Source organism: Mixophyes fleayi, chromosome 3 (genome assembly GCF_038048845.1).
Source record: "Mixophyes fleayi isolate aMixFle1 chromosome 3, aMixFle1.hap1, whole genome shotgun sequence".
Classification (NCBI taxonomy): Eukaryota; Metazoa; Chordata; class Amphibia; order Anura; family Limnodynastidae; genus Mixophyes; species Mixophyes fleayi.
In genome coordinates, this window is record NC_134404.1 from 136,955,050 (window position 1) to 137,099,228 (window position 144,179).

The window sequence follows — 144,179 nt, forward strand, 5'->3', positions numbered from 1 at the left end:
GTACTTACACTCTGGGCATTGCTCATTTTAAAACAACCTATAAAACGTATTCTATTTTTTCTGCTCCTCACTTGATTCGTGAAAAGGTGTTCACATGTCTTTATTTATTCCTCTATGACCAAGGATCCACCGTAATCTGTCAGGAGCTTGCTATGTGGCTACCTGTGCCAGTGCCCACCCTTACCAGACTGACAATGTGCGTGTTTTGAGTGCAAATATTTATTTCAGGGAATAAATAAAGACTTTATGGATTTTATCTGCCTTTGGAGTTATTAAGGGGATGCTTTTCTTTTATATTACTCTTATTTTATTACTCTTTATTTGCATATTTTTAATAATAAAATAAAAAGATCACTTACCATGGGACTAAGCAAACACAGTTAGAGAATAGGGGATACATGCATATTCAATTTCCAAGCCCATTTATTTGTGTTCTCTGATGGGCTCATTGAGTAAGGCAGACCAAGAAACCAAGGTCACAGTTCAGCAAGTATAAGAAGAGACTAAATTATATTCCAAAATTCCTTTTAATGTTGATCTTTACTGTTAATGAATTTAGAATTCTGCTATCGGTTGTGACGTAAAAAGGGGGATTGAGTTCATTTTCAACTGTACTCTGGTTAGTGATACCAGGTTTGACATTCCATGCAGCTAGGTGAGATGGCAGAAAATGTAACCAGAGGTTGGATATTGTTCAGTGTCAAGTTAAAATATATTGCTTTCTTTTTTTCTGTTTTCTCTTTCCATACTCTCAAAATAATATCCAATGTCTGTTCTTGCATATATGGAAAAAATAGAGGGAAGCTTTAAAGTAATGAGAGTGTTTGGAGGTTTATACTGCTAATAGCTGTCTGAGGGAGATGTACAGTGACTAACTTGGGTTAAATAAAAATACTCTTAAGAAATATTAACTCCAAAGTAATGCAAGTGGCCAAGTAAAATCTTTGACATTGATTTGAAAATGTTATTCTGAAAATCTGATGATCATGCTTGTCTAGTGAAATGAAAATGTGAGCAATAACATCCACATACAAACAGTGTTGATTCCTTAGTGTCAGAGGGTATTCTGAGATTAGGGTCTATCCTAATTTCCTTGGCTAAAGGTTATGCCATCAAGTGTAGACTGACTGTGAGCAGAGGATTTTCCAGCACTCTCTTCATTAATCATCTCCCCAGGTTATCACAGTGTAGCGCAAATTAAACCGTTACCTGCTGGATTCTTGGAGTGAATTATTCATAGCACAAAATTGACATTTCCGCTCACATGTGCTTCCACATACACACAAAAGGTTAAAAAAAATCTATAAGAGAGGTTTGCAGAATTAAGTGAATCGACAGATGCAGAGTAATTGAGCTACCTAGGAAAAAATAAAATATAATTAAGTACACAAAGTGGCTTTCCTAATGATCTGTAAATGTAACAAATCTTAATGATGGACAGGAGTAAGCTGTAATTATGACAAAAAGTGATGTAGTAATGACCTTATCATTAAAATACAAGTCAAAAGGTTAATGTAATAGTATAATTACCACCTGAAGCTCTTTATATTACTAATCCCTTATCTGCCTAACTCCTCCCTTTAGACTTTTGCACATTCACTGCTATTCTGGCACCCAAATCCATCTATTTTTTCAGATTAACATTATGGACTGAAAGTGATCTAAAATGTTTACGATGTATAATGTTTCAAGCTGACTTAGGAATGCTAGAGCTATTAGATTCCAGCATTTCAGGAGTAATTGAATATTTTATTAAGAAGATCTATTCAAGGCATAAAGAGGCTAGAAAATGTTTTACTTTATTAGTGAACTTAGAAACTTTTCAGTCTTGAGTTTTAGGTGGATTAACCAACTTAATGTCCAAATCCTCCTTTATTATATGGTTAATTAATGCTGCTTTTGTGTCTAAACATAGGAGTGGATGCAAAAGGGAAGCTACTGTAACCAAGCCAGCACTGCTAAAGAAACTAAAATATCCCTGCAAATTATGTTAAATTTCACGCTAGCAAGAGACGAGAGTAAACAGCCATTCAGCATCCTTGTGTGAACTTTATGGGTTCTACTTGGGATGGAGATGTTTTATTTAAGGAAGTTATGCTCAGGGTGGTCTTAGGCTGGGTACACACTACAGAAAATGATTGATATTGTTAATGATTTTACCAATGACTGAAAGTCCAGATCAGCATGCCAATTCATTTGTACACACTATACACGTTTTACACGATTTACCTTCAGATCTGTGCTCTTCATCTGTCATAACCATCGGCTGAAAAGATTGTGACTCTGTAAACTCTATGGACGTCTGCTTATACTGCTGGTTCTGAGTGCATACACACTGCAGAATTGGAATGACATTGTAAAATTGTTTACAGAGATTTTTAGTTTGTTTATAAAATCAAATAAGACAATACAATGTGCTTTGGAGTGTACACACGGATGCAATATCGGGCTGAATGGTTGTTTATTGTGTGATTGGCTCGATGATCAGGTGAAAAACCTGTAGTGTGTTCCCAGCCTTATATGAGAACTAGAACGAAAATAGTAGTAATAAATTATAAGGGGCATAGTAAACTAGGAAAGTGATAGCTTAGTGTCTGTTTCCTTGGCTGAGAATGCTATCTCATGTGCCAGTCTAAAATTTCCTTTGCTTTTAAAATGGAAAAATGGATTGGAACTTCCTTAGTTTTGTTATCTAGAAATTCAGTGGATGTCTGCAAGACTGTTTGTTTTAGACTATAGATTGGCTTGCTTAAATGGGCCTCTTGAGTCATCATTCATTATGGGGTTTTCTATAGTGTTAGAAAAGGGTAATCTTCTTGTTATGGGTTACTGAATACCTTAATGTGATATTGTAAGTAATTATGCGTTAAGACCTTTTCTTTACTAGACTATTATGTAAAAGCCGAAAATAAGAAAACAATTAGAAGGGTTGTACTTTGACTCCATACACAGTGACCATGGTCCGACTGAATATATTGTCTGTAACAAACAGACATCTGATGGCTCCCGACCAGATGTTAATAGGCACCTGGAAGTGTTTTGGGCCCATACATGGTGTAATATATACAAAAGACTCTGCCCTGCATACAGGATGAAAGTACTGGTGCTGTATAGTTACCCATATACAGTGGTGCTAGCACATTTGTGAATCTTTTTTAGAATTTTCAGAATTACTGCATAAATGTTACTTTAAATTTGTTCAGATCCAAGTCATAAAAATAGATAAAGAGAACTCAGATTAAATAACACACAACATGATATCATTTTTCATTCATTTTTTGGTAAAAATGATAAAACATTACATTTCTTTGTCAGAAAAAGTATGTGAACCTGTGCTTTCAGTAACTGGTATCACCCCCTTGAGCATTAATTACTTCAATCAAACATAATAGTAATTGTAGATTAGTCGCACATCTATTTTGAGGAATTTTGTCCCATTCCTCCATATAGATTGTTGGTGGATGTTCTTGCATGAACACCAAAGTTCAGAACATGCCACAACATTTTGATTGGTTTAAGGCAGTGTTTGCTAACCTGTGACACTCCGTTTGTGAAACTACAAGTCCCAGCATACCCTTCCAGCAACAAGCTGCTATATAGTGGCAAAGCATGCTGGGACTTGTAGTTTCACAACACATGGAGTGTCACAGGTTAGCCAACACTGGTTTAAGGTCTGGGCTTTCACCCGGCCATTCCCAAAAAATCATTTGTAAACTGTGTTTAGGGTTGTGTCTTTATGCAAGATCCACATTCTGTTGCTCTTCAGTTCATGGACAGATTCCTTGACATTCTCCTATAGAATTTACTGGTACAATAGAAAAAAATCATGGTTCCATCAATGATGGCAATCCATCCTGGTTTTGTGGTAGCTAAACAGCCCCGAACCATGATGTTGTCCCCATCATGTGTCATGCTAGGGAAGAGGTTCTTATATTGCAGTGTTTGGCTTTCTCAAAACATAATATTTCTCATTTAATCCTAAAATTTTATTTTAGGCTTATCCATCCGTAAAGCATTCTTCCAGTAGTCTTCTGACTTATCCAGGTGGTATTTACCAGCAATTAAACAGGCATGCATGTTTTTCTAGGAGATTAGTGGCTTCTTCCTTGCTATCCTCCTATGCACACTATTTTTGTTCAGTGTTTGCCTGATGATGGACTTATGAACACTCATGTTAGCCAGTGCAAAAGAGGCCTGCAGATTACCGTGGGGTTCTTTGTGATCTCCTGGAATATTATATGCCTTGCTCTTGGAGTGATTTAACATGGTTTTGAATTTTCTTCATTTGTACACTATCTGCCTGACAGTGGATTTTTGAAACCCAAGGTCTTTAGAAATCAATGTGTAACATTTTCCAGCCTGATGAGCATTGACAATTCTATTTCTGAGGTCCTCCAAAATCTCCTTTGATCGAAGCATTGCATGCGTTCACAAACCAGTATGATGAATACTGGTCTTTGGTACTGAAGACTCAGATTTATTTATTTATTTTTTAAATAGGGCATGGCCAATAAAACACCTAATTGTCATGCAATTGATTGACACTCCTGACTCTAATTATCCACTTAATGAAAGTAATAATTCTAGAGGTTCCCATACATTTTCCAAATAAGAAATGTAATGTTGGATCATTTTGATCAATGAATGAGAAAGTATATCCTTTTTTGTGTTTATTTGGATTATTGGGCTTTCGTAATCTTAAAACATTTAAGGTCACGTTTATGCAGATATTCAGAAACTTCTAAAGGGTCCACAAAATTTCTATCACCATTGTACATGGTAAGATCAAATAAGGTGTATTACGTTTACCATTATGAACAAAAGAAAAGATACTGCCATATACTCAGGAATAGTCACGTAGAGAAAGAGAGACTTGGGAGCAAATGTATGAATGCGATTCTAACAAATCGCTGATATTCACTGACTTTGCTGAAACATTAATTTGTTTAAATGCAAATTTTGCCTTTAATACATTTACCCCTAGAACTGCCTTTAAAGAACATTAAATAATGAATACTAATGATACAAAAATAGTTTATCCTATTTGTACCATATTATGACCGTTTTATTGAATTAACGGTTTGTATTGCATTCATAATTAGTCAGTTTTCAGAATGACTTTTATGTTTCCTTGTATGCATTGTCCTTCATTGATTAACTCTTTCTTTCTGATACTGTGCAGCATCTTCCTCTTAAATGTCTCTCCCTCCTTTGTGCATCAGTTGAGCATTCTCCATTTAAATCTGCCCCCCTTTGTCTGCTAGTTATCAACATTTATTTATATCGCTCCAGCAAATTCTGTAGCGCGTTTTACAATTGAGAACAAACCGTAATAAAACAATAGTGGGTAATACATACAAACAATGTATCGGACAATGGGAGTTTGATATACAGGGGTAAGTGCTACATCATATTGCATATTGGTCCAGCTAGAATACAAAAGTAAAAAGTATTGAATGGGCTGTATGATCAGTCACACAGCAATGTTGGTCAGATGGTTATTGTCTTGTGTTAGCTATGCAGAGGGTGGTAATAGGGTAACCTAGGGAGATTAGGATGCTAGTTGAGAAAAATGATAAGCTTGTCTGAAGAGGTAGGTTTTCAGAGAATGCTTGAAGACTAAAGGAAAATCTTATTGTGCGAGGGAGACCATTCCACAAAGTGGGTGCAGTCTGAAAAAAGGAATAGGAGCATGTGATGAGAGTGGAAGAGAGACGCAGATCTTCTGCAGAACAGAGGTGTCGAGTTGGGAGATATTTTTTAACTTCAATAGTATTTTTATTATTAATTTTTCAAAAATTATGGGGAACAGAAAGTATAAAGGGATGGGGGGTAAGGAAAGGACACAAAATTAAAAGGGGGAAGGGTTGAGGGGGTACATAGTGGGGGGAACACATTAAACAATTCTGCTGTTAAACCATATTGAACACATGAGGGAGGAAACCTAATAGGTTCCCTTCCAATTCGTGAAAGTTACACTGGTCGAATGGTCACCAGGAAACTACTAATAGGAACATTGGGGAACTTCGCTAAGTGTAGGAGATGCAGGTAGTAAATCAGAGTCTATTCGATCTGGACGCGCTCCCTCTCCGTCCGTAACATACACATGCCAGCTGAACCACTTCATTATCGGGGACGAGGTGGCAGTGGAGTAGGGCATCCCCTCTGTCTCCATTTCAAAGCTGAATTGCACCTTGGCCACTACTTTCGATATCAAGGGTATCTGTGGTGACTTCCAACCGTGAGCTAAGGAGGCTCTTGCGGAAATCAGAATATGACTAAAGACATATTTAGCATGTGATGGAAACTGAGGGGGTTAATGCTGCAGTAACGCAACCTCTGGGGTAGGAGAGAGATTTTGTCTAGTAACCTTATTGGCTAACTCCTAGGTTCCCAAACTGTGCGCAGCGGCTCCCAGGGGTGCGGCGGCGCTGTCACGGGCGCCGTGGACAGGAAGAAGAGGAAGGAAAAAGAAAAAAAACTTACTAATCCGGCGGCGCCCGAGACCCAGCATCCTCCTCCTTCCTCGCTTCTCACTGAATGCCGGGCGTGACGTCACGCCCGGCATTCAGTGAAAAGCGAGGAAGGAGGAGGATGCTGGGTCCCGGGCGCTGCCGGATTGGTAAGTAGTTTTTTTCTTCTTCCTGTCCACGGCGGGGGCACAGTGAGGGGCAGAGGGGACAGAGCGGGCAGATGCTGAGGGGACAAAGCGGGCAGATGCTTAGGTGACAGCGGGCAGAGGCTGAGGGGGCAAAGCGGGCAGAGGCTGAGGGGGCAGAGCGGGCAGAAGCTAAGAGGGCAGAGCGGGTAGAGGCTGAGGGGACAGAGCGGGCAGAGGATGAGGGGGCAAAGCGGGCTTAGGCTGAGGGGATGGAGCGGGCAGAGGCTGAGGGAAAAGAGCGGGCAGAGGCTGAGGGGACAGAGCGGGCAGATGCTGAGGGGACAGAGCGTGGGGGCACTGTGTGTGTGGATGTAGGGGGCACTGAGTGTGTTAGCTGTAAATTATTCTTTGACAGAAATATCATTGAAAAAAATATACATAAATTATTTTCCCTTGGATTTATGTGTATTATTTTTGTATACAACTAAATAAGTATTTCTGTTCTGACCTAAATACTTATTATGTCTTTTTGACTACTTATAAAATGGGACTGCTCTGTAATTATTTTGAAGGGGTGCCTTGAAAAAATTTTGGAGACTCTAAGGGTGCCGCAAACTGCAAAAGTTTGGGAACCACTGGGCTAACTGGAAGATTTGTACCCAGAACGACTGTATATGGGGACAGTTCCAGAATATATGCATCAAATCCCCCGGTATATTACATTGCCGCCAGCAAAGTTTCGACTGGGAAGGCCACATTTTATGAAGTCTAGTTGGGGTAAGATACAATCTATTAATTAATTTTATCATCATTTCTGTGTGATTTATACATTTGGACATTCGGTACGAGTTTGTGAAAATGGCTTCCCATTCTTCACTTTCCAACTTTAGGTGAAGGTCAGATTCCCACTGCAATTGTATTTTAGTTTTATTTTCTGATGTAGAGGGGAGGGTATAGCGGTACCAGAAGGTAATGCTGGGTCTATTATCTCCTTTTGTTAATTTAGTGAACAGCAAGGGCGGTGGTGTTGTAATAGGTAGACCTAGTCTGGGAAGGGAATTAAACCAGTGTCTGAGCTGCAGGTATTCATAAAATTCCTGGGAAAGGAGGTGAAATCTTTCCTTTATTTGTGTAAAAGATAGTAAACTCTGATCATCTACTAATTCAGAGAATGAGGTTATTCCGTTTGATACTCATAGGCTGAGATTTAAATTAGGAATTAATTTAGCCACTGCAGCTAAGGAGATATTTTTGGTCGGCACCAGAGTCATAGAATTGGCCTTTAACACTTTGTCCCACACCAACAGGGAGTTGTTGGGAGATATTTTGAGACAATGGAGGAGATGTATGTAGGTACAGCTTTGTTTATGGCCTTGTATGTTAGTAGAAGAATTTTATATTGGATTTGTTGAAAAACAGGCAACCAATGTAGAGATTGACAGAGTGGCTTAGCAGAGGAAGAACAATTTGCTATTTGTTTTTCCCCTATGTGACTCTGTCTCTGTTTATACTTTGCGCCTTTCACTTTGAACATGTTTTCCCTCAATCTGAGACAATAGCTGACCTAAAACACCTTCTTAACCTTTTATCTGGATCTCATAGGTCTAGTGGTATTATATGCTCGCGCTGGAGAGTAGATACAATAGAAAGGCCCTACCATTTCAACCAATTAAATCATAATGATTTCAACTAATGAGACCACTGTTTTTCATGATTGCAAGCTGTATAGTTTCTCAATTAAATTGTTTGGTTTGTTGGTACATACAGCGATAGCACTTAAAATACTGAAACTGCGTGCATTGCTGTGTTTATTTAAAAATGTATTTGACAGCAGTAGCAGATTTATAGTGGTGCAAGAGCCCTCTTTCTATTGAATATGCATGCAGCCCATTTACTATATGATTTTGATGGAATAGAGAAATCAAAAGGAATTTCAGAATAAAATAAATGTATAAGGGGATAGTTAAGGGTATCTTACAGCTGGAGTTAGATTTATAAAATTCAATGTTCTCATAATGTTTTCCTCAAAATAACCAATTTGACAAACAAAATGCTGGATAATTATTAATTGATAATGAACCAAGTAAGCTTGGCTTTTACTAGATAGATATCTATCATGGATGGATGGATAACTCAATTTAGCTATTGCTAGCTTAGAGGCCAAGAAAATAAATTTGTTAGTGACATCAGTTTACCTAAAATCGCCTCCCACGGGAGAGGTGATTGACTGGGTAATAGTGTCTGTTATCAGCAAAATTTGCAGATCTTGGGATAAGTCAACCAGAAAGGGTACATGAATCCCTCCTTGCTGCAAACTTTAAAGCATAAAAAAGGGGTGAATGAAGAAGACAACGTATTTAGAGATCACGTTCCACCTCATAAGGACTCTATACTTAGCATTAAATAGTGATATGGTTACAACTACCCCCGGACCAACATTGTTGTGTGACAGGATCATTTAGCTTATGAGTCACCCTACCTTTGCAGTCTGGCTGGGCCAAGATGCAAAATGTATACTTAACCTCATGTGTCAATCTCCCATTGTCCCATAGATTGTAAGCTTGCGAGCAGGGCCTTCTCACCTCTTTGTCTGTTTTACCCAGTTTGTTTATTAGTTTATTACGTTTGTCCCCAATTGTAAAGCGCTACGGAATATGTTGGCGCTATATAAATAAATGATGATGATGATGATGATGGTTGTGTTGGACCAAGGTGGTGAGCAGGTCCAAGGGGCAACCGCGGCTTCTTCTGAGAGGACGATCCAGAAGCAAATAGAGGTGAGGCAATAATTGGGTTGAGACGCCGAGGAAGTGAGATCTGGAAAGGCTTTTATTGGGGAAGAAATTTGGAAGTAGGTTTTAACAGAACATGGAATACGTACGATAAATTTAGAATTAAAAATGTGACAATGAATTGTGATCTACTTAATCTACTAACTTTTCTTAAAGGAGCTACTGCCTGGTTCACCCTCCTTAGCTTAAAGCATTCACAATAAATTACAATTATCACAAGTTACAATCAACATTATGTACATTCACCTTATGTCTCCACACAAATTAACTTATGCAATTTCAAATTCTCAAACCTTTATAAATTAAGTGTTTTACTGCTATTCAGTTTAACAACTTTAGTTTTCAAATCATAAACTGGAGTTTGAAGATACAGAAAAATGGGGAAGAGGAGTTGGGTCAAGAAAAGGGGTACACAGTTCAAACAATACATTGAATGTATCACAGAATTTGTTAAACATTGATTTTGCATAAAAGGTAATAATTAAAACTTGTTAGATTGGAGTGAATTAGTGTGTTATTTCAGATTTGATAGCTGGGTCGCGTGTGGTGGAAAGAGAGGAGTGATACTATGGCGGGCTTGGGAGCAAGATGGGCATGAAGGTATAGTTAGTAAGACGGGGGGAGTTGGAGTCACTCTGTTGTTACCATTTTCCTATACAGTTAAGTTATTAGCTAAGATGGAGATGTAGGACCGTGTACAACCCAGTCCAGGTCACCCAACTGCTTAAGAATTTGCTAGGGAGTGTCTTGAATTATGCTTGTGATATGTTCCTTCCAGAGATTTGCCATATACCAATAATAATAGATGAGAGGGTGAATCTTTGTTTTTCTGAATGGTAGCAATTAGGCATTTGGTTGCTTTTAGGATGTGCCATTTGAGCTTTAAAGTGTGTTTAGGTGCACCCTGTATGGGACTTTGGTGTAGGAGGAGCTAGGAGCCCCCAACTCATCTCTCGGCGGTCAGCTATGTTCTGACTGCCGAATTGCGCTCTGCCCAATCAGGACTGACTTACCTGTATTTATAGTAGGGGTGAATACCAAGGGTGCATTAGACTCCACGCCTCCCTGTTCAGTTGTGGTAATACCAGCCAGTGGCCACTCCTATATCGCTAATCTTGATGGATATATGAGAGGACAGGACAAACCTTCTGTCCGAGATCTCCTGCTTCATCTGACTCAAAGAGTGGACCAGCAGGATTCCAATCAAGCCCAGTTTTTACAGTGCATCCAGAATGTAATCTGGTTAGATTCTCTTCAAGGCTCTCTTCCTACACGCCACGCCTTGCCAGCCATGACAGTGACCTCCTCTGTTGCCACCACTATCGCCAGTTCTGCTTGTTTCAGAGGACTTGGCATTCTGCCGCCAGAGAAGTATGAGGGTGATCCTAAGAAATGCTACAGATTCCTTAATCAATGAGCCATTCAGTTTGAACTTGGACCTAAGAACTTTGCGTCTGAAAAGACGAAGATGGCTTTTTATCATTTATCTCCACCGGTCAAGTTTGCGTCTGGGCCTCCCCCCTCTGGAAACGGGACAATATAATGCTCCAGAATTCCACTGTCTTCATTGAGAAATTTGCAGGCCAGTATGCTATACAGTTTGAACCCTAGCCTAGGAACTTAAGTCGAACAACGAGGCTCTAATAGCCACCTTCTGGCAAGGCTTGAACAACCATATCAAGGATGATCTGGCTTTGCATGATCTGCCCTCCAGTCTTGACAATCTGATTTCCCTCTGTATAAAGGTGGATATCTGCCATAGGGAGTATACCCAGGAACAGGACCGACCCCGTCATTCTTTTCCTCTCCTGGCGCCACACTTTCAGTCGCCTACTCCCAGTCCTGTGTAACTCATGCAGATAGGCTGTTTTTGCCTCATTCAAGAAGAACGGGATAGGCAGATAAAGAACCACCTATGCCTTTATTGTGGGGATTCTGGACACCTTCTTTCATCTTGTCCTAAGAGGATGGGAAATGCCTCATCATAGGTGATGACAGGGGGTCATCCTAGTATCCGTATCTCTCACCCTCTACTCCTTAATAGAATCAGATTTCCTTATGCCAGTAACTCTCATTTCTCTGGATGGCCCTCTGCAGTTGACTGCGTTTGTGGACTCTGGGTTCGCCGGGAACCTCATGTCCGCCAATCTGGCGTCCGAGATCCATCTCTCCACCCTTTCATCACTGCAGCCTCTGGCACTGATCGCGGTTGATGGCAATCGAATGTCCAGTGGTTCCATTAACTGTGTATCCAGTCCAGTTTGGTTGTTGGTAGGAGTTCTCCGCTCTGAGTGGATACGTTTTCTAATTCGTCCACAGTCAGTCAACTGAATTATTTTAGGCCTACCCTAACTAAGGGCACATTCACTGTTTTTCCTTATACTCTCAGTCTGCTCTTCCTGAAGTTTAATCCGACTTTCTTGATGTATTCAGCAAAATCGCTTCTGAATCCTTGCAACCACACTGACCATAGAATTTACCTATTGACCTCATGACGGGCAAAAACATTCCTAGGGGTAGGGTACATCCTCTCTCTCTAACTAAAACCAGATCTATGTCTGAATACATTTAATTACTTTGTTAAAAAAAAAAAAAAGGATGGCGCCCTCAGGCCCTGCATAGATTACCGCAAATTGAAAAGCTGTCATGGTCAAGAACCGCTATCTGCTTCCTCTCATATCGGAACTTTTTTACTGCATTCGTGGAGCACAGATCTTTACCAATTTGGATCTTAGAGGTGCTTATAATTTGATTTGAATCCGCCAAGATGATTAATGGAAAACCGCTTTTAGTACTAGAGATGGGCATTGATTACCTGTCACGCCTGAGGATCTGTCTGTACCCAGACTGGGCTGTGTCTCTGGAGCTGGACTGGTGACTACATAGACAAAGCTGGGTGGCCTGATAATGTCCCTTTGCATATAGTGAATGGACTGGTGCAGATTGTGATTACACTAGCAGGGGGGAGCAAACAGGAACTGAATTGTTGGACCGGACTGTAAACGGAATGCTGTAACCAGAATGCTGAAAGAGGATCGCTGTAACCGGAATGCTGGAAGAGGATTGTTGTAACAGGAATAGAACCGGAATGCTGGAATCGGACTGGAGCCAGAATGCTTACTGCACAGTCAGTGCAGGGTTAGTAGCAAGATTGTAGCAAGATAGTGAGACTGCAAACTGCTGGGAATCAGGTTGGCGTCTGGAATACAACATTGCACTGGCAACAGGTAGGGGCTACAGGAAGTCCTTTTATAGTTGTTGATTGCTGATTGGAGACTGCAATCAGCTGGGCAGAAGCAGCACTCTGAGTTACTGAGATGGATCAGGTGACTATATGCAAGATGGCAGCTCCCATGAACTGGTTTTGGAAGGAATCTGAAATGGAGGCTGTTATCACCTGATTGGCTGAGAGGAATCATGTGACCGAATCCGAGATGACCACGCCATACTCTGATTCTGGAGGGATCTCGGGAGTGGAGACAGACTGGACAGCATCCTAAAGAGAGGTCTGAAATCAGCAGAGCCTGAGGACCGCAGGGACCACTTGGAAAGGTAGCGAAGAGGTTAGTGACAGAACCTGAGAGCCTGGTGTGTGTAACCACCTAGTAATGCCCTTCGGTCTCTGTAATGCCTCAGCGGTTTTCCAAGAATTCATTACTGCAATATTTCGGGATCTCTTGTACCAGTCTGTACAGGCGCGGGCTGGGAGAGGGATGGCCGGGGGGCACACAGGCAGCTGCATCATATGACAGGGGATGCGGCCGCGTCTGACCCAGCCCCTGAGTCTGTAGTCGTCTAACTAGGTGACATCTTGATCTTCTCCCAGGACCTTTCCTCCCATCGGGAACATGTTAGAGAAGTCCTTTCCGGCTTATGCAAAAATCATCTGTACCGTAAGTTTAAGAAGTGTCTCTTCGAGCTCCCTCAAGTGCCCATCCTGGGTTATCTGGTCTTGGGTTCGGGTCTTCAAATGGACCCTAGGAAGATGGAGGCAATCCTCAACTGGCCCCAACCCATCGGGCCAAAAGCCAATCAGCACTTCATCGGTTTTACCAACTACTACTGACAATTTATCAAAGTATTCTTCACCTTGATTGTCTCTATTACTTCGCTTACTCACAAAGTAGGACGAGTCAAGACCTGGCCCCAGCAGGCAATACTTGCCATTAAGGCTATTAAGGAGGCCTTTTCGGTTGCGCTTATCTTCAAACAACCTGACCAACACAAGCTGTTCTTCCTGGAAGTCAGCGCCTCCACAGCTGATGTGGGGACTATTCTTTCTCAGAAGAATTCCTCTGGTGTCCTCACTCCTTGTGGTTTCCTTTCCAGCAAATTTTCTCTCAAAATAATTAACTATGGCATTGGGGATAAAAAAAAAACCCTGGCCATCAAGGTCGCCTTGGAGGAGTGGCGGTACCTCTTGAAGGGTGCTCTTTATCCCATCACTGTGTTTACTGATCATACAAATCTTATCTACCTGCCTAAGCCAGTTGGTTGCTATTTTTTTCAAGCTTTCAATTAATTCTGACCTTTCAACCTGGTACGAAAAATTCTAGGTCTGATACCCTTTCTAGAGCTTTCGACTTTTCGGATACTTGTCCTTCCTCTGAGTCTAAACCAATAATTCATCTTTTCAAAATTCTGGCCTTGACTAGACCTTCCATCAAGACGCCTCTAGCCAGTCAGTCATTTGTGGATCCTCACTTCTGCACTAAAGTGTTACGATGGGCCCATGACTCCAAATATGCCGGTCATGCTGGCATTTAAAAAACTATTGCTCTTCTGTCTCTCCATTATTGGTGACCATCCTGAATCTCTGACGTCCATAAATTCATTCAGGCTTGGGTCTTTGCCCAACACAAAATTCTGAGGCAATCCCCAGCTGGCCTTCTCCTTCCACTCCCTGTTCCTGACTGTTCATGGGCTAGCATCAGCATGAACTTCATCATGGATCTTCCTGACAGTCATGGCTATAATTCTGTTTAGGTAGTAGTCGATTAATTTTCCAAAGTGGGCTACTTTGTCCCTCTCCAGGGCTTACCCTCTGCTGCTAAGTTGGCTCTCCTATTTATCAAAAACATTTTTCACATCCACTTGTCCTTTTGAGATTATCTCTGATTGTGGAGTGCAATTCGTTTCCAGATTCTGGGGTCTTTTTGTAAACACCTTGGGATCAGCCTGAAGTTCTCCTCTGGGTACCACCCTCAGACCAATGGCCAAACTGAGCAGGTCAACTAGGATCTGGAGACCTTTCTTCGTTGTTACTGTTCTGAACATCAGTTCTCCCGGAGCGATCACCTTCCCTGGGCAGAATTCTCTCCCAATAACCACCAACATGAGTCTACTGGAGTTTCCCCTGTTTATTTGTGCTAATATCAGCCAGTGGTCACTCCTGTACTGTTAATTGTGACAATCATGTAACAAATCTAAACAAGTTTTCTTTTTTTAGGTAGGTTAACAGAGCCCTGTTTGGAGGGTTGGCCTATTAATATTGATTAAATAATTTGTTTTTTTGTACATAGTTTTCGTTGGTCCTCTAAGTCTGACAGCAACAAAATATGCTTAGTTTAATAAGCCAAAGAAATAAGTCACTATTGTATATAAAATTTAGAATTGTTTATTACCATGCGGTGGCACTCTGACAGATCATTCCTATCACTGAATAATCTCACTCAGGGATGAGCATTCTGGTGAATGTATCCAGGTGAAACAGTTCATCCCATATAGGGACTAATAAACTGACTTTCTAGTTTACTATGTTACTCGGACAGGTCTTTGTTAACAACAAAACCCCTATTTTATGGAGCATCATTTTGATCAATGGTCAGAACACTGAGATATATGTAAATACTTTTGTCAACATCTATCTCCATCTGACACTGCAAAGCAACAGTAGTGCAATAAGGATCTAAATTTATATATTAAATTGCAGTGTCTTGACTATCTGTTGGGAGGAGTAAGCAACTGAATACGTTAAGAGGATTCTCAGTGGATAGAAGTCTTAGTAGTATCTTATGATTAAAGTTGCGGATCTCTGAAGATATTTCTTAGTGCATGAGTCTATTCTGGAGATGGAGCTTTTTTCTCTTTTGGTGCGGAAGATGAGACAGATGATAAGATGCTCAATGATGCTTAGTTTTCTAAGTTGATCATATCCCTGTTCTGGATTAATGAGAGTGTAGGTTTTACTTTCAAACTTCACAGTTAGTTAGTTGAAATGGGAAACCCCATTTGCAGCTAATGTTATGATTTTTAAGTGCCTTAATGGTGTTTATTAGGTTGCTTTGCTTTTAGAGTGTGGTTTGTGCCAAGTCTTAATATGCATGTAGGTTGGCTCCATAAGATATGATAATAGGAATATTTCTTAAAGCTGCTGTTTTCTGCTTTGTCTTGAAATAACGAAAACACCACATCACATGGAGGTTGATCTGATAGTGATTTGGCCCATAAGGCACGATGGGCTTTGGTCCACTTTCAAATCATGTGTTGAAATATCTATTTCTAATTGTTGAAACAGGCCTTTTAAATATTTTCTAAATGCATCATTGGTCACTGGTACTGGAATGTTTTTAATGCTAACACTTTTTCTCTAGGAACTGTTCTCAAAGACGTCTACATGATTTTTGAGGGCATTCAGAATGTATGTCTGGAAATTGTTGCTCAGAGGCTTCTTGATAACCTCTGCAGATATCTATATTTTAAATTCGTGCATCGGGATCTGACTCTGAAATGGGGGATTCTCATGAGGGTTATGTTTCTGGTACAGATTTATCTTTATTTTTGTTGAAGATACTGGAGGTGTATTTTTATTTTTTTTTGTCAATGTGACATCTTATTGTTGGTATACAAAGTACTGTAGGAAAGCTTAAGAGACATAGAGATAGCAATTAAGAAAAAACAGTGAACCCTAACGCTATTAATTCGGTCTTGAGCCAGGGTGACACACATAACTAAAGTAAAATGGAATAGCAATGACGTTCTACTTCAGATAAGGGTTCCTTAAACAACCTTTCAGAAAAGGAAATCGTCATGTCTGGTTAAACAAGCCATAAAGCATTTCACAGGTTACTATCATTGTGGAGAAAATTGCAATGCATGTTTATTTACATTTAAATACTATGCAAGGACATCTACACATTTACCAACTTTTGTAGCAATTTACACAATGTAATATTGCTGTAAAACTAAATGGAACATGACATGTTTTATTGCTTATGTATATAAAAATGTATGACGTTCAAGTATTATATATAGTGTTAAACATACTTAAAAATATGCAGTCAACAAATTTACAAATCTTGACATTTCACAAAATCTTCTTCAAGTAAATACTATTGGATTATAGGAAAGACTGTAATAGAACTATACAGTATCAGACATAAGTGCAGGGTATTGGATTGGTGTAGTGTAATGGACTCCTAGAAGTGCAATTTGGGCTATCTTATGTGTCAGATTAAATGGGGGGGGTTTTCTTAAAAATTAATGCTCAACCCTGTAGGCAAGCACATCTTTCTATTTACCAAGTGTAATATCTCCGTGAGGTCCCCAAAGAGTCATAGTAAGCCAAAATGGTCAAGTTTTTATCTCTAAATGTAAGGGGATTGAACTCTCCTGCTAAAAGACGTTTAGCATTATCTTTTTTCTATAAGCAAAAAGCCGATATTGTAGCAATACAAGAAACCCATTTTTGGGCTAGAGCCCCCCCTGCCTTTAAAGACCACAGATTTCCAGTTTGCTATACCGCAAATGCTCCTTTTAAATGGAGCAGAGTAGCCCTCCTGTTCAGTTCCAAATCTAATTTTACTCTTAACTCTAAGTTCGAGGATAAAAATGGGAGATATCTTATTGTGGTGGGATTTCTAGATGGTAAATTGGTCACAATCGTCTCACTATATGCGCCCAATTCAAGACAAATTCCTTTCCTCAGAACCACATTACAAGAAATTGAGAAATATAAACAGGGCACTCTCATTCTTATGGGAGACTTTAACATTGTGTCTGACCCTAAATTAGACAGATCATCACAGCCATCTTCCCGCTCAGCGAATAATACAAAGGGTCCCTCAGCTGCCTTTGCTAGACTATTGGTGGAGTATGGACTCTACGATGTCTGGAGGACGCACGCCCCCTTAGAGTGAGATTACACATACTACTCTGCGGTACATAACTCCTATTCTAGAATAGACCTCATTCTGTCGGACAAATGGTCTTTGCAGAATACCAGGTCAATTAAGATCCTTCCAATATCGTGGTCTGACCATGCTCCGGTGGTTTGGACCTGGCGACACCCGCAAAAAGTAATTCCCCCTGGTTCTTGGCGAATGGCCCCATATCTTTTGACCTCTCTCGAGGCAAAGACTGCCCTTAAAAAACGCTTGATATATATATATATATATATATATTGAAACCAACTCTCCGGAGGATACCTCCGTCTTTAATTTCTGGTGCACGCTCAAAGCTGTAATGCGAGGCACAGCCATTCAGACTGGAGCCAGACTTAACTGCGCATACCTTGGCAACCAAAGGAGGCTGGAGGCGGAGTTGTCCTCCCTTGAGTCTTTGAATAAAGCCCATCCCTCAGAAGATCTTAAGGCCCGCCTATCTCTAGTAAAAGATCAATTACAAAAATTATTACTTTTTCGTACTCAACAAGCCTTGAGTAGACTGCGGCAGAAATACTACGTTTTAGGGAACAGAGCAGGGAGGTTGCTTGCTAGAAAGTTGAGAGGACAAAGGGCCCAAAATCGTATTAAATTTAGATGAATCCGATGTCAGAACGTCTAACCCACGAGATATAGCCAATAAATTTGCAGTTTACTACTCTAAACCATACAATCTTTCTGGATGTAATATCTCCCCCCAACGGACCCCAAATTTGATTGAGAATTTTTTGAGCCAACTAAAATTACCATCTTTGGACTCTGACTCTCTGATTTCCTTGAATGTCCCATGGTCACAGGCTGAGATTGCACGCGTTATTAAATCCCTACCTAAAGACAAAGCTCCAGGACCTGATGGATTTATTAACAATTTTTATGCTACATTCCAGACCGAACTTACTCCACTCCTAGAACAGTTATTTAATGCAGGCACTCACCAGGGGAATTTCCCTTCGGAGATGCTGGAGTCCCGTATTGTCACGATACCCAAGCCGGGCAAGGACCTAACTAAATGTCAGAACTATAGACCAATCTCCCTTCTTAATACGGATATTAAAATTTATGCCAAATTTATTGCCAATAGCCTTTATCCCGGCCTTGATACACCCAGATCAGGTTGGCTTTGCCCTCGGAAGACAAGCATCCGACAATACACGTAGAATGATTAATATACTTGAACCCTTGGCCTAGCAAATCAGGCAACATCCGCAACTCCCTGGCATCACTTTAGCTGCCACCACTCACAAACTATGTCTTTTTGCGGACGACATTTTGCTGTATGTGACTAGCCCGGAGACCTCACTTCCACTTTTACATGATTTGCTACAGGAATTTGGAAGGGCCTCCTATTACAAATTAAACACAACTAAAACGGACGTTCTCCCTATTAACTTGACAGAGCCCCTTCTGGGTCGCCTCAAGACGGCCTTCCCATATTCTTGGAGGTCCCTTTCCATGCCCTATCTGGGAATCATGATAACCCCATATTTAGATTCCCCTCTTGGAGGCCAACTATGGTCCACTATTGATTCAGTTAAACACTCTGGCAAAAGCGTGGCAACATTATGAGGTCTTCTGGTTAGGCAGGATAGCCGCGTTTAAAATGTCCCTTCTGCCCAAAATGATGTATTTATTTAGGACTTTGCCTTTTAAGTTGCCCAAATTCTATATGGACAAATTACGTAACTCACTTACCTCTTATGTATGGAAAGGGAAACCTCCTAAACTAGCTTATTCAATTATGGCACGCTCAAAAAAGACTGGGGGATTAGCCTTTCCGGACTTGGTCAAGAACCAGGACGCGGCCATCTTAGCTCAGCTCCGAGACTGGTCTCTCCCGGGCTCCCTTAAATCCTGGGTCGACTTGGAGAGAGGCCTCAATAGTACATCCCCACTGGCTGACCTTCTCTGGATTCCTAGGTCCTGGAGACCCCCCCAGACTACCCTCCCACGTCTCACGTGTGATGCACTGACAACCTGGGACAAATTCCTAAAAACCTCAAACCTTGTCACCCTCCCTACCTCTAATCTTTCCCTCCTTGAGGTATCGAAACTTATTCCCAACCTAAACCTCTCTCTGTGGTATTTAAGGGGCATCACTAATCTCAAACTGTTCTATTCTGACTCAGGGCTATTACCCTTCTCTGAATTGAGGGACAAATTCCACATTCCTAACCAATATTTTTATAAGTACCTCCAGGTTAGGCATTGGCTACATTCCGTGCACCCACGGGACTCCTCCCTTCAACACCCACCAGCTCTCTTTTTATCTAGACTTTCAACTGGCAGTACCAAAGCGGCTATCTTCTTCATGTACACCAACCTCAACACAAGTCGGCACCCGATAAAAGCCTCTTCCCAGCTAGCCTGGGAGAGGGATATTGGCCGGGAATTTGACTCGGATCAGTGGGACAAAATCTACCAAAATGCCCACAGGATGTCGAGGTGTTTGAATCACTCGGAGATGCTTTCAAGTTACTTTATAGACTCTACATGACCCCCGATAGGTTGCATAAGGATATGGCCACATCAGTCCAGAATCTGTTGGCGTGGATGTGGAGAAATAGGGGATATTTTTCATGTTTTTTGGAGTTGTCCAGTGGTCAGAGACCTTTGGTCAGAGGTGTACGCCTTAAATTCTAAAGTTATTTGAACTCCGATCCCTAGTACACCAGAAGTTGCTCTCTTACATTTCTTTCCCCCCCAAGTGCTATTGGGGGTTCGGTATGTCATAGGCCACATTTTTATAGCTACCCTGGCGGTGATTGCCTAAGCCTGGAAATCAGCTACGCTGCCCTCCATAGTCAAGATAATTTCTAAGGTTCAGTTAAGCTGTGACATGGAAACGCTGGGAGTCCCTTACTCTTCCTCTGCCTCCTGTCCCCACATCATATGGTTTGAATGGAATCGATATGCAGCCAAATCTTCAGCCCTGCCTGCCTCTGGGGGAACCCCGTGTAACTCTCCACAGTAAAATTAAAGTGCTACTATCTTTGTTGTTGCTCAAACGATTTGTAAAATCTGTAAAATGTTGAGAGTGGCACTGTTTCATGCTATTTATTCATACTGATGTGTATTGCCTCCCCCTCTACCCCTCCCCTTGACCCCCCCCCCCCTCTTCTCCCTTGTAATTTACAATGTATGTTTTTCTGTTTTTTCTTGTTCCATGTAACCAAAAGGAAAAACTTTAATAAAATCATTATTGCAAAAAAAAATTAATGCTCAACATTTTTGGTCTGATTTTTATTAGCCTTGATGTGTATCCTTTTTTTTTAATAAGATTTTTCATTCAAAGTAATTTCGTTTATGTTAGTCTGACTTGATTCACTGGTTATCTTTCTTGAAATATTTCAGGTAAGGCTGTCATTAAACTTTAAAAGGTGAGGCAGCATGGTGGCTAAGTGGTTAGCACTTCTGCCTCACAGCGCTGGGGTCATGAGTTCAATTCCCATCCATGGCCTTATCTGTGTGGAGTTTGTATATTCTCCCCATGTTTGCGTGGGTTACCTCCGGGTGCTCTGGTTTCCTCCCACACTCCAAAAACATACTAGCAGGTTAATTGGCTGCTATCAATATTGATCCTAGTGTGTGTGTGTGTGTGTGTGTGTGTGTGTGTTAGGGAATTTAGACTGCAAGCTCCAATGGGGCAGGGACTGATGTGAATGAGTTCTCTGTACAGCGCTGCGGAATCAGTGGCGCTATATAAATAAATGATGATGATGATGAAAAGGTGTACATACCTAGGGCACAATCCCACTCATCAACACTTTCCCACTTAAGACTCAGGCTCGCAAGACCATCTGACAGTACCAGCATATGTACAAGTTGCTGAAATCTGTCTGCGCAAAAACCTTGAGGAAGCTCTTGAGCGGAGCAGCCCCAATTATGGGTGGGCTATTACCAAAAAAGGGACCCCAGATGTGTATGAGTTCCAGGTATATGAAGAAGAAGATGTTTATCAAATGAACCATTTGCGTCAGCCAAGAACAAAAGCATAATTTGAGCATATTGGGCAATTTTATCTATAATGGCATTGCCTGCTTTTTAAATGACTGAAATTGGGATGTGCTCTGAAGAGACAAGCTTGTGGTTCAATGGTCAACGTCAGCAATGCAGGCGTAAGCGGGCAACCCTGACGCACCCCCCCTCCAAATAAAAAGGACCTGCACCATTAACAGAGGACCTAGCTGCTGGGGAAGAGTAAAGTAATTAGACCCAGCCAAAACAGCTTGGCCCAATGAAAAGGTGCTTCATAACCTCCCGCAAATACACCCACTTCACTGAGTCAAAGACACCACCACTGCCTCTTCATCTGCAGCATGCGACATCTGCAGGTGTGTAAATAGTTATCTGATCACTAACATTTTGGTTAGTATCTTAATGTCCGTGGCCAAAAGGGGTATAGGACATTATGCCTCTGAGAAAATTAGGTCATTGCCAGGCTTTATCATAATAATAATTGCATCCGATATTAATGGGGTGAGAGAGACATCCGACCTTAGGTTGCCAAAGTTGTCCATGAAGTTTTGAAATAAATATTAGTCTGAAATTTTTGTAAACATTTGTGCCATCCACTCCCAAGCCTTGTTATTGGAAAATCATGTGACTGCCAGGTCAATTTACTCCAGTGGTATGGGAACATCAAGAAATTCCACCAAAATAGGAAAATAGGAAGATATTTCAGGCTTAGGGCCTGTGTAGTCAGCCTACGGGCAAAGCATTATATATTATTTATAAGAATCTCAACCATTTGATCTAAATATTGAGCGATCATGTTAAGAACTCTAACAAGATAAAAATCAGTATCCATTTAACAAATGTATATAGATAGACATGTTAGGTTCCTTATACTGTTGTAAGATAACCTTGCATGTGAGACACAGGAAAAGAGACTGATGGAATCTATTTTTCAGGTTTAGACCTGTCCCTTCACATGGTGAGAATGGATTAATCATTGATGCCCACTGCCATGTTCCAGGACAGGAAAAAAAAATCTTAGGTAATAAATAAAGATAAACAACATATAAAAAAAAAATGAATGTTGCATTTCTCTAAATGAATTCTTTAGGTATAGCATGAGCCCGAGATGACAGGATCACAGCAATTTGCTGTAATGGGTAAGAGGAGAAATAAGGTGATATGACCCAAGAGTCAAAGTATGCTTGTCATTTTTGGTAAAATAAAATGTATTGCTGTGTGCAAATATAGTTGAACACTTTATTTTCTGTGCATGCTGAAAATCTCCTATATTCATTTAACTTAACTATGACTTTATTGAAAATTACATATTCTGTGTGTAATGTATTCATTGTTAATTCCTGTATTAGATTGATTTCATACCACATACTATTGCCATCAAATCGATGCAGCTGTTTCTAAATAAGTCTTTGTCTTACCTAGTGTCAATGCAGCGGGCATATTTCTTAAAATGAAAATTCATTATTTGTCTTTATTTCTTATCTTAAAAACAAAAATGTATGTTTCTTAACGGAGTTGTAATTTTTTATTATAGTGTATTAAGTTTCACATGGCAATATAGACCCTGCTTCTGGGGATGGAGCGGATATCCGGATCTGCACCAGGTCACGTGATAAGAATAGGTGTGACCAGCGATTACGGCTCGCCTCTGCTACGCATGCGCATAGAGCAGCTGGGAATCAGCTGCTATTACGCATGCGCAGCGCTGAAGAGACGGGCACCGAGTGACAGAAACAGACAGAGAAACCGGCTAGGAACACGCACGGAGCGGATAGATCAAGTCCTTTGTGTGGGCACCGGGAGCCGCAACGTCCCCGGGGAGTAAAGGGCACTTGTTAGTGTCGGGAGCGAGTACCAGGGGACCTCATGTGAAGCCAGGTCTGACAGGCCACACACACACTAAACTGTTTATTAGTGTCCCCTCATCCCTTCACCCAGCCAGCCTGCCTGGATACCTCCCCGCGAGCAGGCTGACCGCCCTCTTCCATCCCATAGCCTCTGTGTTGTCACCCGGCCAGTCTGCGTCTCCTCTTTATTCCTATGGCCTCCCGTGAATGACAGCTACTGGGGCTGGGCCCCTTCCTACACCTGGATAAAGTGCTGCCTGCCTCTGTGGTCCTCTCACCCCGGCTGGATTATAATGGGGGAGACCAAGGTTATCTACCACCTGGATGAGCAGGAGACGCCGTATTTGGTGAAGTTGCCGGTGCCCTCTGATCGAGTGACACTGGGAGATTTTAAGGGGGTGCTAAACAAACCCAACTACAAGTTCTTCTTCAAGTCTATGGACGATGACTTTGGGTGAGTAGCGTAGAATAACCAGGGCAAAATATCTTTGAGACAATAGGTTACTATAGTGTGCTAAGCATCATGTTTCTATGAATTACATAATGTAAGCATATTATTTCAGGTGCAACACAATTGCTTTTACAAAAAGTTACACAGATTTATGGTTACAGAGCAGTTTTTGGGTGGCACTGTAGGTTTAGTTTTGGTAATTTTGAGATACGTTATACAAGGGGATCAGCACCAGGCACCTTCTTTTGGGAATTAGGATTTCTTCTGCATAATGTTTGTGTGCGTGTGTTGTTGGTTTTTTTGTTTGTTTTTGTTTGTTTTTGTTTGTTTTTTTTCATAAATGTTTCTGATTTTTAGCATTTTAACCATGGATTTATCTTCATGAATATGAATGTATTTTGTAAGCAAGGTGACTTATTTTGCTTTAGGCATATTGTGTGCTTTGTTCTGTGAGGACCCTTTACAATTCAATAATCTGAACACCAGAAGGATAGGTTAATAGTCTGGATACATTACTTTTTGGAGATGAGCTTCTCTTGAATTTAGAATCTGGTTGAAATGCAGATTTTAAATTAATCTACAGCTAACATTTTACAGAACCGATTATTTTTACATGTATGTGGGAAATCATAGTTTTAGGAAACCTGATCATAAACTACAAAATTGTGAGGTAAATATGGTTGGTTTGTATGTTTCACGTTATTTTCAAGACTTCCCTTTTGGCAAACTAACACAGGTCAAAATACCCAAGAAAAATAAGTCCAGAAACCCTAATGTTGAGTGACATGGGTTCATTGTTCTGTAGGATTAGAGAATAATAACATTGCAGTGATTCTAAAACTGCACACATTTGTGTCATTAAGCTGAGAAGATTGTGATAGACAGTAAATAGCCTTAGTGATGTAACTAGTCATATATGGGCAATAATGGTATGAACACTGCATCGGTTTCAAGATGTAAATAAATACAATAGCACAGATCTAGGACTGTTCTCTTTGAGCGCTCCCTTAAGCTCTGCCCAGGCTCTTTGTCTGGGGAAGAGTGAGCACAGCTACGGGAGTTAACACTGGTGTGACAGGCACCCAGGAAGAGTTTGGAAAAAGTAACGAAGTCTTCCTGCTAAATGTAAACCACTGGCAAAGGTTAACAAACATTAACTGCTATTGTAGTCTATGCTATTTATATAAGCCTTCTGCTGCTTCATTAGTTACTTCTACTTCAACGCATTGATCTGACTTTTTTTTTATCTCCCTTTCATTGAGATGAAATGTGTAGATTCTAGCAGTCACAAAAATAATCAAATGGCAGATGAATGCTGTCCTCCAGTACAGTCAGGCCCAGAATGTCATGGGTTTTGAAAGTTTATTGCATTTCTTTTTACCAGCAAGTTAATGTAAATTAATTGGCTCAGGCTTGGAGTTTAGAAATTATTTTTAATAATGACTTTGAAACCTGGTGCTAGTATTATGTTACTTCGGTCTGGATTAAGTTTTCTCTGAGTTTATGATTTTCATGTGTTGCATTTTTTCTGCATAACTTTATTGGCAGGTAAAGGATTAAGTTCCCTTCCAATATGTCTTCACTGGTTTGGGTTTGCGGTTAAGTTCAAAAGCAGTAGTGCGTCCTTAGGTCTATAATTCTCAGGCAATATGAGAGCTTGGAGCATGTCCAGAGTTGCAGGTAGCTCTCAATACATGTTTGAGGATTACTACCAGATGATGCTGTCAGTTTACAAGTATACATTGCACAACGGTGATACTTTAGGTGTAGGAATATTAGTCACACAATAACAATGCTTTTATTTTATAACAAATGTTTTATATTTACAGGAAAACAATAGATACATAGTTAAATTGGAAGGACATGCATACAAATGCAGTTAGTCATAAACAAACTGACTGACCCCCCCCCCCCCCAATCTCTGAGTAAGTGATCAACATCAAGGGCTCAGTCAGACCTATCTGCTATTAATGCGCTCGTTATCCGCGATCCCCTACAAATGCATGAACAGCTTCTAATGGGATGTTTCCACTATTGTGTAAAATTTTAGAATGTGGCACATCTTATTTTTTTCCACGCGTTTAAGCTGGGTACACACTATAGAAAATGACTTCAGATGCGATGTCTGTAACGATTTTACCAATAACTGAAAGTTCTGAGAAGCATGCAGATTTATGTGTACACACCTACACAAATTACCTACAGATCTGAGCTCTTCATCTCTCATAACCACCTGCTGAAAAGGTTGCGACTTGGTGCACTCTATAGATAACTTCCTATACTGGCTGTCATGTGTACATACACACTTTTATATTTGCCCAACATCATTGGACGTTTGGAAAACCAAATCAACAGATGCAATGTGCTTTGGTGCCCTAAAACATGATCATGGGAGTGTACACACTAATGCAGTATCTGACCAAGTGGACGTTTATACTGTGATCTACACGATACTTGCATCAGTGTGTAACCAGCATAACTTGTGCTGCCAGTCCAGTGGACTGTATTATGAGAGCTTGAATCGTCTGGAGAACATGGAAACACGTTAAAACATGTCTAAAGTGCATGTTGGTTTTCATAAGTTTTTACCCATTTTCTCAGCACATGTGTGATTGAGTCCTAAAGCCTTCAGTTATCTGCTACAATACATTTTATACTGTTATCTAATTAAGGGCAACTATGTGTGTACATGGAAAAATGATAACATTACAGGGAACCTGGATGGGTTACTCTGAGTTCAAAATTAGAGGTGCTTACATTTTCCTGTCTTTCACAAAAATAGTTTGAGGCCTTGTTTTCCCACCATTATCATAATCCTCTTATATTTATAAGGAGCTAAAAAACCACACAAACAAATCGTACATAGAAACAGAACAAGGACATATAGGGTTGACACAGAATGTGCAGTCATGAGACAAATGGTAGATTATTATGTAGGGCAGTGGTTCCCAAACTTTTGCAGTTCTGGGCACCCTTAGTCTCCATAATTTTTTCAAGGTACCCCTCCAAAATAATTACCGAGCAGTCCCGTTTTATAAGCAGTTGGGTCAAAAACACGTAATAAGTATTTAGGTCAGGACAAGATACTTATTTAGTTGTATGCAAAAATAATACTAATGCCCCCTCTGCATCTCCACACTCTATGTGCCCCCTCTGCAGTTTGTATGTTCTCCCCGTGTTTGCGTGGGTTTCCTCTGGGTGCTCCAGTTTCCTCCCACACTCCAAAAACATACTGGTAGGTTAATTGGCTGCTAACAAATTGACCCTAGTCTGTGTGTGTGTGTGTGTGTTAGGGAATTTAGACTGTAAGCCCCAATGGGGCAGGGACTGATGTGAGTGAGTTCTCTGTACAGCGCTGCGGAATTAGTGGCGCTATATAAATAAATGATGATGATGATCTCCACGCTCTCTGTGCCCCCTCTGCATCTCCACACACTCCCAGGGGCCAGGAAGAGAATAAAAAAAAAAAAAACAACAAAAAACTTAGATTCGGCGGCGCCCTGGACCCAGCATCCTCCTCTCTCCTGCTGCCTGTCACTGAATGTCGGGCGTGTTAACATCACGCCCGACATTCAGTGAGATGCAAGGAGAGGAATATGCTGGGTCCCGGGCGCCGCCGGATTGGTAATTTTTTTTTTTTCTTCTGTTCCCAGCCGCGGCACCCCTGTTACAGCGCCGCGGCACCCCTTGGAGCTGTGGCGCACACTTTGGGAACCGCCAATGTAGGGTATTGATACAAAAAAAATATAGTAACATTTAAAAGTAATCATTTATGCAGCATATGGGAGCCCTGATGTAATGTGTGTGTGTGTGTATAAATGTATGAAGTGTGGGTTTGATGTCAAGGAAAGCTGACAATTAAATGCTTGCTTAATGTGTTCCCAGGGATGCAGGATGAATCGTTAGCAATGGAATATTTGATTGCAGCTGAGCAGTGGTGAGGGTTAGATGTGTATAGCAGTGGAGCTGTACTGGAAGATACGCCTTTGTAGATCAGGTACTTTCTGGTGAGGGAAGACTGCTCCAGACTGTGACATTCTTAAATAGTATCATTCCCAGCCTCAAATCTTCTGCTGATTGGCTCTTAGTAGCTTTTTGCTTTTATAACAAGTCTTACACTTTACATTTCACAAATCATAATCTAGATGATCTCATAGATTAGATTATTTTTAGCTCTGCAAAAAGCTTATGCAAAAGTGAATGTTTGTTTCTACGGAGTGTTGAGCCCCCTATGGGAACTAGCTTGATCTAAGTTTATAATAGAGCTAGGAATATTTTGCCAGGGAGAATGTGTGTGGGATTCCCTGAGAGAAGTATAAAGTAGACATTTTCTGAAGGGGGAGGAAAACAGTAGTCAAATGTCCTCATACACTCGGGGGCTGACTACTCCGTTTTGAGCTCATGTTAGAACTGGTAATAAATTATATTTATAAAAGAATTGTGTATCGGGCTCACCATTTGGGAATGCTAACTGTACAGAGAAAAATCCCCCAGCACACTGCTATAACCAGCAAAGGAGTTGCTATTTCTATTTGTACATAAAAATGCAGAAATCTCAGTTGCACACATTTACAAATATATGGAAAGCCACCTGCCACTTCACGGCGCTTCTGCTAATAGGGTGGTCCTAACTCTAAACAATGAGTCCTTATTTTTGGGTCATACATATGTGTTTTTAAATTGAGAACTAACGTACCCAGAGGTACCTCAAACTCCTCCAAATGGCAATTTGGCGCCAGCACTCCCCACCAGCTACAGACACCATAACTGTTAGCAGCAATTATTATTTATTTATAAAGTGCCAACGTATTACATAGTGTTGTACAGTGAGGGGATTGTAATATAAATAGCATGGAACAGAAGGAAAAGATGTTGTGACCAAATGAGCTTACTGTCTAAGAGGTGTGGGATTATATATGTTAGTGGAATAACAATTGCAGCTGTTGGTGGGGAGAGTGTGGCCACTGTCACGTGGAAGCATTGTAAGCCACCTATAGTAAAGTTGCCATTGTAGAAATTTTAAGAGAGCCTGCTACTGGTAACTGTGACTCTCCATCATTTATCTAAACTGTACCTCTTTCCTCTTCTGGTTGTGGAGGAGGCTTTATCTTCTGTGCTATATGGGAATTGGTTATCTGGCAGCTTGGAGTAGTTGTTTGCTCCGTATTAAATTTTGTATCCTGCTCCCTGCGAAACACAGAGCCAGGCAATGGTTAGCCATGTTTATAGAAGTTGTGGCTATAGCAGCTTCCACCAAGGAGGCCGCAGATATCGCACAGAGATGGCAACAGCAAAGACAGTTGAACTTGTTATTTTCCAGCAGCTTTTAGATTTGATTTTTAAATTGGTATATTATTTGAAGACTTTAAATCCTGAATGACCATTGAAGTTCTAAGAGGCTAGATCAGATTAATATTTATATCATTGGTCCATAAAATGTATAATTTTAGCAGAGAGAAGCAAATTCTAAGCACAGGGTAATGTTTGCAATGTCTTTATATATACTCACCCAGTTGACACACTGTGATTAAATGTTGTGTTGGAACAACATATATTTTAAAGTAATTTGCTTGGTGGCTTTGTTTATGTAAAAATATGCTTCGGATTTGCAGATTCAATTAATTATATGCTAATGTAGCTTTTGTGTGCAAAGGAAGATGGCTGAACGAAATAACAAAAACACATTGTTTAAGTCTTGGATTCTTTAAAGAGCAAATTTCTTTAAATATCTAAAGTGTGGAGCAGGGGATCATCATAATAAAGGAAGGATTTTATTGATTTTTTTTTATTGCCTCTTCAAATTTGAGGGTTTTGTATATCTGTGTGTAAAAGACAACCCTTAATGCATTGGGAAAAATGTAACAGTGATCTTCAAGGGAAGTTACTTCTCTTTGGCCTGACCTTGTTTAATTGTCCGTCACTGTTTTGTAGTTACTGTGTTTGTAGAACGGTCATCTGCTGGCTGGTGTTTGAATATACACCTGTTTTTTCACAGAATATTATTCATATAATAATTTGATGGTGCCTGTAGGAGTACAGACCCTGGAACTGGTTGGCTGTCGTATGCAATATCTTGTTTGTGGTTTACTGGAAAAGCTGCTCAGCAGACAGGCCTGATCGAGGTATGATTGTGGGCTGCTCTTTATAATTGCCGGCAGGTGGTCGGGTCTAGGCACCGGAATTCCTGGGGTATTGTGAGTCTTGTATATGTAGTCAAAGAAAGCTGCTGAGCAGGTGAGTTTGCTCTGTATTCTTAGGAGGCTATGTCGGGATGCAGACTTTGGGCCAGGTTACGGATCGTAGGAGGAGTCCTGAGTTAGTCAAGCCTGGGCACACTCATTTTGGTGGATGGGCGGTTCCTCTTTACTCCATGGATGTGGAGGATCTGCTGAATGAGGTGCTGACCACTGATCGATGCTTGGTAGCTGCATTGGATATTTTGTAGTTGGGAAAGACCATCTCTCCTAAACTGGTTATGCTGAGTTTCATCTCTCATGGGTGGAGCAATTATTTAATATCAGGATTGCAGATATTCTAGCCGACAGCTCAAATAGTAATATTCTGCTGCAGATGTGGAAAGCACTGTAGGGATTTGATGTCTGTGGCTGTGGGCAGCACAGTGGCCTAGTGGTTAGCACTTGTGCTTCGCAGCACTGGGGTCATGAGTTCGATTCCCGACCAAGGCCTTATCTGTGAGGAGTTTGTATGTTCTCCCTGTGTTTGCGTGGGTTTCCTCCGGGTGCCCCGGTTTCCTCCCACACTCCAAAAACATACTGGTAGGTTAATTGGCTGCTATCAAAAATTGACCCTAGTCTCTACCTCTCTGTCTGTATGTATATGCCTATGTGTGGGAGTGTGTGTCTATATTAGGGAATTTAGACAATAAGCTCCAATGGGGCAGGGACTGATGTGAATGAGTTCTCTGTACAGCGCTGCGGAATTAGTGGCGCTATATAAATGAAAGATGGTGATGGTTTTTAAGTTACTTTTAAGATCTCTACTCCTATCATGTATAATTAACCTATAGCTTGCTAGTCTTGACATTTACTCATTCCAATCTGGAGAACAGCACAGAAACATAATACTGGAGTGAAAATAAATGCTACATTCTCAATAGTAACACAAGTTGACAACATCGGAAAAAGGTAAGAAATGTCATAAATTCAGTGAGCAACTAATGAGTGCTCTCTTTTATTAACGTTTCTGACAACAAAAAAAAAAAAAAGCCCAAAACATGGTTCACTTAAGTGTACACCATATTTTCCTGTGTGTGTTATCCTTTATCTTGCAAAGTTGGTATAAGCAGTAGCAACCTCTTATCGTTTAAAACAGATATATATACTGCTTTTCTGTCTCTTCCTGGTATCTATCTTCCTGTACAGAGGAAGATTCTGAGTAACTTGTTACTTCCTGCATGATTAATCATTTTGGATAAACATCAAGTGAGCATGATTAAACTTTCAAATTTGTGAAAATGTAATTCTTGAATGTAAGCTCTCACCAGCATGACCCTCACTCCTAGTGTTTTTCTTGCTTCATTATGTAATTGTGTGGGTTGTAAATTTGTTTTGTATTTATATAATTTTGTCACTTTTGTACTTGTTTTGCCATTTAGTTGTATGGTCTAATCGACTCTGTCTGGCGCCTTGCGGAACCTTGTAGCGCCTTATAAATAATGATCATTTGTCTTAGGCCTGGGCTACACAGGCCACTTTTCATTGCAAGATATAACAGAGACATATAAATTGATGGCAGAGTAGACCTGTGTTTTGGAGAGGATTATTATTTTTTATTTTTTTATGTTCAGCAGAGTCTTAATAGTCAAATATACTTTACTTTTACTGTACAGGTTCCCAACCACAACTGGAAGACTATCCCATGGATCTATCAACTTTTCTGTAAATAAAAAATGAATGCTTTTCCTTATGTAGCTGTTGTTGTACAAAGCCTTTGTTTTTGAAAATGCTGCTTTCCTGAACTCTACTAATACTTTTCACATATCTGAATGTTTCTTTCTTAAGACCGCTGTCCCTTCTCTCTGCTAATCTGTACATTTTCAGCTTCTGAAGTCTTTCCTGATAACTTTTGTTAATGCAGCCCATATACTATTTTAGCAATGTCTTTGGGCATAGGGCCTCCAGAAGTGTACACAGTACATGAAGTGATGTCTTACTGACCACCTATGAAGTTATAATATAACATTGCTCTTCCCATACAGCAAAGTATTCTTTGTTTGACTACAATGCTTTCTTACCTGTATATCATATGAAACTCTAACTCCAAGGACCATTGGCTACAACAGTGTTCTTGTCCTTATCCTGGGACCGCTATCTTTCATTCAAAAACAAAGATTTTCAGTTTCTGTATTACTTTATTGTGGAATACTGTATCAAATGCCATTATAATCTCTAAATAAGCTATAGACAGTAATCGTCACTTACGTTACCAAGTCAAGAAAAATAGCTATTAGATTTTGTTTGCTATAATCTGCCAGTAAGAAATCTCTATGCTGCCCTTGATATTTTATGTTTGACTTTTTTCAAGGTGGTGCTATTAATTTCCATGCTATTGATGTGATTCCCATGTCTATAGATAAGTCTTCCGTACTGCCTTTTTAGTATCGTGGAACTACATTTCCTTTCTCCACCTCGAATGATGCTTGTCGGCAGGGATTTGATTAAAAGATTGGTTAAGGTCATTGCAAGCTATACTTAGTTGTTTTTTTGTTTTTTGTTTTTAAATACTCTTCGATGTATACTATCTGTGTCTGTTGAATTATCTACTTTTTATTTATGGTAAATCTGTTTGAATCTACAGATCAATTAGGTATATCTTTTGCCCCAACAGTAAATACAGAGTGAGAATAGTTATTTAGGTAGTCTCCTTATAATATTCATCATCCGTTTTTTAGCCTTTACTACTACTACTACTCCCTTTCGCTAAAAAACCTTTTTCTAACCCTTTGTTTACTGACTTTTTAGTTGTCTTTTGTTTATCCTTTAGCATGTTTTAGGCTACATTCAATGTTTTTTGCGGTTTTTGTTTTAATGCTAATAAAAATGGAAATAAAGAAAGCATGTCATACTAGCGTATTCTGCCAGCGTGTAGGGGCTCACTGTAAGCTTTCCCAATGTGGTTTCTCACAGTAAATGCAAATCTAAATTGTGCATTTTCACAAACAAATGCATTTCAGAGAATTGGAATGCTATCGCAATGTTAGGAAATGCTAGTAACTGTGTTGGTGAGTATTGTGACAATAGAATAAATGATTTCTCATGTGGGACCTGTTTACATGCATTTTACCAGAGCTGTTATTGTTTTTTAGTGTCTGCTAGACTGCTTTAGATGCTTTTTCTTCTCATTGAGCCTATGTCCATTTCTTAGGGTTTTAATACATATGAAATCGGTCATCTCTTTAGCGCTAGTTTAATTTTATATAAAACACTTTTTCCAATTATTTTTTTTATTATTATTATTGTCCTTTACATAGCACCTAAATATTGCTCAGCAAGTTGTATAGAGAATGTTTAATTATTCACATTAGTCTCTACCCCAGTGGAGCTTTGCGTGGTAGAGAATTTAGACCAACACACACGAATATTAACCTACTACTTTGCTTTTGCACTGTGGGAGGAAACCAATACAAACATGGGGAAAATGTACAAGCTTCACACAGTGCTCTGGTCAGAATTTAATAACATGGCAGCACTTTGAACCATTCTGCCAGCATACCACCCATTTCTTATTCTTGACATATAAAACCACTCCCACCTTCCTTTTTTTCCTACTCTTTCCTAAGCAGGGTGTAACTGGCAACATGTCCCAGTAATGATTCCTCATGGTAGTTTAGATCTAAAACCTATTACCAAGTCATGTTTTATCTTTTTATATGTCAATCATTATTAATAACTGTCGGTATTGTTGAGGCATGGTGTTGTTTGCCAATCTCTGTATATTAATCTGTTTCCTCTATCCTCAATTGCACATCGTCCGTTCCTGTCCACAGTCCTAAAATCTCTGGCAATGAGATTAAATTTTAATGGTGGAGATCAGTCACCCGAAGTTTATAAGGGGCAATTAAATCACAGCATTGTGGGATTGAAGGGGATCATGGTACCGCTACTAGCAATTGAAAATTGCTTGTGTAGCACAGCATGTATGAAAGCCACAATTAACCCAATGAAAATTGTCTGATTAGGAGATTAATCTCCTGAGCTTTTTTATTATGTTATTGTGATTATGTAATTAGTGTATATGTGTGTGTGTTGTTTATTACAAAGACTTGTTTCTCACCTGAGCAATTATTGTACTCCTACTATACCCAAACACCTTCATGAAAGGTGATACAATAACTTTCAAGCAAAAGGTAGCCTGAAATTATTATTTTATTGTGTGTGTGTGTGTGCGCATTTGCACCTCTCGGAATGTATGATTCAGATGTAAAATGCTATTTTATTACGCTGTCAAACCATCAGTTGGGTCTGGTGACTTGGGCCTTACTATTTCTGCTTGCAATTTTGCTACCTGTACAAACTCTCCAGGCAGCAATTCCATTTAGCTCCACTTGCAGATTAAACAAAGCCTAATAAAGGCAGTCTTAATTTTATAAATGACAAATACTGTAACAGATTTACGTTATTTAGTACATAACTGACATCCTGGTTGAACCCTCTCATACAGCACATTCATTTTTGTATGCAGAGTCAGGCATATGGAATCTGATCTATGGTTTCTGCGATCACAAGCAGACAGGAATTTGGGGCTGGCCTTGGGCATTTTAACATGGTCTCCCTCCCCTTCAAGCACTTTGCCAGACCATCTGAGGACTGCAGGCAGAGGGGGTGACTGCCTCCCACGATGGGAATCTCACATCTGCAGAGAGCACAAAAAAACCTCCCTTAAATATCCTGCACACAATCTGTAGCGGCTAGAAGTCATAGGAGGCTTGAATTCTGCTTGCTCATCCAAATTATTTGTCAAGTGACACTGATACTTACTATGCTTTGAAGAGAAACTGAGGTTGAGTTAATGTACACATTTTCTTGCAAAAATGGAGAAGTTGTCTTTATTAAACTAACCTTTTAAGTTGACCAAGCTCTTGGCTCTTGATTTATTTTTTTTTTTTGCAATTCATGATGCAAAACAACTTTAAAAATCACCTATAATGCACCAAATATAATCAGATGCGCAAAGGTTTAGTAATTTTAAATTTCCCGGGTTACTTGCCACCCTGCTTTAGGAGCCCAAAAAAGTCCTATTATAATAGAATAAACCATTGTTTCTCCTATTAGAACAGGCACTACGTGAGCACTACAGCCAGCTGTGTGTTAGACCACTCACCACCAGTCGGACCAGGGATGGGGGCAATAACTTCCAACAGTTTTCATTATTATTGTAAAGTATTACAACTGTCCCCACCCAGCTGACAACATTTTCTGGGGAGAACATTGAAGGAGCGCTAACTTTTTTTCCGGTGTTTGTCTCTTGTACATGAATACAACTGTGTGCATCCTGTGCTTATTACATCTATGTAATTGAAATGAATGCCTTTTGGGTAAATTTATCACACTTTCTAAAAGGAAAAGTGGCGCTGTTTCCCATAGCCCCCAATTACATTCTTGCTATCATTTTCTGTAACGTACTGAATGATGGCTAAAGTCTGGGTGCAATAGGCAACACCTCCACTTTTCTTTTTTTAGAAAGGTTGATAAATCTACTCCCTTGACTCTTATGCAACCCTTCACGTTGTTATCTTGACAAGACAGTGTGATGTGTTGACTTCTCTGTAACACAATTAGCTGCATTATTTATCTGTTAATACTCATTTATCCCATTTATTAAATTAATTGGGCAGAGTTAATAATTTTTGTTACTTTTGTTTTTGGAGTTTCCAATTGAAAGATTCCTTGGAATAGTGTCTCGTGCATCCTATGCTACCCACTAGCATCCATAATGCTCAAATTGCTTTGTGCTGACACAGTGAATGGGCAGCGCTCATCCCCAGTCACATGGGAGCTCTTACACGCAGGAAAAGATGCATGCAGCAGAAGTGCAGGTAATGGCAGGTAATCGTCAACCACCCAGAAACTTGTGCTGGCACGGAGTGAAATGAGCCCTATGAATGCTATTTTTTTTTTTTCTTGCCATTTCACATCACCCTTTAATAACTGTTGAAAGATATGGAAACTTTCCTGGCTAAAACTTGTTGTTTAGACCAGAAACTCTTCTTTGTCAACTTGTAAAGCATTACCTGGCAGCTTCTCCTCCTCCTACAGTGGCTGCAGGACTCACAAGATGTGAAACTGTATAGTTGCTTAAGCAGTGACTTTACAGTAAAGAAAGGTGTCAAAACTCCATTTAGGTGGAAGGTGAATGAGGTCCCATGGCTCTTAACCTTTCTTTCTCTTTCATATCAGTCCAAATATACTTAATCTCTTTCTTGCTTGGTGCCTTGTATAGTCCATTCAACTACTCTTTTTGCTGAGTTTTCAATATGTGTTTTGTTTTTTACTCCAAAGAATACTTGTGATTCAGAGCAGGCCTATGGTTAGAAGTGTGCTAAAAATGTATCTGGGGCAACTTTATCACCATTACCACACTACTATGGCATTTTGCAAATAACTATATTTGGTTACAACCTTGCTGTTCCAAGAAAAGCACAGTACAAAAATGCTTATGCCTTATAACTGTCAACAAGTAGAATGTCAAGATTTGTGTCTGGTATACTGTAATACTAATTTGTTTGTTTATAACCCCTGTGTTCTGGTTTTGGATCTGGATTAACTTTGTGTTTTGGTTTTAGCAAGAAAAGCCCTTGTGTTTTGGTTTTGGATCACAATTTTGTTTCTAAAATCCCTATTTTATTTTTGACTAAAACCACATGTTTTTGTTCCCTTCTACCCCCTCTCTACATTATTACATAACACTAATTTCAAGCCATTTGCAGTCAATTTTGACCACCTCACAGGTCACAATATTATTTTCATACACTTTCAAACAAAGACTGCAGATTTAGAAGACCAAGCCTGCCAGACCTATTATTTGCATTTCAGCAGTGACAATTAGCAATGGAGCTCTCCTGAATGTCACTGGAGACTTTGAAGAACACTGCTACCCCTCCTCTTTCTTCTCTGCTTATGACGCTGCCCAACTGCACTAGAGACTGCCAAGAACTGTGCTACCCCGTCTGTGTCCCTCTGTGAAATGGCGATGAATGGCCGTGGAAGGCGGTACTTATAGAATACAAAGCTCGCGAGATCCGACAACGTTTTCAATTCCGAGGACGTGCGAAAGTACTGAGCCGGCTCGGCTCGGTACTCGGATCTGCCAAGTTCGGGTGTGTTCAGTTCTTGGGGAAGCGAGCCTGAGCATCTCTAGTTAAAACTAAACAAAAATGCTTCCTTTTTAGCATTTTTCTATTTACCTCTGGTTTAACACACACTATTCAGTAATGCAAAAAAAAACTTTTTTTTTTTTCTTACTTTAAAAATAACAAACATACAATGATTACATAAATACTAATCTCATTGTTTTTATACATGGTAAACGTACTCTTAGCCTAGTTTGGGTAAGTCTCTACCAGCTTTACACATTTGTTGGATGGGGACTGTTGGTGAACATCCTTCCACAGATTCACTAATGCATTGGGGTTGTGCTTTTGACTTGGTTGCCACAGGACACTGATGGATTTTAGTCATGGTTTTTGCTGTTTGTGTTGAATGCTGGATTAGAAGTCTTTGCACTTATACACTGTAGTAGGTTTTCTCCAATATTTGCCTGTGTTGCTCCTTTTATAATCTATATTTACCTATTACAGATCCTGAATTAGAAAAGCATCCCCATAGTGTTCTACTCTCGCCATCATGCTTCTCGGTGGGATAGTGATCTCGGGACGATGTGCAATATTCGCTTTGAGCAAAACATAGTGTTGAGGCCGGAAAGCTTATTGTTAGACTCGGACAATAGAATCTTCGTCCAGTTGGTTTCCTGCATGTTTGATGGCAAACTCTAGGGGGCAGATTCATTTAGCTGTGATGTACGGAGGACACAGCAATGCTGTGCTTTTTTACAGTTTATACGGTGAAAAGTTACGCTCGTGTGTGTTGGTTTTTTAAGGGAAAAATCTGATCACTTTTGCCTAAAAATCACTGCATAGTATATTGTGGCCATTCCGGGACACTGCACAGTGAATATATGTATGTGTGTGTATAATATATGTATATACAAGCGCACACACGTGTATGTGTGTGTGTGTGTTTGTATATATATATGTATATATATGTGTGTGTGTGTGTGTGTGTGTATCTTTTGCCATGCAATATTAGTTTGGAAAGGTTGGACCTGTGGTAGACTTGTGGTATTTATTTAGGAATCATTTAAAACACTTAAATTGTATACAGATGGATCTTAACAAAAGGGAGTAATATTTTAGTAATTCTAATCTATATTTTAAAAAAGCCACAGAATTGTGAGGTGTTTTTTTTTTTTTTTGTTTTTTTACTTTACATAGTATTTTGTGTTTTTTTTAGTGGTTTACGGTTTTTTTATAAATCAATTTTCATTTTATGATTTAAGAAAACAATATGACCAAATGCATACTTCTGAACAGGCATTGTTTGCGCATGGTTTTTATACTGAACTGGCTGGATTTTTCCCCCAGAAATCTATATGGTACTCCTCTTTCAGCAGCTAACCATGTTCCTGTGAAATGGTGTTTACGGTAGGCTGATCACACTTGTGGTAAAAATTCTTGGCTGAAGCTTTTGGCACCCTCTCTTGCCACGGTTCCGTTTGTGTTGCTGTGTGTTGACTAGGTGCACATAGGGGATCTCTCTTCTGCTGAGAGAAACATTTTTCAAGAGTGGTTATCCTGCTTTAGAAGCACTTCATCTTTTTTTTTTCTTCTTTTGGCAGGCAAAATGGCTTTCTGGAAACTTGGTACAAAAGTGAATTCATTGCAAACTAATAACATTTATTTAAAGTGTTGCTTCATGCTGTGCTGTGAGTTTTTGTATTATGTTTTTTCTGTGTCATAATTTTTAACTTTATACAAATGTTGACTTTCGTCAGAGCTTTTATGAAGATTACTGATTTTTCTGAGCTGGAGAATTGTCACATGCTTGTTTGTTTTGTAAGAAGTCTAACATTAACTATTTTGTTTAGTTATAAGTTATTTTAAGTAAGTGCTAATGTGGTGCTTTGCCTATTAGAAAAAGAAAATAAATTGGGAATCTAAGAGTAGAACACTTTTCACATGCTATTTCTTGTGAATTCACATCATTGGAAAGCCCAATTTTGAGAGATCAGATAGTGCTGAATTGCAAGATGTCCTAATGTTACTAGTCCTTTTTAATTTCCATTGTTTTGAATTGAGTAATTTTCGGTTCACCAGTCACCATAAGTGTTGGCTGTATTGCACACTATTTTATAGACGTTCCTGTGTCATATTGCTATTTTTTTTTTTTTTTAGTTTTTAATAGGTACCGTATTTGCCGGCGTATAACGACCCCCAACATTTCCACTCAAAATATAGAGTTTGTTATATACTCGCTGTATAAGACTACCCCCTCTTCCGCACACCTTCCACACACCAAATAAAACGTAAAAGAACATCAGATTTGATTTTAACATGTTAATTTATATTCAAATGCCTATGACATGCAGGAAAACTGTCATAAGGCTGTATGTTATCAAACATGTACAGTAAACATAAAACAGTGCAAGTTTATTAAACGTAATTCACTAGTCAATGATAGAAGGAAGATAACAAATAGAGGAAGAGAGCAAGTACACACTTACCCCTTGACATAATCTTTAATGCTTTTTCATTTGATTTCCAGTCCCGAACCATCTTTTCTGTAACTCCATATTGTCTTGCAGCAGCACAATTATTATGTTCCATGGCAAAGTTTACAACTTTAAGTTTAAAACTTGCATCATATTTCTTTCTTTTTGCTGGTGCCATGATAGGGTTGATAGGGGTTTGACTGCTGGACATTTTCTATGCTGTATTGTACTGTACAATGGTGCAGGACTGTGGTTGGCTGTTGGCTGTATACAAAGCCTTATTGGATTGGTCCCTGCTCCCTGTCTGCCCTCCCTGTCAGCAGAACGGGCCGGTCACGCCAAAAAGGCTGGCACCCCTGTATCGCTGCTGATGCTCGCCGCAGCCACGCCGAAGACCCGACGCGGCCGCACTGGATACCGCGCGGTACTGGACCCGGTGTATAAGACGACCCCCCCACTTGGAGGCATGTTTTTCAGGGCAAAAAATTAGTCTAATACGCCAGCAAATAGGGTAGTTTTTATACATATATACTCCTATCTTCTCATGCCAGAAATATGGAAATATGTGTGCTAAGGAGAGGAAGGAGGGCATTTCAGCAGGTATTCTATAACAAATCTGTGCTTTATTCAAAGGTGACAACAAGAAAAACAGTGTTAAATAAAACTCAAATTAAATTTCCCCTACAGTTTGCCAAGAAGCACGCGTGACACACACACACCCAACTGGGAAGGAATATTGTCAACATTTTAACATTAGCCAACTGCATTGTATGTGTGTGTGTGTGTGTGTGTGTGTGTGTGTGTGTGTGTGTGTGTGTAATAAATAATATATATATATATATATATATATATATTACATTACATTACACACACACACACTATAAACACTGTCCATTTCATTAGGTAGACCTGCTCGTTAATGCAAATACCTAATAAGGCATTCATGGTACTACATATTGCAACTCCCTGCATACAAGCATGTCCAGAAAAGGTGATCTAGGTGACTTTGATTGTGGAATGGTCTGAAATGAAAGTATGTATTTGAGGGCACTTGAATAAAATGTAATAAGAACCTGAATTGATGTATGGTGTGCTAAGTTATTGTTAGATGGTAAGACATAAGCATTAGTTGCATGCTATAGTAACTTTTTTGTGTGTTACAGTCTCATTATAATTATTTTATTCCTTAATTAATGAGTACTAATGTCCAGGATTTTCTACTTCAGTAGATTTTCTAGGAGTATCGCAAAGGACAGGTGTCGCTCTACTGACAGCTGCCTTGTCCCAAGGGAGTGTGAGAGAGGCTGGCTGAATGACACTTTATTGATATCCAGCTTGTCACAGTCAAAGGGGGATGGGAGGTTTTGACAGTTTTTGGTTTAACAACTGTGAATCTGGAGGTTGTATATTGTGTTGCTTAAGAAAATGGTGTATGGTGTCTGACTTACTGCGTGCCATACATAATATTGTTCCATTTTCTTATGCCGTACAGTTGTTTACAAGTAGGTGAAAAGCAAGGCTACAGTCATTCAGAGCAATTCAGATTGTGATGGTCACAAATTTAGTATGTCCTGTGGAATACATTTTGGATATTGGCAGTCTTAACAATACAGGTAGAACTGGTGAACTTACTTCCACTAGTACAAATGCTGTATGGGTTAAAACCGCATGGGCTGAAACAGTGATCTCCCTTCCAATAGTATAATAATGAAAACACAGAGATCAGATGACACTATGAAGACAGATAATAATTATTATTGTCAGCCCTATCAATATGGGCTGAATTGGTGACCTTACTGCTAATAGTACAGATGTTGAAGGTATTTCTCCATTTCCAACATCTCACCCCTAATTAAACACTGAAGACACAAGACGTGTTACAATTTCTAATAGTTTTAATAATAAGGATGTATGAAACACTAATGTAATAATTTATTTAAAGCTGTATTTAATAACAACGCACCAGTGTAACAGCCAAAGACCAGCTGCATTTAATTTAAGCACTCTGGTAAATACAGTAATATTGTCTGGGGAAATGCCTTGCAAATTATAATTGTGAAGTAATCATATCCCCTGATAGAACTGAGATGAAGTATGCCTGGATGAAATAATTACAAACACAACATGTTGAATGAATATATGATTTATTATCAATTACACTCAGGTAATATTACAGTTCTGATTATCTAACTGGTATATAGAGAGATTCTACGTGTGAGATCCATTAAGAACCTTGTTTTGTCTAAGAGATATTAATAGGGTAATATATCAATAATTAAAAGGAATTTTGTATTATTAAAGCAAAGAGGTTCCGTGTTGTTTAAATACAACATTTTAACCACATCTTTCTCCATTTCACTTTTTATTATCCTCATTTTATTTTATATTTCACCAAATATAGAAACAAAAAACGATGGTAATAACATATTTTTATGGATTACTAATAAAGGACTATGATTTTAATAAAAAAATCAGTAATTAAAAGTGAATTAGTGCCCCTATTATAAAAGAGCTTTCTCTTCCTTAAATCAAGGAAACCATGTTTGCGATTAATATATCTTGTTTGCTAATGGAGTACTTTATCTAATCTTAAATTGGTCACACACACTAATTTTTATCAACCAGTTTAGCAGATTTTTGTAAATTTGGCCCAAAATCACCTAGTGTTTGGCTCTACTAACCCACAAAGACTGCCTAGAATTATTAGAATCTGGGGTGAATTCATTAGTTCTAAGCCGAAAAAAATTATTTGTTGATGACTGCTGTTGCTGTGTGTGTGCAGTAATTGACTGACCGTCCCAGTGTAGTCCTGTTGAACCCACTCATTGAGCTTCACTGATGAACGGTGGACATCTGTGTCCACATTGAATACAGATCCAGCTGTTGATGCAATTGGATCGAATAGGTGGGGTTAAACATGCAGAAAGTGATTGAATGCGATAAACAGCAAATACAGTTCTGTGATCAAGGTCATGTAAAACTGCTATGTGTGTGTTCAGTTTGAAGAATCTAGTGAAGAATAGGTTGTAACAGTTAGAAGCCTGTATAGATAGACTTTAAATAAATAAAAAATATATCTTTAAAAAAAATAAAATAATAATAATTCCCAAACACATTGTTCTCAATTACCCTCATTTTGCTTTTGTCATTTTCCAAGAACATATTAAAAAGCATGTGTCTTTGATAAGTTGTACAGGGCGGAATATAGACAGTCTGACGATGGTTAACATGTAGACCGTCAGAAATATCGGCAGGTTCAGTGTGTGTACTTGGTTAGAATGGTGTTACTGACAAAACAGTTTATACATTTAAAAGAAAGGGAGCTGATGTTCCTGCAGTTTCTTCTTTATCAAGGTGAATTGTGAAATACATACAACAGCTTCGTCAAAGCAAGGACATTTTGGTCAAATCTGTTCTGGTGTAGAGCTGACCTCCTTACACTTAAAGGACTCTTGCCTGCATATCCCTATTTTAAAAACCATCAGTGATCCCTCAGGTTTTGTGATTCAAGGATTCCAGTCATAGATTATTCAAAACTACCTACAAATATGATCAGACAACAGGACATTTGTGGCTTTAATAAACCATCAGAGAGACCCAAAAGTTGATTGGTTAAGGAACATCAAAAGTACTTCAAAGGTAGCAGGAATCTCCTTAAGTCAAGCTAACAGAAGACTGCAGGTTAGAGTGGCAAATATAAATGTGTTTTATTGTAAATCTTAAATTTTAAAGCAATACTAAAATCACACATAAATTCAAACATAGAAAACTTACAAGGTGTGAACAGGTTTAAATAGAGAATCGGCTCACAATTGTACTGACTGTTATATCAACTCAATTGATTGTTGGTAAAGCATTCATATGTGCATCACAACTCAGTTCTTTAAATAAACAGTCTTTATGTAAAAAAAAAAAAGTGTAATATTCCAGGTATATTATTTTAATATTATATAATATTCCATGAACTTCCACTTTGAAGTTCCTGATTTATGCTTCCTTGAAAAGACCAAAAGGGGACCTGTGGATTCTACTCTCCGACACTATCCTGATATACCATCCGTCATCCCGCAGGCAGTGGTCCCAATAGTGCTTGCAAACTTACTCTGAAGAACCTTGACACTTGCTGCTACCTGATTTCTTCTGGGGGGTGCAAATACATCCTTCCAGCTCCTGGGCCTGCCCATCAAGAAGTGCTGCTACAAATGTGCTGCCATTAACAACGGGAATGGAAAGGAGAAATACCCAGCGGTTGCGGACTGGCGGCGCTGATGGACGGGCTTCCCTCCTCCTGTGTGCGAAGTATATTGGTGAAACCCCCCCATCACTTTTTCTGAGTGCATGTGCCATATTGACAGAGAGATAGAGAGAGGGGCCAGCGCCGAGTTCCTAGAAGTATCTGATTCGGCTAATTAACTTTGCTTCTTTCATTCTGCCCCTCTGGGAGACTCTAGCTGGACCATAGGGCACATCTAGTGCATGGTAGAAATCCAGCAGTATAACAGCCCCTGCCGCCATTTTGTGGAGTTTTGCATATGAAACCTGCCCTTAGCACGCAACCTCCTGACAGCCTTCCTTCATGCCTTTTGGCTGCAGTGAGTACCCCTGCCTTCTTCATTACTGTATCTTGCTTGTTTTATTTGTGTGCACCGGTGCTAAATGCCTGGGACAGACTCTGACCTATCTAGCCTGCAGCACTCTCCTTCTGTACCACCTGTGTTTATTGGGAGCCTTTGTAATTTCCTTTCCTATTCTACTAGTACTACTAGAAGATGTGGGGACGGTTGAACATAGACTCTCTAACCTTGAGGACTCTACTATCCCCCTTCGCGGTGAGATTATGGGTTTGGCTGCAAAGGTCAGCTAGTGCTGATGGAAGACTGATCTGGATGACAGGCTCCTTCGCAACAATCTTCAATTTGTCGGGCAGCCAGAGAGAGTGGGGGCACTAGTCCCAAATTGTTTCTAGAGAATTGGCTCATAAAAGAATTCAGCAGGGAGGCATTTTCTTTAGATGACCAGACAGCAAGGCCCTCTACGGTTTGGAAATCATACTATCATGGTGTTTCCGGACTTTGCAGTGGAAGTTCACAAGGCTCGTTCACAATTCACCTTGATAAAGAAGAAGCTGCAGGAACACCAGCTCCCTAATACTATGTTGTTTCCTTTTTCACTCCAGGTGACAACTGATGGCAGGTTCTATTTCTTCACCACCCCGCAAGAATCGTTAAATTGGCTTGAAAATCAACCACCTGCCAGGCACCGAGATCCCTGGACTGTAGTTGTCGATGGGTCTGCAACTATGGGATGCTTATATATTTCTCTTTTGAATGTGGAAGAATTTATACTAGAGGAGTTAGTTCATGTCTGTTTTTAGATAGTAGGGGTGTAGGATCTTATCCTGTTGAGATTTAGGGAGTGACCGGCAGGATGTTTTGTTTGTTGAGGGGATTCAGGTATGCCTTAGAATAGGTGTACAGGGTGGGTTGGGAAAAGTTATGGGAATAATTGTAGGTCACTTTATTTTATGTGCTCTTGTAACTAATCGCGATGAACTGTTTTCTTATGCACCCTCCTCAATAATGTATTGCTCTAGTAATGGACTATTTGCTGCACAGGGGTGGTTGAGGATGGAGAGTCCCAGTCCTGTCTCTCAGATGAGAAAGTGCTGCCTTGCCTCTCATCTGAATGGATAGACTCCTATGGCCAACTTAATTATGAGTAAGCCTGCCAGGGGGGACGACTCCATCTGCTCTCCTGGAACGTTAGCGGTTGAATGACTAGACCAAACGCTCGCAGGTACTGAGCCAGGGAAGAAAGTCCAAACCTGACATTGTGTCTCTCCTGAAAAACCACCTTACAGGTAGTAAGGGTATTGCCCTCAAGAAGATCTGGGTGGACTGGGCCTGCCATGCTGCTCATTCTACGTACTCTAGAGCTATTTCAGTGTTCTCTTGAGAACGCCTTAACTTTGGTTTTTTAGACCAGGTACAGATTGACCCAGTGGTCAGATACGTTTCCCTTAGGGCCTTTTTTTAACTATACCCCACTGAACATGCTGGCTGTCTAGATCCTGCCCGGTACAGTAGCGACATCATGTGCAAAACGGCCTCATTTGTGGCCTCGGCCTCAGACACACCGGTGATGTTTGTAGGAGACTTCAGTAATGTAGTGGATGTAATCGTGGGAAAGTTGGTGCAAGGATCCTCTTGCAGTCCCAAGAATACCAACTGCCTTTGGCAAACTTATAGAGAATATGGGGCTGGTAGATGTTTGGAGATTTAGGAACCCAGATGTCAGACACTTCTCAGAAACTTATCAGGCAGAGGAAGGGCTAGCTGGAACAGCTACCTGGTGTGTTTAGCGAGGGATGAACTGTCCTCTAGGACAGTTCCAGCCATTATAGATAAATGTAATGTCAAGCAGTTTACAGGTGCCCAAACTGCGGGAGTGTTTTTTGATTACTACAGTAATCTATATTCATCACAGTTTACTGCCTATCTGAGTTGTATTAATTTAGACTGTAAGCTCCAATGGGGCAGGGACTGATGTGTGAATGAGTTCTCTGTACAGCGCTGCGGAATCAGTGGCACTATATAAATAAATGGTTATGATGATTAAACTCCAGTGACTGTCGCAATAGTGGGCTGACTTCTTGGATTCCCCTATCACTGAAGTCGAGATTGCAGCAGCCATCTCTTTGTATACCCAATCGTATGGCCCCTGGAATTGATGGTATTCCAATAGAGGTGTATAAGCAGTATAGACTGTTCTTTGTTCCCAAACTGTTAGAGACATATTCCCATTTACTGAAGTAGGGTCACCCCCTCCCTTCCCCAAATGTCTGAGTCCATAGTCTTCTTTATACTCAACCTGGGAAAGATGCTTTGTATCTGGATTCGTACCGCCCTATTTGCCTGATCTCTAATGATTCCAAAATACTGACACAAATCCTGTCCATAAGGCTCAATGGGGTCATTCACGAGGTTGTCCACCAAGACCAGACTGGGTTTATGCCTCCCAAGAACATGCTTACTAATGCAAGGAGATTATTTAAACAGATTCAGAGCCCTCAATGGTCATGTCCCTTGATGTGGCCAAGGCCTTTGACTTGGTCGACCCAGTCAATCTCTAGAATGTAGTGGAGTGCATTGGTGTTGGCTCCGGTTTATCAGTCTTGTTCGATTACTTTATTCTGCTCCAGCGGCCAGATTCGGTGTCAGTGGTTTTATGACAGCCCCGCTGGTCCCAGAATTGAATAGGTATCCTGCACGTATAAATGACATGCGAGGTAAAATTTGCTGAATTGAGTCAGCACCTTGGAGTGATTAGCTTCGGGGTGGAAATAAGCACCCAATAGTATTTTTGTTAATGAAGTGTAAGGGGTGAGGGAAGAGTGACTTTGCAAATGTGTTTGTTTTGTTTTGAAGCATATGTTTATTAAATGTCTGTATAAAACATTGCAAGAGACAGTAGTAGTACTACAATAATAAATCAACTTTACAAACCTATACAAAAGAAGTAGGACTTTTGAGAATAGCATACAAATCTGTTGTAACCTATTTTTTTGGTGGGAAAAAGAGAATGGATGGGGAAGTGGGTACAAGAGAAATGGTGTGGCTAAAGAAGAAGAAAAAAAAAAAGGGGTGGGAGTGGAAAGAGAAGACAGAAAGTTAAGTAAAAGAGCAAGTGTGGAGGAAAGATAACCAAGGACACTAAAGCTTGTTGAAGGACATGCAGGAGTTCCAGCCGTTGGATGTGCCAGACCCTACTAATAATGGATTGGAGCGTGGGAGGGGTAGACTTTTTCCAGTCGGCAGCAAGTTGAGCGGTGGGCACTAAAAGAATATGCTGTATAAATTAAATTTTTTGATGTGTGCTGTTTGGTATACTAAGAGGTAGGAGGGAACCTTTAGATTTTAAGGGAAACATGAGTTTGAGTACTGCAAAAATAAAATTCTTGATATCTAACCAGAGACGAGTGGGTTTTGGACATTGCCACCATCAGAGAGCATTTCTTTAAGCCTTGTTGGGGTGTAATACCAACGAAACAATATTTTGTGTCAATTCTCTTTATCCTCGCCCAACTTGCGCTTCTAGTGTAATGGACACACAGTTTGATCATCATTTTCTCTGTATGAGATGTAGTGTTCGTAATGTGTGGCCGTGACCACCTCTGAGTACACAGCAGAATAGGAGGAAACTGAATGCACATTCATTCCCTGTGGCTTTTGCTAAATATTGTATTCAACAGACACATCTCCTGGCCTGGTCATGCTCTGCCAAGAGCTAAATCCTGACTCTGTGTTCCTGACAGTACATAGCTGAACTCATTGCATTTGTGTTCTTATGTAATGTATTGTGCACTTGCTTGCACCTTATGTCATTTTAACACCAGCTCACAAAGACACAAACCATTGAATGTATGAGAAGATAATGTATAATAATTAGGGATGTGCACCGGCGACTTTTGAGGTCTCGTGTTTTGGATCCGGATTTTCGTTATTTTTGAGGTTCGGATTTGTCTCGCAAAACACTTGACGAAAGGTCTCGGTTCGGATTTAAGGTTTTGGATTCGGATTTTTTTTGAAAAAAACATAAAAAGTTTAAAAATCAAGTTTTTGGGCTTATTTTCACTCCTAGGCTATTATTAACCTCAATAACATTCAATAACAAGCATTTCCACAAATTTACAGTGTATTCTGAACACCTCACAATATAGTTATTAGTCCAAAACGTTGCAAAAAGGTATCTTTCTGGACTGCGTAGAGGAGTGGGTCACCACAATATCTTAAAAACCCTGAACTTTTATGATTCGCACCAATAATTGTACCTGGACTGCGTAGAGGAGTGGGTCACCACAATATATTAAAAACCCTGAACTTTTATGAATCGCACCAATAAATGTACCTGGACTGCGTAGAGGAGTGGGTCACCACAATATATATAATAAGAAAACCATCAACTTGTTTGATTCGCACCAATAAATGTACCTGGACTGCGTAGAGGAGTGGGTCACCACAATATATTAAAAACCCTGAACTTTTATGAATCGCACCAATAAATGTACCTGGACTGCGTAGAGGAGTGGGTCACCACAATATATTAAAAACCCTGAACTTTTATGAATCGCACCAATAAATGTACCTGGACTGCGTAGAGGAGTGGGTCACCACAAGATATATTAAAAACCCTGAACTTTTATGAATCGCACCAATAAATGTACCTGGACTGCCTAGAGGAGTGGGCACTGGGCACCACAATAAAATATATAAAAAACCTTCAACAGGTCTGCATTACACTACACATACGGCTGCTCCTCCATCCTCTCCATCATATACATGTTGGAGTTTTAGCGTGTGACAACCTCTTGTTTTTGATAATGTCAGTGCATTTTGAATATTTTTCAATTTGCCCCACACCACTGAATGTACTTTATCTATGATACGCATCTATCTATCTTGACTGCGTAGTGTGGTGGCCCCGGTACACAATTTGGTACCGAGGCCACAATATAATTAAAAAACCCTCCACGTGTCAGAATTCCACCAAACAAGTATCTGGACTGCGTAGTGGGGTGGCCCCGGTACCCAATTTGATACCGGGGCCACAATAAAATAAATACACCCTCCACGTGTCAGAATTCCACCAAACAAGTATCTGGACTGCGTAGTGGGGTGGCCCCGGTACCCAATTTGATACCGGGGCCACAATAAAATAAATACACCCTCCACGTGTCAGAATTCCACCAAACAAGTATCTGGACTGCGTAGTGGGGTGGCCCCGGTACCCAATTTGATACCGGGGCCACAATAAAATAAATACACCCTCCACGTGTCAGAATTCCACCAAACAAGTATCTGGACTGCGTAGTGGGGTGGCCCCGGTACCCAACTTGATACCGGGGCCACAATACCTCCTCCAAACATGCTACAGACAATTCGTCATTGAGATCCCATCAAGTATGTTAAAGACAGACAGGGTCCAAGTGTTATTAGTTGACTTTGTAAAGAAAAAAACTGTCCCTGTTGCACATAGTCGTGCAATGAAGACTTACTTTTTCATTTAAAGGCACGATCTTTCAAGTGTAGTGTTTGTAAGTCTAGGTCATATTATACTTTTGGTAAAATTGGTTTTTTTTGTTCCTCTTTATGTTAATTAATTAGTAATAGAATTAAAGTAGGAAATAGAATTAAATAGAATTAAAGTAGGAAATAGAGTGGTATAGAGTTGTAGTGTGGTATAGATAGAGTGGTCCACACAATATAATAATAAAACCCTCAACTGGTCTGAATTCCACCAAACAAGTATCTTGACTGCGTAGTGTGGTGGCCCCGGTACACAATTTGGTACCGAGGCCACAATATAATTAAAAAACCCTCCACGTGTCGGAATTCCACCAAACAAGTATCTGGACTGCATAGTGGGGTGGCCCCAGTACCCAATTTGATACCGGGGCCACAATACCTCCTCAAAACATGCTCCAGACAATTCGTCATTGACAGACCCCAGACAGACAGGGTCGTAGTGTTATTGTTTGACTTTGTAAACCCAAAAAAATGTCCCTGTTGCACTTGCACATAGTCGTGCAATGAAGACTGACTTTTTCATTTAAAGGCACGATCTTTAAAGTGTCAGAAAGAGAGAGAAGACACAGGAGAGGAGAGTTGTAGCTGGGGACCTGGGGTGGAAGCTCCCAGGCTCCCCCAGCATTGCCTGGAAGTCTGAGCGTGGTGACTGAGCCAGGGCAAGGAATGTGTGCCCTGGATGAGGGGGAGAACTCCATGCCACTATAGTGAACCCAAGAGAGAGGGGGACACTGCACATGGAAGAGGCCCTGGAGTGAGGGCTGCTACAAGAGGCATGGTAGCTGTAGTGTCAGATCCTGAGGCTGAGAGTACACAGAGTGACGTGTCAGAGCACAGGAGACATTATCCCCGCAGAGGAGGGATGAGCTGCAGTTGAGAGGTCTGTTGTTGAAATAGGACATGCACACTTTAACAAACCAATCATTTCAGCGACAGGGCCTACCAAACAACTTTGACTGAAATGATTGGTTTGTTTGGGCCCCCACACCAAAAAAGCTATTCATCTCTCCCTGTACAGACTAAACAGGCTCTACTGAGGCAAGATGTCGTCCTCATCCTCAACCTCTGATTCCTCTCCCCCTACAGTGTGTACTTCCTCCTCATCACACATTATCAATTCGTCCCCGCTGGACTCCACAACCACAGGTCCCTCTGTACTATCTGGAGGGCAGTGCTGTACTTCATTGAGGAATTGATTATTCATTTTTATAAACATCATTTTTTCAACGTTGTGAGGAAGCAACCTCCTTCGCCGCTCACTGACCAGGTTCCCCGCTGCACTAAAAACTCTTTCCGAGTACACACTGGAGGGGGGACAACTCAGGTAAAATAGAGCCAGTTTGTACAGGGGCTTCCAAACTGCCTTTTGGAGTTCTACCACGTCACTACCTCTAGTTAATTTAGATTGCAAGGCTTGTAAATACTTTGAAGATAAAAAAAGCAGGCTGCACAGACTGTGGAGCTAGAAAGTGAAATTAAATGGACCACGTTACTTTGGTGGCTATCTATGCCCCCCCCCCCCCCTCCCCGCCCTACACTTGTAGTTGAATATAAAAAAAGCAGCTTGCATAGACTGTAGAACTAGAAATTCAAATATACAAAAAAATGGACAAAGGCAGTTTGCTATCTATCTGCATCAGATCCCCTCTCCACTAGGAGTAAAATAGAAAACTATTCAGCCGTTATATAATCTAGAATATAAATAGAAATTGAGAAAGGCAATTTGGTATCTGTCTGCATCATAATCATCAACATCCTCCTCAGCGCCAGCTACATCAATATCCTCCTCCCGGTGTACAACATTCACACCTTCATTAGCCAAATCTGTAACTGGACTGTGGGTGATCCTTCCAGCATATGCAGAGGGCGTGCTGCAAATGCTGGATGGAGCCACCTCTTCCCGTACAGTGATGGGAAGGTCAGGCTTGACAACCACCAACATCCTTGGACTCACCTTGTGGATTTGTGATAATTTCTCTTTAGAAGGCAGAGTTGTTTGCTGTTTTGTTGCTGACAGCATAACTCTCTTAAATTTTTTGTAGGGGGGGGGAGGAGGAGGAGGGCTAAGATCCGTGGGTGAAGCTGAACCACTAGTCATGAACACGGGCCAGGGCCTAAGCCGTTCCTTGCCACTCCGTGTCGTAAATGGCATATTGGCAACTTTACGTTTCTCCTCAGATGATTTTAAGTTTCTCTTTTTGCTACTTTTTCTTAACTTGGGCTTTTTGGATTTTACATGCCCGGTACTACGAGATTGGGCATCGGGCTTGGAAGACGACGTTGATGGCATTTCATCGTCTATGTCATGACTAGTGGCAGCAGCTTCAGCATTAGGAGGAAGTGGGTCTTGATCTTTCCCTACTTTATCCTCCAAATTTTTGGTCTCCATTATATGTAGCACAAGATACTGCAGAATGTGTGAACTTGGTAATATTGCAGTACCAATGGACTTATAATGCTGGATTGGTTTTGCAAATTTGGTTATAATTATTATATATTTATTTTTTTTTAAATTTTTTATTATTTTTTACTTTTTTTTTATTTTTTAAAAACTTGGGAATAATGGGGAAATAACTATGCCCTTAGAAGCACAGAGCACAGGACACAGCACCACTGGACTGAACAGGACACGGCACAGGACCCAGCAGCACTACGGAACTCAGCAGGACAGAGCACAGGACACAGCACCACTGGACTGATACTGCAGAATGTGTAAACTTTGTAATATTGCAGTACCACTGGACTTTTACTGCTGAATGTGTGAACTTGGTAATATTGCAGTACCAATGGGCTTATACTGCAGGATTGGTTGTGAAAATTTTGTGGTAATTAAAAAATATTAAAGTAGTTTTTGGTATTTTTTAAAAAAACTTTTTTTTATTTTTTTAAACACAGGGGAATATTGGGGAAATAACTATGCCCTTAGAAGCACAGAGCACAGGACACAGCACCACTGGACTGAACAGGACACAGCACAGGACCCAGCAGCACCACTGACCTCAGAAGGACAGAGCACAGCACACAGCACCACTGGACTGATACTGCAGAACACAGCACAGCACAGCACTAAACAGCACAGCACTAAACAGCACAGCACTAAACAGCACAGCACAGCACTAAACAGCACAGCACTAAACAGCACAGAACTAAACAGCACAGAACTAAACAGCACAGAGGACCACCTAACACACCCTCCCTCTACCCTGATCAATGCCCGAGTGAAGATGGCGGCGACTAGCGGGGAATTTATAGGATCCGAGTATCGCGAGATCCGACAACGGGATTATGAGTCAGAGCCTCAGTTTCACTTTTGAATTTGGCGCCAATACCCGGATCTGTCTCGGATCCGACTCGGATCCGCAACGTTCGGGTGGGCTCGGATTTCAGAAATCCGAGCGCGCTCATCCCTAATAATAATGCCTAATTTTACTGTGTTTAATCTAAAAATAATATGCACCAGGTGTTGTATTCAGGGCAAAATGCATAGCATGTCTTACAACCCCTCTCTATTGTGTTTACTGTATGTTTCTGTTCCCCTGTAACACATCTAGGTTTGTACAGCTGTGCTAGTAGACCCAGTCCTCAGGCGTCACTGTTACCAGCAGGAATCGCTATATTCCTATCTGTTTTTATTGCATTAGTATATTCCTAGTGTGGAATTTATTCCAAAGGCTTGTTATTGGGAGTGTCTGTTGCTTTTACTCTTAGACATCTGTTCATGTTTTGGGGGACCCTAATTGGGTGTGCAAGTGACAAGAATGTCTGTGGAATGTATGTTAAGACAGTAAAGGTCATGTCTTGGAGAAGATCCGAATATAACCCTAATATGAAATGTAGTTTTGTTTATAGCATGTACTCTCCATTTAGTTTCTTACCGCAGATTGGTCTAATTTTTTTTTTTGCCAATATAACTAACAAACATGTCAATAATCTGCCATTTTATAGGTTTCTTAGTGTTGACCAATGTAGTAGAATGTCTATCGGTAATACATCGATTCCATACCAATACCACTGTAGTAGAAATTGACAGTAAGACAGTATGTCCGACTTTTAATTACTATGATAAGTGTTTGTCCATCCCACCCATCAGTAATACACAGCCTCTGTGTTGTCTGGTACATACTACTCTGATCAAGCCTCCATCAATAAGACCACCAATAATTGGGTATAAGTCATGTGTGCTATCAGTTTCACCTGTGTATAAGGATCAGCGTGTATCAGGTGTGATATTGGTGTTGGGATGGCAACATACGTTGGAGTGTGTGTGCGCTATCAATTGGATGTGTGTGTATATATATATATATATATATATATATATATATATATATATATATATATATATATATATATATATATATATATATATATATATATATATATATATTAGTGTGTGTGTGTAAATTTTAACTTTCTTAATTGCTCCTCTCTGTTAGACAGCTAAAGATATTTCAAACAATCCTAGCACACTATCCTAATGGCCTTATATAGGACAAAATTATTTGAGTGTCCTATATAGACCTTTTGGACAGTGCAATGTTGTCTTTTTCTGGAGTGCAGATCTGACAGCATGTTGCTGGACAGCATTACTGACTATAATTGGTTCTGCTACAATTTTATCACCTGGATTGCTTCAGACTTAATGGGTAAAAATGGTTTTCTATCATTTGGCGCAAAATGCCAAGTCGGTGAAACCAAACATTTTTTTTTTCCTGTTTTCCCCATGTTGCCCCTGGCATTACTGTCCTCGTTAAATAATTTAGCATGGTAATTGTGTCTATGTATAGGAATACTCACATAATGCAATATTTTGTTTTCCATGTTTCTGATCATTCTGGTCTTAGCAAGTTTCCAAATAAGAGCTCCCATAGCTGTAAATTATTTATTTATCTCACTAACAAATATTTTTATGTATTTTAGCCCTTCATATAGTAATATTCGCACACTGCATAGATGATTATTACATATATGATGTAAATTGTCTCTCTTCTTCCAGAGTGGTGAAAGAAGAGATTTCTGATGACAATGCGAAGTTGCCATGTTTTAATGGAAGAGTGGTATGTTGGGTAAGTGCGCTTCTCTAGATAAAGCCATAAATATGTTGTTTAGGAATACAGAAATGCCAGGCAAAGCTTTTCAAAGGTATCACCTCAAATGTGGTAAAGATGGAACCTGTAACAATTTAAAGATTGAATTATTATTATTATTTTTTTTATTGTTTTCATGGATCCTTTTTTAAAAAAATAGAAAAGTGTTATAAATTGTGTATGACCGGTAGTTGTGCTAAATTACATTTTTATTTTATTTATTTTTTAAATTAAAATACACTGTATGCAAAGTTTTATGAGCCCCCAGGCACTCCTGTATGATAGGGAATGAACGCTCCGTATTCACTTACTCACCATAGTAATATGAACAGCTAGTGCTTAATGTGGCTGTGTGATGGCGCCTTTTTGTTGTTCTACGTTGAGAACCATCAACATAAATGTGTGTCTTGAGTAATTTTCCCATTTGTTATATTTTTAACGTGTGAAAATGAGATGGGCTGCTGTGGGCATCTTCCCCGCTCATTGTAGGTCCATAGAATTTGCTTTTGTTTTTCCCATCAGGTTTGCTTGAATTTATAAGTGCAGGATAATGTCAGGTCTCCTTTGCTCTTCCCTTAGCCTGTTTGTCACTAGGTGGTGGTCTAATAATGTCCAAAGAGCCCAGATTTATATGAAAGTAGTGTGCCCTCGCTTTAATGCACAATGTTAACATATGTGACACTGGTCCCTGGATGTCACACATTTAATGGCCGTTAATAAATGTGTATTTCCTAATATCTGTGCTGCAAACCAAAGAAATATCAACAAGTGCATTACTCTTTTTAATAGGGAAAGTTCCATGTATTGCTACAAGCGGCATTAATTATATTTGCTAGAATTGTCAAGTAATAGCAGAAATTGTTTTTATTCTTTATTAACTGCCGATCTCTGTTTTCATAGTTTGTTACTTAAATGTGGGTTGTTCCTTTCAGTATTTTATGTAATCATTATACTGATGATAAAACACAAAACAAATAAGGAACATGGAATTTTAGCAAATGGAAATATGAATGAAGTCTGCAACACTACCCAAAATACTTTATTATGTGTGTAAACGTTTCTTCTGTTCTTTTGGAGTCCATCCCTTTCTGTGACTTCTACGTTCTTGCTATCTAAAGTTACCATTGTCTGGTAAGACCCATTCTTTTTTTTTTTTTTTTTTTTTCCCCATAAATACCAGACCTTACCAGATGCCACAGTTATACATGTACAATGATTATTTTTGAGATGTATGAAAATCCAGGCTTCTGCTCTCCATGTACTGTTTAAGTGGGTTGTAATGAGTTGTAAGCCATTCATGCTATAATATATCTGGAATCTGTCCATTTATTGTTAGACGTGTGGCCCCAAAACAATCATGTTCCCAGAATTACTTGGCATACACAGAATAGAGGACCAGCTAATTATGTAATCTACTATCCACACCAACAGGCCCTGTTGGATCCAGCTGTTGAGTCTTGAGTGTCAAACTGCCTGCTGTATTCTATTTAGCATTCCATATGTCGTTACATTAGCAACCGATCCTGTCGCTCAGTGCTTGGGATGAGCAATACAAATAGCTAAAATACAGAAGCAGAATTGGATTGTTTGATATCTGCTGCGTACATTTCAATCCTCTGTACGCCACTGAATCGAGACATAATGTAGTTTCAAATGTTTATCCAGTAAGTTACATCTCTGCTATTTTGCTCATCTGTATTTGAGTTGTTATCATGTATTTGGGTTGTTGTCTTGTCCCTTTTGAATTCTTAACTCCATTGATCCTCCTCTTTCCTCTCTTGGCTATCCCCTTCCTATCTAACATGTTTGTGCTGTGAGTCATATTGTGCACCACGTCTTTCAGACAGAATGGCTGACCACAGTCTTCTCTGTCTTTTCTGAATACAGGTCACATGAGGTACTGGGATTTCTTCTGCCTTTAAAATCCTAACTTAAAATTGTGCAATATGCTTAGATGTGACGGGCAACAGGCTGCCCTCCAAATGCTTTCTGTATTTCTGTACATCTGACCGAAGATTAAATGATTGTATTCCTTTCCTTGGCATTTTGAAAGTTAAAACACCTGCTTGACACACTGTGCTTATAGAGTATAATCCTGCTTTTAACCCACGGACCAGAAAACCAAGCGTTAAATTGGACATTCATTTTCCCTACATTTTTGATGGAAGGTTTTTATTGCATGGCCATACTCCTAAATAACACACAGGCTGTGATTTTTGGGGAGTGTTTATGAAACTTGTGTGATTCTCATATGAATATATTTTGAGGTGTACTTTATTCTCCCAACAGCTGGTCTCAGAGTCTGATGGAGTTTCCTTAAACAATACTTTAAGGAAAAAATTACAGTTCTTCCAATTAACCCTGCTGGCGCTGATGGACCAAATTAAGCTTTTTAAATCCCTTTCAAAATATTATGTATATTTTTAACATAATGCATATTTTTGAAGTGATGTTTAACTGTCACTGAAACAAAAACCAGTCCATTCCTTGCCTGCTTTGCACTGAAAGCATAAGTAGGAGTGGCATTGCAGTCACAACAACCGCCTCCTGTAAACAAATTCCATGGCATGTTTTTAGTTTTACCACAAGGTGGTAGCAAACACACTGCTGCTAAAAAGAGCTATAGAATTATTGTAATATTTGTGTGATCCCCATCTAAATATATTTTGATGTGTCCTTTTATTCTTCTCAACAGCTTGTCTCTGCAGACGGCTCACAGTCTGATGCAGGTTCTGTGTGTGCTGATAGCCAATCTGATTTGCCTCCGCCAATTGAGAGGACAGGGGGTATAGGAGACTCCCGTCCGCCATCCTTTCAGTAAGTATATAAATTGTCTGACCACAGGATTGCTTTTTACAAATACACCTTGTGCCAGAAAATTAGTTCTCTTTTCTGCTCTGTTTTTGTGACTGGTGAATGATGGGGAGATGAATATCCACATACGGATTAATGTTTTGGTACACAAACATCCTTGAAAGCTGGTGACTAGGGTCGAGGGAAAGTCTTTAGCATGTATGGTCACATTTGGATGTGTAGTTCATTTTTCTTTGTCGGGATACATGTTTTATGTACATGCAATACATATATCATGACCTGGTTTTCAGTAAGTAGTGCCTTTCACAACTGGAGGAGTGATTTGGCAAACTCCATAGCCACTGATGGCTTCCTGCAGTAGTGAAGAGGTAGAAACTGGGGGGGATTGAACAGTGGTTCAGTATATGTGTGATCAGGAACTCTCTCCACATTGATGCTCTTCATTAACACCAGGGTGAGCCTTGTTCACTGTCTGGGAGTCAGAGGAGGAATGTTTGGACGTCTGATCACTCTCTGGGCCAGACAGCACTGCTGCTCACTGGTAGCTTATAAACATGAACACAAAAACCAGAAGGGTTTAGATCTGCTCTAGGAATTGGACTCCTCACCTAATTTTTACACGTAAATCCTAAGTGATATAATGTGAAGGGGTGCTCTCTCAACTGAACATACAGATACAGAGAATGTATCTTTGTATTAACCACAACATTAAGGTTGGTCTTTAAGGCTTTCCAGTCCAATAGTAATCATAAAATAATTTTTGTTATTCTATCACAAAAGCAAATTGTTTTTTATACAGGTCTCTAGCAGTAAAATATTAAAATCAAATGGTGAATATATATTAGAAAGCCAGTGAAATAAAATGATTAAAAACAAGAGGTCCACTATTGAAGTCGGTATGGGATTTGTGTAATTATTTATTCTTAAGGATAACCATGGTACCATAAAACATGAGGAGATCAAAGATTAAACAAATCTTTATTAATGTAAGCCTTCACAATTACGTAGGTCTCCTTATATTCTAGTGTCTATATAATAAAACAACTCTCCGGTATGAGATTGGAGATATATATATAGATATAGATATATATATAGATATAGATAGATATATAGATATATAGATATATATATATATAGATATATATATATATATATAGATATATATATAGATATATTTATTATAGAGAGGTGTTTGCATGGCTAAATATTGCAAAACACCATCGGTTTATCCAATATCAGTCAAATATGGATATATAATTATTCTTGTGCTAAGGTAAGACAATGTGAGAATAATAATAGATTGGGGTTTACATACTTAAATTTTTTATTTTTAATTACAGTTTTATTTTTGTTTTTTTCAAAAAAATTAAATATTGTATTTTATTTATATTTGTTTTTTTTAAATTCAAATAATCTACTACTTATCAGCAAACTCTAGTGATTTAATTATGATGCATTATGATTAAATATGTATCAAATGTTCATATTATAATTAGGGATGAGCGCACTCGGATTTATGAAATCCGAGCCCACCCGAACGTTGCGGATCCGAGTCGGATCCGAGACAGATCCGGGTATTGGCGCCAAATTCAAAAGTGAAACTAAGGCTCTGACTCATAATCCCGTTGTCGGATCTCGCGATACTCGGATCCTATAAATTCCCCGCTAGTCGCCGCCATCTTCACTCGGGCATTGATCAGGGTAGAGGGAGGGTGTGTTAGGTGGTCCTCTGTGCTGTTTAGTGCTGTGCTGTTTAGTGCTGTGCTGTTTAGTGCTGTGCTGTTTAGTGCTGTGCTGTTTAGTGCTGTGCTGTTTAGTGCTGTGCTGTTTAGTGCTGTGCTGTTTAGTGCCGTGCCGTGCCGTGCCGTGCCGTGCCGTGCCGTGCCGTGCCGTGCCGTGCCGTGCCGTGCTGTGTTCTGCAGTATCAGTCCAGTGGTGCTGTGTGCTGTGCTCTGTCCTTCTGAGGTCAGTGGTGCTGCTGGGTCCTGTGCTGTGTCCTGTTCAGTCCAGTGGTGCTGTGTCCTGTGCTCTGTGCTTCTAAGGGCATAGTTATTTCCCCATTATTCCCAAGTTTTTTAAAAATAAAAAAAAATAAAAAATTTAAAAAAAAAAAAATATATAATAATTATAACCAAATTTGCAAAACCAATCCAGCAGTATAAGTCCATTGGTACTGCAATATTACCAAGTTCACACATTCTGCAGTATCAGTCCAGTGGTGCTGTGTCCTGTGCTCTGTCCTGCTGAGTTCCGTAGTGCTGCTGGGTCCTGTGCCGTGTCCTGTTCAGTCCAGTGGTGCTGTGTCCTGTGCTCTGTGCTTCTAAGGGCATAGTTATTTCCCCACTATTCCCAAGTTTTTTAAAAATAAAAAAAAAGTAAAAAAAAATTAAAAATTAAAAAAAAAAAATATATAATAATTATAACCAAATTTGCAAAACCAATCCAGCAGTATAAGTCCATTGGTACTGCAATATTACCAAGTTCACACATTCTGCAGTATCTTGTGCTACATATAATGGAGACCAAAAATTTGGAGGATAAAGTAGGGAAAGATCAAGACCCACTTCCTCCTAATGCTGAAGCTGCTGCCACTAGTCATGACATAGACGATGAAATGCCATCAACGTCGTCTTCCAAGCCCGATGCCCAATCTCGTAGTACCGGGCATGTAAAATCCAAAAAGCCCAAGTTAAGAAAAAGTAGCAAAAAGAGAAACTTAAAATCATCTGAGGAGAAACGTAAAGTTGCCAATATGCCATTTACGACACGGAGTGGCAAGGAACGGCTTAGGCCCTGGCCCGTGTTCATGACTAGTGGTTCAGCTTCACCCACGGATCTTAGCCCTCCTCCTCCTCCCCCCCCCTACAAAAAATTGAAGAGAGTTATGCTGTCAGCAACAAAACAGCAAACAACTCTGCCTTCTAAAGAGAAATTATCACAAATCCCCAAGGCGAGTCCAAGGGTGTTGGTGGTTGTCAAGCCTGACCTTCCCATCACTGTACGGGAAGAGGTGGCTCGGGAGGAGGCTATTGATGATGTAGCTGGCGCTGTGGAGGAACTTGATGATGAGGATGGTGATGTGGTTATTGTAAATGAGGCACCAGGGGGGGAAACAGCTGATGTTCATGGGATGAAAAAGCCCATCGTCATGCCTGGTCAGAAGACCAAAAAATGCACCTCTTCGGTCTGGAGTTATTTTTATCCAAATCCAGACAACCAATGTATGGCAATATGTAGCTTATGTAAAGCTCAAATAAGCAGGGGTAAGGATCTTGCCCACCTAGGAACATCCTCCCTTATACGTCACCTGAATAACCTTCATAGTTCAGTGGTTAGTTCAGGAACTGGGGCTAGGACCCTCATCGGTACAGGGACACCTAAATCCCGTGGTCCAGTTGGATACACACCAGCAACACCCTCCTCGTCAACTTCCTCCACAATCTCCATCAGATTCAGTCCTGCAGCCCAAGTCAGCAGCCAGACTGAGTCCTCCTCAATACGGGATTCATCCGAGGAATCCTGCAGCGGTACGCCTACTACTGCCACTGCTGCTGTTGCTGCTGTTAGTCGGTCATCTTCCCAGAGGGGAAGTCGTAAGACCGCTAAGTCTTTCACCAAACAATTGACCGTCCAACAGTCGTTTGCCATGACCACCAAATACGATAGTAGTCACCCTATTGCAAAGCGTATAACTGCGGCTGTAACTGCAATGTTGGTGTTAGACGTGCGCCCGGTGTCCGCCATCAGTGGAGTGGGATTTAGAGGGTTGATGGAGGTATTGTGTCCCCGGTACCAAATCCCCTCGAGATTCCACTTCACTAGGCAGGCGATACCAAAAATGTACAGAGAAGTACGATCAAGTGTCCTCAGTGCTCTAAAAAATGCGGTTGTACCCACTGTCCACTTAACCACGGACATGTGGACAAGTGGTTCTGGGCAAACGAAGGACTATATGACTGTGACAGCCCACTGGGTAGATGCATCCCCTTCCGCAGCAACAGCAACAGCTGCATCAGCAGCATCTACAAAATGGCTGCTCATGCAAAGGCAGGCAACATTGTGCATTACAGGCTTTAATAAGAGGCACAACGCTGACAACATATTAGAGAAAATGAGGGAAATTATCTCCCAGTGGCTTACCCCACTTAGACTCTCATGGGGATTTGTGGTGTCAGACAATGCCAGTAACATTGTGCGGGCATTAAATATGGGCAATTTCCAGCACGTCCCATGTTTTGCCCACACCATTAATTTGGTGGTGCAGCATTACCTCAAGAGTGACAGGGGTGTGCAGGAGATGCTTGCGGTGGCCCGCAAAATTGCTGGACACTTTCGGCATTCAGCCAGTGCCTACCGCAGACTAGAGGCACATCAAAAAAGCTTGAACCTGCCCTGCCATCACCTCAAACAAGAGGTTGTGACGCGCTGGAACTCCACCCTCTATATGCTGCAGAGGATGGAGGAGCAGCAAAAGGCCATTCGGGCCTACACAGCCACCTACGACATAGGCAAAGGAGTGGGGATGCGCCTGAGTCAAGCGCAGTGGAGACTGATTTCCGTGTTGTGCAAGGTTCTGCAGCCATTTGAACTTGCCACACGAGAAGTCAGTTCCGACACTGCCAGCTTGAGTCAGGTCATTCCCCTGATAAGGCTGTTGCAGAAGCAGCTAGAGAAAGTGAGGGAGGAGCTGGTAAGCCATTGCGATTACACCAAGCATGTAGCTCTTGTGGATGTAGCCCTTCGTACGCTTTGCCAGGATCCGAGGGTGGTCACTCTTTTAAAGTCAGAGGAATACATTCTGGCCACCGTGCTCGATCCTCGGTTTAAAGCGTATGTTGTGTCTCTGTTTCCGGCGGACACAAGTCTACAGCGGTGCAAAGACCTGCTGGTCAGGAGATTGTCCTCTGAAGAGGACCGTGACATGCCAACAGCTCCACCCTCATTTTCTTCCACATCTATGGCTGCGAGGAAAAAGCTCAGTTTTCCCAAAAGAGGCACTGGCGGGGATGCTGATAACATCTGGTCCGGACTGAAGGACCTGCCAACCATTGCAGACATGTCTACTCTCGCTGCATTGGATGCTGTGACAATAGAAAAAATTGTGGATGATTACTTTGCTGACACCATCCAAGTAGACATGTCAGACAGTCCATATTGTTACTGGCAGGAAAAAAAGGCAGTTTGGAAGCCCCTGTACAAACTGGCTCTATTTTACCTGAGTTGTCCCCCCTCCAGTGTGTACTCGGAAAGAGTTTTTAGTGCAGCGGGGAACCTGGTCAGTGAGCGGCGAAGGAGGTTGCTTCCTCACAACGTTGAAAAAATGATGTTTATAAAAATGAATAATCAATTCCTCAATGAAGTACAGCACTGCCCTCCAGATACTACAGAGGGACCTGTGGTTGTGGAGTCCAGCGGGGACGAATTGATAATGTGTGATGAGGAGGAAGTAGACACTGTAGGGGGAGAGGAATCAGAGGTTGAGGATGAGGACGACATCTTGCCTCAGTAGAGCCTGTTTAGTCTGTACAGGGAGAGATGAATAGCTTTTTTGGTGTGGGGGCCCAAACAAACCAATCATTTCAGTCAAAGTTGTTTGGTAGGCCCTGTCGCTGAAATGATTGGTTTGTTAAAGTGTGCATGTCCTATTTCAACAACATACCTCTCAACTGCAGCTCATCCCTCCTCTGCGGGGATAATGTCTCCTGTGCTCTGACACGTCACTCTGTGTACTCTCAGCCTCAGGATCTGACACTACAGCTACCATGCCTCTTGTAGCAGCCCTCACTCCAGGGCCTCTTCCATGTGCAGTGTCCCCCTCTCTCTTGGGTTCACTATAGTGGCATGGAGTTCTCCCCCTCATCCAGGGCACACATTCCTTGCCCTGGCTCAGTCACCACGCTCAGACTTCCAGGCAATGCTGGGGGAGCCTGGGAGCTTCCACCCCAGGTCCCCAGCTACAACTCTCCTCTCCTGTGTCTTCTCTCTCTTTCTGACACTTTAAAGATCGTGCCTTTAAATGAAAAAGTCAGTCTTCATTGCACGACTATGTGCAAGTGCAACAGGGACATTTTTTTGGGTTTACAAAGTCAAACAATAACACTTCGACCCTGTCTGTCTGGGGTCTCTCAATGACGAATTGTCTGTAGCATGTTTGGAGGAGGTATTGTGGCCCCGGTATCAAATTGGGTACCGGGGCCACCCCACTATGCAGTCCAGATACTTGTTTGGTGGAATTCCGACACGTGGAGGGTTTTTTAATTATATTGTGGCCTCGGTACCAAATTGTGTACCGGGGCCACCACACTACGCAGTCAAGATACTTGTTTGGTGGAATTCAGACCAGTTGAGGGTTTTATTATTATATTGTGTGGACCACTCTATCTATACCACACTACAACTCTATACCACTCTATTTCCTACTTTAATTCTATTTAATTCTATTTCTTACTTTAATTCTATTACTAATTAATTACCATAAAGAGGAACAAAAAAAACCAATTTTACCAAAAGTATAATATGACTTAGACTTACAAACACTACACTTTAAAGATCGTGCCTTTAAATGAAAAAGTCAGTCTTCATTGCACGACTATGTGCAACAGGGACATTTTTTTGGGTTTACAAAGTCAAACAATAACACTTCGACCCTGTCTGTCTGGGGTCTCTCAATGACGAATTGACTGTAGCATGTTTGGAGGAGGTATTGTGGCCCCGGTACCAAATTGTGTACCGGGGCCACCACACTACGCAGTCAAGATACTTGTTTGGTGGAATTCAGACCAGTTGAGGGTTTTATTATTATATTGTGTGGACCACTCTATCTATACCACACTACAACTCTATACCACTCTATTTCCTACTTTAATTCTATTTAATTCTATTTCTTACTTTAATTCTATTACTAATTAATTACCATAAAGAGGAACAAAAAAAACCAATTTTACCAAAAGTATAATATGACTTAGACTTACAAACACTACACTTTAAAGATCGTGCCTTTAAATGAAAAAGTCAGTCTTCATTGCACGACTATGTGCAACAGGGACATTTTTTGGGGTTTACAAAGTCAAACAATAACACTTCGACCCTGTCTGTCTGGGGTCTCTCAATGACGAATTGTCTGTAGCATGTTTGGAGGAGGTATTGTGGCCCCGGTATCAAATTGGGTACCGGGGCCACCCCACTATGCAGTCCAGATACTTGTTTGGTGGAATTCCGACACGTGGAGGGTTTTTTAATTATATTGTGGCCTCGGTACCAAATTGTGTACCGGGGCCACCACACTACGCAGTCAAGATAGATAGATGCGTATCATAGATAAAGTACATTCAGTGGTGTGGGGCAAATTGAAAAATATTCCAAATGCACTGACATTATCAAAAACAAGAGGTTGTCACACGCTAAAACTCCAACATGTATATGATGGAGAGGATGGAGGAGCAGCCGTATGTGTAGTGTAATGCAGATCTGTTGAAGGTTTTTTATATATTTTATTGTGGTGCCCAGTGCCCACTCCTCTACGCAGTCCAGGTACAATTATTGGTGCGAATCATAAAAGTTCAGGGTTTTTAATATATTGTGGTGACCCACTCCTCTACGCAGTCCAGGTACAATTATTGGTGCGATTCATAAAAGTTCAGGGTTTTTAAGATATTGTGGTGACCCACTCCTCTACGCAGTCCAGAAAGATACCTTGTTGCAACGTTTTGGACTAATAACTATATTGTGAGGTGTTCAGAATACACTGTAAATTAGTGGAAATGCTTGTTATTGAATGTTATTGAGGTTAATAATAGCCTAGGAGTGAAAATAAGCCCAAAAACTTGATTTTTAAACTTTTTATGTTTTTTTCAAAAAAAATCCGAATCCAATACCTTAAATCCGAACCGAGACCTTTCGTCAAGTGTTTTGCGAGACAAATCCGAACCTCAAAAATAACGAAAATCCGGATCCAAAACACAAAACACGAGACCTCAAAAGTCGCCGGTGCACATCCCTAATTATAATGGATTCTTTTAATGAATGACCCTAGTCAGGCACACAAATTATATAATCAAAAAATATATCCCACCAATGCTTGGGTATCAGGTGCCTATTAAATACAGGGCAATGTCTCACAGCAATAAATTGAACTTGCTGCTTACAGACGGATTCAATTTCTAATGGATAATGGGTTCTAGCTACGGAGCACTAGGATGGAATGTAACCCTACAGTATCACATGTCCTTGCCTGAATCCAAGTATATGAGTCTAAATATGGCGCTGAATCCTCTAAATCATTTATCGGCGATAATAGCTCCTAAATCGCTATTAATAATCATGTTGGCTCTACTTGCTCATATGCCCCTATTGAAAGATAACCCTATAATATTCGCTACTGTGTGATAAATACCTTTTATAGTCTCAGCATACACCGCTTGCCGGCTTGTCTGTGACGTCACAAAGAACGTACAACCCACCACACGTTTCGCCTTATAGGCTTACTCATGGGAATCATGATTTGGTTCCCATGACATTAATATAGCTACTGTGCAGGTATGTGTACATATATGTGTGTATGTGTATATATATATATATATATATATATATATATATATATATATATATATATTTTGTATGTTTGTGAACATGTGTGTTATCTAGTAACACCACTCTGATACAAAAGTGTCGCTTTATTATAAACAAAGGAGTAACACCCTACATGATTGTGAAGGTTTGCTTTCCTTAAGAAATGATACTTACACACAACCCATACCAACTTCAATCGTGTTTGTTGTTTTTATCACTATTTTTTATCATTATTTTATTTCACTGGTTTTCTAATATCTTTGCACGTTTCTGATTTTAATAGTGCGCCTCTAGAGAACCGTATAAAAACAGAATTGCTTTTTCAACAGATTAACAATAAAAAATGATTTTATGATTACTATTGGACTGGAATGCATTAAAGACCAACCACATGATAAATTCTGTAGCTTATAATCATGGTCAAAAATTGCTGAATATCATTTAAAAAAAATAGTGTATTTTTATACAACTATTATAACATTGAAGCATTATTCCTTTAAACTTAACAATGGACCATGAGGGGATGTTGTAAGTGCTCACATAAACTACATTTAATTAGCATTTAAGTATTAATTTAAAATAGTTCCAAAGGAAATATTTTATGGTAAGTGTTTAGTGTTTGTCTAGTAAAACATTTTCTGTAGCCTGGAACATATAGTGTAATATATAGTGATGGGCTATGGTTAGAGGTTTTCTGATTACATTTTTTTCCCGTCACAGTCCAAATACTCGAGGCAGTCAAGAAAACCTGGACAATGAGACTGAAACGGACTCTGTTGTATCTGCACAGAGAGAGAGGCCAAGAAGAAAGGAGACCTCAGAACATGGTGAGCTAGTTGGATTTGTTTTTATACCGCAATCTCTTGGATTGTTTTTAAATGGTATTCAATCTCCCCACAGTTTGGAAAGAGGTGAAGTGAAAATCTACACCAGGAATCAATAACCCAATTTACAACTGGTTATTTGTAGTTGTAGTAAAATTTACTGCACAACTTTACTCTGTTTTATCAGAAAGTGTTTAATGTTTATCAGAGGTTTTGGTTTGTTGTTCTACATTTAGGCATAAGTCTCAAAAAAGTGTTCATTATTAACACAGTATTTATAGATTTATTTATGTTCATAGTCAGAGTTACAAATGATTCAGACTGCTTTTGTGAACATGTTTTATATAAAGGTATAATTGAAAGACTGATTGATTTAACATTGTATTGTCCAAACTTTGATATTTGAAAGTAAACTGACTTAATTCCAGATGTAAGATCACTTATTTTGGCTGTAGTGGTCTTAAATTAAATTATGCTTAACTGTTAATTTTCTGTCCACTGTGGACTCCATGGCAGCCTCCTACTCAGTCGAGCATAGACAGGAAGAGAGAACACATGAGGCTATAATGTGTGACACCTCCTCTTCCTCTTCCTTTGAGTAACTTCCTTTGCGGTTTCTTAAAAATAGAACGAACAACAAGGGTGGAATATTAGGGCTGCAATAGCGTCCTTCGTGGAATGAGAAAATTAACAGTTAAACGTAATATGTTTATTTCCTCTTTGGACTCCCTGACAGCCATAACTAATGGGATGTACCCAAGCAGTAATATTAGGTGGGCCAATGTCTTGTAAAAGTGTAAATTGTAGACTTTTTTTTGCAGATTTACAAATTTCAATTGGTGACACCTGTGCTCTTTGGGCCCAGGAAGTTGCCAGTGCTTGCATTGAGTGTGTCTTTATAATTTTGGACACCTCAAGACCTTTCCCCCTTTATTCCTTTATGAATTCCTCACGGGTCCATATTGCAAAGGTATCCTTTGAATTGAGCCTGTCCTTGTCATGCTCCAGAAGGTAAGACAAAGAGCTGTGATCAGTGTTTCTCAGTTTCTTTGTTCTCCACAAATATATGGTGATTGCTCTTGTCTCATCTAGTGTATGACATTGCTTCTCATCTTCATTCTCTGCTTGTGAGCAAAATGCTGGTAATGTAATTTCCTGATTTTATATGAAATGGACACAACCTTAGGCAAGAAAAACTTAGATTTGTCCTTTTAGTGTTACTTTTATCTGGAAAAATATTTATACATGGTTATTTGCACCGTAATGCATGTATTTCTCCTATTATCAGAATTCCAAATAAAAGTAATTGCCTAATTGCCTTCAGAAATATAATTTTTAAGAGTGAGTCACTGGAGAGCAATTTCTTGCAAAGGTTCAAAAGTGTTTGTTACTAATGAGTCAAGTATGTTAAGATCCCATGGTATTACTAATGGTCTAAGAGAGGGCTGTGTTCTTCGACTGCATGGAAGAAACGTATTACATTTTCCTATGCTAATCTTGTGTCCAAAAGAATACTTAGTGCTGAGACCTGAACCTTTTAGAGTATTAAGAGCCAGGGCCTAGTTTTAGCCTTGCTGAAGATGGTGCAGTACTTGTGGAATACTTGGTGACATTGGACTAATTGAGTTCTGTTTGCACCAAAAGATAACATTTTTCAGATTCTGTAATAAGACTTGTCACTTTGTTAGAGACTCCTTTTCCATCCCATCATGCAGAGTGTATGTAACCCTAGTCCCTGGTGCATCAGATCCAGTTTTGCTGGTAGAGGCCACTGTGGTCCTAAAAGCATCTCTCAGGCTATGGCAAACCATAGTCGCCAAGGCCAAAAAGGAAGAACTAATATTACTTCCACCGCTTCCTTTATCTTTCTCCGAGTTTTTAGGATATGAGGAAATGGGGGAAATATGTATCCAATATGACATTACCACAGTTTTGTTAGTGCGTCTGTCTTGTCTGCTCTGGGTTCTCTGATTGGAGAAAACCCATACTTTTGGTAACCTCCTGTTTGTTTATGAATGCCACTACTTTCTGGTTGTATGGAAACACCTTGAAATGTGTATGGTGTAACAAGTTGGAAGTGAATAATTGCTTTCCAAACTGCATTTCCAGGACATTTATATGTAGCTATTTTTCAAGGTGACTCCAGGTACCTTGTACGGTTTGTGAGTCCAGTTGTGTCCTCCCCAGCCCTTAGAGCTTCAATCTGTTGTCAGAATATTCCATTCTGGTTCTTACATAATACTCCTTGAATTCTTCTCAAGGATTCTTTCCACTAGTTGTTAGAATCTGACTGCCTGATATCCTGATGTCTTGGTTTTTTTTTTTTTTTTTTCTTTTCTTTCTGTTGATGATCCATCCGTGAGGTCTGTTCTTGCTTGACGTTTCCTGTGTATCTCCTGTCGCCAAAATATTGTCTCGATAAGGCAGGACCATGACCCCTGCTTTCTCAATGTTGCCATTAATACCACAAATACCTTAGTGAATGTTCTTGGGGATGTTGAAAGCCGGAGTGGTAGGCATGTGAACTGAAAATGGTAACCCAAGATCTGAAGAACCGCTGATGTTGGAATGCTACCATTTTGCAGACCTATGTATGTTAGAAAATGTTTTGCCATTGTAATGAAATTCACTGTTTCCATACTAAAGTGCTTTACTTGGATACCTATTTTTCATCCTTAAAACAAGTATTGTCTTGCAGTCTTCTGACTGTGTCTGTACCAAAAAAAAAACTTGTAATAAAAGCCTATTTCTCTGTGATTGGCTGGGAATAGTAAAGTCACTTGTTTCCCTAAGAATGTTTGCAAAGTATTGCTTAATGCTTTTGCTATTACATTATAGGTACTGGAGTCCTGTATTTATGTATAAATATATTCCACCTTGGAATCTCTCTGTAATCTATTTTGTAACATTTGGCTACAGTATCCCATACCCACTGATCTTGGGTAGTTGGTAGCCAAATCTGTAAATACTTTTATATTCTTCTCTCTACTACAGACTATGGGAGTTGAATCCACTCTGAGTCATTGGGGATTTAACTTGCCTAAACCTTCCTTCACCTGCCTCTGGAACCATAGAAGGACTTCCTTCCAAACTGTTTGAAGCATTGCTTACCAGGAAGATTCCAATAAATTCACTAGTTTGATGGTGCATGGACACTGGTGTCTTCAGGTTTTCTGGTAAATGAGGTGGCCTTTTATTTGTCACCTTCTGCACCATGGAATTCAATGTATTTCCAAACAACAAGGAACCTTCAAAATGGAGCATGACCAATTTATTTTTGAATAAGGACCATCTAACCAAGGCCATAGCCAAGGTGCTCTCCTAACTATCACTGTTGAAGCTATAGTTCTTGCGAAGCATATCTAGGGAGCTTAACATAGAAAATCAATCTTCCTTCACAGTTTCTATACTTATTAATAAAAACTCTCCCATTAACCTTTGTCCTGTGTATCTTTATACAATGTGTCCTTCCAAATTCTAAGGGCTCTGGAAACAGAGGCCGCTGCTACCCCAGACTTCACAACAGTTCCAGCAGAGAGATGTAACCGTGGAAACTGTTAGAGGCATCTGTTCTCCAGTGGAATGGTAGTTTTTGCAGAGAGACTAGCTACAGCTGCATCAACTTTAAGAGTAAAATCCCAATTTTCTACCTCGCTATCTGGGGGGAAAAAAGGATTCTTTCTTTCGAATCTCTTTAACGGGCTTTAGTCTGGTTTTTCCCATTATTTTCTAATCCGGTCCTTAATGTTCTGGAACTCACTTTTACCTCTTTGCCCTGTTCCTGTTCTCAATTGAGTTAGTATTTATTGCACTTTTGTATGTTGTGTTCTGTTTTGTCCTATGCTCTCAGCGCTGTGGAACCTTTTGTGGCACCTCATAAATAATATAATGATAACAATATTAATAATAAATGGCCTTGCGTACAAAAAAACTGTTTGCCGTATCTATCCTCAGTGTAACCCTAGGTGGTAAATCTGAGGAAGTGCAGTTGTCACATTATATAGCCTCATGTGTTTTTTTTGTTTGTTTGTTTTTTCTTTTTTTTTTCTTTTAATAGGAGGTTAATCCATTAGTTATGGCTGAAAAAGGGCCCACAGAGGAAAACATTCTTTTTAGATGTTTTGAGTGTATTGATAAAGGTATAAAGACATTAACTAGGCTAGCTCAAATTTTGCAAATTTGTCTTTTGCGCCCAAACCAGATCATCACATTGCTTAAAGTGTCCATCACTTTCCTGCCCAAGAGAATCCTCTGTTACTATAATATCAAATGAGGAGCCAGTCAGAGAGATAACCTAGTAGAATGCATTCTACCCACACATAATATGCTTAATGGTAGGGGGACAGCATAGATAATGTCTTTTTTTTTTTTTTTTTTTTTTTTCTTCCTTTGTCAACCAATCTCACACAGACAGGTTCAAGCATTATTGTTTGTAGTATAGTATATGCATTTTATCTTGTTTTTTGCTTTTGTTACTAGGAATGTTTTTGTCCTGTAGATAATGTAATTTATCATTAATAACTGTTCGAACAAAACTTGCTCTAATTGCTTATGATGTGATAAAAGCAGCTGTACCAGATGGCTTATATTTGTAAGTCTTTAGAGATCTCTTCAGCTATTGGCGCATCTTTATTTTAACTTACACAGTTAATAACTTTAAGTTTAATGAGAACAATTTTGTCATGAAGTAGTTGGTATAACTTTAAATGTTTAAGTTGCAATGTATGTCACATACACTGTGCCCCCTAAGTATTTGTATTGTCAGTCTACTGGTCTGAATGTGAAATACTAAGTGAAAACCTGACCATATCCAGAGACGTTATCAATGAATCATATGCTAACTGAAGTTATGAGTAGGGTTTCTCTGCATTCTGTTTTGGGAAAGAACATCTGTTTCTAAATAGAACAAGTTTTTATAAAAATATTGTGGTTTATATGATTTTGGATAATCTACAGAGGAATGGGATCCATACCAGATTTATCATCCCTACAAGGGGACCAATGCAAAGCAAAATGGCATAGGGGATTCAGCCTGTATAAACATAGGTTTGTGCCTTTGGAACCAACAAATATGTACAAAACATGTACACTAATAACAATAGTAAGTAAATAATTAAGTGATTTCAGAAGTATTTTCTTATGGATGAGGGATCAAAGGGTTAATCCTTATGGTATGTGTATGGCCTTCAGAGATGGTTGCGCTTTGTGCAGCTTTAGGCCTTACCTGTCCAACGAAGTCCTCAAATAAAGACTCTTAAATTTGTGGAAAGCATTGATAAATGACACAGCAACGTGTGTATCACAGCAAAAACAAGTGTTTTTGTTGTTTGTTCTTCAAGGTTATACTGGGCTACCATCTTTGATCCGCACACACACATTTGCAGCAAAGTGCGCACTGCTGATCGCCTGTGGAGGAAATCTGTACATTGATCCTTTCATATTGCAACACTGTCATTTCTGTTCATAAGCAAAACCTGCTCCACTTCTAATATCCATCTCTCTTCCTACCCCAGGTGTCTTTGTCACCTTCAACTTGCTTGCATCGAAGACAAAATCAACAACATTTGGCAGGATATTTCCTCATCCCAGACCCACACATCCCACTCACCTTCTGCACTCTGTCTACCCTTTAATTTTCCCCCATAACAGAGGATGAAATATCTGCATTCTTCTTATCGTCTTTTTTTCTCAACTTTATTCCCTTTGTGTCCATCTTTAGCTCACCTGTTCAATCTGTGTCTCTCCACTGGCACGTTCTCATCCTCAATGAAACTCTTGCTTATCACGTCAATCTTAAAGAAAACACCTCTTGACCCAGCCTCTCTGCAAATACCAGCCTATTTCTCTCCTTCCCTTCACCTTCAAACTACATGAGCAGCTTTTCTACAACTGCCTAGCTTGCTCCATTCCTCCATACGTAACCTCATGGAATGCTATGCTGCTTTTGATAATATAACCAGCCTTTTCATCTGTTCACCGTGATTGGCCTCCATGGCCCAATTCTCTTCTAGTTTTTACTTTCTTCTCCCTACTGCTCCTTCAGAGTCTCTGTGTTTGTGGAAATCCCCTCCCTTCATGACTTCCTAGATAGGTGTGCTCATTGGTTCATGGGGGGTATATATGGTGGTATGCTGCCACTTCTCCTACTGCTTTTGTTGTTAAACTATCAAATTCCATTCACATATATTACTATTACATTTCTCATATCGCCACTTCTAAATGTCCAATTCTGCCACCAGGTGTGCTGCATGTACAACAAATACTTGATTTTGATTTTTGATTGTGGGGCAGTGTTTCCTAATATTTCAATGGTTACACTGCAAATCCTAACATCTGGAACAAGAGCATATTATTTAATATACTACACAGTGTGTATTGTATTTCAGAAAAGTGGTCATAGATCTATTTTACCCATCTGAGATATATGTGTCCAATGTAAGCATTCAGATTCACACAAGTCACACAAGAAGTAGTGTTAACAGTATTGCCATTTTGGTGAATTCTATAGTTAAACTTAGAAAAAAAGTGGTTATCCTTTAAATATTTATGTACTAGCTTGCTAATTGATTATTTTTTTTTAGTACTAATCACAACCATACATGTGTAATAAGCAATTGTGCCCATAGTTAATAAATCAGATATTGCCTATAATTCCTATACAGATTTTTATGGTGAAATTGACTGGAACAAGCGTTGATATTTGACACTCTATCATAGAATAACGCACCACCTCTTAGTTATAGTATGGTCTGATGATTTGATTTTACCCGACAAATCCATGTACTACAGAAATATCAATGCATTCTGTAGTGAAGCACCTGAATAAGTCTGGGAGTGTTTGTAAGCACAGTAAATTCTTTGTGCATAATTTGTATTCCTAATGTATTTGAAAATGCTGTTCAAAATTGAGATGTTCTGTTCTCATGACATATTCACAAGCTGTTCTATGAATTTTTAATTACAGTGCTGAGGGTTTAACCAGTTAAATCTCTGGTGTTTAGGGAAGATGTCATTTTACATTATCCTGAATACTGGCTCTGCTTTTAGGTGAATAAACTGGTGGTCTGAGCAGCTATTTCTGGCCTAAACCCAGATCATATGTGAATCAAACTCTTATCATAAACTTTGTTGATAAGCCATTTTTCTTAATCTTGGAGTGCAAAACATAGCTGTCAAGTAATTTTGTAACTTATTTTGAATTATGCTCTGCCCCAAAATACCAATATATCTTCATCATTAATTAACCATTTTATAACATGTGCATTTCAGTGATTTTACATATCGTAAGGTGTGACCGCTAAATGAATGGATTTTGTCAACTTCACACTTAACTGAATTTTACATCAATTGTATGTGGTCACTTACAACATTTAAAATGGTGTTTGACTGTTACTTTCAAACAATTAGTACAACCCCAAATGTAGGGATTTCAGAAGTCAGATGCAGATAAAAGGCCCAGAAAGTTATTTCTGTGCATATATGAGAGAAGAGGACACACTGTATCCAAAGTACTTGCCCTGGGTGCCACCCAGCAAATCAGTCTAAAGGAGCAGAGGTGTCGGCACAGCAGACTGTAACTTTATTCTGACAAGACTTTGCACATTACACCTATAATAACTAGGTCATGACTTTCCGGCACGCTCTGTTCCTCTCTGCATAAAGCTAGCATCCCCATTGGCAGGTTTGGAGAACACCATATTGTTCAGATGTTTTGTTCTATTATACATTTAAAAGGTAGCCCTATCTTGCATTGCATCTAAACAATCAAAAACGCATGTACGGTTGGTCAATTTTTGTTAATAAAAGAATATATTCCAAGTTAAACCAATGTAAATTGGCTGAAAATGATTTAATGAGTCAAAGAGCAAGACAAAAGTATGCAAGATTGGTAACCAAAAAACAAGCTAGCAACATACATACATACATACATACATACATACATACATACATACATACATACATACATACATACATAGTGTCAGACCAAATTTTGGTTCAGAGTACCCCAGTCTATTCAAAATGTATGGATCTGGTTTTTTTTCTCCAGTAGATTCGTTTATACATTAATAAGACAGTCATTAGGTGGGTCTGGTGGTTCCCAAAGGTAACTACTTGATTTATTTCAGAGTTTGAAAGAAATGTGCTGAAGTCAAAGCTCATTATTCATGTCTGAACACAGCTTGCACGTAAGTTGTGCATTTAAAAGAAGCATGCAACTAGATCATGGTTCTGACCGTATTCAAATCCAAGGATATCAAGATAAGTTTTGATTTGAATCTGGGTGAAATTACGTTTTGCCTAAATATTACTTGCCGTACACAGACACACAGAACAGTCTGCAGTACGTACAATAAAAGTCCACATCAGAACGCATGAAATAACTGTTAACAATATAATTTGTATAAATATTTATTTTCAAATATAATTTAGAATTTTTGAATAGGCCACATCTGCGTTTGAACCCCCTCACTAAACATAGCCCATATTAGTCCTCCCCAGTTCCACTTCTCAAGTTGTAGACTGTGATAAGTGTCCGTTGTATTCAGGCATGCATGAACGTGTATTATTAGTATACTTAATTAATTTATATAGCGCCCCCATTTTACGCAGTGCTTTACAGAGAATACTTAAGCATTCACATGAGACCCTGTGCCATTGGAGCTTACAGTCTAAATTACCTAACACACAAACACTTTTGTCTGGTTTAGTCTGCAGCAAATCAACCTACTATGTTTTTGGAGTTTGGGAGGAAACCCACGAAAACACGGTGAGAACGTACAAACTCCGCACAGATAGAAAAAAATAAAGTAATGGACCTTTTTTTTTTTTCCCCCAAGAGCTGGTCATTGATGGGAAAATACAGAAGTAGAGTTTTCTCTTCAAACCAAGCTGTTTCAAAGCAAACCCCTGCTTTCTGGAACTGGTTTTTCTGTAGTTTATTCTTAATGTTTTAGTTCTGTACCTGCCTGACATTCACTTGTAATGTAGATTATTGTGGCAAGGGTGTGGTGAAAGGTTGCACCTGTCTAGGAATATTTGTGCCTGAAACTCATTGTAAGAATAATTTACATCTCTATGGCTGTTTTCCCAGCATAAATAAATCTGTAGGTAGTGCACTGATTACTCGTCAGTGTTAATGACTGTTTATCAATTGCATATACCAGTGGGGTTTTTTTTGTTTTTGTTTTTTTTTAACTGATGCCACCTTGGTGTATACCTGCATGGAGAAGCTCAGTTAGGCTGCTTGCTTAAATTAACAGACCTCCATTGCTCAGATTTTTTACACTTGAGGAAATTGAACTGTACCTCTTTTAAAAGTGTCTTCGCAAGAAATCTTCCTAAATGTATACATATAACGACTTGTCTAGTATTTCAGAGAAATAAGTCATGATTCGTTAAAGAATATAAACGCCTATATGTGCCATATTTTGCGTAAAATCATTCTGCACATGTCCAGAACCAGACTATTTGCCAGAGAACACAACAACATCCAATTCAGCTTCTAGCGCAAAGGATGTTTACTACAGCCTACGACTTCAGGGGGTGAAAAGGGAGGGGAACTGGGCATATGCATTTAGTCAATGTATACCAAGGACGTGCCAATCTTGAGCGCAGGCAGTAATGTCCGATTTCAAGCTTTGGGCATTGCAAAGGTTCGCATTTTGCTGTTGTATCACTTGCACCAGATCGGGTGTGTGTTGTCATTAATGACTATGGGCTATCTTATTCATTAAGGAATGTTAAGCAAAAGTAAGCAAGTAAGGCAAAATCATGTTGCATTGGAGGGGGAGGTAAATTTAGAATGTGATGGCAGATTTATAGTTTGGGTGGGGCGTGTCCTATATTAACATTACATTTTAGTGTACAAATAAGCTATAAAGTAGTTGTGTGCTACATGAACACAGCCAGTATTTTCCTTATGTGCAAAATAATAAACTAATTTGCACCCCTTGCATTGCAACATGATTTTGTGCAGAAAACTTACTCAATTTTTTGCTTAACTTTCCTTAATGAATCAGGCCCTATATTATTAACAGGTAACATTAATTGCATTTTTTTTTTTTTTTTTTTTTTCTGTGTATATTGTGATTTTTTTTTTTTGATTTTTATTTTAGATTACACATATGTATTAGACATATCTTGCAGTGTATTGTCTGTTTGAGCAGAGTGGACCTAGACCCATATTCATCAACAGACGTATCTTCACATCCGCTTCTAGTTAAATACGGTTGTGCGTATGTCTGATTTTTGGGAGTTTAAAAAAAAACAAAACACTTCATTCATTTTGAGTTCCTTAATGAATCAGACGCAGATTGTCAAATAATTACTGATGAATATCAGTAACATTACCTGGAAAAAGTACACCTTTAATACTTTGTAAATAAGTCTGTTGTAGTTGATAAGGTACATTTTCTGTATTTGGAATGTACAGTTTTTGCATTAATATAATTGTCATGTCCAGTAATAGTTTGGAGGCACAGATAAATAGGGCCCCTCTAATGGGTTTAGTGCTGGCACCACAGTCTGCCATGTGTAAGCACCTCAGTTGTCAGAGCTCTGCTGGTGAATTATTCAGTCCGTTCTCTAAGCTGCAGTGGCACCAGGTGTGTTCAGAGCACTCAATGTGAAGAGTGAACAATAGTTTCCCTCCAGACTGTCACAAAGCATTTGACATAGGTTTAAGGAGACTAGGATCTGCCCACAGCCTGGAGGTAACTACATTGTTTTGGGTTTGTTGCTCAGAGACCATCTCTGCCCACCCCTCTGCAAGCGTGGGAGAGGAGGAGGAGTCATGGAAATGTTGTAAGGGGGCAGCAGTGAGACAGACTTATCATTTTCTTACAGGTGGTTCAATGGGAACAGCAAGCTGTATGAAAGTATTGGAAGGAGACAGACATCTGCTGATTCTGAGGAACTGATCTGTTATACGTACCAGGAAGTACTGGATACTGTGAATTTTGCTGCTCTTTGTTTGCCTGATACTACCCTCTTTAATGAGGGGTAGAATTATGCAGTGGCTACACCGCATCCACTGCTAAGATAGCTAGTGTGACTGGAAGTACCTAAGGGTCAAAATGGTCATGGTTCTCTGCTTTGGAAGTAGGGAGAGGAGTCGCTCGAGTTCGAGAGCACAGTCTGCTGCCCACCAGGATAGACATTCTCTCAATCTGCACCCTGAACTTTGGTACCCAGGGCCTGATCAGCTTAGTCCCCAGTGTAAGTGTCTGGAATCTACCTTTTAACTGGATACATAGCTCTCAGCTGTGCACAATTATCTATAAAAGTAAGCTGTGTGGAGGAAAAGCAATAGTTTATCAAATGAACACTGTATATATTTTGAATAAGAAATGCTAGATTAAATTGAAGCCTAAAATAGATATTAAGGAGAAATCCAGTATTTTTCAGTGGGGTTTGTGTATGCTGGAAACATTGCTTTATGTATACATTGTTCTGTGCTGCCTGGCTCTGAGCATTCTTTCTCCTGTTTTGTTACTGCTCTGTTTGTTTGGCTAAACCGGTTATTTTAGTTGCTGGAGCAGACATGACATGTCGCAGATCAGATATCAGTGTGAAATCTGTCCTGGTTGTATTTGTAAAGTCATGCCCTATGTACTGCTTGTGTGTTCCTGTGCTATCAACTCTCATGCTTTGGTTGATGTGTCTTGACTAGCACAAAGTGTGCTTGAGACTGAAGATTCGTATTTTTTTTTTTTTTATCTGATAGAGACGTGGCTCATACCATAATAAAGTGCAGGACAGCTTTCTGTTTGACCAGTGCCTAGCGTTTATATTAAATATACCTCTAATAGTAAGTTTGTCCATGCTAATCATTGGTCTCTGGAGGATTGCACACCATTATGATGATGTGCTAGATGTTAAGTACACTGATAGCCCATAAACATCTTAATTGTGATGTAATGTTGAAAGGCCTATAATTAGCCAGTAGCGTTTTATTCACTTAATGTATAGGCAGTTTTGCATGCCAGTAGGTATTGGGATACATTTTTAATGCATGCATGTCTGCAAAATTGCATGTTTTGTTCTTTATGGAGTACTTTCACAATAACATTTGCAACTACAGATTCAACTAGATATTGTTATTACTTTATTTGTAATATGATGGCCCTGCTCTGGTATGGTGGGCTGTTGCATATTCATAGATGACAAAGAACATAGCAATTAAAGACTTGAGAGTGTGCTTTATACCACTCCTTCATAATGCCACACTTGTTTACCATCAGGTATTTTACATTACATTGTATTGTAGGACACTGTCTGCCTCTCGCCACCTTTTGCAGTAAATGGCAGATAGCAGAGCACAGAGCACAATAGGTTTGCACTAAGATGGATATCAAAATTTAATGCAATGTCAGATATTTCCAGTGCTACCAGGTGCAGAAACTTTTACATATGCGTTTGTGAATGCTATCCCTTTTACATAAGACATCCTAAAGTAATAAGCAGAGGTACTTTTTTTTTTTTTTTTTTCTTTTTTAAATAACGGTGTGACCTTCAAATTAAACACTCGGTTGTATGTCCAGGGACCACGTGATTCTCACAGATGCATGATAATTGTAGCACAGGGCAAAAAGTTTGCCTGATCTTAAAGGGAAATATGCCCTATTTGCAGGGATTGTTTTTCATTCAGTGAAAGAAGGAGCCTTACAAAGTATGAGAATTATTTGTGTGTCGGGTAGCACAGCTGTGCATTTCTGTTAAGAATAGTCTGATTTCAGTAGCTTTACTAGTAGTACCCCCCCCCCCCCTTTTCCTTGAATGTTGTTTACTTTTTATAACTATTTGTGTGGTTCAGATGTATTCATCATCATTGTACATATTATTTTGGAAAAATAGCAGTTGTTTCTCTCTTGGTAAAGTGTTTGTATTAGAAATAATACACTCCCTACTTTAAGATATTACAGTTGTTAGAAATCGCCTGTATGAAAGCATGCAGCCTACAACTCATTGCTTTTATATGATCACATAACTCTTCTGTGACTTCTAATATTCATATAATTTGCCATATGATGTGCGGTATCCCATATATTATTAGCCACTACTCCCTGCTCTTGCTCCATGACCTATCTGTTGCTTTCAACACAGCTGATCACCCTCTCCTCTTCTCTGATTGCTCCTTCAACTTCACTTCCTCAAGCAGTTGCTCCTCTTCTCTTCCTGTATTAGTCTGGTCCCCAAGGCTTTGTTCTTTGCCTATTGCTTTTCTCCTTGTACACCATTGTCACTTCTTCAGCCTCCAGTATCCCCTCTACATAGATGACACTCTAGTCTACCTTTTCTTCCCTGTCCTCTCTCATTTCTCCTCTCCTGCTTGACCGACTGCCTCTCTGCCATCTCTAGCTGAATGCTACCTCAAGCTCAACATATCCAAAACCGAGCTTGTCATCTTTCCACCTCCCATTACTCTCAAAGTTGATAATGTGACCCCCTAAAGTTAACCATGCATTCTGCTTGGGAGTCTTAATTGGCTCTGTCCTTAACTTCACTCTCCACATCCTGTCACTCGTGCAATCCTTTCGCCTTCACCTTTGCTACGTTTTCCAAGCTTTGCCCTTTCCTCTTAATGGATGTCCCATGTCCACGCTCTTTTCATCTCCAACCTTGATTATTGCAATTCTCTGGACTGCCTGAAAGCAGTCTGTCCCCCATGCACTCTATCCGGAATACAGCTTCATGTCTAATCTTTCTATCCCAACCCTGTTCCACTGTGCCTCTCTGCAAAGTCCTACATTGAATCCCTATGCAATCTAGAATACAATTGAAGCGGTTTGTCCTAGCCTATAAATTCATCTTTCATTGGTTCTCCTCCTACATTTCAGACCTTGTCATGAAACACTCCAGTAATGTCCATCTGCTGCTGCCCTTAGCCTCTCCTATCCCATCACCACCTCACATGCCCACCTGTCCCCATCTTTGTAATGCCATAAACAGCCATACACAAAAATTAAAGTTCATGTCTATATCTTAACATGACTAGAAAGCAGCCCGCTTCCCACAGACCCGTGTTAATCTTCTCCAGGTCACAGGGATATTTTCCAGCTGTATAGTGTTTAAAAATTTTAAAAAAAAAATACTCTGGGATTTTTTTTGCATTGGGTGGTTAGCATTGCAGCCTCACTGTACTGGTTTCTTGGGTTCCATTCTGCCCAGGGCACTGTGTGCATTTTGTATGTTCTCATCGTCCCTGTGTGAGTTTACTCTGGGTGCTCCGGTTTCTTTTCACAGTCTAGAAACATACTTGCAGATTAACATTACTGTGGGTCTGTGTGGTAGAGAATTTTGATTGTATGCCCCACATCTTACAGTTTGAATGGGATGTATTAATCATACGCTGTAAAGCATTACATAAACTAAAGGTGTGTATATAAAGAGAGGTTACTAATAAATATGGTAGGGGGTATATTCTTTATACAGGGAGCAGGACCTTACAGGAAAGGGGATTTTCAATCTAGGGTTGTGGCTTGAGAGACCATATATCTTTGTTTTTATGTAAATGATTGGACAGAAATGTAATAGGGCACAGTGGATTCATTTTATTTAATGCTGTTTTAATGGGTCCTGTTTAATTAGAGTTGCATAGTGTAACGTTCTCTTAAAAATATTATTCTCTATCAAGTGTGAGAGATTATACATTTTAAATATTTTGTTTTAAATCCTCCTTCAGTTTGAGATGAGACCAGAAGGTCAGATTAGGTTTTTCATAGTCTAGTGCTCCACAATGTCTAGGGGTGTGTGTACATGTGAAAAAAAGGATTGATGGAATTCTCCAGGTTTTTCATCTGATATAATCAGAAGTTAGTCCAAAGGATTATCCAGTGCAAATGAGTGCATCCCACTTTTATCTATGCTGCATCTCAGGTATTCACTTAATACAGTTTTCCCACAAAGAATTTCCATTTGAAGGATAGCAATAAGAGCTTTCCAAAACAGAGGGTTCACATGCTAGATTATGTATGCAAATGAAGTAAATAAACAAATATCCTGAAATGCCTGCCAGCCATGATAGAAGGCAGAAGATCTGGGAAAATACAGTGGAAGAAATATAAATGCAAGTAATTTGTTGTTGTTTGTTTTAGTACTGTCTAAAAAAAAACCAATAGCCCAAAGTTCAGCTTGTATCTTCAGACATATACCATTTCTGAATAGACACCTGCAAAAAGGTCTTTTTTCAGAAAACATGCTTTATGTATGCATTACTTTGCAGGTGGATATTTAAGAATTATTTGGAATCTCAATAGAAACTTACTCACCTTAATATTGTGACTGGGGTATTACAGCAATGTGTTAAATAACTTTGATCTATTTCGTGCTTTGTTTTTATGCTGGCCCCTGTAAGATGATTTTGTTTTTATTTTAGTGGCTGTATGCCACAGGCTATTTTGTGTCCATAGATGGCAATAGAACAAGCACACACCCAAAAAAAAAAATATTTATTTTTTTTCATTTATTTGTATTAACAGACTAAATGCATTCATGGGCTAGGTCTTATTTTGAACATGGCATTCAGTTGTGTATTCCAGTCTTTACAAAGAACATCTCAGAGCTGGAAACAGTCTAGAAGCCAAAAACAAAATGAAGAAGAGGTTAATTATTCAGTTATAGGTCCAATCCCCTCTAACAATGTGGTGATTCTATAACCTAAATGACTCTAATTACCTGTAATGTTGGGGTTTTGATTCTAGCTGCCATTCATGATTTACAGTTTTGGCAAGTGTCATACAATTACCATGGAATCCAATAACATGACACACGATAATGTAAGTAGATTGCGGAAAATAATATTTACATATCACAAATCCAGAGAAAACATTTTGTTCAAGACATAACAGGTTTATGCTCTACATGGAATAGAGCTCCTATTTCTTTATACCATAACCCCTGGATATGAAGAAACATTGACCCCGTATTTTATAATATTACCTGTATGCCAGAATAGTGTACCTTTTTGTAGTATTAATTGTATTAAAATTAGCTTACAAAAAATTACAAATAAAAGTAGGTTGAGTGCTTTATAGAATATATAGATCATTCTTGGCACGTGAACACCACTATTACCATGTCTGCTCCAGAGAACAATAATGCTTTCAAGTGACCGGTTGAGTCTTTGTATTCAAATACCACGGATGGTGATAGGCAGTAAACGACGGGGAAAAGATAGAACAAAACAAATGGTAAAATGATTGTGTATATATTATATACCCCACTTGATTATGGTGAGTGTATGTAATGCCAATATGTTTATATTTAATCTATCATTTGCAGAAAATATTAAATGGTGGATAATTAAAAAAAAAAAAGACAGATGTAACAAATTTTACATTGACATGAAATGAATGGTATGTGTTAAATGTCAATTTCAAGTTTGCTACATCTTTATGGAAGAAATGGAATATGTCTGTCAGGAGAGGCTTGCATACTCATGCAAGGTATAATGTACAGTGGTGCATTTAGTTCTAAGTAACAATATAATCTGGCCATATGACTTATTATAAGTGTTGCACTGGTTTTAGGATGAGTTTCAAGTTCATGCAAACGGACTTCATCAATAAAGTGGTCAATTATACCTGTGATTGTAATAAAATGGCTGCAAACACATTGTCATTGTTTTGTGGTCCTATTGATTTGCCAGGAATTTAGAGAGGCATAATTAGTGTAATTATGTCACATTGTGTATTGTGTGTAAAGTGTAAATTCATGTGAAGCAGCTCAAGCTAATTGGCATAACCCTCAACGTCTTCATTGGTACGGAGAGGCAGATTGATTAGACTACCAGTTGGAATAAACTATGCTAGAAATGGACAGTAGTAACATTGTTGGCAACAACACACACAGGTAGAGCTACCGCCAGAACAGCCCATGCGGCTATGAGGCCCATTGGTATGTGTCCATTCGTTTTGCTCTTCTGGGAATATATGCGAGCTGATGAGCTAATTATCACAGAGGAAACTGGACTCCACTATACTTGTCGGGTCCCAAGAAAAGGTGGTGCTGCCTATAATGACTTTTTAGATGATTGCTTAAATAGGCAATTTTTTTTCTTCAGTTACCTGTAGAAACATTTCCTAAATGTCACCCACTGAGTTTCAGAACTTGTTTAAGCATTTTCTCTGCTGCACTGAAGTTCTGAATGCACCTTAGTTCTGGTTGGGTACGGCTCCACGATGACCATAAATCCGACACAGAGAAGACCTATAATAAAATAACGATTTAATGAAATAACGACAGCAATATTGACAGACTTACCTGAAAAACGACTGCGCTTTAAATTTAAATTCATTCCTGTCGCACTGACGTCAGACACTACTGCCGGAGAGCTGGGCGGTCGGAAGGAGGTCTTATCCGCCTTCTGCTGCCATCGGATATCTGCACAGTCATGTCTCAATATTGCTGTCGTTGTTTCATTAAATCGTTCTTTTATTGTAAGTCTTCTCTGTGTCTCTGATTTATCGTCGTCGGTGAAGCGATTACCACCGCTTAGTTCTGCTATGTATTTCTGTCAAAATCTGAGAAATGGGACAGTTAAATTTATATTATGATTTTATATATTTTTTCCCATTTTCTTTCCGTAAAACCGAATCTAATCCTGGTGTGGTATAGTATTACCAAATGTTTCACTTGTTTATGTCCTGTCACAGCTCCCAGGATCAATGGTACTTCAAAGATGGAGAGGCGCAGAGACACAGGAGGGTATGAAAGTTCATCCACCCTAATGAGCAGTGAGCTGGACTCCACTAGCTTCTTTGACTCTGACGAGGATGATTCTACCAGCAGGTATACACATAGATTAATTGATTTCTCACTGCCAGCTGATTAACCGCATGAATACACATTGTCCCTATTGTTTCCCATGTCCCCTGTGCCACACTGAATTTACATTTTATGCAAGATTACTGTTTCTAATCTGTGATAAATTTGGTAGGCCTGTAGTTATCCAGATATCAAATTAGTGATCACTTGAAGGCCAGAAAAAGCTTTAAAATTGGAACAAAGTGGAATCTCTAGGAAAAGGGAACAGAGGTGCAATTTTGGAAGTCTGCGATAAATATATATTTAAATGGTGCCAAGTTAACTGGCCACATTTGCAGAGGTTTTACCCCCTCTGTCTTTAACTTAGTATGTTCCTAAGAAAATTTCAATAAAAATTGGTTGATAAATGTCCTAACAAGACCCACCTGGGCCTGAGTGACATGTGGTCTGGTTAAAAATGACTAATAGTGTGAAAAATATATAGTTTTGGGCAATTTTAAACAAAGTCCTGACACAATTAAGGTTAAGTTAAAGCTGTCACTCTTGGAAATGTTTGGTTACTCACTGACTGATACTAAATGGAATTGCAACCTAACTTATTTGGGGGTCTACAGTAACTGATTGTCTGACACACAAATTCATGATTGTTATTAAATTGAGTTAATCATCATCAGCAGCTATTTATATAGCGCCACTAGTTCCGCAGTGCTATATAGAGAATTTACTCACATCAGTCCCTGCCCAATAGGAGATTAGTCTAATTTCTGTAATATGCATGCACACAGACCACATGAGACTAAGGTCAGTTTAATAGCAGCCAATTAACCTACTAGTATGGTTTTTTTTTTGGAGTTTTATATGACAAAAAAATCATAATGTTGAATAAAAATGTTGGTAACGAATTGTCATACAGAAATATAAATGCAAATCTGTTTGTTAAAATTAAAGCCTGCCTTGATATAGTGTACATTTCTTTCTGTCTATGTGCTTACATTGATTTACTTGGTGTAGTTGGATTTCTATTACATATAACTCCGGCAATGGAGTGTGTTGGCAGTCATTTGCCATTACTGAAATATGATAACCATTGTGTTCTGTTTGTTGACATTGACCAATTTTTGTGTTCTGACCCTGTAAATGTGTGTCCTAATTGGATATAACTCTTGTTCAGTAATGGGGCTGTACAACTGGCTTGTTCTGTGTGTGATCAACAAGACCTTATGTGTTACATTTAAGAAAATATATTTAAAAAAAATAAATAATTTTATGTAAAAATTATTTTGTTTTTATTGATGAAAAGCCGTAGAGAAAAGCACTTATACATGTGCCATTGGAAATTAACAAAAGTGAATTAAGTTACACAATGAACCACAGTGTTTGTAGGTATATGGTCTTTTTTTTTTACAAACACAATTCGATAAGTCTCCTCCCAGAAAATGGTTTTATGGTGCTTACTTCACGGCTTTAGCAAAAAGCCAGTGACTCTGCAGGTCAACCACGTTTGTATTTGTCATGCGGTGTGTAATATCTGCTTACCCAGGGACGCTGCCACTCTCGACCCCAGACACAAGCGGAATTGGGTATAAGTTTATTGTCATAGGCACAATAGGTTCCTTGTTCATGACTGTTTAAACATTTTTAATAGTATTTATAGAATTTAAAAAAAACAAAACAAACTAATAATAAAGGCATGATGAATAACAGTCTGTAACTGTCCTACTTGTACACATGAGGTTATGTTCAAGGCTTACTTCCTCCAGGTTTTGCCTAAGGGAGTGCTGATTCTAGAGATCTGCTTTCTATTCCACATCTCCCACTGCACAACCAAGTTTGTCCACATACCTTAATCAAACTTCAGAACTTCCTCTAATGTGAAAGAATGCTTGTTTTGTGCAGGAGTGACATTGAACGTAGTCATCCAACCCTGAAATGTACAGTCTATTTGTTTAGTCTTTTTTATTTATTTATTTTATCGCTAATGTTCTTGGTACAAACTTGATTTTATGTACCATTGAATATATTCGATGTGTTCGGGTTTGACCCGCAACCGCAAGGCATTTTGTATAGGAGCAATGTTTGTAGAGGTAATGAATGCTACACCTGTAAAATTGTATATAATCATATATTGCAGGTTCAGTAACTCAACAGAGCAGAGTAGTGCATCGCGTCTTATGAGGAGACACAAGAGGCGCAGAAGGAAACCAAAAGTTCCTCGCGTTGAGCGGGTGAGTAAGAAGTGTCTAGTTTGATATTGGCCTACTTAGGAATCATGAGTACTGAAGTGCTTGATTTAAGGAGGCGATCGAATCAGCCACTTCATTTAAAAGTTATTAATTTCACATTGCTATTTTGTGTGCCAAACTTGTATGAAAACACTAGTACCCCCTTGTTTTCCCTTCCAGTCCTCTTCATTCAGCAGCATCACAGACTCCACCATGTCTCTGAATATAATCACGGTCACTCTAAATATGGGTGAGTAATCTAAGCATCCACATTTTCCTCTAGCATCTGTTGTTCTTGTGTGCTGTGTTAATAATTACCAGACATAATGTAAGTTAGAAAAATATTTTTACTTATTTCAGAATGCATAAATACAAATGAAAACCAGGGTCTCCCAAAATTGGAACATATTTTCCTTACTTAACAGTATGGGGAAAATTGAATTAAAACATAAGTCAACACCGGACGTATATTGGTTACTGTCCATATGTGCTTACAGTGTGAGGGAGAAAGAAAAAGTGACAACCAAGGAGTGTGGCGTGCGGGTGATGGTGGCTGGACATGGGTGATGGGAAATGTTGGTGCAGGCAGATCTCTCCCCAAAGTTAGTAGAAGTAGAGAAGGAGAGGAACAGCACGTGCTTTTACGCAGAAGGGGCAAACGAAATAAAAAGACTATTGTAAACGCTGAGAAAGTATAGCCAGAAGTCCATAACGTCATGATGAGATTCATAATAAGTTGCGGAGCATAAGAATTGATCCTCTTCAAATACATTTTAGTTTTGACCTCGAACATGTGCTGCTGTCTGCTGCCTTACGTCTCTTCCACTGCGTTAATCCCACACATTGACCACGCCACCTTCCAAGAAAATTACATTACTAGGGATCTTGGTTGTAAGAGCATGTAACAGACGCAGAAAATACATTAAGATCTTGGATTGTTTTAAACAGGATTTACAAGCTACACAATAGTACAGAGCCAAATGTAAACAACATTTGGAATGTGTTAATGCACGTTCTAGTTTAACTGTAATAAACAGAAATATACACATTTGTAACTGAGGAGTTTGAAGAGGGTTAAACGTACCTGGAAGAGAAAGTATTTTCACCTCTTGAAATTGAAATTAAATCTGTATTATTTTCTTCCCTGTTAAGCACCTAGTCCCACACTTGCATATGGCACACTTTGAAATTACTCTACTTTTATGGCTTTCATATATGGATCTTGTATTTTCTGACCATGTTAAATGTTGTGCTATGTATTGTTCCTCCTTTATTTAATTAGAAAAATACAATTTCCTGGGTATCAGCATTGTCGGACAGAGTAATGAGCGTGGCGATGGAGGAATCTACATTGGGTCCATCATGAAGGGTGGAGCAGTAGCTGCTGATGGGAGGATTGAACCAGGCGATATGTTATTGCAGGTACTTGTCTACATATAAAAAAAATTTTTTTTTTTTTTTTTAGAATTTGGAAAGGTACAGGATACCCGCTGGAATAATTGTTAAAAACTCTCCAGGAATGTGACTGATTGCCAGTGGAAACTAAGGATTTAAACTTTTCCTTACCACTTAATATGTGTCATTTTTTTAGGTCAATGACATAAATTTTGAAAACATGAGCAATGATGATGCAGTCAGAGTCCTTAGAGAGATTGTGCACAAGCCAGGGTAAGTGTATATTGAACAGTAAGGAAAGGAGTCTTTATGATAGTGTGTGGAGTAAATATCACTGAATCATTCTTATCTATCCTATCTTGTCCTTTTAACAGGCCTATTACACTCACTGTTGCAAAATGCTGGGACCCTTCTCCTCGGGGTTGCTTTACCTTACCCAGAAGTAAGTGCACACTTGGTCCTGCTCGTGCGGTAACACAATGGTGACTTTTAGTTAATGACTACAAATCCCAATTTCTTCTAGATGTCGATATTGCCAATATGATATTAAGATTATTTATGATAACCTATTTATTGATTTTGTTTTATATTCCTAGATTATAAAATTTTAGGTTCAGTTAGTTCTTTGATCTATATTATATTAAGGTTTGATGTTTGGCTAAATTTATTTAGTCCAGGGAGTGCACTGCACATGTGCTGGAGATGGTTATTAGAAAACATACAAAAGAAATGTAGAAAGAATCATGTAAAGAAGCGTGTGGCGGGATAACTGCACAGAAATACCAGTCCCCAATGGCTGCTTTAATATCGGTGGCTTATATTTCTTCTGCCTTACAGTAGTCTTACACACTTTCCCAACCTGCATCTACAATTACTAGTGGTAAGCATTTCCAATCTGCTCTTTCTCAAGAGTTCACAATTTGTTACAGTAGAAATTGTGAGAAGTTGCTAGGTCCTTGTGTTCACTTTAATACTACAGTTTTCTCTAACATCAATGTGATGTGATCTCGGTAATTGCAGCACATTATGTGACAGAATCTTACTTCTGTTTTCAACTTTTACAAACGTTTTTAGATAAAATTCATGCTTTATCTAACTTTACTACAATTTACACCACATTTGCATTATTTATCTACTTGCACAGGTCTTTTTCTCTTCTTTTTCATAAGCCATCTCTGCTTTTCCTCCTTGCAGTTGGCTTTTATCTGTTTCCCTCATGTCTCCAACTTGCTGTCTTTGCTTCCCACCAGGTGAACCTATCAGGCCTATTGACCCGGCAGCTTGGGTTTCTCACACAGCAGCGATGACTGGCACCTACCCGGTCTACGGCATGAGTCCATCCATGAGTACAATCACTTCAACCAGCTCCTCTATTACCAGCTCTATTCCTGAAACGGAGCGTAAGTACTTTGACTGTATGATGCCTTCATAGCTTCTTCAGGAAGACATTTTGCTTCGGACAAATTAAGTCAATTCTCTGTTGGTGTTTTTCTGCCCCTCTATTATAGTAACATATAGATAAGGTAAATATAGAGCTTACATTTACCACATGGTTTTATATAAACATCACTTTACATGAAGTTGGTATTAGAATACATGATTTTTGTGTTCTACACTTGGGCTCATCTTACTGTAGCAGATCTTACACTACCAATGTTCCTGTATGTAGCGTGCTCTCTAGAATGGATATTTGTGTTATGAAATCAATGAATGAATCCTCTTCTCTTCTATAACTATCTGTCTATATTTTCACACCATGGCTTGGGCTGGTGATACTATTGTTCATATATATTGGCTCCAGTGAACCCAGAACTTACACTCTATATTAGTCTGCAAGTAGTTTTAAGTTCCTGATACACTATAAACATTGCAGGCAGTGTTCATGCAGCGTGTCCGTACTGATGTAATGCGACCTCTGCATTTATTGGTTTCCTGGGGCTCAAACATGTGGGCGCTGACAGTACCTTTGTGTCACTAGCCTTGTTCTGGCTGTTTTATTTCCTGACATACTTTTTGCCCACATTGATGTGTTTTTTTAATTTTTCCTCATGCTTCATTTTGTCTCCTCAAAGGCTTTGATGACTTTCACCTGTCCATACACAGTGACATGGTAACAATTGTAAAAGCAATGAGCTCGCCAGAATCAGGCCTGGAAGTACGGGATAGGATGTGGCTTAAGATTACCATTCCCAATGCTTTTATTGGTAAGTAAGGAAATATTGTCTAGAGCAGTGGTGAATGTATTAAAAAGTTGTTCCTAAGAGTTTAAAATCTTTTCCACAATATCAAACTTTAAGATAAACACAGCCAAAACAGATATCCTTGACCTCCATATTCCCCCTAAGTTAAAGCAACTTCTAGAATTAAATTTCCCCTTTCACTGGAATTCCGAATACATAAGATACTTGGGCATAGCCCTTACCAGAAAGGTGGAAAATATCTACTAAGCTAATTACCCCTCATAGCCTGTATTAAAAAAGATCTAAAAACATGGGACCAACTCATGATATCCTGGGTGGGAAGGATAACGTCTGTGGAAATGATTTTGCTCCCAAGGTTATTGTACCTTTTCCACACTCTCCCTATCAGGATCCCCCCCTCTATTCTGAAAATGTTACAAACTTTAATAATGCGATTTATATGGTCGAACAAGAGACCCAGGATATCTGCTCGCATTCTACAGCGCTCTCCCGTGGCGGGTGGACTTGGCATCCCTAGCATCTGCAATTACTATTACGCTGCGAGGCTGGCCCAGTGTGTACAATGGCATTCTCCCCCTGGAACTAGGATATGGGTGGACATAGAGTCGGACATACTGGGTGGCTCACCGATCTGCTCTGTACTATGGCTATCAAGCACACAGCGCCCGGCCTCTGTCCGAGCCCATCCAGTTCTGGCCCTATCTATCAATTTGGTCTAGATGCAATCGTTTAGCTTCCCTCTCTCCTACTCCTTCGATTCTAGTACCCTTATGGTCTAATCCAGACTTTTACGCCCGGTCTGTCTCGCTCTATGTATTCGGAATGGGGGCGGGTAGAGGCAAACTGCTGTTACTCAACCATATAACCAGAACAGAAATATTTACACACATTCTCGAAGTTGGTGGAACAGTGTGGCTTTGTTCCGAGACAGTTCCATCAGTATCTTCAGATTAGGCACTACCACCAAACAGTCAAAGCTCAACTCTCTTCCAGACCACCCACCACATTTGAGAATGTCTTTCGGGCACAACCTCCAAAGGACTCATTTCTATTCTATATAATACTTTACTTCCTACCACTCCGCCTGTTAAGGATCGCTTTCAGGCGCAGTGGGAGGCTGACCTGGGGACTGTACTGGATGAGGAAGAATGGTCAGATGTATTTGATGGTACGGCTCACTGTTCTATAAATGTTCGCATTAAAGAAAATAATACCATCTGTGCAACAATTTGTTAGCATGTCCCCTCGAGATTACAAAAAATATATCCACAGACCATCGCTGATTGTTGGAGAAACTGTGGTCAGACAGGAACTTTCATGCATATATGGTGGGACTGTCCCGGGATCCGCCCATACTGGGCAGCAGTTCTTGCTCTAGCCTCAACAATCCTAAATGCTCACATACCACCTGACCCTAAGCACATCTTACTGCCACTACCCATTCTAGACCTCACTAAATCTGCTCACAAACTCTTTAGGCACATCATCAGTGCTGCCACATGTCAAATAGCGGCCTCTTGGAAAAGCTCCACACCACCAACACTCCAGATGGTCTGCAGTCGGATCTGGCACACTTACCAGATGGAACACATTACTAGTGTGCTGAGGGGCTCCTCCGTCTCCTTCTTTAAAATTTGGACCCCATGGGCCATATATCACAATCAGTCTCCACTCCAGTTCTAGTGGAATCTAGACATGGAAAGTTATTCCTAAGCAAGCATACTTGTTCTCTTACTGGATGCGTAAATCATTTACCCCCCCTCATCCCTCCCTTTGGTCCCTGTATACGCCCCCCCCCTCCCCCCTTTATACCTTGCAAACTTGAAAAGTTAAAATAACATCTTTGCAGTATTAGATAGATAAATATACATTTATCTCCCAAGTGCGAGAGAACCTGTTGTATGTAAATACATGTTATCTATTTCTGTTTAACCTCTTGAGATTCTGTAATGCATTTTCTATGGGAAAAGATGTTTCTAATAAAGTTATAAAAAAAAAAAAAAAGTTGTTCCTATAGTATGAATTAAGACTGTATCTGTTTTAGCCTTCTACACATACATCTGTAGGTGGTGTAGAGAGGACTAGCAATATACAGTAAATACAAAAGAGAGCTCTTTAATACTTAATTTATAGTGGTGGTTTGTACGGCACAGGCTAGACTAATAATGGAGAATGACTATTACTCTGTACACTCACACACTCTTCTATTAGGCCTCACTTCACCATTTCACCAGCAATGTCTACTCCTTGGACTTGTTCCCCAGTCCCTTACTGATCATTTGATACCAAAGCCATCCAGACAATTTCCTGCTTACCATGGAGCCTCCACACTTGAACAGTGAGTAAAGCTGTTCATTTTGCAGAGGCATAGCCGCTCTCTCAAATGGAAGAAGTAGGGAAACCATATAAATGCCTCCAGAAACAGTGTTGTAGGGAGAATGGCTCCTTGCTCGCAATGCCACCTCCAACTGTGATAAGACCAAAGCAGCACCACCTCAGCCGCATAACGCTCATATTCCTGGTGAACAGTGAGTGGCATTACCCTACTAATGATGTCACATATCTGTTTTAAGGCATCTACGTAACCGTACTGACAGTGCATTGGTAAAAGCTGCAGGCCCTCACTGTTTGGTACTGGCTTTAATTGTTTGTGTGTTTGTGTGTGTGTGTTAATGTGCTCACTTAAAGTCTGTTAACCCAGTTTCATATGGAGGCAGGTTTGGACAGAGTAGCAGATTGCTTGACGAAAAGACATACCAAAAACAAAAATGACACCAAGATGTCTTGCTCCACATTATATTCATGCCTGTGCATGAGACCTAAGGATGCCTTAAATTTTTAAAGAATTCATGTGTCTATCCAAAACCTGCATACTGTGCATATGGCTCAACGCCATTACAGTGACATTTGTCTGATATCTTGGTGTTTTATAATCTCTACAAATTAAATCTGTAAACCAGGTGAAATAAAATCTGAAAGCCAGCTGCTATTACATCCTGCAAGGGAGAACAGATACGTTTTTCTTGAATCTCGCTGACCTTGCCTCCTGCTAGGGCTTCTCCTTTTGCCATAACAAAAAATCCATATAGTAATTTAAATGTGCTATGTATTTGAATTCTCTCGCAGGGCCAAGGACCAAATCAGAATGTTCCTGGTTTAGTTTCTAAGATGTTGGGTAGTTAGAGTGGAGGCCCACTGATGGTGATACAGAATTGTGCAACTTTTGCTTAAAAATTTAATGTGAATAAGCGATTATTTCAGTGGTCTGTTGTACTGTATAAAGTGTCATGACATTACTCAATTCAGAAGCGTTGTCCTATAAAGAGTGTTCATTGTTTGAGTTTTGTTTTATTGTTTTTCCATTAAATATTACCTGTTTTTTGTTTTTTTATGTTTTCAGGTTCTGATGTGGTAGACTGGTTGTATAACCATGTGGAAGGGTTCACAGATCGTCGGGAAGCGAGGAAATATGCCAGCAACCTCCTAAAAGCTGGATACATACGTCACACAGTCAACAAAATAACTTTCTCTGAGCAGTGTTACTACATATTTGGAGATCTTTGTGGCAGTATGTATCAATCTAGTAACCAGCTCTTTTGTGTCCTGCATATCATATCCTCACCACTACTTTCAGTGCATTTACTACTTTGTGTGCTGTATGGTGGTTAACAGCTAAACAGTGTTTTGTCATATAATAGACTTAAAACTTTACTCTCTTTTCTATTGTTTCAGACATGGCAAACCTTTCCCTGAATGATCATGATGGCTCCAGTGGAACATCTGATCAGGACACACTGGCTCCTCTTCCACATCCTGGAGCTGCACCCTGGCCCATGGCGTTTCAGTACCAGTACCCTTTGCCTCATCCCTACAGTCCACACCCAGGATTTCCAGACCCTACATATAGCTATGGAGGTGGCAGTGCTGGCAGTCAGCACAGTGAAGGTACGGCTATATTGAAATACTAGAAACCCTTTAACAACGTATATTTGCTCCTTTTTATGATAGTATTTTCTCATTTACTTTTTAGTTTACATTAATTGTAAAGTAACCACAGTTTGTAATAAATCAAAGCTTTTCCAAATATAGTGCTGATGGCATAAGCAAGTCTATTGAATCTAATGTAATATCGGTAATGGAATTGTTCTAATTTAGAAATGATTACAGTTTTTGCAGCACATTCTATTGTTTTTTGTTAACTTTAAAGGATTTCTCATTTTAATTGTAGACCCATCCTACTCCTCTGCTTTTAATGATAACAATTATAGAACACTTAAAGGTTTCAGTGTCCTATCATAACAGAGACTTTTTGAGATATTTTGGTGTACTTAACAGGCTTCTTGTCATTAATCCCTTTGAAGGACAATGCAGTTGGCTTCCTTTGGATGTAGAAAATGACAAAGGAGCAATTATTAACTTTTTATATAGCACCTAGATATTATAGTTCTTTGTATCGGTCCTTGCACCGTAGGAGCTTACAATCTTATATACACTACCACACAGACGAACACACCCACACTGCAGTTAATTATGTCCGCAGTAAATTAACCTACCAATATGTCTTTTGAATGTTATCCCTATGCTGGAGTGGGTTTCCTTTAGGTGCTCCAGTTTCCTCCCAGACTCCAAACTCCATAATCTTGCGTTATACACAAATATAAAGCTAACAACAATGCATCACATTTTTTCTTATCCCAGCTGTATCACTTATTACTGAAAATCACACAATTGTACATTTAAGGACATAATTTTAATCTAAAGTAGTCACTCATTTTTTGTTTTTAAGAACATTTTTTATGCTTTTAAGTGCTATATAATAACAGTTGCCAGTCTGTAAGTTTGAACAAGCTGTAAACAAGAGGTATATAGTGGTGGGCATTCGTATTCGGAACAATTCAAAATACAATACATTGAGAGTTTGTTCGACTGGCAGTGGGAAAAAAAAGAATTGTACATAATATGCAAGGGTGTGTCGTAGGTAAATGGGAATAGGAAGGGGGAATTGAGGCCATGCCCGTGACCTCTGACATCCTTGGCCCCACTATGTGGGGAGCAGAAACGCACATATACAGCAGGCAGCTCAAGTTAAACTTGCATTGGCTAATGGTCCACTACAAAGATCATTGCTTTCCTATTGTAAAGCAATAGAGAATTTGCTGGTGTTATATAAAAAAATGATGATGGCATAACTTGCAGAAGACGGTCTGATAAGCCCTAGTGAAAGATCCTTTGTTGGGGGCGGTGGTCCCAAATACTAGATTTTGTTAAGGATTGCTGTCAAGAAGGGGAATCTGGACATTTCCACTGTCTTACAACCAATCATCTAGCTGTATTAAGACAGTCACTCACATTTTCATGAATGATCAAAGGGATTACGTTCTGAGATGATGGACATTTGCTGTGCCTGGACAATGTACGGTTATTGTAGGAATAGTATTACCAAAATTACAATACACAATCCTCAGTCAGCTATAATTGGGTTGCTTTTGGATGAAACTTTTCCACTGAAAACCTGTTAACTATCTGATTGTATTAGATGTATTGTCATCCACACATGTGGGTTTTTTATTTATTATATAAACCATTTGATAATCACAGTTTTAGACTGAATGATGTTTTAATCATTGTAAACAATTTAAGTAAAATTAAAAAAATATATATATATGCACTGATGTCCTTCTGGGGCATTAGTTGTTAGCTTGCTTCCTGCTTCAGCCTTACTATAGAACTTGCTTTTCTGCACTCATACCAGGTGTACGAACTAGAAATGTATTGGATGAAAAGGTCAAAATAACCGTAACAAATTAAGTTCTTCAACACCCAAAATACTTTTTTTTTTTTTTTTTCTGCCTTCACAGGTAGTAGAAGTAGTGGCTCCAACCGCAGCAGTACTGAAAAGAGGAAAGACAGAGACCCTAAGACTGGTGACTCAAAGTCTGGAGGGAGTGGAAGTGAGTCAGATCACACTACACGCAGCAGTCTGCGCAGAGACAGAGCAGCGAGTGAACGCTCAGTGCCAGCAAGTGAGCACAGCCACCGGAGCCATCACTCCATAGCGCACAGCATCCGGAGCCACCATACACACCAGTCTTATGGCCCCCCAGGGGTTCCTCCACTCTATGGCCCTCCAATGATGATGATGGCAGCACCTCCCCCACTTTTGGGGCCCCCAGGAGCCCCACCTGGCCGTGATTTATCCTCTGTACCACCCGAACTCACCGCTAGTAGACAGTCCTTCCGCATGGCCATGGGCAATCCTAGTGAGTTCTTTGTGGATGTTATGTGAGCAAAATTTACAACATTGGCCCTGTTTTTAGCAGTTTGTGTTTTTCTGAAAATCTTCTAATATTATTTACATCTTGATACTAAGAACAGAAATGGAGAGGTCAGCACGATCCCGATGAGCTGTGTGTGTGATGTTCGCACGGACCTTCTCACTTGCCACTAATCCATGCACCTAATCTTTCAGACCCCGCTCCAGACTGTGTGTTTGTGCAGAGGGAGGAGGCTGGCCACATTCTTGCCTGGTTGCTTGGCTTTTGTAACAGATTGATTTTTAACAAATTAATATTGCATCTGTTTAAAAAAAAAAAAGAAAAAAAAAAGACACCAATAGTAGAACGGATTTACTCTTGTATTGACATTTTTTTTCCTTTTTACCATTGTGTTTTCTCTCATTAAGCAGCCAAGAATTCGGGGGTCTTTGACTTTCTCTGAGCAAGTTGCCAGTGAAAGTGCATGATCCTCAGTCGGAGGGTATCCCTTCCTTTGAGCATGTCATGGCGTCATTGTATAGATGAGAAGGAGAATCCTTTGCCACAGGAAGATTTTGGTTTTTAAGTAGAAGACGACTGACTGGAGTGAAGCACCACAAGCCTTACACATTCATAAAACAAGAAGGAACATGACTTTGTACCTTGGAGTGCCATGAATTTTAGTATTCTCCATAATAAATTAATGTAGAACAAACCTCATACTCTTTAAACTACAATTATAAAAAAAAGTCTGCTCTCACAGCTCCCTGACTTAAGGTACATATTTTTAACGTTTTGTTGAACTTAAGCTGCATTTTTTTTAACTCCTTTTCTGCCAGTTAGGCTTGCAACTTTTTACTTATTGTGTTGCAATGTGTTGCACATCATGCTGGCAGCAGAAGGTTTAATACCTCTTTCCAGGAGCTCGTGGTTACCCCTTAGCTGTTACACTACAATGTTCTTGCTCCACATAGTTCTTATGATATTCCAAGATTGGTGCTAGTATATATAATTTTTTTCCTCCCGCAAACATGAATATTTTTAATCCTCTGCAAGTCGCCCCCTCCCCCCCCCCAAACAAAAACACTAATTAAATAAAGGCACAATTGGGGCCAGAGGTATGACAACAGATTGTACTTTCACTGACTCTGAAACCTATCTCAGACTCTGCATAAAAGCAACAACATTAATCATAACGGACAGTGCAAAAATGGCACAATGGCAGAATATTGATTTGCCTTAGCATCTACCCAAAGGGAGACTTGTTTTGTACAGCAAGATCCGCTCCCACATTCTAGGCTCTGCAGCGGACTGGTGCGTTGCTGCAACTCTGGTGTCTGGGAGCAAAACACATTTAAACAACTGTGAGCAGGAGCCTGTTTTTTTGTTTTTGTTTTTTTTTGTTTTTTGTTTTTCATTGCTTTGTTGCACTGAGATGTTTCTGCTGCAATAAATCTACACACATTTTACATCTTGTCCTATATTCTTCCTAGTCTAATCCATAGAAGCTTATTTCATTATGAAAATATGTAATGCAGACCATATTACATGGTATCCAAAGTGTGAGAATCACTGACTGAATTTTGAATGCCTCTTGGGGTGATAGTCTATTATATTACAACTGTTTTGTGCTCCAAGTTTATTCTATGTATTTACGTTGCACACCACATACCTCCCAATGCATACACGATTACCCTGATGTTATCATATTCCTGCAGAGGTGAACACTATAAAAAACAAAAAAAAGGTATTTTGGTGAAAAAGCACATCTACAGTCTATGATGGATTATTAAATCTTGCTGTTTCATACAGACTTTCTCCTCTGTATCTGTTTTAAGGTGTTGCTTCAGCCTGAAAAAAACAAACAAAACACATGGTTAATTAATACCTGTCTAATTTAACAGAGTTGTAAGTACTTACAACAAAAACCCATTCTTACCGTTTGTTTATGTATCTTTGAACTTTTTCACATTGTATAAATGACTAGTATCTCCACTAATATGGCTTGCATCTGCCTATCTTGTGGTTTATACATTTAGAACAGTTAAAAGTTCCCAGGTCATATTAAATATATTTCTGTGCAGTATGTATGCACGTTTGGCTGTGTCTTAATGGCAGACCCTGGAGCCCAAAAGCAATGATTGTGTTCCACTTAATGCTGGCTTAGTTAGGGTCTTGTCATATGGTTGCTAGTCTGACACCACCTTAAGGATTCATACCCACCTGTGACTTAATATGTTTTCTGTAATGCATGGAAACACAGATAGGGTGTCCTGAACTGGCAAATTGGAATTATTATTTATTTATTTTAATTCTGGTCTATACATTTGCCATGTGAACAAAGCTCCCAGAAAACAGTTTTTTGTTTTTTTTTATCATTGCAAAGACCTATTACCCAGAAAGTGACTCCTGCTGGGTGCCTGTTGGTAACAGTTACATATTTGCAGTCTCTCTCTCTGTAAGCTAGGCATTTGAAAGCTGTGTGCAACATAACAGTACCACAAACCAAATGTTGTCACTTACCCCAGCAAGGACACTTTCATTTGGATCCTTTCCACATAAAGGGCCTCCCCTTCTTTTAACATAAAAATAGTACAAAGTAATTTTGTATATATATATATATATATGTATGTATGTGAGTATATATATGTGTGTGTGTGTGTGTGTGTGTGTGTATGTATATATATGTATATATATGTATATATATATATATATATATATATATATATATATATATATATATATATATATGTGTGTGTGTGTGTGTCTATGCACTGATCACTCACAACATTAAAACCACTAAAAAGTGCAGTGAATAACATTGATTGTTACAATGACACCTGTCAAAGAGTGGGATATGTTAAGCAGCAAGTGAACAGTCAGTTCTTGAAGCAGGAAAAATGGGCAAGCGTAAGGGCCGGAACAGATTTGACAAGGGCCAAATTGTGATGGCTAGACAACAGGGTCAGAGCATCTCCAAAACGGCAGGTCTTGTGGGTGGTTCCCAGTATGTAGTGGTTGGTACCTACCAAAAGCGATCCAAGGAATGACAGCTGCTGAACTAGTGACATGGTCATGGGTGCCCAAGGCTCATTGATGTGCGGGGGTAGCAAAGGCTAGCCCATCGGGTCCAGTCCCATGGAAGAACTGCAAGTAGCAAAAATTAATGCTTACTTTGATAGAAAGGTGACAGACCACACAGTGCATCACAGCTAGCTGCATAAGGGGTAAATATTTGCTGCTCAGGCGGTCAGAGTGCCCATACTGATCCCTGTTCTTTGCTGATAACTCCTACAATGGGCACGGGGACTATGGAGCAATGGAAGAAGGTGGCCTGGTCTAATAAATCACATTTTCTTTTACATCAGGTGGACAGCTGGGTGCGTGTGCATCATTTACCTGTTGAAGAGAATTGCCCCCAGGCCTAAGTCGGCGGAGGCAATGTGATGCGCTGCCAGGTAACCTTGGGTCCTGGCATTCATGTTTAACATGTACCACCTACCTAAACATTGTTGCAGACCAAGTACACCCTTTCATGGCAATGATATTCTTAGGTGGTAGTAACCGCTCTGGTGGTTTTAATCTTGAGGCTGATTAATGTGTGTATGTATACACACACACACTGTGCTTTTCTCCAATAACCACCTTTTGCTGCAATATTTAACATGTGCGTTTGCTTTTACTAACTCTTAACTAGTATCATCAAATCAGTGAAGTTGTCCTATCATCTGATCACTTTCTCACGTGACCTTGCTATAGATGGAACTTTCAGATCTCTGTTTCTAAAGTGATCCGATCCAAAGAAAACTTTTCCACTTAAACTAGTAGAGTTAAAATGTACAAGGCAGTTTTTTTGTTTTGTTTTTTTAAATTAGCTGTTGAATGTTTAATTATTCCAGAATGAGTGAAGGGAGGTGGAACTGAAATGAAAATGTGGAGGGGGAGTCCCACTTTCAGCAACAAATAATGTCTGCATAATTGAAATAACATCTCATAAATCAATCAAAACTACAGGGAAAATGACTGCATGACTCCCAACACTCGCTTCCTGTGTTCATCAGATTCCAACTAAAATTACTCGCCCTTACCTACAAAGCCCTCAACACCACCAACCCTTCATGAAGCTCAAATCTCATATCAAATACTCTCCCTACCGCCCTCTTAGATCTACCTCTGACCTGCTCCTTGTCTTGTCTATGGTAACTATCTCTCATTCACTCCTACAAGACTTCCACCTGTGCTGCTCCCCACTTATGGACTTCCTTATCACGCCCAATCAGGCTTTCCTACAGCCTTCAAATCTTGAGATGTTTCCTAAAAACCCTTTTTTTTTTTTTTTTTTTTTTTTTATTTTATTTTAAACTTACCTTATCTCCCATTTATAGATTATACTATTCAAACTAATACACCCTCACAGCTGTCCCAATATCCACTCTAAGGCTAGGTGCATACTGGAGAATTTTCCGACCAATCCGTTATTTACAACAATTCTACCTACAACTGAAGGCCCGACCAGTCAGGCGATTCATGCATACACACTACATATGATTTACCTACAGATCATTTGTTCCTCTCGCACTGATTAACCACCTTGTTATAGCTATGCACGTGTTCTAAAGAATTCATTAGCTTCTGCGACTCAAACGAAATATTCCACCTACAGCGCATACTGCATTTAGTCACCAGAACATGTTCATTGCCGACATGGCTGAAAACACCATGACTCTGTAAATTACATGGAGATCGTGAGTGCATACACCCTACATCATCGGAAGGTGATTGGAATGAGATTATTAAACAGGCCGACCAACCAAATTAAACGGCAATCTGTATTTTGACACAACTGTTGTTCATCTTGTAAGTATTCACACTAACACGATACCTGACCAAACGGCTGATTGGTGGAAAAACCTCCAGTGTGTACATAGTCTAAGCCACACTCACTCCTTTTGTTTCAGCTGTGTCCTCTCACTTAGAATTTAAGTTCTCTAATGAGCAGGATCCTCTGCACTATGTTTTCATGTCGGCATTTATTTTGTCTGCCTTGTATGTCCTTGGTTTATGTATGTCCTGTTTTCCCTATTGTACGGCACTGTGGTGCCTTACAAATCTGCAGTAACAATGAAATGACAAACATCCATGTCTTTAATATTATTAAGTCTAGCTGATTTCAAAATGAAACAGGTGCTTGCATAAATATACTTTTAAAGTTAGCACTGGCCCTATAAGTTCAATGCATCTTTCATTGTATTTCTCGGGGAGAAAGTTTGTTTTGAAATGTCCCATAATTTCGGAGGGGTAAGGTAATAGAAGTGATTTTGGGGGGTCGGAGACATTGGAAACATGTTGAAAGGATTATTGAGGGGGGGTTGCTCTGCCTTTGTAAAACATCAATTAAGTGATCATGTCAAATGGTTTATGAAGGGGATTTGACGTCCTATCGATTGGACCAGATGCTCGAGAAGCTGTTGGGGGTGTTGTACAGTACAGTATAAGCCGCTATGTGCTTCATGCATAAAAGTATCCATATGTCCTTAACCAAAACAGGTAGAGTCTTTTTACACATAATACATGTGTGAAAACACTTGTAGTCTTATGGTTGTGAAGTAAGAGATGCAAGTTGGGTAATTGTGTTGAAGTTGTGTGCTCATAGCCATATAATAGAAAACTGATATATATACACTATGGACAAAAGTATTCAGATGCTTGACCATTACACCAACGGGGACTGTAATGACATTGTATTGAAATACATACACTTTAATATGGAGTTGGTCCCCCTTTTGCAGCGATAACAGCTTCCACTCTTTTTAGAAGGATTTCCACAAGATGTTGGAGTGTTTATGTGGGAATTTGCAGTTCATTCATTCTGTAGAGCATTTATGAGGTCAGGCATTGATGTTGGACAAGAAGGCTCGACTCACTATCTTTCTTCCAGTTCATCCTAAAGGTGTTCGATGGGGTTGAGGTCAGGGCTCTGTGCGGGCCAGTCAAGTCTTTCCACACCGAACTCGTCAAACCATGTCTTTTTAGTCCTTGCTTTGTGCACTGGGACACAGTTATGTTGGAATAGAAAAGGATCTTCCCCCAACTCTTGTCACAGAGTTGGAAGCATAGCATTGTCCAAAATGACTTTGTATGTTAAAGCATTAAGATTGGCCTTCACTAGAGATAAGGGGCCTAGCCCAAACCCTGAAAAACAGCCCCATGCCATTATGGCTCCTCCACCAAAATTCACAGTTGGCACAATGCAGTCAGGCAGGTAACGTTCTCCCGGCATCCACCATACCCAGACTCGTCCATCTGACTGCCAAACAGAGAAGCGTGATTCGTCACTCCACAGAAAACATTTCCACTGCTCCACAGTCCAGTCTTGGAGTGCTTTACACCACTCCAGGTGACGCTTGGCATTGGTCTTGGTGATGCGAGGCTTTTATGCAGCTGCTCGGCCATGTAAACCCATTACATTAAGCTCCTGCCGCATTGTTTTTCGTTCTTGCGTTAATGCCAGTGGAAGTTTGAAAAATTTTCAGCTACGGAATCGGAGCATTGGCAACTTTTACACACCATGCGCCTTAGCAGTCGTTGTCCCCACTTTGATTTTACGTGGTCTTTTGCTTCGTGGCTGACTTGAAAAGGTGGCATCCTATCACAGTACCACGCTTGAAGTCACTGAGCTCTTCAGAAGGACCCATTTTGTGTCACAAAAAATGGATACTGCATAGCTAGGTGCTTGATTTTATTCACCTCTGGCAATGGGTCTGATTGAAATGCCTGAATTCAATAATTAACAAGTGTGGCCAAATACTTTTGTCCACATAGTGTGTGTGTGTGTGTGTGTGTGTGTGTGTGTGTATGTATATGTACAGTTTGGAAAACAAAAGTCTAGGGGGTATATTTACTAAACTTGGGACCACACACACGGATGAAAACATTTTTTGACCATGTGTGGTCCCAATTGTAAGTAAAGTAGGCTTTTCCAAGGGGCAGCTCTGCAAAAGCTGTAGCTTTTCTCCTGAGGACTGTGTATGAAAGCAGTTCATGAATGTATCTAGGATTTTCTGTGTATTTGCTCTGCAGTGAAAACTGCTTTCTATGGACAGTCAGAAGAAATGGATTATGAAAACAGCAATCCCCCTAAAATGCTTTATGCCAATGTAATGTAAAGCCTACCAACCACCACTTAACCCCCATCTCCTCCGCTCATTCTCCCCTCTCTCATTCCCTCAACTGGCTCCTCTTGTGTCTGGTCTGTTTTACCCTCTCTTAGGATGTAAGCTCGTATGAGCAGGGCCCTCTTCCCTCCTGTCTCCTTACCCGTTCTTCTGCTCTGTGTCTATTGCATCTGCCTGCCTGGAGTTTCTGAAGTATTGGTACTTTTTGTTTATTGTTCTGTACTGTTATACCCTGTATAGTCTACTGTTAGTACTGTGTACGGCGCTGCGGAAACCTTGTGGCGCCTAACAAATAAAAGATAATAATAATGAGTGTTCTAGGACAGTTCTACATGTCTGCCTTTGAGCAGTAGATCTTTATCCCTGAAACCTTCATTTAACAGGAGTTTATGTACAAAATAATGATCATGAAGACTAAACATTTTGTTTGCTGGACTAGCACCTGCACTTTCACCTGCACTGGTATTTGCTGAATTCTGTAAATACCTTTTTGCTATACTATTTAGTAGTGGCCTAAGAGAAGAGAGTGAGCCTTTTGACAGTGCTCTGGATGTTGTTGCTGGAACAATTTTATATATGTTTTAACAACTTTTTGTGCTGCTAATATACTAGATAAATTCTGAAAATGCCATGGTCATCCAATCAGCTGCTTAAGGTACACCTCCTGTTCTCAGCTGTGTGGACTGTTCTCTTGCTGTGGGGATTCACAAATAACATAACCTAGAGTTTTACCATAAGGAGATTAATTTATTGATTCTACGGGGCATATACAATTGTTGGTGTAAACACCAAAAATCTAGTGCTCTGATCTGTTATTATGGTAGTTTTCTCGCTGTATCTCAGCTCGCAGCTCCCTGAGCCGCGAGCTGAAATCCAGCTTACTATTATGTAATAACGGTATTAGTTTTAACGCCGTGGAAAACGGTGAGAATTGAATATGTCCCTACATGTCCTCCTGCAACTTTTTTTTCTGGCTTTCTTGTATACTTTTCAGCCAGATATTTTATATCATTAGTCAGAGTTTATTTTTGATCAGGGAGATACTGCAACATTCTCTGCATTAGATACAATTGTATCCATATTTACATTACAACTTTTTATTTATTTTTAGATCATCAGTAAATCCTTTCTTCCAATGCTGTAAGGGGTACATATGATTAATTATGTTTCACCTCCTAGAAGCTAGGGTACTGGGAAAAACCTGATTCTTCTTCTCCTCTTAAACTCTAGTATCCATCTGCACCAATGCTTCTTAGCCCTAAACCAGCATGGAGATAAGACCAACATGCGCTGCAGAATAGACAAATCCTCAGCCTTTGGTGGTTTGGTATGTGAACCACTGCAGTGTCAGAGAAAATTATTTAAGTCTAAGTACTAAAAATTAACTGGTGTCTGCTCAGTGTATTTAGGGTCGTCTAGGTGCCTGCGCTGCAGACTAGGTCCTTGAGTCCCCATAACACACTGCACAGGATAGTGCATCTGTCTTAGTGCAGCGGCCAAGGGAACTAGTAGAGACTGAGACTGAGGAGATGCTGCATCCTTTCTTCTGCTCATCAAAAAGAACAAGGAGAACAAGCAGAGGTAGCATGCCTTAAATTAAAATGTTGCTAATGTGCAATGATAAGGATGCAAGGCTATGTATAGTGCACATACCCCTTCCAGCTTGACCAGAAACCATAAAGGTCCAGGACTGCCAGATCATCTTTGTGATATACCCTTTCTCCCGTCACCTCTTAGAATATGGTGCCTCAGAGGTAGAGGCCGTGCCAGCAGATCCATTGCTGGAGGCCCCCAAGCTGACTACACAAACGCATGCTATTTCCACTAACTGGAGTCTAGGCCATTGTGCCTTGGTCAGTTAGCCTCCAAATTCTTCATCCCTAGAATATACATTAATGTTGTGGCTAGAAAAAACAAAACTTCTCCACGCACCACAAAATACAAAACACCACCATCATACATGGGCCTCGGCGGTGCCTTTGATTATATAGACCTTAAACATTTGAGCCTTGAGCGAAGACCAGATAAATGACCACCTGCCAGAAAGTAACTAAGCAAATCCTCTTTGTCAATAGATGGGGTTCACAATGTAACTGACACTGATACCTGTTCTTTGACCACAGAAGTTAGTTCCTGATGGGGTGCTACTGCCTCTAAAGATACCATAATCCCCACAATTTGTATACAGTATGACCAAGCAAGGGTTGGTCAGGAGTGGAGAAAGTTGGAGGTAGTGGCTCTAGTGCCAAGAAAGAAACGGTAGCTGGAGTGCTGTTGAAGAACAGCCACAGGAACATAATGAAAGTGAATTATTGTCCTGTTCATAACACATGATGTTGCAAGATCTACATGTTTGCTTTGAGATTTTGAAGGAACAATTTCATGAAGTACATCTTCCAGCTAATAAACTATCATGGTCCCCTAGTGATGGAGAAGTGCCGTCTGGAGGTCACTCACTGACCAGTACAAGGGCGGTCGACAAAATGTAAAATTGTACCCCCTAGAAGATGAAATAGAGAAAGCACTGATGCTCTTTCAAGGTTTGAATAAACTGTCTCTTTTGAGCACCAAAGAGAGGTTTACATAAAAAGCTCGACTCCTCTTGTCTTTGAAGAGAACAGAATATACTGGGCCTGATTCCTTAAGGAAAGTTAAGCAAAAGTAAACAAGTAAGGCTAGGTACACACTGAAGAATTTTACGACTGACTTGTTATCTCAAACGATTGTACCTACCACTGAAGGACCGATCAGTCTGGCAATTCATGTATACACACTGACACAATTTACCTTCAGATCAGTCCTCTTCAACTAGTTCTCTGGTATTCAGAGAATGAGTCAGGCGTCGGCCCCGCTGTTGCTTCATGAAGCAGGGACGGTCACCTGACGGACTCGGCCGGGGGCGTCCTGTTGCTAGGCAACAGGCACACAGCGTCCCCGACCATCCTATGTCTGGCGCATGTGTGCCGCCTCGTCCTGTTGTTAGGCAACAGGATGCTTCCTGTCAGCACTTCTGCTGTCTATCAGTGTGCTGCAGCCTCTATTTAAATCTCACTCTGGCACCATTAGGGTGCCAGAGTATCAGATTCTCCTGTTCTCCAGCATTCCTTTGTTCCTGCATTGATATTTGGTTCTGACCCAGCTTCCATTAGACTCCTCTCCTAGTTCCTGTTTTCTACCTGGTTATTGACCCCGGCTTGCTGACAATTCTCTGGATTTCTCGTGCCCCTTGTCCTTGGCCTGTTTGACTTCACTTTGAATCTCTCCGTTGTGCTGCCTATCTCCGCTGGTTTGACCCGGACCGTCCTGACCCTTCTTCACCACACTGGTAGCTGTCTAGGTGGACTGCGACCTGCGTACCTCTTGCAGCTAAGACCATACCTCCTTGCGGGGGTTCCTGGTGAACACCAGGGGTATGTTAGAATCCGCACTTCCTAGTTCAGTGGCGCTAATACCAGCTGGTGTTTCCTGCATTCAGAGGCTCTTCCAGCCTCACAATGACAGCACAATATTCATTCAATCTTGTCAGGCTGATTAAAACGCCTTGTTATAGCTGTATACATGTCATAATAGCAGCCAATTAACCTACCAGTATGTTTTTGGAGTGTGGAAGGAAACTGGAGCACCTGGAAGAAAGACACAGAGAACATACAACCTCCACACATATAAGGCCATGATCAGGAATTGAACTCGGCCACTGTGCTGCCCAATTTAGCAGTTTTCTCCGTGCCCTACCTCCAAAGGCGTGAAACAGCAGATGATAATTGCACTAGGCTAGGGTCTCCAGCAAATGTTTGAATCAAAAAGTAATTTTCTTACTGAATAGTACTATATTAAGAATTTCACCCTATACTAGGTGTTGTTATGGGATAAGCATGCTGGAAAAGACAATTTCCGGTTTTATATAATAGAAGTTTCCAAACCCTATTTGGAGGACGCTTACACAGTAATTAGTAGTTTTTTATTTAAAGAAAACCTATTACCGCAATATTACATAACAGTAGTCTATATAAATATGGCATAATTCGCATGTAAACAGTAATAATGACATCGGGTACTATTTGCTTTATATAATTATTTAAAACAACAGCAAGAACCGCTGTCTCCATCAGCCAGGCATTAATCACGTGACGTGATGCTGCTGCCGATGGGCAAGAACAACCTCCTCCAGGTGGCCTCGGCCCACCACGGAGCATGCGCATATAGCTCCATGTCACGTCTTAGCTGCTAGAGTGAGGAGAGTAACGCAGCTGCGTGGTGACGTTGGGACTGCGGAAAGGAGCGGTGGGAGGAGGTTCGGCCATCTTGGGCTCCCATCTGAGGCTGCGGGATCGGGAGTAGGCATACCGGAGGTGTCAGCTCCGGCATCTGATGGGTTCGTTTATATAATAGATAGATGATATACGTTTGCCGTTTTAATGTAACAGTGCTCTGAGCTGAGTAATCTATACATCCGTGTTGTGTTATGTTGCTGGCAGTGCGGGTGACACCCGTTAGTCTGCTCTCTTCTGTAGATGGCACTTCTCTGCTTGGCAGTTCCCAAGATAAGAGCGGTGCCAGCCGATTACGTCTCTATTAGGGCGAGCTCATTCTTAGGCGACAGCTGTCAAAATGTCCGGGTCACCAATTCCGGGTGTGGCCACTGAGCCTGGTGTCGGCCTGTGTTCTGCTGCTCGCCCTCTTGTATGGCGAAACATCACCCAACTAGCGCTTATCGTCCACCTTATTGGGTGCTGTATTTTTCTACTACATGTAGATTGTTTTTAATTTTATAGTGGCTTAGATTGAGGTATTCTCAGCACCATTATGTTCTGCGATCTAGTTGTAAAGTAATTATGCTGTTGAAGTATTTACGGTTATTTACCCTACAATGCAGTATGGTGCACAATACTAGGTGTATGCTCTCTGATAGAGCAAGGCTGCTTAGTCTGCCTCATATGTCATTTGTCAAGTGTATGACAGAATTATATGGCATGGTTGTTTTTCATATGTTTTTATTGGTGCACAAATGGTATATTTCAAATCTTATCAAGATTTATTAGAAATCAATTATATCTGCAAACAATTATATTTATTTTAAAGTTCTTTTTTTTTTAATACGTTTTCTATACAGCACAGGCTTCACTGGTTTGATGTGTATACCAATGGCATGCATGTTAATGAAGTTAATTATATTTGATTATTATGGATTTTATTTCCAGTTACACATCTCTATAGGAATATTTGACTGTGTATCAGTACATATACAGATTGTTTACAGAACAAAATACTGTAGTATAATAGTGCCACTATACTTTTATTTTGTGCGTTTTATATTTGAGATAAACTCACATTTTGGCTTGTAATCCTCTCTATATTACTGTATACAAGTGCTGCACATAGTTTTGTTCTTTAATGTGATTGTGTTCTTTGTCATGTTTCATATATCCGCTTAGTCTTGGTTTTCTCTTATACGCAGTGAGGCCTATTTAATAAATTGGTACAATATCCACATATGTTTTGTTACCCATACTTACAGGTTGATTGTTTTCTGATACAGATTGCAAAAATTCATTTTGTTGGTGTATGTAGCACTGTGTTTCTAAATGGGACCAAATACTCTGTTGCTAATCGATTATTCTTTGCTCCATATAACAGAAATTACTGTGTAGAGTAGGTTGTCTAATGGGTTGTTCTTGTCACCTTGTGCTTTGAGGTGGATAGAATATAGACTTTGGAAGTTAGTCAACTCTAGGATCTAGAAGGATGTCCTAATGATTCAGGGAATATATATGCATTAATTTTCATTAATCAAAATGACTAGAATATGAGGTGACAAAATGACACAGGAAGTAGAAAACCTTTGTTTGCTTTTAAATCTTTCCTGTTTGTATTTTGACATTTGTAATAAAACTTGTGGACAATGGCATAGGACATGGGAAAAGCATGAAAAGGTTAGTTGGAATCATTCAAACAAATTAACTAAACCTTAATGCATAGATAATGTCAAGTTTTCCCAGAAGTTCCTATTTTTTTTTTAGATTGCAGGAATCTTAAAAGTAAATAAATTGTAGTGTGCATTATATTCAAAATGTTAAGTGCATGCCGTGGAAATATTTCTAATTAGTTGTTGTGGAAGTGCATAATTAATATAAAATGGAGCAAAGTTCTCCAAGTCAATTCAATAGCATGAGTAATTGGCAACATGTTTTTGGTCAATGTCAACCATTGTAGCAAAGCTGTTTTTTGTTTTCCCTCCCATAGTGAGATTGCCTTCTGTTCCACTGTTGGAGAGGGAGGGTGGGTGTAACAGTTGTCTGGGAGTAATCTGAAAAGCCATGAGTCGGCATGTTGGAGCAGATATGGTTCCCTATAAATTACACCTCACTACTTTCCAGATCTTTACAGAGCCATAGAATTTGAAATGTATGCAGTTTACCTTGCCATACCTTACGTGGCCTATGATTTCAGATGTGGCACTTCTTGTACTGCTGACTTTATTGGTGGCTTCGGACCTCCTTTAGAGTTTGGATTAAAGTCAGATTGAAGTTGACCCTTTCCATTGTGGCAAAACCACATGGCACTGTCAGGGGTGGGGGGTGCATTGTAAATTGTGGGACATATTTAGAGTTGAGAGTGGGTGCATCCAGCTTTCACTAAATTGTGTTCTGAAAATAAGCTGTACAGTGTGTACCACTACATGGCCTTTTTTTTGGGACACCAACAGAGTATGCAAATGCTGGGAAAACTTTATACCATGTCAAGATGAACACTTGTTCACAAAAGTTTGTGCAGTAATTAATGCACTTTTACAAGTAGGTCATGTGGGTCCTTTTCTCTCAGTAGTTGACAACTGATCCAGTGTAACCTAATTGTCAACCACTTCTTTCCAGTTCCTCTCAATGAAAGATGTTTGGTTTCCACTTGTCAAACTGGCATTGGGTAAGGAATGGTCTGTACACCCATGGTTTGGGTACAGTAACTCCTTTCAGGGGCAGTATGTCACTAATTTCACTGCCGCTTCCTTTTTAATTGAAAGGGGGGGGGGGGGTGGTATTTGACTTTTTCTATAGAAGTGTCTCAAATTGAAATAGGGTAGTGTGGCCTAAATATTGATATAGGTCAGGAATTTTAATTTAAGTCAAATTTTAGGCTCTCTATGAATTGCATGTATTTGAGTTATTATGACAATATCATTGTCTGAGTACTGAATTGGTAAACCTGTTACAGTGGGAGTGTTCATAATTTTATTCTCTCAACCTGTATATATCTTGGTTTACACCTAATGGGGGAATGGGTACTATGGCACGATTCAGGTTTTCTTTTTCTTACATCTGAATGGAGAGATAATGTAAATGGTGGGGGGGTTTATTTTTACCCTTTTTTTTTTTTTTTTTTGTGAGAATGGTGCAGTCAGTCATGTAACTAGCCAGTAAGTGGTGATTCTAAAGGTTTTATGCTTTTGCCATTCAATAATTTTCAATAGAAGAGTGGATTATATCAGGTAGTACAAATGCCTGAACATCAAAGTTGAACTTCTGTCTATTTATCCATTGAAGCCTTCTCAAACTTGGTTTTGTATCATAAAGATGCGGTGACCTCAAATATAATTTTATGTGTTTAGAAGGTCATTGTACAGCAAAAGTTCTAATAGTATGGGATATTCATTACTGTCGTGCTTGTACTTGAATAGCCTTATGGGTGTGCATCTGGAATTCCATGCTTCATAGTCACTTGCATCTGGAATGGTTTAAGTCATTGCTGCTTATTTGGCTCACAGTATGAGCTGTAGATTTTAAACTGTACTAATATGTATATGTAGCACATCTCATTATGTATTATCAGAATGCACTATTTTGTTAGCTCAGCGGTTTCCACACAAAACTATTTCCTCTGTACTCAGCAATTTCCCTTGAATTTCATCTGTGAGGATCCCTGCCTCTTCCTTCCTCATGATACATCCAGGGGTAGTGTGATGGGGATGCTGATTTTCTGATTGTGCAGTGTGTTAAACTGTTGCTCTAAGGAGAAGCCAGACCTTTACTAAATATTATATTGGAGAAATGCAGAGAAAGCAAGCAGGTAATTATCTCCATGTCTGCTGTTTGTGTTTTCAGAAGACCATTTCTTATTTGGAGTAAACCTAGTTGTAGAATAAGCTGATGTTGCACATATGGTTAGGACGTTTTGAGTTCTAGGAAGGGGAATGGTTTGGCCTCTCTCCCGCTGTGATTTTTATAGGAATGTGTGTAGATCAGTTCATTGTCTCTTGGGCTGGAGGTTTGGTTTGTTTTTGTTCTTGTCTACCATGTACTGATTTATGTTCAGATTGCTTTAACCAACATTTTTTTTTTTTCTTTTTTTCCTTGTTTGTTTTTGTCCCCCCTCCCCCTTAGTTATTGTAAATAAGTTGTATTATGTTGTTTCATTGATGACTTATTGTATTTATATAAATTTGTTTTAATTTGCTCCTTCAATATTTTTAATTGTTAATGACCAAAAACACATTTTTCAAATGATACGATTTAACAAGCTATCCTGAGATGTGTTGCTAATGTTTTAGTTTAATGGTGTTTAGTTTAGTTTTAGTTTAATGTTGCTAATCTTTTTTACAGGTCTGTCTTAATCACCATGGGAAGAGATTAAATCCATTCCACCATGATCGGAGGACTGTTCATTTATAATCACAAGGGAGAGGTCCTCATCTCCCGGGTGTACAGAGATGACATTGGGTGAGTTGTATGTTTTGTTTTTTGGGTTTTTATTTTTACTTTGCTTTTGTTTTCATCTGCCTGTGACCCAGACCTATTTGTCCTCTTTCCTCTAACCACCAGTTAAGGTGGTCAGAAGTGAGGTCTTGTACATTTGATCTCAAGGATGGACAAACTGCAGTAGCCGGGTAACCGCAGTGTCGCAAAAAGAAAATGCTATTCATTCTTCTCTCTTTGGAGTGTTTTATGAACCTCACTGACTGCACTTTTTCCATGGCTCCTGACCTTTGCATTATTTTGTCCAAACTGCTGGAATGCATGTGTGGGATTGCTGGCATGTCACATGTTGGCTACCATCTTTGTTCATGGAGTTAAGCAAATGGTCAAGAACTTGGCTGCTGATGTTGCATGACAAAGTTGATGCCCGCACTATAGACTGGATATATATTGTCCTTTGTCATGTTGTAAATAGAACACCTTCATTTTTAACATCCATAAACTGAGGAATTCTGTGTTCAGCTGAATTCCCTTGTAGCATATTTTATTTATACACACAATATGAGCACAAATTAAATAAGGAGTTCTTTCTTAACATGTTTTATGTTAGGAAATGCGTTTTGAAAGGGACATTAAGTTTAAAATGACTAACTAGTACATTATGTAAAATATATTTAAATGGTGTTAGCAGCTTATATAAACCCCACTTATTTGGGATGAAGTGGTCATTTTACACAGATAAGTAACAAGGAAGACTAGGTGAGCCTGGTAGAAAGTCTATATGTTTTGAAATATACAACATGGCCACACAAAAAAAATGTCTTGCAACTTTAATAAGTTGGCCACTCAACACTTGTGTAGACAAGGTGTACTTTCTTGCTTAGTAGCAAGTTGTGCTGGTATTGGTTACATCTAACTGCTCTTCTCTTTCTTGTTTGGGTGTTTTGTCTTTGTTTAGTTTTTTTTTTTTTTTTTGTTAAATTTAACATGCCCACATAATTGCATCAATTTCCCACCAGAAGTCCCCTCCCATAGTAGTATTACACAGATGTGGGTTATGCTCCATTCCTAGATCGCATGGTAGTATGGTGGGAAAACACCACCTTGGAGGCATAGCCTCACCTGTCCCAACTTTATAGGGATGGCCTGACTGTCCCCAGGAGTGGGGCTGTCTCTCTGACCGTCCCTAACTTGGGACGCCTCCCCAATAGGCTGAGGAGACTCCAAACGTTGCTGCTTCACCAAAGTGTCAGTGGCAGGGAAGGCTAACTGGCAGCCATGCATCCCTCTTTCTTCTCTCAGACATAAACAGTCTTGGTATGCAGGAAGTTCTTATGTTCCAATTTGATATTTCAGAACTGAACTGCTGACCTTTTGTATACAAAATGCACTGGTCTGTGGCATGTGTTTGCTTTCTTGTTCTTTTTAACACAAACCTCTTTCTGGTGCCAAAAAGGGACAGTTCCTTCTGTCTCATACTGGCCCTAACAACCTTCAATAAATTCCTTCCACAGGAGCGATTCAAGAATGAGTTGGTGATCAAGGGTAATTGGAGAAGTGGGGTGTACGTGGGCATAAATGATGCATATTATCATCTGGGAGGATTTTCGAAACTTTCTCTAGATTCACATTGCAGGGGTTGTGTCCTTCATCGAGGTCATGGACTGCCTAGTGATGTTTTTCCATTGCTAGGGGATCAGGATTGTCCCTTTATTCCAAGGAACTAGTGGATCATGATTTCTACATTTAGGATAGTCCCTTGCACACAGTCTCCAGGGCTAATTGCTGGTTAACTTTTGCGATCTTGTATAAGGGTTATGGTTTCTGCTGTAGGATACTTGATCAGTGTCTGAGGTCAGGGCCTATTAAACTTTTTTTTTTTTTTTTTTTTTGCTTGGCTCTAATAATCTGGACTGTGCTCTTCAAGGGTTAAGCAGTCAGAGTCCAGACTGACAATGCCTCTCCTTAGGATTTGCCTGAACCACTAAGCAGACGGCTAAGCCATGAGAGACGTTCAGCTGTAGCCAGAGTAATTTATTTCCTAAAAGGGTTGTGGGTGCTATTCGTTACTCCTAACTGGCTAAGGCTGTCTTGGAAGTTTTCATCAACTCTGTGATATGAGACTGCGAGATGTGTGCTGAAGCCGCCTTCCTGGTTTTCCATATACTTTAAGGATAAATGTGGCACCTTTTAAATGTATCTTATATAGAATTTGACAGGCCTATTTGGCAGCTGAGAGAACCAGGTGATACTTCCCGGATGGTACCTGCAAGCCTTTTTTTTTTTTTTATTAAGTTTAACAAGGTAAATATTGTTTTTCTGAGAGAACAGTTTTAGAAATGTAGCACATAGGGTAATGGAAACTGCCTCACATTATTTTGACATATATCTCTGAAACCATATTTTGTATAACGACATTTTACTTAGACCCATAGAACATATAGGGTGGACAACCAGTAGGTATGCAGGACTCAAAGATTAAACTGTCCCATGGAACTGTTCTCAAGTGGTACAGGTACAGCTAGCTGGCTGTTTTCATATGGTTTATAAAATGTAGCTAACACAGGACAGGAAGCCAATAAGAAGACTTAAAGGTCAAGAGAAGCTACCCATATCCCCAATTTAGGCTTCCGTTATAGAATGGATCATGGAGTAGTCAAAATGCACATTCATGACGTTACCAACAAGAATCAGTTTTGTGATGGTTTTTAAACTAGAATGTTTTTGACTATACCACAGTGGCTTCTAATACAGGGAGCCGGAAGCGCAAATTGAATGTCCTTCCTGTGCAGCTCGTGCAGTTTTAAGTGTAAAGAGCAGATAAGGCAACCTTTCACATTTAGTGACTAACATTTATTTGATAGTCTTAGCTTCACAAATATGGAAATTTAGGAATGGCAGACAACTATGGCAATATTAAAAGTTGACAATTACTATGTTAAAAAAATATAAATTTCTTAAATGGGGGTGCTAATGCTTAGAATGATAGATACATTGGGTAGAAGAGGCAGCACTGCTACCACCTATATGGTAATTCTAACAAGCAACAAAAAATATATAAAGACTGCTATGTGGAGAGCCGTCATACTTTCCACCGTTGCTAGAAATTTACTGTCTATGATGACCCTGACACACAACCTCCAGGCTGAAAGCTAGCCCACTTGGTTCTTGGACTTTGTAATTGTTGTACAAGGACAAACCTACACACTTGTCTGGACATCATTCCTGCTGGATGATAAGAGGCATGGAGATCAGGTTACCCATTGTAACCTATGAAAGACATGTGTCTTTGAAGTGGGGTGATGTATAGAATAACCTCCAGGATTCACCAGATATTGATGACTGGAAAACTAATGCACAGTGTCAAATGGAAGATTGTTAAGAGTTCCATAACAAGTTTTATTTTAAGTCTGAAAGTCAGTCACACATGGGTAAAGCTGATTATGTATGGAATGTATTCTGTGTTTGTAAATGCAGTATGTGGGTGCTATGGATGTCAGTAAAGCTACACGTACGTTCAATAAATGTTTGCATCTTAACTGCTAGGTATTGATACCTTCCAGGACAGTCAAACATCACTGTTCATTCAGTTATAAGCTTTGCTGAAAGATTTCACTAAAATAAGGGGGACTATAAATTCTCAGGATTGCTGAGCTGCTGAGAGGAAGACTGACTGCTTCTTGCACATCTATCTTATGAAAAAGCGTATTGTGTGAAATCATTACTTTTTATATTAGTAGAAATTTCCATTGGTACAGTAGGTGGCACTCCTGCTGCTGTACATATAGAAGTTTCTGTTCACATTTCCAACTCTTAATCCTATATCTCATGTGTGTATTTAACTTCTGTGGAGAGAAAATGGGTTGTGTGTAATAGTAACAATATAGTGCACGCCATTCAAGAATAGTGAGTAATAAAGTCCAAGTTCACAGCTCTTCCAGTGCCAATCTATATGAGGTGAAAACTGCAAGGAAGGGATCCCTCGTCACAGAATGGACCACATGAATGGAAAGGAAAAACGATGTGATGTTTATATGTGAAGTGAATGTTGTCGTTTGTGTGATCTCCCACAATATCTCGGGTTGTCAACTGTGTGTATAAAATATATATATATATATATATATATATATATATATATATATATATATATATATATATATATATATATACACATACACACACATCTCTTAGAAGAAATGTATTTAGAAAGCCTTATTAAGGAATAACTGCACAATCATCACTCTTTTGGTATTGATTTCAAAGCTTTTTGTCTCGTTAAATAAAGGCCATAGACTATATTTTATTCATGTAATGAAGACACTAATCTGTACACTCTGCACATATACAATTTTATATTGTATGTGTGCCATTGTGTCCATTGTGCGCCAAGGGCTATCTTCTGGCTGCTTTATTCATATAAGTAAAGTAAAGGGGCATCTTGCTTGTGTTTTCAGAGAGATATTTCTTTGGTGATTTGGAACGGCTATAGTTTTTAAGCTTTATATTTCTGTTAAATTTTAAAATTGAAAAAAAAATTATTATTAAAATCTAAAATCGTCATATACATTGCTTTCCCCAACTTGATAATCCTATGGAAACATTAGTTTAGCCACACTGAATAGCACGGTGACCACGTGAGAGGGCTAATAATTCTGCCATTTTCCATCATTTGGTACCTTATTCCCTTACCATCAAAGAATGATACAGCCTCTGAGCTGGGACAGTACGGCAGCTCCCTTTCCTCTTTGTAAAATGGCCTCCTTGCTTTATGAAAATAAACCCAACTCGTTCCCTTAAAAATGCCCTTTATTTAATTTTACGTTCAAGCACATCATGTAGTCTACGGTTAATGAAAGAATATTAACATTTACCATTATTCTATTGCAAAAGGCTGCATTCATGAGTTTGAGGATGGATTTCATTTTTATTTTTTTTACAATTGCTAGTGAATAAAACCTGTCCAAAACCAGAAAAAAAATAATGCTGCTTAGCTCTATAAAGTTTAGAGTAAAAACATTTCCACCCAAATGTAAATGTTGGGGGAAGGCCATTTGTTGACATTCATTTTTCGTAAATATATATTTATCTCAAGCAATCGTTTATAAATTGCAAAACTTATACCATCTTGGATAAACTCATTAATATGACATTGTTTTATACTTATTCTTTTTTTTTTCTTTATTTATTTTATTCTATTTAGAGACTTGTTTTTCTTTTTTTTTTTTTTCTTTTATATATTTTTAGTTACTGCCAATATAAAAAGTTAGCTATATGACCCTTAGGTGTGTTTGATACCTCAAACTTCCTGTTTTGGTTGTGCAGGATCCTCTGATACTGTTGGGGGTATCTACCCCTTCCACTGCCTCACTGTCTGTGGCTTTCATTTTGCCTTTTAATTCTCCTTCAAACATTATGACCTAGACAGCACTCCCTCATGACAAGCCCCCCCCCCTCCACTCTTATAACATAATTATTTTGTTGGCTATAGGTGCTCGTTGACTTTAAATGTGATTATGTATATATGGATGTGATGGAGAGTCTTGGGTAAAAAGTGCCTTCACCTAACTGATCATCTTAAACAATTTATTTTTGTTTCATATATCCAAAACACAATTTTCATGAACTCCACTTACTGTATGCTATCAGACTAGTGGGTGGCATGTTGCATGTTTGATATTTGCCATGCTTCATTCTGTTTGAGCTCCAGCTCTTTATCCTGTGAAACATATGAATATAATTGCTTAAGCCTTGTTGGCAACTTTTCTGGCATGCATCTGAGTGTTGCATTGTTCCAAGGTACTGTACTTTGTCTATCATAGGATGTCCCTTTGCAGTATGTAGTGTGCCTTCCTCCTGGATCTTTGCTGGTGTGTGCTATGTTCTTTTAGTATTTTATTTCTAATCCTTTCTTTCATTGCTGTCACTGTCCTTTTCCTCGCTGGTGCCATCTCTTTTCATCTCATCACCTCATTGGCTGCTGTAGCAATAGGTAAGATCACTCTACCTGCTGCGACTTGCCCTTTAGTGCCGGCTGCCTGTATGTGTTCTATGTGCCAAAGTTGCTGGATCCTCGACTTTTCACATTTTTGCTTTTTTAACCCATTAACATCAGTATACATATATTTATATATAATCTGTTGGCCAATTCGACAGAGGTATTGCTAAAGTGTGGGATGGTTTAATCTAATCTTTTAAGTATCGCTGCTAGAGACCCATGAATTAGTTGCTAAACTTACTATTGTCATTAAACCAGTTACAGTTAAATAACTGGAAATGGAGAGTCTGATTATTGTTTCTTCCCCAAACTGTTAACATGGAATTCAGATTCTGAATACAGTGTTCTCCCCAACACCTATTTCTAGGGTGCTCCACCTGGCTGTTTGTACTTGCCACCCGGCTCCTGGAGCTCAACAGTCTTATTATAATAGAATAAACCATTGTTTCTCCTATTAGACTAGGCACTCTGTAAGCACTACAGCCAGCAATGTGTGTTAGACCACTAACCACCAGTCTGACCAGTCCTGGTGGGTGTTGGGCAATAGCCTCCGACATTTTTCGATGATATTGCAAAGTATTGCTACTGCCCCCACCCGGCTACTTCTTAATACCGCCCAGCTGGCAACATTTCGGTGGGTCGGGCAGTGATGCTCTGCTCTCATGTGGATGAATAATAGTTGTGACAATAGGAACTCTGCATGTTAACAGTATTGTGATTATAGTGAAATCAGCTTAAATTCTGTTCTGGGTCTCTGGTAGGGAAAGTATTGATCATGCAGTGGTTTCAATATTGATGATAGAATAATATTGAGGATTGTTATGTACAATGTATGTGTTTTAATCTGACTAACTTTGTTTAATGCAGCTAACACATCTTCAACCTGTTGCCTGACACTATAATGCATTTTTTAAAGGGTTGGAACAGAGTTTGGGATGCTTATTCCTGTCATTAAAGTAGCACAAATTGTACTTTTGTAAGGAATGTACTCTTATACAGTATGTTATCAGCGCCCCCTTTTTAAACTGCTTGGCCTCCTGCTAGATATACTGTTGTTCAAAAGATATCTAACTTATTGTCGCAAAATTATTTCACAAGCTTTGACAAGTGTTTTAATTTGGGGCTATAAAGATGGAGCTCTTTATTTCACATTGCCAAAAGGCTTGCCTAAAACAAGTCCGAGTCACTGTGTTCCTTCTTAATTTATATCCTTCCATCCATATGAAATGCCAACAGCTTGTATGAAAGTATAATTTGTGTCATTGTTCGTATTTCTTGCTTTCATGCAGAAGGAATGCAGTGGATGCTTTCCGAGTTAACGTCATCCATGCCCGGCAGCAGGTGCGCTCTCCCGTCACCAACATTGCTCGTACCAGCTTCTTTCATGTGAAGCGCTCAAACATCTGGCTGGCAGCAGTCACCAAGCAAAATGTCAATGCTGCCATGGTGTTTGAGTTCCTCTATAAGATGTGTGACGTCATGACTGCCTACTTTGGAAAGATCAGCGAGGAAAACATCAAAAACAACTTTGTGCTGATCTATGAGTTGCTTGATGGTGAGAAGAAAGGGTATTGGTTTGTTACCTGCTGTTTCCACATTGTCTTCCTTTTCACTTTTTTGAGTATGTAGGGATTTCGCTGCTGTACAGCACAATTTGTATAATTTTTCTGGGTGTGTCTGGGGTATAAACAACCACCGTGTAACCACCAATGGGGTAGGGTTTTTGTCTTCGGATTTCCATCTTCTTTTACTAATCCTAGCTCACATAGAATTTGTGCTTCCTGCAAACGACAAATGCAAATCTTGGTTATCAATATTGTTTTAACTGCTACTTTATTGTCGCACAGAAATCCTGGACTTTGGCTACCCTCAGAACTCTGAAACTGGAGCACTAAAAACATTCATCACCCAGCAAGGGATTAAAAGCCAGGTAAGGTAATAGAGGGTGGCTGGGGTTTAAATTCATGCTGTGCAGAGGCAGAACATATTTCAATAAGTAGTGGCAGCCAATCCTTTCACCCAGCCAATGATTGCTACATATCTTTTCACCCAGTCTATGGCTGATGCAGACAAGCTGCTCACTCTTTTTCATAAGTCTTTTTATTAATACAAAGTACATATTTACTATATATATATATATATAATCTCTCTATATCTCTCCCCAGTTAGACTATTTCTTTATACCTCCCCCCCCCCCCCCCCCCCCCCATCCCCATTAAAATTAATGGGTAACTCAGGTTGTGCACTATAGTGGACTCTGTATATTACAATGTTTTAAAGGTTTGCAACATGTAATAAATGTGTCCTTGATTCAATCTATTGTCTAAATGAGATGTAAGATAAAAAGGCATTTGGTGAGCTGCCTCTACAAAACTCTCCATTACAAATTCCATACAAGCTACAATCTGAGAGTTTGTATTCTCTGTGGTTACTTCCCAATGCTTCATTTTATGGTTGGTATGGAGAGACTTGGGCCAAGTAATAATGGTCTGGAGCTACAATTTCCAGAGCCAGTGAATAAAGGATAAACTGAGAGGAGTCACTCTTCATTGTTGAAAATGCATAAGACTCTTTGTCATTATATAAAGGAAAAGCTAATATTGGAAGTAATGAAAATATATAATCTTATTTGTTTTTGGATTACTAACTGCTTTCACCTACCCCCAGCTGCAGCCCTTGACTCTAACTGGTCTTCTCTTGGTTTTTATTCCTGTTTCCTGACCCACTTGTCTGGTCTTCCCATGTATGCCTCCCGTGTTGCTTCTCCTCTGCTTCGTGTGGCTGGACATGTAGCACCAGGTAGGAGTGAATGAAATGAGGAGGAATGCTGTACTTGCTGAACCTTCTTCATAAAATATTGGAATGACTGCAACATTTACCATTTGTCAAAATCAGGAAACCAGAGACATTGATTAATACTTGAAAGGCAATAGTAAATAGTGTGGAATAGGTTCTAGTGTAGAAAATGAGATGCAATTTAATAAGCCATTTGTTAACATGTTCTCTGTAAGCAGCGAAGTTAGAGACTAGTGCATGCGAGAGTTCATGTACTCATTAATGTCTGTTTACTAGTGAGCAGTAAAAATAACTAACAGTATGTACATAACATGCATGTATAGTTTTTATATTCCTTGGAACATTATTTCCAGGCTCTATTGGAGTGTGGTGTTAACATTGGGGTACATTTATGTGCACTCTGGCACAATTAACTCTGTTAAAGGTGCTGTAACCCATAGTAATTAGACATTTATTTTTTTTGCATTATAAACCTAATATCCCCCGCTTACTCTCCTTGCTATATGTTTAGACCACATAGTACTAGGTTATTTTAGGAGGATAGGAACACATACAGTATTTGTATTTGCTCTCTGTGTAGCAGTACTCAGCTGCCTGTGACTCAAATACATTTAGGTTCCGATAGTAGTTGAATACTTTGAGTAGCATTGTTTATGTGCTTTATATCAGATCAACTGAATATCCATTTATTCTAAGCTTTTAGTATTAATTTCCTTTTTCCATGTTTTTATACTATTCCTCTTAGACAAAGGAGGAACAGTCTCAGATCACTAGCCAAGTCACTGGGCAGATTGGCTGGAGACGTGAAGGAATCAAATATCGTCGCAATGAGCTTTTCCTGGATGTATTGGAGAGTGTTAACTTGCTGATGTCGCCACAAGGTGAGTTCAATGCAAAGTGAGAAGTGAAGACATAGAGTAACTTCTTTGTGCATGCTCCATAATAATAATTAATATGGGTAGTTGTGATTTGGGGGAACAAAAGTATAGAGCACATCAATATTTTGTCTTCCTTGTGTTTCTGACTTTCTTACGGTCTTATTTTTCCGTTCTCAGGACAGGTACTTAGCGCTCATGTGTCTGGCCGTGTGGTTATGAAGAGCTACCTGAGCGGCATGCCAGAATGCAAGTTTGGAATGAATGATAAAATCGTAATTGAGAAACAAGGCAAAGGAACTGCTGATGAAACAGGCAAAACGTAGGTGTGATAAACAGCTGGTAACCAGCTAAATATATATGCAAGATGCTTGTTTCTTGTCATCTGATGTTTTCAGTTGTGACTCCTCAAAAACATATATTCTGATTTTATAAGTAAAAATGTGTAACATGTAAAACTGAAATAGTTTGAGGTACATCATGCGGTGTAACACTTCAGACTATACAAATGATTCATAGTTTAGTATCTTCTTGATTTTAAGCTTTGGTGACTTGGGGGGAGTGGTTACTGGTTTATCTGTGTATGGTTCATGCTGTCAGACCTGGAAATGTGGCTTTATAACCAGTTTTTTTTTTTTTTTTTTTTTTTTTTTTTTTTTTTGTCTACTGGATCATGTCTGACGATGCATCCCCTTTTTTTTTCTGTTTCTCCCAGGGGAAAGCAATCAATAGCTATTGATGACTGTACATTCCATCAGTGCGTTCGGCTCAGTAAGTTTGATTCCGAGCGCAGCATCAGTTTTATACCTCCAGATGGGGAGTTTGAACTAATGAGGTAAAATTTAAATATCTACTTGCTTTATATTGGATTATATTCCGTAGTTCCATTCATGCCTATTTTATGATTCTTTTCTTTTCTTGACATTTCCATAAAATAAGTGCAGTAACTATACCTATCAAGTCTAATGAGGTGCCACTCTCCCCTTATGATCTAGGTACCGAACCACAAAGGACATAATCCTTCCATTCCGTGTCATCCCCCTTGTGCGTGAGGTGGGGCGTACCAAGCTGGAGGTTAAGGTGGTCATTAAATCCAACTTCAAGCCTTCCCTGCTGGCTCAAAAAATTGAGGCGAGTTATTTTGAAACTGTATCATCATTGGGAAAGGACCTGTGCAAATCTCATATAATAGTAGCTAATGGGACACAGGAGCACACCATAGTAAGGAAATGTTACCTTTGTGCCAGTATTGGGATTACTAGGGGCTAGTTTCTACTTCATATTGCCCACTAGTATTTCACAGCTAGAATCCTCCATAGTAAATGTGTTTCGCGGCGTCCTTTCTATAGGTTACATAGTTATTCTTTAGTTAGTTGCTTACAGTACAAACTTGTCTATCAAGCATCTGTTTAATTAGTTTGTTTTCAAATCAGGTTCGAATCCCTACTCCACTCAACACAAGCGGAGTGCAAGTCATTTGTATGAAGGGAAAAGCCAAGTACAAGGCCAGTGAAAACGCCATTGTCTGGAAGTGAGTGACTTTCTTTTATGTTATGCAGCATCTGTGTATTGTACTGGTTCATAGTATGTGGTTTGTTTCTTTATTTTTTTTTTTGTAGACCTGGTGCACTGGTGGATACAAAAAACAATTAAAACTTCTACTATTTATTAGGTTAAATAAAATACTGAAAAGTAAAGAATGAATTTACAGTGCTGGGAGTAAGAATGCCAATATAACATCCAAATCGCTATACTGTTTTGTATAAATATATATATAATAACCCTAAAAATATCATATTCCATAAATTGATACCAATTGGTTAAATTTGTCCCAATTGCCAAAATCTGTACTAGAACCGGTTAATATCAAATAGTCACACACACACACACACACACACACACACACACACACACACACACACACACACACACACACACACACACACACACACACACACACTATATTCACAGCAGTGAGCAGTTATTCAACTATTAGGAGCATAAGACAGTTATTTTCATAAAATGTGTGACAAATGGATAAAACTGTCACTAATTGGCAAATACTTGTGGTTGTCTTAAACAATTTTTTACGGGTTGCATTGTTCCTTATAATACATATAGCATAGGTGTTTATACACAGAAAATTTGTTTGTATTCTACAAAGAATTATGAGATGAGGGCTTTTTTTTTTTTTTCTTTCCTTTTTTTGTCTGTGTGTGCCCTCAAATAGCCCCAGTTCCTTTCTGGAGTGTGTATACATTTTGAGAGGCTATCGCTTATGCAGAAAATGTGTTCAATTTTCCTTATTGGTGCTAGTTGATGTAAATAATTGCAGAGTATTGAGCATAGAGAGAGATGGAGTTTTTCGTTTTGAAGGCATGCCATTTAATGTTATCATTGATGCAGATCTTGTCCTGCTTTTCTGATCTATTTATTTACAGGATAAAACGCATGGCTGGAATGAAAGAATCTCAGATCAGTGCTGAGATTGAGCTCTTGCCAACTAATGACAAGAAGAAGTGGGCCCGCCCTCCTATTTCCATGAATTTTGAGGTGAGCATAGGATGATCTCTCTGCTTTGCTGGACCGCACCATGTTTAGAGTATGGTCTACAAGTTTCTAGGGGTAACGGCCATAGAGAAACCACTATAGACTAAGCTATGGTATAGGTACTTTTATATACAATTTCTAGCTTGTGTTGGAAAGTATATCCATAGTGTTTTAGTAGATGGTGGAGTTCCAACCTTGGCTCACAAAGGAGTCACCTTAAGTCAGTTAGATTGCAATTCTTTCTTCACTCTCTCAGGCGAGGTCATGGTAGGACTCCTTTCCTGGGTCACTTATTTAGGAGGGTTTAGTGTACGTTTTGCTTTACAGGGGATAACACAGAACTGACAGAAGGGATTTAGTGAGCACTTGCTAGGCCTGGCAGAATCCACCACCATTCAGTGATGTTTTTTTAATGTGTACGCATGTTTCATTTATTTTTTTGTTTGTGGGAGAGTTGGGGTTGAACATAATAAACAATGCTTACGTTTTTCCATAGGTCCCCTTCGCTCCGTCCGGTCTCAAAGTTCGATACCTGAAAGTGTTTGAACCCAAGTTAAACTACAGCGACCATGATGTGATAAAATGGGTGCGCTACATTGGCCGCAGTGGAATCTATGAAACACGTTGTTAATGCATCAATACTTAGAGAGACGGGGGATACTTCCATTACTAAACCTACCCTATCACACTACAATTTGATGGGGTAACAGAGAACCCTAGTAAAAAGAGTGATGTTATTCCCTCAGGCTCTCTGGGTGGTATTCCTTTCCTTTCTTGCCTCTTCCGCCCGACCATTACAAGCCGTTTGGCTCCATGACCACATTCAGTCTGGAGACTCTGTACACAAATCCAGCATTGGAAAAGTTGACCACAATTACAGGGATCTCTTAATGATGTGGGATTCTCCAGTCACCTTGCTGCTATGTGATTATTAATACCCTTCTCGCATAGCTGCCACTTACCTTGCATAACCACACCAGTCTGTGAATATTGCTTGCAGATAGTATTTCTGAATAGTGTAGTGCTTCCTGCAGGCTTCCCATCACATCCCTCTTACATTAGATAGCTGTGCCATGTTTACGGTGTCCTCCAGTATTTGTCACTAGAGCTCTTAACGCTGTCACAGGTCAGTTGAGCAACAGGAAGGAATTGGTGGTGTTGGAGCCATTGCACAGTGCTGGGATAGGTGGTAATTGCTGTGTTCCTTTGCTGGAAGGCTGACCCGAATCTGCATTACAGCAGTTTTATGACCAAACTAAGGAGAAGTAGGTTCAGTGCAATCTTCAGGCCAGTTCTCTTGTGAGGAAGCAAAGGAAAAGACCAAGATATAAACCCACATAACGTTCACCATAAAGTGCAAAGAATAAAACCTATTGCTGCCGGAGAACAGTCACTAAAACTGAAGCAGCAAGGATGGGATCCTACACCTCTCACTGGTGTGACTTGTATGGCCCTGTGACTCCTCATGTCCCTGTACTCCTTGTGCTGTGATTTGCTCTGTTTTTCTTTGTGATGGTCAAATTATAAACCTAATAAACAGTGTAGAAAATGTAAACTGCCTGACTTTGTCTTGACATTGTGAGAAAGTGGTAAGCTAGGAATACACAGAAAGCTAAAAAAAAAAAAATGAATGGCTTCTGTTAAATGTATACCCCAATATTGTTGCAACCTTACACAAGGAGCAGTCCAATTAGGTACTCGTGTCACAATTTTGGCTGTAATCGTATTTTTCAAACACCTGCACCCTTCATTTTAAACAAAGTAACCAGCAAGATAAGGTGTATGTGCTTACACAATATACACTGAGTATGTGTTTGAAGTTGTAATGAAAAGTTTAAAGTGTATTCTTGAGCAGTGATAAACGCTGCTCTTGATGTCCTGATCTCTCAGGGCTCTGGAGCAAGAAGTACATTACTACAAGAAAGTCTTACAACTTCAGACTTTTGGGTTTTATCTGTTTAGCATCTGAAAAGAGAAATGAACAGATGTTCATAAAAGTGGGGCCTGGTAGCACTCCGATAAAATAAAACTTTTATTAATATATTAAAATGAGCCATCTGCCCAGAAGAGAACGTGACATATTAAAAACAACGTACAAACACAAACGAGATTAAAAACACCCACTGGTGGAGGGTTCAATTACTCTTTTATTATATAGAGAATGTTCTCTTGGTAATATACTGTAGGCACCTGGAGTCAGAACCTATTCTTTGGTTCTCTTGTTGATATAACAATATTTCCACATGTGGGAATTCTACCTAATCAAAAGAGATGTGTGTGATTTATGAATGGAGGTCACGCGTCTGACTAAGAAGTGCCAAGTAAGTGTGTCTCTCTGTATTTATAGCATATAAAATGATTCGTAATGCTGTGTAACATTATATGGCATTAGTATTGTAACCTGGCGGCTGACCTGCGGAGAGAATCGATGTGAGCAGTTCTATAGTACTTTTTCTATTTCATATAGATTCACATACTGACAAGATGGATGTAAGATCTGTAACTGAATTATGGTAATTTCTCTTTCATCTAGTCTGGGGGACACTGCTTACCATGGGTTGTGGAGGGGAGCACGGGAGTTGGCACCTAGTTGGCTAGTTAAGTTTAGCACTGCTGACAGACCCCTCCCCTCTACAATCCCCCTGCCCCTTCCTGTTCAGTTTTTTTTTAGGTGCCCATGGAGTTGGGCAGTGTTTTAGTTACTGCTAGTTTTTTGTTTTTTTTTCATTTAATTTTATTTATTTTCCTATTTAATTTATCTTTTTTTCATTAGGAATTTTTCCTTTGGTGGCAGACCTGGGAGTGTGTTTTATTATAGAGAACACACTCCCAGAACAGCAGCACAGGCACTGCTCTGTCAGATGAGAGCCAGAGGCTCTCACTGACAGAGTAAATAGGGTGCCTAAATACAGAGTGACAAGTGGTCTCTCCGGACCGCTGTCACTCTTGGGGCCTCCCCGATAACCGGCGCTGCCTCTGCAGGCATGGAGTGCTGGTTATCGGAGTTAACAAAATGCTGGCGGCCATCTTGGAAATCCACGGAGGAGAGAGGAACAGAGGGAGGCCATACCAGGATCCCCCCTCATACATAGGAGGGGGCATCGGGGTGCAAAACCGCTGCGGAGACCTCAATTTGAGGTCTCCACTACTCTGCCATATACCACCTTTTTTTCTAATGGTGGCCTCTAGAAAAATCTACAGAGACAGCATTATCAGAGGGGGGGGGGAGCTAAGACATAGAGCTCCCCTGCTCTCCATTAAAAAATGGGACTAGCCCTGTCTTCTGGCGCCAAGGAGAAGCCCGGGAAAGGACACAGATCAGAGGGAGCAGGCACCAGGACACTGCTGTTGGACTTCTCCCCTGTTTGGCCTGTGGGCTAAGTATCTGATTTATTTAAACACATATTACTGTATTTGCTGACTGCAAAGTGGGCTAGTAGGGGTTATATTGTAGTTCTCCTACGTGCCAAGATATTATATTGTTGTTTAACAAAATACAAGTTTTATGTCAGATTAGTTGATTACTTGTTTTTTCCCACTGTTCTCTCAGTCTCGCTCAGCTAAATCTAACAATTTAAGGCTGTGTGTTTGGTGTGCCTTCCTTTGTAAAAATGACAGATAAAGGAAAGGGCCCTATGGCAAAGTATTTTACATGTTCAAGATGTAATGTTAAATTACCATGTGGGCACAAGGACCCGTTGGCGCTCTGCTCTGTCTGCGAAGCAGGGGTCCCCCTGCGCAAACCCAGCATATTCCAGCCCCACTGACGGATGAACCGGCCTGGGTTGCCTCCCTGACACAGTCGGTTTCCTCTTTAGCATGGATGATCTCACAGTCTACTCAGTTGCTATCTAGTGTGACAGCTCGGCGGCTAATAATGCTAGTAGACCTTTGGGCCTCCCTGCTACCACAGGTTCTATTGGAACGTCTATACCAGGATCTTGCTCATTGCTTACGGACCAAGCCCCTTTTCCCACAGAACCGGCATGGTCCGCAGCATTTATAAAGGGTTTGGACAAACTAAACCAGTTACTAGAATCCCCAAACATCCCGCCTGCTAAAAGGAATGGTCCTTTCAGACTCTGAGGTGTTTTCAGAGGAGGAGGGGGAAATAAATTCTGATCCTGACCAGGTTCAACCTTTGGAACAGGAAGAGAACACTAAAAGCCAATTTATTTATGATTTGGTTTTAGCGGTGAGACAGGCGTTGGACCTCCCAGAACCGGAGGATCCTACTCCTAGAGACAGAAGTCTCTTTTGTTCGGCCCGGAATTGGATACTATGATTTCCCAGGCAACGGGGCAAAAGCACTTCTTTGCCGGTATTCTCAAGTAGGGGCCGGACCTCTCGGGTCAGCTCCTTCCGTCAGCCCTTTAGGGGGATCTCCTTGCCTAGAGGACAGTCATTTAGAGGTAGACAACCAAATGCTCAAGGCTCCTCTGTTGGGGGTAGATCCTCGTTTGCAGCTAGGCGCCAGGCCTCCAATACCCAGGAGAAGCCTGCGTCCTAAAGACCACTCTACTCTGCCGGAGGTGGCGCCGGTGGGGGGACGTCTGTCTTTGTTTCAGGAACAATGGGCAGCGTCATCCCAAGACCCTTGGATTCGGGGCATTATATCAAGGGGGTACATGATAGACCTGCTGGGTCCGGTACCACATTGTTTCTTTATAACCCCGCTACCTAGAGATCCAACAAGAAGACAGGCAATACATGCCTGTGTCGCCTCTTCTTTCGCAAAATGTCATCTGCAGGGTCCCAGACAACCAGAAGGGACAGGGGTTTTATTCAAATCTCTTTCTGGTCAAGAAGCCGGGACGGGTCCTTCCGACCCATTTTAAACCTAAAAAACCTCAATGTGCACTTACAGGTGGACAGATTTCGGATGGAATCCCTGAGGTCGGTAATAAACGGTTTAGAGAAAGATCAGTTTATGGCTTCCATAGACATAAAGGACTCCTACCTCCGCGTTCCCATTTGGAGCGACCATCAGTCTCTCCTAAGATTCACAGTGGGGTCCTCCCACTATCGGTTTCGGGCTCTTCCCTTCGGCCTCTCCACAGCGCCGAGGGTCTTCACGTAGATCATGTCAGTCATGGCAGCGTGTCTTCACTTAAAGGGAGTTCAGGTCGTGCCTTATTTGGACGATCTGCTCATCAAATCCTTCTCAGAGATTTGCTTACGTCAGCACTTATCCCTCACCTTGGCGGTTCTCGAGAGCCCAGGTGGTTCCGTGTCAACGCATGGTTTTCCTAGGGTTAATCATGGACACCAGTCAGCAAAAGGTGTTCCTGCCTGCCGAGAAGATCAGTTAAATTCTGAGTATAACATCCCAGGTCATGTTTTTTCCCAGCCCCTCAATTCACTTGTGCATGCGGCTGCTGGGAAAGATGGTAGCCTCCTTTGAGACCATCCCCTTTGGTCGAGCTCATTCTCTGTGCTTCCAGTGGGATCTGTTGACAAAATGGTCAGGATCCCACCTACGCTTGGATCTCCAGAGGATCTCGTTGTCTCCGAGGGTGAGAGAATCGCTCCAGTGGTGGCTGAATCAGGATCACATGACGGTGGGCAGGTCCTTTGCTCCATGGTCATGGATCATAGCCACAACAGACACCAGCTTGAGAGGTTGGGGCACGGTAGTCCTGCACCTCAGGCTCCAGGTGCTCTGGTCAGTTCAGGAATCGGCCTTATCAATCAACACATTGGAGTTGAAGGCAATTCTTTTAGCTCTCCGGGGTGCCCAGACTCTAATTCAGGGCCACCCAGTCAGAGTTCAGTCCGACAATGCCACGGCTGTGGCATACATCAACAGACAGGGAGGAACCAGGAGTGCAGCTGCAATGCTAGTGGCAGCTCAGATATTCCTTTGGGCAGAACAGTATGTTCCAGCAATCTCGGCGGTGTTCATTTCAGGAATAAAAAATTGGGAGGCCGATTACCTCAGTCGCAATGCGATGATGCCAGGGGAGTGGTCCCTCCACCCAGAAGTTTTTCAGTCTCTAGTCCAGAGGTGGCAATCCGGATATAGATCTCATGAACTCCAGACACAGCAAAAAAAGTTCACAGGTTTTGCGCAAGGGCAAGAGACCCCGTAGCGGTGTACCCCAATTCCCATGCTTCCTCGAGTACTCAGACGAGTGAGTCAAGGCGGTCGACCGGTGATCCTCCCTTTTTTTTTTTTTTTTTTTCTTTAATGCACCATGAATTGCTGCCGATTGTGCCTCTCCAGAGAGAAACCAATTTTACATATAGATAAATGAGATGGCATTGGTATCGGAACTTAGCGAATGACTGTTCCTATGCACAGAATCGGTGTCCTCTGTTCTATGGTGCTTATTGCATTTTATAAAGTCTCACTATAGACAAAATAGATATAAGCTCTAGGCTGATAGTTGCTTGTTGTATCCTGGGCTGTCGGCGATTCTGCCTCTAGTAATAGATTGATTCTGTATGTGGGCAAATGAGCTGTTGCAGGGAATTCCCTTGATTAGAGCAACTTCGTGAAACGTACGACGGGACTTGCGTCCTTCGGCGCTACACTCCTTTGGGGGGGGGGGGGAGGCGGGGCTCCTTTTTTACTTCTCAAAACGGCATAGCCGCTCTACCTGGCTCATTGAGCTTTGGTTATTCGTACTTTTGGTGCCATTTGAATCCAACAGACCTAGTCGGGTCAATATTGCAGTCTTCATGCAGTTATATTCATTTTTGTCATTAATAGCAGTCGGAACATCATTTGCCCACATGCAGATTCAATTTATTCTTGGAGAGGCAGAATCGCTGACAGCCTAGGGTACAACAGGCAACTTTCAGTCTAGCGCTTATATCTATTTTGTCTATAGCGAGACTTTACGTAAAGTCTCGCCATACAGGGCATACAAATCTCTTACAAAGGCTGAATTGTCAGTAACCTATGGCATATTAAGCAATTATTACAATTAAACCACAGATTTTATATCCATCCTGTCTGTACGTGCACAATTCACACTATTTTCTAAATAAAAAAGTATATTTGGCAGGAGGTTCTCCGCTCTTCTTGGTGCAGAGCAACTTGTTGTTTTTGGGGGTTTTTTTTTACTTTTTATTCCTGGCCTAGTAAAATAAATGTACCGTTGATCGTGAATCTGGAAATCGTTCAGCAAAGTTTGCTAATTAGGGGTTTGTATGTTCTCCGTGTGTTTGCGTGGGTTTCCTCCGGTTGCTCCGCTTTCCTCCCATACGCTAAAAACATACTGGAAGGTTAATTGACCCTAGTCTGTGTTTCTGTCTGTGTTTTGTTTCTGTCTGTGTTTCAGCGAATTTAGACTGTAAGCCCCAACAGGGCAGGGACTGATGTAGTAGCACCATATAAATAAATGGTGATAATAATATAATAGTGGTTTTAGTTGTTACTTTCAAAATTAAATTGAAGAAATCCTACGGGAGGAGGAACGTACTTTATATGTTCCAAATTGAAGGTGATAGTTTTGCACTTTTGACTAGAGATGAGCGGGCTCAGATTCCGCTAATCCAAGCCCACCCGAACAGTGCGCATCCGAACGGGATCCGAGCACTGTTCGGATATTTCCGGCGGGCAAAAAATTGAAAACGAGTCCCTGTCGTCCAAGTCTCGCGTCGAATCTCGCGAGGGATGGGAGGGAGGGCCCAGAACAATTCCATCTTGTACCTCTTTTTTTGGCATTATGTGCTCAAGCTACCTCGGTGCAACCTTTTGGCCTAAAAACAATATTGTGAGGTGTTCAGAATAGACTGAAAATTAGTGGAAATGATTGTTATTGAATGTTATTGAGGTTAATAATAGCGTAGGAGTGAAAAAAAAAAAAAAAAAACACAAAACTGGTTTTTAGCACTTTTTATGTTTTTTTTAAAAAATAAATCCGATTCCAAAACCTTAAATCCGAACCAAAACCTTTCGTCAGGTGTTTTGCGAAACAAATCCGAACCCAAAACCTCAAGCAAATCCGAATCCAAAACACGAGACACCAAAAGTGGCCGGTGCACTTCCCTACTTTTGACCCATATTCATTATATAACTTTGACATTTTATTGCTCTTAGCTATTCAGCAAAACATATTCGGGTCCAAATACATTTGTACCTAACTGTGTTTCTCTTGCACCACTACAATGTGGGTGACACTCTTCACCATCGGATATAGAGGACGCTGTGCTGGAGTAAGATACTAAGAAATAACTAAACACTCGTCTGGCCTCTTACCCATCCCTTTCCCAATCTATGCTTCTCTGCTGGAAAGCCTCTTTTTTTGTGCCTAGAGTAAGGCATGTATTAGTTTCTTATTTTAAGTTATGTGGAGGGGGGAGCACCAACAGCACTTTCAGACGCAGCACCCAGTGAAAGAGTCACAGTCACCCAAACTAGAGACCAAGGACCCAGCTGTTAACCCAGAATGAAAACTGGGCTGCAGCAGCTACAGACACACACACACACACACTCACTTGTTTTTATTGCATTGCGAGGACCCATGTCTGGAACATGGCGTATAGGGACACCCCTTTCCTAATGCCCTGTCTACAGAACAATCATAGGGGTATGTGTAGGAGCGGTTTGTCACCAGAGTTACCACATGAGATTTCACCTTGACTTTGCATAAAGTACTGACACGGACTGCAAGATGGGGAAAGTGTCATGAATTTTGACTGAGGACATTCACATTCCCGCATACATAAATTAATAAACAACAAAGGTGGGCAAAGCTTCATGTATTTTGACCGTTTGAGGACATCTGCATGCCCGTTTACACAGACACCTAGCCACGGAGGTTACAGCCCTCTTCAACCACTGCGCATCATTTCAACAAGTTTGATTCCTCTTTTTAAAGCTGTTATGCGGGTCCGTAGGCTCGGTGGATAGCCCACTTCGATATGCTTGCTGCTTCTCATCGAGGTACAAGTGCATCTTTTTCACATCTTCCGTGAAAGGTATGAGCTGAGGCATGTTCCACTTGGACTTCTTAAGAGTTTTCATGGCAGCCGATGAGATCAACTCGTTCTATCTTGCCTCGTATCTCATGTTTCGTGTGTTTTCAAACGCAACAGTGCAGCCCTCCATCGTGGCTCGGCAGTCCACAATCCTCTATCTTTTGCAGGCCATGCCCAACCTTGAGTGCCAACGAGGGCGTCTTAACTGTCTCATAGCCAGCTTCACAGCGTCTACTATGCATAAAGTTTGATGGTGTGGTAAAGTCTTCCATCCTCTCCAAAGGGATAGCTCATCTGGACTGTAGCAGTAGCCTACCCATTTCTCTAAGCTTCTGACTGATGTACTTGTGCATGCCAACATCTGAACCTACCCGGTTGAAAAGATGCAGCCCCATCTGCATGATGCAGCTTTCATTTTTGACTGCGAGTAAGACTTCATCCTGATTACTGTCTTATATACTGTTTTTACAGTGTCTCTCTTGTTGTTTCTCTTTTCTGTGTTTGCTTTATGTTAGAAAGAGGGACAAGCTCCAAGTCCAAAGCTGCTGGAGCCAGCTCTGTGGTATATTTTCACCTGTTCCAGGTGCCAAACTACCTCGTGGATGGTCAGATCCAGATGCCCGGTGTGTGACGTGAGTCTGAGAACCTGGGCTTGCTCTCGTCTGGGAACGTGTCTGACATGGTGGTGTTGCCCTGGGCTAGAGAACTGGCAAGGTTCATTGCGGACTACACGTTCTGGGACAGTAGGTGATGATTTTCCTACCCTTCTTCTAGGGGTTCAGGCTATAGATACTCCTCCTGTGGGACAGGCATCTCAGAGAGATCCTGACATGTTGGAGGAGTCCCTAGAACCTCCCTGGATGCAGAACCTAGAAAGGTCAGTCCAGGGATTGGTCAGAGCATCTTAGAAACATCTTCCAGCAGATAGCAAGAACGCCAGCTTTATACCCAGGTCAAGTAGCTGGTAGACTCTGATACAGACCCCTCCCTTCAGGAGGATAATGAAATTCAGGAAGACTCAAATATTGACCTGACGACAGCCTGGGAGGATTATTCCTTCAGTAGGCAGGGAGTGGTGGTCCTTATTATGGTAGTCTGACAGACCATTAATAGTACTAAAGTGGGAACAGCTGGTCCCTCAGGCTTCTCTATTTAAATCGAAAAAGAAATAAACTGTCTCTTCCGTCCTCTCCACAGTTTCAAATTTGGGAGGAAGCCAGACTTGAACCTAATAGCAGATATCAGGTTCCAAGAAGGTTTTCACCTCTTGCCCGCTTGTGGACACATGTTGCGTTATAGAAAACTCGCCTGAGTGTGGATGCTTCCATTGTGCATTTTGCAAAATCCACTATCATTCCTCTTCTGCGTGCTACTCATTTGAGACAGCACAGATAAAAAATGAGAGGGGATTTTGATTCCTGTAGCTGTGGCGGCATGGGTGGTCAAAGCCGTGGAAAAATGGACCCCTTCTCTCAGTGATGGCATCTAATCTGGGATGCTTAGACCTGAATTGTCCACTGGCAGAGCATATTAAAGAAGCAGCTGAGTTTCTGGGAGCCTGTGCTGGACACAGATCAGGGATTGTCCCGGACTTCGGCCCTACAGGTGGCAACCAGAAGCATGCTTTGGCTCAGATCTTGAGAGGCGGATGCTGAATCCAAGAAGGTCCTGGAGACCTTGCCCTATGATGGATAGTAGGTTTTATTTGGTCCAGCCTAAGACAAATTTATATCTCGGGCCACTGGAGGGAAAAGTTAATTTATTCCAATTGCTACACCTAAGTCAAAGGGCAGACTATTTCGAACCTTTTGCATTGTTTGAAGATGTAGGGGGGCTTCCATGAGGGTTCAGTTCTCTGCCCTATGGGGTAAGTCCCAGAGGAGTAGGCGCGATGATGACCTGCACCCAAGCCAGCAGACAAACAATCTATGTGACTTCCTCCTTCCACCGCCCAGAACTTCTGTGGTTGGGGCTTGGGGGCTCAACTTCTGCTCTTTTGGGACCGGTGGTTCAGTTCTTCTACAGATGCCTGGGTAAGGGGTGTAGTGGACAGGGGTTACATCATCATCATTGAGGAGCAAAGGGGTTTGGGTTGTTATGCAAACCTCTACCTTGTACAAAAAACAGATTTGTCCTACCGACCAATTCTGAATTTCATTTCCATATGGGATAGGCACCACAATCTTCTCAGGTTTGCAGTGGACATGTCTCGCTACCAGTTCAGGGCCCTACCCTTTATCTAGCGACAGCACCAAGGGTATTTCCTCCAAAAGTGTTCCTGCTCCTCTGAACACCAACGGAGGAAATCCTGCTCCATTGCTGACTTCACCCACTTTAAATTCATTATTTCCTCTTACTTTTCTGCCCTCTTTTGCCAAACAACCCTTTCTTATCCCTTATTTCTTCCCTGTCCAGCAACCCGTGGCCATTTCACTACCATGAATTCTCTACTCTATCCTCACCCCTTGTCCATCACTGTTCACTCACTGCAAAGACAAAATTGATTCTATCTACAATGAAATCTGTTCTCTCCAGATTCGCCCCCCCCCCTCCACCACCTGTCCTCTCTATTAATCCCTCTGCTCCTACCCGCCTGTAACAGTGTCTGAGATCCTCACTCTTTTCTCTTCCTCCTCTTCTACAACCTGTTCTCTTGACCTTGTTCCTGCCAAGTTACTCCGCTCCCCCTCTCCCATTCCATGTCGTCATCATAATCAACACTTATATAGCGCCAGTTAGTTTTGTATCACTTTACAATTGGGGACAAATGCAGTAATAAACAATATTTTTAATACAGACAAAATAGGTGAAAAGGCACAGCTCGCAAGCTTACATTCTCTTTAAGCTCTTGATTTCTCCACTGGTATCTTCCCTACAGATTTAAAAAATGCTGTCATTTCCTCTGCCTCTGACCTCCACCTTGATTCGCCTCACATTACCTCCTCACATGTTTACTTCCAGGACTTCTGCTGTGGTGCCCCTAATCTTTGGAATTCCCTACCCCGCCTTACGCGACTCATCCCCAACCTATAATTCTTCAAAAGCTCGCCCCAAATTCACCTTTTCAAGCCTATCCTACCACCTCCTGACCATTTTATCCCTCACCTCCTCTAACTTTGCCCACCAAATCCATTTTATCTCAGTTACAACTACCCCTCTTTTTTAGAATGTAAGTACTCACAGGGTTCTCTCTACCTATTGTCTCATGTCTGTCTGACTCTTTTGTATGTCCTGTCATGTCTTTTGCTCCACTCTGTGCGAGTCCCTATACCATTATACCGATATGTGCTGTAATTTGTGTACAATCGCTTTGACGTATGGTTCGTTTCTGGATATGCGCAGAGTACGTGACAACATCCAGTTTATTTTTTGCAAAGGACTCTTACTACAGCCTACGATTTCCGGGGTGATGGAATGGGGGTATCCATGGAGTCAATGTACTGTACGGGCATCTCCAAGGTATGTGATTTTCTGATATATCACTTGCACCAACTACAGATCTAGTGTAAGCCCTGATTTATTAGTGATGATGGCTGTGTCTACAAGCTAGAGCATGTTGCTCCTGATTGCAAACTCTAAAAAATTATTTTATGTACTGTAGATGTTATTGTTATGTATTTTATGGGAGGGGAAATTTTTTTATTTAATGTTTTATCATTACTGTTTGTTAACAGGTGACAGTAATTGAATAGCTTTTTTTTTGTTGTTCTGTGCCTTCTTTTGTATGATACTCCACTTATGTATTGGGCTTGTCCTGCTGTGTCGGGTCTGTTAGAGGAGAGCGGATCTAGACTTCTACTCATCAACAGTTGTATCTTCAGCTCCGCTCTTTGTTGATCACAGTCGTGTGTATACCTCATATATGTGCATTTTAAAATAAACACATAATACATTTGTTTTACATTCTTTAATGAATCTAGCCCACAATCTCTTTGGATTTCAAAACCATTTCCTCCATGCAAACAATAATGTATGCTGAAGTCTACTCCTACCTATAGACAGCTCTGATAGAAAATGTCTTGAAAGGTCCATTTGAAGAAGCTTGTAAAATGAAAATTGGGGGTCCATAGGAAAATTAAAGGGTATGTTCACCACATCACACATTGCGGATCTGATTTTCCTTTAGCTGCTCCTGCTTGCACAACAGACAGGTTGAAATATATAGGTATGCTTGGAACTAATTCAGGAGTTTTTGCTCTTTACAGGTAAGAGGTACTCCATCGTGTAAGTTACATTAAACTCCACACAACCTTACTCACTCACTCCAGTAGTTTGAACATGAGAGAATTATGTCTGGGAGGTAAGTGGGGAGGAAAAAGATATGGTGTTAGTGTAGGGATGGATAGGTTAGGAGGGTGGAATGCCAAAAGTAGGGAGAGCTGAAGCTTTATGAGTCAGTGCTCAGTACACGTGCTCCAATCCCATCTTCCTACTGATTTATAAGTCTCTACAGATAGTACCACAGAATGTGTATAAAGTCATTGGGGCTAAAGCAGAGTTAGACACAAAATGAGAGTAAATTACAATTTAAAACAAAAAATAACATAAGGAGGTGGATTTCGACACGTATGCTGAGCCGCACATCTTGAGATGTATCTGCATCGGCAGCATATGAGACGGCATCATCAGTGAGTAACTGCACCTGCCCTATAGCAGGTGTATAAGATACATCGAACAGTCACATATGGGTGTTTGGTAGGTCTGCATGAGCTGCATTTGAGTATACATGCATTTACCATATTCTTCCAATATTAAAGTGCGCCTGTCCTGCTACTGGGGGCAGGGCCACCATCAGGGGCGTACGGCTAGTACTGCTGTGAGGGGCCCAGACAGACCTCTCCGTCTGTCCGGGCTCTCTGAACTGTCCGGGGCTCTCAGTCTGATTGACTGTACTGCCCCTTCTTCTAAACGATGCTGCAGCTCCGTCTCCCAGGCTCTGATAGGCTGGGAGCACGGTGTGGTGACGTTATCACTGTGCGCCGCGCTCCCAGTGTATCAGTGACCGGGAGCTGCAGCATTACGAAGGAGAAGGTAAGTTAATTAAGTTTTCCTTTAATATGAGAGGCAGATAGAAGAGAGGCCATTCACTGTGATTGGGGGGGGATTTACTATGATGAGGGATAGGGGGCGCATTTATGGTGAAGAGGGAGGGAGCACATGCATGGGGAGGGGGGGGGGGGGCCCTGCCAGATTAATTAGTACTGGGCCTCATAGTTTCTGATGGCAGCCCTGCTGGGGGATGTTGAGGGGTTAAATGGCACCAGGTAAGCTGGAAATATTCTGAGAAAATCATCTATGTAAATCTATTCATGTAAGGAAGTCCTCTTTTTCTACTATGTTGAGAATTGAGTATGCAGACTCCATGTAGAAATGTCTTGGATGCACTAATTGAGTCTTCTCAGTTTAGAACTGTTGAAAGTTCCCTGACATGTCCTGTTTCTCCACAAGAAAGAATTTGGAGTAGAACCTGGTGCCTTTCTGAAAGTACTTGTTTGTCCTTAAGTGTAAATTGCTGTGTAATGCCAGAATTTTAACAGGGGATAACCGGAGTGATTTCACAAAAACTTGTTCTGGAATAATTCGAAACTCTTAATCTTTCATTATTTATGATGTCGTGAACACGTGATCTTGCGTAACCAGGGCTGTTGAGAAATTTGGGGCCCCTCCAAACACAGCAGGAGAAGGAATGCATGACTCTCTGTAGCGGTGGTGCTGTTGAAAGAAGCATATGCCACATAGTGATGGGGGTGTGGCCAACATGGGCTGTGGCTGCGCCTCTTTACACATAACATTATGGGGGGAATTCAATTAGCCAAAAAGTGTCTCTGGAATGTCCGTGAGACACTTCACAGCTGTGTGTATAGTGCGCCACCTGCAATTGAATTCCCCCCCCATTATGTATTAAAACAGTGTTGCTCTCGCCTACCTGTTATTGCAGCTTTAACAACCTGGTACTGGATTCTTGTATAGATCTTGGATGTTGGCATCTATTTGGAAAATGTACATGATATATGGAAAATTGAACACAGTACACAACACGCAGTATATAATTATATAAAAATATGTGTGATCAAAATAATCACATATCTATATGTTTAGAAATGGTCAGATAATGAAACACAATTGTAGCTGTATAAGAGAAATGGCTGTCTCTAGGGGCTCTGCAACCCCATACAAAAATAAACGCACAATAAAAATTAGGATTTAAAAGTTTTTGAGTGTCTCTTAATTCTTAGCATGCAGTATCATACTTACCAAAGATGTGTTGGTTTAGAGGTCAAGCTCCTCCTCCTTGCTCTGCCGGCTGCTGGAACAGCATGCACGCCACCCGCTGGAGAATTTTTTATTTTTGTTTTTAAAAAAAAAATTATTACTTGACTGCGGGGTCCACTCCCCACTTTGCGCCCCTGTGCGTAGCCAGTATGTCTGGTACATGCTTCACACAATGCCAATCTTTGTATCATCAGAGCTCACTCAACTGGAACTGTTATGTAATTTTTTTGGGAAAGGCCATATTTTAGATCTGGTTCATCAGAAAGTAAATAAGTCATTCGAATTGTGTAATTTGCAACCTATTTAAACAGTGCTGTGTAATTTTATATTAATACATCAGTCTTGATAAAAAATTGCAGCAACGTTTCACGGCGATTACTTCCAGGGTTCCACAGCCAAATAAAAAAATGGGCTATTTTCTGGCCTTTATCAATTGACTACTTATAGTTTTTTCCTGTTATTGGTAAAAGATACAGACTCTAGAGGAACATGTCAGAAAGATAATTTGTTCTGGCCATGAAATAAAACCCCTCAAGAACCTGGTTACTGAAGGCCTTATAATTCTGTACTATACAGTGTTTCAGGTCCAGTGGCCATCAGGGCCGTCTCTTCCATAGGGCATGATGGGCAGGTGCCCGGGGGCCCTGCAGCCCAAGGGGCCCGTCAGAGGCAGCTAAAAAAAAAAAGTTCCTGAAAAAAAGAAGAAAATACTTACCTTGCTCTCAGCTGGCGATCCGGCTCCCTCCCTGGTCTCCACCTCCCTGCGGCGCTCGCAGTGCATGTAGGGCGTGACATCATCACGCCCTCCCGACATCCATTGCGGAGCGCAGCACGGAGGAGGAGACCAGGGAGGGAGCTGAGAGCAAGGTAAGTATTTTCTTCCTCTTTTTTTCAGGAAATTTTTTTTTTAGCTGCCTCTGACGGGCCCCCTTGGCTGCAGGGCCCATATATATATATATATATATATATATATATATATTATCCCTGGCAGCCATGACCTTTTAGCTCTATATTTGAATGTTTTTACCTCTTACAACAGTGTCAAGCAAAGCCTAAAGATGGCAAGAATTCAACGTCCTAGCTACTACTGAATTTCTGAGTGTTGCGCTTGTCGAATCTAAATCAGATTGTTCACCTGTAAGTGTCAGTCTATCAGTTGTGAGCTCATCAGCTGGAGAGAATTAAATACACTGCATGGTTTGAGTGTAAAATAAACTCTGCTTCATTCGTTACAAGTCCCTATCTATATAGCAAAAATCACGTATTACAGAAAACTACGCCACAAAAGGTTTTAACCACTCATGCTCCCTTTACACAGATGCTAGTATATTCTCTCATTATCAACAGGAAAACTCCCCAGGAGGGGGCTGTCTTATCTCCTGTCTGCTATGTCCAAGGTTCTAAGCATAGCCTTGCAAATAATGAATTACTCCTACAAAACAGGTGCATCTAATTTGTATTTAAGCTATAACAGAACAAAATGACTATAAGGCAACAAGATGGCGTCAGCTTAGCAAAATCACATTTCTCACGCTCAAGTGGTTCACTACATTTCTAGCAAACAGTCTTTAGCTGCCTCTCTGATTTCCTACATTGCTACCATGGTGACTTTGGTAATGTATGTCTGTTCTTAGTGAATAAGGTTGAAATATAAATTGTCTTTGGCCTACCTTACTGGCACAAAGCATTGCTTCTATCAACAGATGCCAAGAACGAGTCTGTGCTGTCCTACATCCCTTGCCCTCTACTTCACTTGTTTTACAAGAGTGTAATAAAACAGAAAGTTGTCTGAGCTATTCTCCATATGAAATTTTGCTTGCCAAAAATACAATCCTCCATGATTTCCCTCATTGTGTTAAAAACCTTTTTGGACAGGGTACAGGTGCTAGTAGGCAGGGAAGGACTGGCAGACTTTATCCCGGGGGGCAAGCACACAGCACTGACCCATAAGTAGCAGCCCATCCTTAAAGGGTGATTTTTGGTACAATATATATTTATCTATATAAAAAGAGGCTATTTTAGTATTGCTTAATCCATATATAATTTTATGCCCAGGCCCAGAGCTGGAGGGCCTGGGCACTTTAGACAGGGTAACCCCCTATGATGTAGCATGGTTTATCATTTTAGACAAATACACAGGCAATACTGTGTGTGCTACTGTTAGGTGCACACAGTTCTGCCTTCACGAGCAGTACACGGTGAAGCGGGACATACCTCCCAACTGTCCTAAGCGAACAGTCACTCAATTTCGGGACTGTCCCACCAAATTCAAGACAGTTGGAAGACTGTCCTGCTCTCTCCTACCTGTTCTTGTTACTTTCACCACTTGTGGCTGCTGATTACATTAGCTCATTTGCTGGTTGTCTGGATCCTGGAATATTGTAGGCCCTATTTGGAAAAAAATGGGTACATAAAATTTAGAAAACTCCAACCAGTCCCAGTGTTAAATCAATAGCACCCACGTTTTATAATTAGGCCTCCCTCCAGCCACAACATTAAAATAATATTCACATTTGCTAAATATATCTCTTTCTCTCCACTAACCCTGCCTCCAAACAGCACCAGCAATAATTTAAATAGCATTTATATTTAACAAATATTACCATTTCCCAGAACAATCACAGGCATTAAATAATACATAATCACATTTAATAAATAGACCTAATTTTTCACAAACAGCCCACAATCAATAAATAGCTCCCAAACCACCCCAGCATTAAATTAAAGCTCCAATTACCCCATTATAAATTCATAGGCCCCACTATTAAATTAAATTGCCCCACCATTACCCCACAAATAAAATAGCACCCAATAATTAGCCCCCACCTGCACTCCACAATTAATAACCTACCTCCCTCCCACAGTACATTCATTTACTGGCCCCCACACACACACTTCATTCATATGCTGACCCCTCACACACACACACACACACACACACAAAATACGCTGGCATACTACCTCCCAGCCCCCGCCGGAACTTACCTTATTCCATCCGCCCGCGCGCTGGATGTTCCTCTTTACACATGGGACGGCACCTGTCACGTGGTGCGCGTTCCATGTGACATCAGTAGGAAGCCAGGTGGCCACACTAGTGGAAGGGAGGGAGTGGGGTCGGATCTTCAGGATTTGCGGCCAATAGGTTAAGGTGGCTGGTCCCGGAGCAGGGGCCAGCCACCAAGTAATAAACACTAAGGGCCAGCCCAAAATAGATTTTTTGTGTCTGGCCCGGGGGGCATGTGCCCCCCCTGTCCCCCGGCCCAACCCGCCCCTGCTAACATAAGGGAACATAAGGTTGCTGTATTTGCAGATGATCTGCTCTTTATATTTGAAGTCCATATCAAGAGCCTCCAGAAACAATTATGTGAAACTAAGTACTCCAGGCCCTAAGTGTTTGGGGTCCATTTCTTATAAGAACTGCTGAACTACAGACAAACCTGTACATTTGGGATAGGTTTACATCAGTATTTGGTCAATATTGTGGGTAAGGATTTCTAATCTGTACTTAGTAGGGCTATCATCATCTAGGAGGATTGTTGCATATGAGTGCTTAACCATCTTGGGGATAAACCTAACCAAAGCTTTATTAGAGCAGATCGAGCAGCAACTCCTCTGTAGGATGGTGTCATACAGAGACACTAAAGATTAAACAATCTTATTAGCCCTACATGTGTATGAATTAGATGTTTGCCCATCAGGACCAGAGGTTTTAAGGTTTAACAAGGCACACACTGGAAATTTTTCAGCCGATTATCGGGCCAATCACCCGATAAACTACTGCTCGACCACCTATCGCATTACTGCGTATATTTACTTGATGAACGACAGTCATTCCAAAGTGCCGATTGTCATTTCATCTGGTTGTTCGTATTGTTTAATAATCTCATTCCAATCAGCTTACGATCATGTACGGTATATGCACTCACGATCACGATTTCCATGGAGTTTACAGAGTCATGGTCTTTTCAGCCGATGCGGGCAATGAACATGTCCTCGTGGCTCCCCAGGCCAGATATTCGATTTAATTATTCTGCTGTGCTACTAGTGCCTTCAACTTGTCCGGTTCTGTGCTG

The 144,179-nt window shown here is 40.1% G+C and overlaps 3 protein-coding genes across 6 annotated transcripts in view; all 3 read left to right on the top strand.

Moving 5' to 3' along the window:
- Positions 1–256, top strand: part of EIF2B5 (eukaryotic translation initiation factor 2B subunit epsilon) — a 20,234-nt gene extending 19,978 nt beyond the window's left edge. Inside the window, exon 16 of the mRNA XM_075202413.1 lies at positions 1–256. This exon is cut by the window's left edge and continues 361 nt beyond it. The gene's annotated coding sequence lies outside the window, so the exon portion shown is untranslated.
- Positions 257–23,194: 22,938 nt separating this feature from the next.
- DVL3 (dishevelled segment polarity protein 3) lies at positions 23,195–98,296 on the top strand. 4 transcript variants are annotated; one of them, XM_075202414.1, is made up of 16 exons: positions 23,195–23,831; positions 54,693–54,762; positions 57,479–57,600; positions 66,886–66,992; positions 84,644–84,779; positions 86,887–86,980; positions 87,158–87,227; positions 88,260–88,399; positions 88,569–88,645; positions 88,747–88,814; positions 89,623–89,772; positions 90,445–90,576; positions 93,974–94,141; positions 94,306–94,518; positions 96,432–96,833; positions 97,256–98,296. In XM_075202414.1, the coding sequence occupies exons 1-16, from the start codon at positions 23,671–23,673 to the stop codon at positions 97,288–97,290; spliced, it is 2,145 nt and encodes a 714-aa protein (XP_075058515.1). In that variant the 5' UTR covers positions 23,195–23,670; the 3' UTR covers positions 97,291–98,296. The 4 variants fall into 4 exon arrangements, with proteins under 4 accessions (XP_075058515.1, XP_075058517.1, XP_075058518.1 ...); XM_075202416.1 differs by having other exon boundaries at positions 97,259–98,296; XM_075202417.1 differs by having other exon boundaries at positions 96,432–98,296.
- Positions 98,297–108,238: 9,942 nt separating this feature from the next.
- On the top strand, positions 108,239–126,457 carry AP2M1 (adaptor related protein complex 2 subunit mu 1). The gene is made up of 11 exons (XM_075202419.1): positions 108,239–108,374; positions 112,594–112,710; positions 119,971–120,236; positions 120,529–120,611; positions 122,223–122,358; positions 122,533–122,674; positions 123,068–123,187; positions 123,348–123,483; positions 123,786–123,883; positions 124,794–124,905; positions 125,399–126,457. Exons 2-11 carry the CDS (start codon positions 112,637–112,639, stop codon positions 125,531–125,533), a joined length of 1,302 nt encoding a protein of 433 aa, XP_075058520.1. The 5' UTR covers positions 108,239–108,374; positions 112,594–112,636; the 3' UTR covers positions 125,534–126,457.
- The last annotated feature ends 17,722 nt before the right edge of the window (positions 126,458–144,179 follow it).

Excerpts from the sequence above, each read along its gene's own strand:
- AP2M1 (XM_075202419.1), top strand. The coding sequence starts at position 112,637 with ATGATCGGAGGACTGTTCATTTATAATCACAAGGGAGAGGTCCTCATC. Across the intron at positions 120,612-122,222 it reads AGCAAGGGATTAAAAGCCAG|ACAAAGGAGGAACAGTCTCA; the intron begins GTAAGGTAATAG and ends TATTCCTCTTAG. Across the intron at positions 122,675-123,067 it reads GCTGATGAAACAGGCAAAAC|GGGAAAGCAATCAATAGCTA; the intron begins GTAGGTGTGATA and ends TGTTTCTCCCAG.
- DVL3 (XM_075202414.1), top strand. The coding sequence starts at position 23,671 with ATGGGGGAGACCAAGGTTATCTACCACCTGGATGAGCAGGAGACGCCG. Across the intron at positions 57,601-66,885 it reads TCCCGTCCGCCATCCTTTCA|TCCAAATACTCGAGGCAGTC; the intron begins GTAAGTATATAA and ends TTCCCGTCACAG. Across the intron at positions 90,577-93,973 it reads CATTCCCAATGCTTTTATTG|GTTCTGATGTGGTAGACTGG; the intron begins GTAAGTAAGGAA and ends TTATGTTTTCAG.